General features: G+C 31.4%; 3 protein-coding genes across 5 annotated transcripts; 2 read left to right on the top strand and 1 right to left on the bottom strand.

Annotated features, from left to right (window-relative positions):
- Positions 1-3,895: 3,895 nt before the first annotated feature.
- Positions 3,896-100,706, bottom strand: LOC126837037 (uncharacterized). Its single transcript, XM_050570758.1, has 14 exons — positions 100,517-100,706; positions 70,005-70,121; positions 63,871-64,041; positions 44,787-44,934; positions 36,312-36,439; positions 19,209-19,443; positions 18,036-18,173; positions 15,993-16,198; positions 15,477-15,809; positions 14,086-14,153; positions 13,301-13,505; positions 12,022-12,173; positions 9,697-9,834; positions 3,896-6,996 (listed from the first exon to the last, which is right to left on the bottom strand). The coding sequence occupies exons 1-14, from the start codon at positions 100,704-100,706 to the stop codon at positions 6,772-6,774; spliced, it is 2,454 nt and encodes an 817-aa protein (XP_050426715.1). The 3' UTR covers positions 3,896-6,771.
- On the top strand, positions 20,501-21,774 carry LOC126836472 (UPF0235 protein C15orf40 homolog). Its single transcript, XM_050569932.1, has 3 exons — positions 20,501-20,942; positions 21,041-21,168; positions 21,460-21,774. The coding sequence occupies exons 1-3, from the start codon at positions 20,657-20,659 to the stop codon at positions 21,574-21,576; spliced, it is 531 nt and encodes a 176-aa protein (XP_050425889.1). The 5' UTR covers positions 20,501-20,656; the 3' UTR covers positions 21,577-21,774.
- Positions 22,688-29,522, top strand: LOC126836470 (uncharacterized). Of its 3 annotated transcripts, XM_050569927.1 has the most exons (5): positions 22,688-22,821; positions 22,892-23,156; positions 28,567-28,718; positions 28,777-28,806; positions 29,103-29,522. In XM_050569927.1, the coding sequence occupies exons 2-5, from the start codon at positions 22,958-22,960 to the stop codon at positions 29,307-29,309; spliced, it is 588 nt and encodes a 195-aa protein (XP_050425884.1). In that variant the 5' UTR covers positions 22,688-22,821; positions 22,892-22,957; the 3' UTR covers positions 29,310-29,522. The 3 variants fall into 3 exon arrangements, with proteins under 3 accessions (XP_050425884.1, XP_050425883.1, XP_050425885.1); XM_050569926.1 differs by having other exon boundaries at positions 22,711-23,156; XM_050569928.1 differs by lacking the exon at positions 28,777-28,806 and having other exon boundaries at positions 22,735-23,156; positions 29,103-29,505.
- Positions 100,707-103,739: the final 3,033 nt, after the last annotated feature.

Raw genomic sequence — 103,739 nt, 5'->3', positions numbered from 1 at the left:
TTTCTCCATAAAATATTAGCATAAACAAACAATAACTCTTCCATGATATTTCTTACTAAATTCTCTTATAAATTGATATGTTAGTTAACACTTTGACAAATTTAACTTTTGAAAACGATTTTTTTTTATTGAGATCTTGAAACCACAATATAACGACCACCCAATTTTATAATAATAATTGTTTAAAAATCAGTTTGTAAACAAAAAATACACGTTACCGGAAATTTATATAAACAAAATCACCGAATAAAAACAAATAATTATTCAAAGTGACGAGAACCAATAGAGAACAAGTGATTAAAATTCAAATTGAACACTGAGAAAAAAATTGATTTCTACACTATCTTTTATGTCAATTCCCATTCTTTTTTTTTTAATAAAATTCATTTAACACATTGGCGAAAAATCGTTAAAATAATATTCACAGATGGGAATTAATTGGGACAAAATATATTGTAATTATAACCTCTTTTTTTATATTATATTATATTACATAAAATATAATATTATCTGATTTCACTTGAACCCTTTTGATTTTCACCACTTCAATATACAATTTAAATAACAAAAAATGTACCCCAAATTAAATTTTTTTTAAATAAAATTACCTTATATTAACAAAAAAGTCATATTTCTTAATTACTTCTACATATTTTTTCTTACAAAACTAGGTAATGGTCTCTTCTATGAAATAAACAAGATCACGAATTTTTAACAACATCATATCTAAACTAAATCATCTTATTAACATTATAATTTTTAACTATACATACATATTTTAATTTAACTAATAATAAATATTTTATTACATAGATTCAGCGGCGTGCTAGCTACTCGAGACACAATTGTGAAATTGTTTAACAACGCGACTCATTTTTGATACCACTCAAGTAAATACTTAACTTTTAGCATTCAGTAACCACAAAGTGAAATTATCACATAATATTATATTAATTTACTGCAATGGTAGTAATGTAACACGTTTTGGTAAACGCTAAATTAGAAATATACTAAATTCTGTTTTAAAAAAAAACACTGCTGTCCTGATCATACCTTTATCTATTCAACAGACAAACACAAACAAGTAAAACTATCTCTATTTACTAAGTCCGAAATGGTCTAAACTATAGTTGAAATATATTTAAATTTATGAAATTATATTGAATTTTTTTGCAAAATAATGCAATCATACCTACAATATTGCAACACGCCATTGGCCTCGTAAACGATACCTCTTCAAGTATTTTATATACATTTTAGGCCAAAGCAATAACAGTGTTGTATTTTTAATATTAAGCACTATTCTTACTTAATCACCGCTATTCTATTATTGTTATTAATATTGGAATCAACACCATTGTTACTTATTATTATATCAACAATAATATTATTATAATATCCTCTCACGTTCCTGTATACTATGATATGTTTGCGTTAACAACAATGTTAATATTATATTTTAGTAAACAAAATCTTTTCAATTAAATCTTTATATAATATTTCCATTATTTTTTTTCTTTGCAATCCAAATCTATAAAATATTTAGCATACAATTGCAACGGTTTTATGTAAACATAAAATATATATTAGGTTTTATATATTAGGTGTATCATTGAGATAAATGACAACTAAAATTATTGCATAAATACAATATAAAATGTATAGTTCATAAATTTATAACGTTTAGATCACATTGTGTAACTTTTGATATGTTATGAATTTTTTTTTTTAGCGAAAAATCTTATTAGGTTTTGGTGATAATTGTTTTTTTTAGTTAGCTAAACAATGAACTCGGCTTTAAGTAAAAATTAAACCACGGTCGACCAATTTAATTTTATAAGAATTATCAACATACAAATTAGTTATTCTCAATCATTAAATGTTAACGAATATCTGATGTAATTTTTATTAAGTTATAGATAATATTGTAATGCTCATCATATTTAACAATGATTTATTTCATCCCCCAACACTGAATGAAATAATGTTAATATTTGTAAGCGACGTTAATCAAACCCTTTCATCCGATATGCTATTGAATAATATAAAAAATATCTAATATTACGTTTAAGTACAAAGTAATGATTTGAATTTGTCTCGCTATGACTTTGGAACTATAAAAATGTTATTATTATTATCATTCCAAAAAAAAAGCTGAGTGTAACCATTGTTTATTTAATATAATATATTATTTTACTTTAATTTTCTAACTTGTGTCGCACTATAGTATCATCTTTTATATAACTGTTTTTTTGTTTGTCTTTAACGTCATAGTCGACAATATAATGTAATAAATTATACTTTTGCGGTCGTTTGAATTCTTAAACACTTCTGGGTACGGACTTAGCGTGCAAAGCCAAAACTGGACGGGTGTTAAAACTGTTAGGTCTAATAGAAAAACTTTTTTTTAAAACATAGTGTGTAGGACAATGCGATTTAATATAGTTTACTCGAATGTTTGTGCGTTAAATGCCTCGGGTCGATCCTCCCACGTGCAGGGAATATTATATAAGAATGTCCCGTAAAAAAATAATCCGAAAATATAAATAATTAAGTTATTAACATAGTTGTAACCCATTCCCTTCGACCTTTTTGCTACTAATTGTCAAACGTTAATTTATATTGTAAGCGTCAGCTCTGTGTTTATTTGCCATCAGTAACTTAACCGTAAAAGGGTAACTAAAGGTGCTTACTAATAATGGAGTACGGTAAACATTGAACCTTTTCAGAAGTAATAAGCACTGCTACGATAACACTATTGAAAATAGTTAGTTCTGGTCCAGTTTTGACAGTAGCTTAAACCGTTTACAAGCGTATCCTGGATAAGTATAATATTATTATCATAACATACAACTGTTTATGCCGTCAGGTACTTCATATTAATCTCTTTGATAGTTCCACAAAGCCCGATACTTTTGATTGTCTAATTACCTAAACCTAATACGACCCTCCTAACATTATACAAACGTATAAAAAAATAATAATTTGTTTTCTCCTACTAGTTACAATCCTTTCCATCACATCATTATGATATGCATATGATTAACTGTTTGATATGTATACTTTGACTTTGATAAAATTGTGTTCAAAGGCTATTTTTTGTTAAAGTTAATTTACAAACCGGATTGCAAATTCGGTATAATAATACATTATTATTATTATGTCTGATTGTACAACGTATTATGAATAATTTATTTGAATAAGGTTCTTTTGGAGGGGAAAGGGAGGAATTTTGAAATTGATTATTGTACTTGTAAATTACACTATTATTATAATATTTTGTTATGGTAGCCTCCTTAAGTACTATGTACATTAGCGTTATGATTGCATTATGCTAACACTAAAAAAAAATTATACCAGCGACGTCGTAATCAAAGACATTATTATAAAGGGAAAAAATATTTTAATATTACAAATTTCTTAACGGGATATCTTATGCCGCAACGTTCAAATCTTTAAGTCAAGCTGTTGTTTAGGGATAGTCTACAGAGTACGTATATGAAGATAGTATAACATTCAACTATTTAAAAAAAAAACAAATTGTAAAAAAGACACTTCTTAGCCGACTCGAAACGTTTGCCTATTTCTGTATGTACCCATTTATAGGTCATAACATTATTATCTAAACTTTATAAACTTAATTAAAAACCTTAAAACGACTAATGTATTATAATTATTTCCTATAGAACATGTTATCTTAAAGTACATATTATCGTGATATTTATCTGATAAAATAACGCTAACACTTTATTTTAAAACAGTTTCACCGTGTACAATATTATAATTGTAAATCTAAGCAATATCTGTTTAAGTTAAAAATACCTTTAACATATTATACAAACTGTTTCATTAAAAAAATGAACTCAGTGTTGTTTTTTTTTTTAAATACGTTATGTTTTAGTCTTGTACAAGTTTACCGTTGATATGATTTTGATATGTACAATGTACATGTTTATACATGGTTAATACTAATACCATCAGAGATTACCATGACTATTGTTTTTCTAATATTCTTATAAATAGGTAGTTGGGCAAAATCCAGTTTTTCAAACCATAAAATCCAAATATCTATAACAAGATAGTGAAAATCTTATGGCATGAATCCTAGGTTTGGGATATCACAATTTTAAGAAACTGGATTTATAACTCTATCTAAATACGTTTAACTTATGTCATTAATATATTTACCGGATGTGGCACCGAATGATCTTTATATTTTCTATTTAAAGCGTTAAGTAAATATTGTAACTGATTGAGTTTATAGTAGAACTTATAAAAGTGATCATTACTCAGTTTACTTCCAGGATAATTTCAATTGTGACTAGTAGATACTAGTTCAGTTCGGTGCCACTAGTTACCGGTCGGCTTTACAGAGAGTGTTTCGTTTAACTTCAAACAAGTAAATATAGCTGCTGCCACCAATTGATGGTCAAGTTCGTTGTACAACACACCCAAAGTTTTAAAATAATATAATTTAATTGTTATTTAAATTCAAAAACAATTATAACACGGTTCATGGATTAAATTTTATGACAAAAAATTATAAAAAAAAAAATCAAGTTAATATTTCTTCATAGCACAATTTTATAAGAATAGTATGTTAGTTGTCAAGTATTTTACCGGTTAATTATTGTTCCCCGTAGTGCTGTGTGTGGTTAACAACGTGGTATGTATAAAGTGCTGATGTCGAATGATGTTTAAATTTGACTTTCCTAAGCCCGCAATAGTCGACCATACACAATTTGTGGATTTATGTTTTCATAAGTATCTTAATATATGCTTTACGTCCGTTCATAAAACGTCGATTAAACCGTCGTCCAGTAATTTCGCTAAAAGGTCCCGGAAGTAAACCGGAAATCATAATGTTACTGCCCGTTTAAAGCGAATACATACTTAGACTCGAACCGCACCATCACACCCTCCCCCATCATCCCTTTTTATACTCACATGATGTTTACTCGTGCCAACCCTTACCACCGCAAATGTGACTGCGCCATCAGGGTCGTGTACCGTCGTTTGCTTTGCCCATTAGCATTTATTGCGTTAAGTGAGCTTTATCGCATAACGAAAATACATACCGACTACACCTAAACATGCACTCGTAAACCCATATGTTTATTGCTGCGGTACGCGTGTAATACTTAAAAGCCTTGCAGTAGTTTGTTTAATTAACGAAGAAAAAACGAGGCGACACAATACTAAGTCATTGGAACACCGGCCGTTTTGCCACCCGGTTTTTAATTAAAAGATTATTGATTTAAATTGCATTTTACAGGAACTTTGACGCTTTGATTAATTACACCCAGTTAATCGTCGGCTCTAATTAAACGTCAAATCAAGGTAACAAATGTTAAATTAAAAGGTTTCTAGATTTAGAGAACGGATATGCTAAAAAAAAATGTTTTAAACAGTACTGAAAGAGAAAACATATGTCTCTAGGGTATAAGGAAATATAATTGAGGATATTATGTTTTAAAGGAGTGAAAAATATGAGTGTTAGATGTGTATGTGTGTGTGTAACGGAATAGAATAATTCCCCGTGAGAATAAGTGTTCAGCAAGGATCCGCATTATGCTGTTTTTTTTGTTTGGAAATAGGAGAGTGGTTAACGTTTCAGAATCTAGCAATTGAACTTTGTATATTATTATACCAAATGGTTACGGTTGCAGTTGTACTAAAAAAACTACAACATAACAATAAAACGTATGAACAAGATGTATAATATTTACTATATATTATAGTAAGCGGGGCTTTCTTCATAATTTTTTTGAGTAAAAAAAATTACCGCCACGATAATAACAATGATAGGTTGCAAATAAATATATTATATTGTAACCCGATTGGATCGTCTCGATTCGTCCGTTTTTCCCAACATTTATTATAAAAAGTACATAATATAACACAATTAGTAAATGAGTACCGGCTGTGGTTGCGATAATTATACGGTTGGAATTATTTTACAAAAAAAAGTTCTATACGGCGACACGCGAATGGGGTTTTATTTTTTTTATATTCAACACACCCATTCCCCCAACTCTCCCTTTAAAACTACCCTCCCTAACCTACCCTTCAACACTACCCTGACGGTGTTGTGTAAGCAGCCACCCGCCCTGGTGTGTACCTACGTTTTTTTATTTGGTCAGTGAGTTTTTCCCCTTAAAACAAATTCCAGCCTATCTTTCTCTGCCTTTCCTTTTTTTTGCATTTTGTTTTTTTTGGTTACCAATTAGTAGTACACACACGATATTATTGTTTAACGTCAAAATCGAAACGGCTGATTACTACAATGTTTGTTTTTTTCGAAACACTCTCTGCCCGCTAATAATTATTACCTGTCACTAACGTTTATGTACAACCTTAATATATAGTTATTTAATTACCATTACACTGGTACACATTATATTTGTTCGTTTGAGCGATTTAATGGCCGTCGCGGAGCCGTTAAAAAAATTGTTTTTTTCCAAAACCGACTGGACCAGCCGTGAACGTTGGCAAGTAAGCATTCACAGAATGGAATAAAACTATTCTATTTGAATCGTAATGGCGATATGAAACTTTAGTTTTTCCAACTCAAACAACTCATACACCTCGTGCCCGTCTGGTCGACTCGGTTAGCATAATTTCCAAAACCCGTTCACACGGACCGTCACCGTTTCTTGAGTATATATATATTTTTACACATTATGTATGAAATAGAAAAAAAAACCAACAAATGTACACAAGTATAGAGATTTAAAGACGAGAGAGTGGGAATGATTTCTTTATGGTCGTTCACACGTCTAGGTACGCTAGTAGGACGGTTATAATTACCAGCGACAGAGAAATGATTAAGTTGCTTGGAGCATAGGTGATCGGACTCCAAGAAGAACTCAACGCCGGCAGAAGGACGTCGACTTCGGCAATTTTTAAAAGCGACAGCAACAAGTTAGTCTTCACCGGCATGGCTTGGGTTGTAACCATGTACGAGAAGTTCTTCAGAACATCGAAACAAGCCAACTGTACAAAAACAAAAAATACATTCGAATGTCAATTATATAATTATTTTTGTCCAATTTTTAAAAAAAATATATGTATTTTTATTATTAGCTTTTTTTGGACAATATTATAGCTCAACTGTTACAGTAGCTTATAACGTTTACTATGCTGGGATCAAATTAAAATAAAAGTAAACACATCTACAACAAAAAATTACCACTTATTAATATTCTTAATTGAATAGAAGAGTCAGCGTTTAAAATAAATCCATTGATGTATGTTATGATGGAAACGGAACGAGAGCTAAGGATATTGGATGGAATGGGGTTAATGGTTATTAATACCCACGGGGGGGGGGGGAAAGAATATTCCTGTATTTTTTAATTTGCTTCGGTATCATTCATTATAGAGTTATAATCATTTTTTTTTTTTTAGACGAAGGCTAAAAAAATATATTTCCGGGCGATTCGCATTCAGCAATCGAATCGGCTATGTGTATAAGAAGTGCGTAGGACTTGCCATTCATACCAATCGTTGGCTTGGTCCTTTCTGTACATAATATTACATGAAAAGGTAAAATCGAGATGCGATGTTGTCGGAGGGGCCGAGCAAGTAATATGTATTATTCAGTTCTTTTTTTTTTTTTTGATGGGCGAGGGGATGAGATGATTGCCTTTAACGTACCATGTTTGTTCGGATTATCAAATTGCACTTGGCCATATCTTATAGGGTGCTGCCAGGAATCCGTCTGTTTCCGTTCTGTATCCGGTTATCGATTGAATTATATTAACCTAAATATATTGACCATATTTGTTTCCTTGACCGAATGGCCAAACAATTGAATTCGCAAAAACAGCATAAAATATTTGTACAAGAAACAACGCCATACGCCAACGGACAGAGCGGAGGTCAGTGATATTATTGTGGACCCTTTTTTACCCTCCGAACCAATACATGTAGAGTTTATGTAAACTTGAACCGTTTGTATGATATTATGTTGTTTATAAATGTAAATATATATTTTTCGGATAAGGAAGAGTCGAAAAAAAAACAACATAAATACCAATACAGTCGTCGAATACATGCGTGTGTTTGCATTTAACGCGCTGTTAAATTTATTATTATTATTTTTTTTTTAACATGAATTACCATTGCTAATATTGGTTTATCAGGACAGACAGCTAAGTACCAGACGAGTTTAACTAGGCTTGCTGCACGCGATAAAGACTTTAAAAAGTATTATACCTTTGATTTGTTCGTTTTGAAAACGAAAAATACCCCGCCTCCTTCACTTAAAAAATTTAAATTACAAAAAAAAAAATATATATATATAATCGTTTCCACGGTTAATGGATTATTTAAACTTTTTGCGCTTAACGAGTTTAACCGCAAAGCATATACATAACATTATGTACTTACAGAGTGTATTTTGTTTTTACATTTTTTTTATAAACCACTAGAGAATGCAATTCACTGACTCTGCAATATTTAGCTGGTATATATTTAATGGCATTACCCAGTGTAAAAAACCTATGGGAAATTAAATTTCAATTATATTCTCATTTATAATAAAAGGACTATAACAAGCTGGATACAAAATAATTATTATAGCTCGCCGTTTATCGAGAACAATTTTCCATTTAAACCTTTTTCTGAAAAAAAACGATGTGAAGTTAGTTGCCGTAATTTTATAATTAAAAATAAAATTAAAAGTTCTTACCTACTTATATATTTTGTTTACTATTAGTATACATTTCTAGAAATTATACAGCAAAAACAGAATTTATCAATCTCTATTTTCCAGGTAGAAATTTTAATTAGTAAAACCTCATTGGATACACAGTCCATTACATACATGTATTATACATATTAAAAAAAAACATTTTGTCAATAATAAATAGTGCATGTATTCGAAACCCTTTTGATATTGAATTGGATGTGGGAATTGCTAATTCCAACTCAGCATTTCGTTTTTAATTAATATTTGTCATTAAAAAGGGTTTTATTTGTGTACAAACAATTAATAAATTATTATTTAAAATCACGATGGAGTTTTCATAGTGTTTCTATACCGATTACACCTATGCCTACCTTTAAACATTATTATATTTATTTATAACACTGTTAAATAAAAAAAATCGATGGAAAAATCAAAGAAACAACAATAGGTAAATACAAATTTTGTTTTAATGTTTAGATAATTTAGTGTGTGTTTAGAGAAAGTAAACAATAATTTTTAACCTAGGCAAATTACACTTAATAGAGAAAATCAAAAGTAGAAATTTATTCTGAAACTGGAAAAACTTAATACAAAGCAGACGTACTAGAATTGCATGTAAATGTAAAAAACCATACAGGGAATTATATCATCCTGTCGTTAGTGCTGAAGATGACAAGAGATGTTTAGTTCTAATGTCATTTTAGGATTTCGTTTTCTACTACCAAAGCGTAGTAACTAATAAGCAAACTAATAGTACTACTGATAGTATGTAAAAGTTTGGCTGATGATAATAACATAATATAATTATACAAAAACACAAAAGCTTTGTGACGACAAACTAAACATTGTGTATGAGCCGGGTGAATTCCCCCCCCCCCCCACCGAATAAAAGCAAATTCGTTGTATTTTCAATTATTTAAAACATGTTATGTGGAAACGTGTCAAATACGTCCACACGAATTCAAAGCAGCGGTGTAATAAACAAACTTAAGTGCACTTACACTGTCCTGAATAACGGAAGACCGGACGTCCTTTGTATTTTTCGCATATCCTCCGTTGGCTGCCAATTTCGGAGACGCCTTCCCAACGATAATCATGTTCTCGAACGACAAACTGTGAAAATACAATTTGCACGTCGTCTGAAAAATAAACACAATCGTTCATAGCATAAAAAGCTTTATTTTTATTTGTAAACACAACATAATGCACAGGGTCTACAATAGGGACATACATGTATCATGATGCAATACCGAATGTCTAATAATATTATTATAATAAGAGTTTAAGAGTAAAATATTAGAGCAACAGAAGAAAATGGCTAAGAAGTATAAATACATCTATTACCGAAACTTTTTAATTTCACTTAGGAAGTGAGAAATTGTTAGAATAAATACTAGAACGGTTAGGTTGTTTTTGGAGAAAAGGTGGTAAATGTAGTAAGGAAATATGATTGCACATACTTTGTATGCTTATATGCGACATCATTGATTTTTAATAGCATAATTATTGTAGTTTATTACCAGCAAAATCATTGTCTTTGATCTGGTTTACTTAATATCGTATCCGTATAATTTTGTTGTTAATTTGTGATCATAATAGTTAAGCAAATGACCAAATAAACTTGAACCGTTCAGACCGATAAATTATTGTGTGAGAACACAGTTAAAGACATGTTTGCATATCATTATAATATACTGTGGTGTTAATTGAAAACCGAGCCGGGTATAATTTATGTTAAGTCGAATTCGAAGCTAAACGCACAGAGAACATTGTTATGAAATTACCTACATCGATTGATTGCGAATAACTTTAGTGGAAACGAAAGCTAAAAATCTTACATCGTTGAGTGTTTTATTAGACGATAATTGTATTATTATAATTAAGATAGGCGTATAATATAAATTATCAAAAGGGATTCCGTCAATCGTCAAGTCAAAGTTTTCTTTTAGTTATTTGTTTCTATACTGAGCTAGTAAACTCCTTGCCAACAATTTCATTTACGGAAATCCTGTGTGCAAGAAATGAAATCGAGTCTGCAAGAAAGTCAGCAAAAAAGATATACACGTCATAACTAATTTCTATTAGATAGAATTGAGGACCATAATACATTAATACCATATCGAGAAAATCGTATGCATCCACAAAAAAAAAAGTCTTATTGTAAGAAGATTTTAAAGGAAAAATGTAATCAAAGTTTGATATAGCATAGGTGTCCCATTTTTAAAGTGTACAGGGACGATATTTTATTTATCCTCTTACAGCAATCTGTAAGCCCCGAGAAAAGAGTTCCCAAGAGTAAAATCACTACTTTCGAAGCCATAAATTGTAAATAAATGTTACCGGAAATGTTGACATACAGGAAACCCGGTGATAATAATTCCTAAAAAAATGTCTAACAATTGCTGGGAAAAAGACATGCGCTACTATTGCGAGCCCTTTCAAAACATGTTTTCCTATTTGCATCATAATTATAATTGCCATAATTTACATGGGTTTTAAAATTTTCGTTTTTTAATTTGATTTTCCTCCGTTTTACATATTGAGTAGGTATTTTTTTTTAACCAATTTTAACGGCTACTTATTTAGGTACATAGTTTTAAATAAATTTATAGCCCATTAACAGAATTCTGTTTCACAAAAAAAAATTACACCAAAACCTATGTCATGTATTATACTGTTGTACACAGCAGTAGCTGCTGACACTGGAGCGCTTGTCTTATCGTTCAATGATAATAGCCCCAAGAGGCAGGTTAGTAATTATTGGCGGGTTTGTTTTTCTAAGAAATCTTTTGAAATTAATTGTCCGAAGGGGAATAAAGTGGTCACGCACGCTATGCCCGAGTCACGGCAACGTTTTAAAGATGGTTCCCTATAAAGTCAATTTATAATAAATATATAGGTATATACAATGTTTGTACTATACGAGTGTGTGTGTGTCTGCAAGTTCACGTCTCCTTTAAACGAGTGAATCTGTCATTGCTCGTAAACGTTGTTTTATCGCCTACTCGCAGTCACGTGGGAAATACCACAACACACACAGTATTATAGAGAAGAAAACTCTTTAACTCTGGGGAAAACCAAAAAGATGTAAGTGTGGTGTAAGAAGTCACTCGCAGAGATGTGTACCAAATCGAACAAGTTTTCAGACTCCGGACAATACATAATATAACAGTATAATGTAAAGAAAAACCAGAGGGAAAACAAACTCATATACTTGCATCATTTAATTATTTTCGATGGTCACTGGTATTAATACTAGTAGTTTAAGCAGAAAGAGTCGATCACTTTGGGTTTGTAAAAATATATTATGTTTGACATGTACTCACGTTGGACTTGATGTGGTCTTGTATGAACTTTTGTATAGTGTAAACCAAGTCTCCGATTTCAAACTGTATGATGTCCAAACCCTTTAACAAAGCTTCGTCCTTTTCGCTGTAGCCCAAGAATAGGAACACGCCCGGCTTGAGACTGTAAGTATCTACGACACAAAAAATTATTAACGCGTGAGTGTGTATAAATATTAGCATGTATGAAAAAAAATCATATCTGTTATATATGTAGTGAAAATATACTTTTAACCTCCCCATTTTCACTAAACAAAGCTTCGCGTGTCACCGCTATTAAGTTATGCCACTACCTTATTTTTAAATAAATATGATCGCTGACCTTGAAAGAAAAAATACATTCCAATTTTGTTCTTTGAATTGGTATTCGAGGTGTGAATTTTTAAATTTGGCATGTCTTGTGACAATAATAATTGTCAAAATTGAAAATTTTTTTCATTATGCATTTTGTTCATTTTAATTCCAGTAATTTTATACGGTATAACTATATGATAAATAATTCCAACTCTTTCTTTGCCTTTTATTCTCTTATGAAAAAGCAATTTTAGTTCAAATCCTCGACAACTTTGTTCGAAGGCCTTCATTTGTCGATGAAATCGTTTAGCTTATGTTTACGTTAAAGAAGAAAAAACTCCGAAGCAAAAATGAGAAATTGAGAATTTTACGGTTTCTATATTTTTTTTTTTTAAATGAATGTGTTTTTCGAGGTCAACGAACCAATTTGCATAGTATAAAAAAAAGGGTAATGGAATCTGTTGCGCAAATTGTTTTTTTCTTTTTTTAAACTAATGTAATTATAAAGCCTAAACCAGATTACTAATCAAGCTGCTCGTATTTAAAGCTTTAATAAAATATTTTAATTAACAGCTTCAGTAGCGAACGACGTGGTCTTTTGAATAACGCACGAGTTTACGCGGTTTATAACAGTTTGTGTAACGACGGCACTCCGTGTAGGCAATTTAGCTACTCTAATGAATATGTGTGCCGTCGACATAGACAGTTATTTTTTAATCGCACGTCACTCGGAATAGGATTGGAAAAAATGAATGTGGGTCAAACTGTTAATATTTCCACAGTCAGATAAATAATACCCATAATATAATATATACACCTAACCGCGCGTGGGTTTAAATTTTAGATAGCTCAAATATTCCACATTACCGTTAAACCTCACCTGCGGTGGGGGTTTTATTGATAAAAAAAACACATGGAGCTATCGGTAAACACCAAATGCATTGTGAATATCTAGACTGGTACTCACTCGTTTTCGGTCGCATGCAGATGAAACGTCCCACGTAGCATATGCAACGGCCTCGGAAAGCTATGTAAGCCGGCGATTCGTGATGATAGAATGCGATTTCAGTGTGACACGGTTCCACCTCGACGCAAACGGTCTGGCACGTGAGGCTCTCTCCGATTTTGCAGTTGCACACTTCCGAACACGAGTTGTCTTCCAGACTGTGAAGCTGTTGGGAGCCACCAAAGAGTGAGGGACAAACACATAATATAATATTCTTAGCATATCAATACTAATTCTAAGTAGGTATACATTGACCCCAGTTGAGGGGATTGAAAGTGGGCGGTTTTTAAGGAAATCGATTCTTATTCGAACCTAAAAAACAGGCCGATTACTCAAATATGTTTACATGTTTGAAATTCGATCATCCTAAGTAGGCCTACACATTTTGTCAGATTTTTGTGCAAAGAACCGACCGCTTTCAATCCCCTTAACATAAATAGTCGCAAATTCAACTAGTCCAAGTTGTCCGTGTTTTTTTTAGATCCAAACGAATGTTTTGGTTTAAGGGTTATTTTTTTAAAACCCTCATTTTTTACTTCAGTACTAATATGCTCACGTTTACTTTATACTTTTACGTTAGTAATGAAAACACCATTAAAAACCTAAAACTGCTTTGAAACATTTGACATATGTAGTTTTTGTATATGTATGTTTAAAACTAGTTTATTAATTGGGTTAAGCACCTCGGGCTTGTACGTAGAAATTAGATACTACATTATACAAAGATAATACAAATAACAACTTACCCGTATAACATCCCCTTCAGCCAAAAATTGTTTGTTGTAGTGCGGTGACCTTTGTAGACTGCAACCGTCTAAAAATTAATAAAATCAAATGGTTCACCGTTTTAAAAATGTTCACGTTCGCCCGTATTCAAAATAAAATTCTTCTCAGACAAATTACCGTAGTAAATTTTTCTATTTATTAACTTTTATCTAGTTTGCTTTTTTATTACAATATATTTGATTTATAAGTCATGTACATTTTAATCGTTACCAGTAAAATCAATATTTTGCAAGAGATGTTAAAAAGTTATAATTATTTATTAAGTAAAATAATTATTCATAAAAAAAAAAAAACTTTTTCCCATTAAAACTGCTTTGCGCGGATTAATTTTTCTCAGACTTCATATATAGTTAAGGAAAGAAATTCATACTTATTATTTATGACAAAATTGTCTGTGTTTCGTCATCCGTATTTTTGTGATATACCTAATACAACTAACGCTATATCATTTTTAAAAAAGTAAAAAAAAGTCCTTTCTTAATTAATTAATTATTCATTAACTGGTTGAAATGTTAAAAAAAAGGTGATGTTAGAACACAGACAATGTTGTTGTCTACATTATGTAAATATTTGGCTTCTTAGTTCTGATTATAGCCTTTGTAAAATTAATCCGCGCAAGACGGGGTTTTTGTAGAAAATAACAAAATTAGTTGAATCTTAGTTAATAACGTATGTAAACCCGGTGAAATCAAATAGTTAAAGTTAGCATATTGCTTAACATTAACTAAGCCTAAAAATTAACTATAGTTTAACAATACGAAAAAAAAATAAGCTGAGCTATTTTTTATATAAGCCAATCTGAAGAGAACGATCATTAAGGATGTTAACCAGTTAACGTCCATTGTCCACACTTACACTACTACTAAGCTGCTTTTAATAAATAAATAAATAAATAAGTTGTAATTTAAAATAAGTACCTATCATTGAACCGATTTACTGGGTTGTTAATGCTAAAGTATCGACAAACTCATAGAGAAAGAGTAAAAAATTCCAGAAACTCAGAGGATCGACCCGTCACACTTTATAATGTTATAAATACATTGATTGGAAGAAGTCTATATGGAGAAAATGTCATATTTTAACATGGATATAGTACTGGGCTGGATACAAGAAATTTCATGTCGCCATTTTCACGTAATAACAGATAAAATATTAGAGATAAGAGATTAGAGAGAAGAGAACAAGATAAAGATAAGTGATAATAGATAAACGATAAAAGAGAAGTGATAAGAGTTAACATATTTATGATTTCATGTTTTTCCGTAAAGCGGAAAAAATAACTAGAATCTTTTTTTTTCGTACGAGGCCTACTGTAAGTAGGTTGTTAGGTTTAAGTAAAAAATGAACTCACGAAGAGGTATTTGAGGAGCCGGAGTCGTTGTGGTTGTAGAAGTGATCGTGCTGACAGCTGTCGACGGACTGACAGTGGTGGCAGACTTGAATTTTTTGCCGGCTACAAGGACTTTGATGTTGCTTGTTGTAGTGGTTGGCACGTCAGCGATTTCAGCCGAGAAAGTGGTCGTGACCGCTGTAATTCCTACCGCAGTGGTAGAAGTCCTATGCCGGCGGTGGTCGCGTCTTGGTCCTTTAGGCACGATGCTCGAAGGCCGAGGTCTCGGAGACGTTCGGTCCATTCCGTTCAAATTCTTTATCTTGATCATGTGAAAGTCTCGTTGGGCTTCGACTACGGCATAGACAATTGAAACGTTAGCGTTGAATTTATAGATTAGACTTTTATAGAATTAGACTACAACATCAAAACGTTTAACTAACGTGGACACGTTAGCTGATTTCTTTGCGTTTTCTTTATTTCGAGATACGAGTTACAAAAGCATGGAGATATATAAATAGAGGTGTGTATTCGTACCCACGCAAGAGTTGAACCAAAACACTCTCTGCCATCCCATGCAGTCGTTGAACCTGACCGGAGACGTGTCCTTGCAAACGCAGTTAGTCCGCAAGATTGTTCCGAGGACACCGACAATGGACTTACGACACTCTGACGGTGGACCGGCACATCGGCTGGTCAAGGCGTCGACCGAACACGTTTGTTCATAAGCTTCCAACCTGGACCTATTTACAGTGTGATTAATGCACATTAAAAATAAATCAATATGCCTAGTAATAGAGATTATAAATTGAAATTCGTGGGTCCGGTGCAAGAACCGGCTATCTCCATATTTTGAAATTGTTCAGGACGTCCAAAAGAAAATCCATTGTCCCATCTACCACTATTGATGGGGGAAAATGCATTTTGTAATATCTTTTTAGGTCATACTCTGACTTTACCGATTCTTAATAGCCGGTTCTTGCACCGGACCCTTCAATTGATATAATTAGACTAAATGTATGTCATTTCTTAATAGGTAATTGTTTTTGGTTGTTTCGTGTATTTGTTAATTCAAATATATTTTGTTTCGGAATAAAATATGTTTTATTCAGGTTGATACACGGTTGATTAATTTATACAAAATATTCAATTAAACAATTTATGCTTGTAACCGTTTCAATGTAATTGAATGTAATTTGTAGTGAAAGAATCTCACGCGTCCGACCCTTCTCCACACATCACCCTGAGCTCGAATACATTTTTAATTCTGTTAGTTTTGAATTTTACCCAACTCCACTCAATTCAACGTGACGGGGATTAAAACTATAATGCTTTTACCGGTATAATAATTATTGTAATACTATCACAATAATAATAATTGTTGTCACACTAAAAAAGGACTAATTCAAATTTTGCGGTTTTATATAATGAAAAAAAGTATTCCATACCTTTAAGGGTGGAAAATAATATTATGTACTCTCCCTTTGATTCGAAAATAATGAAACCAGATTTTACTCGTCTGTAGTCCCTAAACATAACCATATAATATGTAGAATATAACATCAATATAATTTTTTATGACCAACCTACAACCGGATTTCTGTGAGACTATTCGATTGTGAACGATATTACATTATCGCCTTAACGCAACAGGACTATGTAACGGGTTGCACAGTAATTAACGTCAGACGCCTAACCCAACCTACCAAAGACCGTGTTAATGATTTTTATTTTTCAAGCTCAGAAAGACACGCGGGGTGGCTAAAAGGTCGACTGACGCTTGTGTATAAGCTGTTCGAAGACGGTGGGGTGGTCGTGGCCGGTTTAAAAGCTTTTAAGTGGCATATTAATGAGCCGAGTTTCCCGTAAGCGACCGTTTTCGTTTTTATATTTTTCCGTTTTATTAGCTTTAAGCACGTACGTGTTATTTAGCAAAAAACAACCGAACAATAATTATATTTTTATACCATAAAAACAATCCCTTTCGGTTACGCTCTATAATACCCGTGTAATAGGCCCCCGCAAAAAGCGGTTTATAAATTGTATTATAATACTCGGTGCCAAAGATTTAACATTGGAAACTACCGTTAATTTTATTCAGCCTAAGCACTCGTGTTTTTATTTAAATTTAATGGAGCCGAGAAGACGGATTTGTTAAATTGTTATGCATTAAAGTAATATAAATGAGTAATATTTTCAAGGGGCAGTCGAGGAACTTATATAATATAAATATTGAGAAGCGAATGTATACAATTAAACGAGTTCAATCCTATACATTTCTATACATTTTCTAGTTATTAATTATTAATTTAATACATTCATTCATACTCGGAATACACTATACACTATGAAATTCATTCAAAATTAAATTATGAGACTTTTTAAGTTATTCAATTGAAAAATACGTAGCAGAGAAAGATAATGAAACATTATTTAACTTTTCATTTTTACAACGTAGTCATTTTGGATTATGTTGAAAAATAACTTTTTTTTATTTTTATTAATAGCCTTTATGTAAAAAAATATTCAGCTCAAGGAAAATAGAAAAAACATAATTATTATGCTCTATGGTAGCCTTACCTGCATTCTGGCTTGGTCCTACACGTCTCAGCCAGAGCATGACAAGGTACTTTCCCTGGGCCGTCAGCGCGTTGAGCGCACTCCGGATGTAACATTTCTTGAGCCACCAAACACTTGTCCTTGTTGACGCCAGATTTTCTGAAAAATAACGCAATTCGTTACAGGCGATGTTTTCCAAAGAGTTGGAAGTGGGAGATTTATTGATAATGGCCAATTTAATACTTTTAATTCAAGCTTGCACAGCTTTGAAAATAGCTAGAACCCTTTAAAATTGCTCCAATGCTTCTATTAAGTACCGGGTGATTATTTTCATATCTAACACTGGGTTTCTCTAAGAATATTTGCAATTTACTAATTTTTCTTCTTTTTAAAAACATTTTTGTTAATGTTATTTTACAATACTAGACCATATTCAAATTTGTATCTTTTTTAAGATTTTCCTGAGCTTTACCAAATTTTGAAACCTAATTAGTAACGTATTTAATGTATTTTTAAAGAAGGAATGATTTACTAAACATTTTAACTGATCGATAACCAGTTTTAAATAATTATTTTTTAAGCTATTAAACTTTAAAATTTAGAATAGGAGGTGTTACAACTATATTTTTAGGGTTGATTTGTATATTTTCAATGCCGTTCAAAGAAATAGTAATAGTTGAGGTCTATATAGTTGAATAAAAACAACTGAAATGCATGATAACTGGATGCATAATTAATTTAATAACGGTAAATACAAAATTAAACAAAATCGGTTCAACTTTTTAATTCCGCCTAATGTAATGTAAAATAATGACAAAATAACGTAGAGCCATTTGTTTTCATGTCGTGGCATGCGTGTGAGATTGACTTATTTGTATTGTTTTATATAGTAATAATAAATAGGTAGTATTGTGGGTATTAACTTCGAAGTAATGTATAAATAATATAATGTAAAGAGTTTTGTAATGACCTTTACTGGTCGGATTATTTGTTCGGCTACACTCATTTGTTAGAAATTCCATTAAAATATTACAACACGTTTAAAGAAATTCTAGGGCAATAAATTGCATCAAACCCCATTAGGCCAATTAAACAAAATGATTCCTGGATTTAAAATATAAAATAACAATTGTCTATTACAAATAAATGTACATATTTATTAGGTAGGAAAATACTGAAAAAGTGGCGCCTTACTTGCACAAACAGAATGCTATTTCTATGGCAAATGGCGCCATGGAATCGTTCCTGTAGAAGCTCTGCAACGATTCCATGCAATTGGTTTTCTTGCACTGTTTCTGATTGCAGTTTCGAAAAATCGATGCAACCATTTCTTGGCAGTACGGCTGTTTGTTGCAAGTCTCCAACGCTTCGTGGCAAGTGCTCTGGAAGTTCAGTATCGAATTGTCCGTCGTGATTGCCGACTCTGGATCTAGAAATGTATACAACATTGGTCAGATATGAGTATATATCGTGTGAAGACTTAATAGAGTTATAAAAGTGTGGGCGGATCGTGATAGAAGAAAAGGAAGAAATGTTCTCAGATAGGAGAAAATAGTATAAAGAAATAAACAACTGGATGTTGACCGAATACTTGAAGAAGCTACTTACTTCAACTTTCGGGTCGACCTCTACCTCTTAATGTCTAAAAGATGTTAAAAATATAAATATATTTAGGTGTATAAAGCAAATATGTAGAGAAATGTAGAGGATCAGCATGCAAAAAAAAGTTGTGATTTAATACAAATATTTTTCGTTATTGACCAATCGAGATAAGAAAACTAAAAAGCAGTAAATGTGAAACGATAATAAACGAAGATATAGCCAAAAAATGGTGATGGCGACTTATGTTTATGATTTTTCTTAATTTATTTGATTTATAGGAATACCCATTAAAAGTAAATTCAAATGTATGTAAAATAATTAATTTAAAAAAACAATCATTCTAAATTCTGGTGTAATAGTTTATTTTCTATAATTATTTATCTTCCATTAATTGAAAATATAATTACCTCGAACTCAATTGCAATACAAATATAATTACTCAAATTAATATGGACTACTATTTAACAATTAAGATATGAGTTTCAAATATTTTTGGCTATTGTTTCAATTTACGAATTAAAAACACAGATTTACCTTATCATAATAATAATATTATACAAATATAATTCTGAGTAAAAACTACATTTGGAAATGTCCTTAAGTACAGAAGTGAGCGTTAATTTGTGTAAAGCACCGAAATCAAAGGTCTTTAAATCGATGAAAATAACATTGGATCTAAGATCCATTACACCAATAGGTTGTTTAAATCAAGTCAGTAATAAAAACATTTATGTACTAAATAATAGTGGGTATTTAAATGTTGAAATGTACATAAACCAGACATGATAGGTAAGGCGAGCACGTTTGTTGCCCAACATTGTGCTAACTGCTAGTTCGTGTTATTATGACTGATAAGCGTTGACCTATTATCACACATTAACTAGTTTTCAAGTTACTATGATATCGATAATCGAGTCGACCGAAAATAATAACATTACTGTCAATTCGAACCATCGATTGACTTCATTCCATCATACTATCATAACAGTTTATAAGTTTTGCAGACTCAAGCAAAGCAAGTTCGTCACACGGCCCAAATTATGCGGTACGCTATAATTGTGATGTGTTTGAATTTAAGTGGATTCAATTTGCCAATTGTGGATTGCTATGGCTCAGATAACTCCTTAACCTTGACCAAATATCAGAATTCTTACACGATCATCGACAGGCAGAAAAGATTCAGCAAAAAAAAAATTAAACCTAAAAATTTGCCACCTAAAATTGAACCGGAGCCTATAAAGCCTGGGCCAATAACAGAAGATAAGTCCGGTAATATTGCCATAAGAGTTAATGCCAAACCTGGTGCAAAGAAAACAGAGATTACAGGTCAGTATTAATAGTAATTTAAGTATTATTTTTTAGGAATCAACACTATGCTTTTTACTAATACATAATATAATATAATGGTTTTAATTAATTGCTAGACGTGAGCGCCGATGCAATTGACATTAAATTAAAAGCACCAGCCCAAGAAGGAAAAGCAAATTCTGAACTAATAAACTTTCTTTCGGATGTATTGAATATAAAAAAAAATGATATAGAATTGAAACGAGTAAGTTAAACTGGCCAACAATTAGCTGTTGGCTCATTGTTTTGAAATTTTAAAATATATTTGTTAGTCTCTTCTATATTTTGTAGTAATTTGTGCACTATATTTATTTGTCATCTAATATATACCTTAATTTTATGTTCTTACTTATAATATTATCCAATAATCAATTTATTACTAAAAATATGAATAGAAAATATTAACAACATAATTCAGTAAAATTGCTGATATCAATACTATAATGGGTAAATGTAATAATAATAAAAAATTGTTTACAAACAATTTCTTTTTTAGGGTCACCAATCTCGAGATAAAACTGTCGTTGTGGGTGGATCTGGCAACAGCCCAGAAAGTTTACATAAAAAGGTTTTTGATTGGATTAAAAATCCAAAGAAGAAGGGACGCTTTTAATGAATAAATTGGTCAGTATTTATTAGAAAAATGTATCTGTAAATTCTAAGTATCATATTTTTATCTAACACACTTGGAAATTTGTACTTATAAAAAAAATATTAGTAGAACCATTATTTTTATGAATCTAACAATTGTTTATAATTATGTTATTAATTTGAATACAAAAGTAAAAACTTTGACTTATTTCTATGGAAATATTGATTGATTTTCTTTTTACTACGTTGCGTTAATCAAATACGAATACTGGAAAAAGTCCAGTAATAATCACTAAAATAAGAAAAAATTACTAAAGAACCCGGAATCCTATAAAATTCAAAATTTCTGGACACAAAAATGTTTTTTTTGTTGTTGTTATTAACTATTTCGACCAATCCATCGTTAAACGATGTCTTTTGGAAAACAAAAAACATTTTATCATCAATACCTATTGTTTTTTTTTTTAACAATTTTGAACAATACTACAATAATTGATTTCATTATCAAGTATAATTTTTGACAACTTCATTAAATTGGATAATCGTTTACATAGGCTTCAAAGATGTTAGGTTTCAAAAGATGTTTTATATATTTTATGATTTTTTTATATTTTATTTATTGAACTGGAAAATACACTTTATGTACGTCAGAACATTGTAACTTTTTGACATTCAACCCTAACAATTAGACTTTCCAATTTTCAGTACAATCGTTTTTTTCTATTGCGTCATAGGCATTTAAAAACAAAACAGTATTGGATTTATCTGAGTTGATAACTCAAGTAAGTATTTAATTGTTACAATTATTAATTTACATTGTTTTAGATGGTAAATAATTTAGGTCATGCGCCTATATTCAAGACAATAATCACTTTGAGTACTTAAATAACAATAATTATTCAAATAAGAACAGTCAAAGATTCAGCATTAAAGGATAAACATAATGCAAATATAATAATATTTCTATACTCGTAATCAAACAATAAAATATATGTTATCAACCTTTTTTAATAAACAATAAATTATAATTTTCTCTGCGTATAATTTCAAATTAAACAAAGATTTATGACAAATTTAGTCCAATTTAAATTAAACACCGTGTAATCAGAAGTTTTTTTTTTAACGATATGAAATGTTATAATCTTTACACTATATTTTAACCGGATTAATTGATAGCGTCTAATTATCGGATTGAAATGTCGACATTCACTTGGTCCCTTCGCTATACGTTTAATGTCTAGCACTACACAAGTTCGTGTTATGATAGGTATGAGTTATTATTTATTACCGAACTAATTATTTAACACAAAATAACAACAATTCTATCGATTAAGAAGGACCGTCAATTCATTTTCACTCCACACTCAACCCGGATTTGTGGCAAGTCAAACGCCAACCAAACGATGCTAGTTTTTCACACAGCCCAAGCGCTTTTAGTTCTTTATACGGTGTCCACAAGCAGTGCGGCAAAAGTACTTGTGGCCAAGGATGAAGTTTACGATGTCAAGTCTATGTTGAATGGACCGATGTCGGTAGACGAGTCGGGTAACGTGATAATCAAAGTAATAGTCGTGCCCGATTACAAACACGATGGTGTTCTCGGTAAGTATACAAAATTTGTGTTATATAGATGATAATGATTAATTAAATTCGCCTACTCCGCATGTATTTAAGGGATTCGGAAATTTTCGAAGTCAGTTTAATGCCCCTCCCTCTTTCCTCTTATCCCCACATTCCAAATTTGAACTTTTGATTGTGTCAAACGTTAATTATTTTGCGAGTTATCTTGAAAACAAATTTGGGAGAAAAAGTAATTAAACGCTGTCCTTCCGTTACAGAAATTTCACAATTTATTACAGAATTTTTCCACATTACAATTATTGTTGGTGCAGGATAATATTACAGCCTACCATTGAAAATAAATCTATACTGTTGATACATTTTTAACTAATATTGAATTTTAAAATAAAATATCGATTTGTAGATCGTTAATGTATCTTTTATTACGTAGAATACTTAGAAGGTCAGTTAAACGGACCCCAGTTTTCGGTAAATCTTAATTTTGATACAAAATTAAGTATTACGACTAACTTAAAAATATACTATCATAGCTTTTAATGTTTATTTGCAGCTTTGTAGGGGAAATCTAAGCTTTAGCTTCGATTGTGGGCATCAAAAGAAGCCGCCACCAATTAAAATCCCAATGTTATCACAGGTATAATAACATATGTATTGATATAGGTCAGTAATCTACACCTATAAAACTTGAAACTATTTTCTCGGTATCAAAATTGCCACCGAAAGGTAATTAATTAGTTCATTGTTATCACAAAGCGATGACAACGTGGTGACATCAAATCAATGTTTACAGTATATTATCATTCCCCTGTCCTCCATACCCACCCTTAAGATTGTAGTCAAAAGGTTCTATCTATTGTGCAAACACTATTCCATTTACATTAAAAGGTTCTAATTACCGTAAGTGTTCTTCTTTTTAAAATTTCGCTAACAGAAAGTTCTATCCCCAGAACTTTTTTGTTCCTCATCAGTAACTATTCGGTTTTCTATGTTTCATAACTATAATTAAAGTTTTATTGACAATAATTAATTAGCAAACAATACCTAATACGATTTAATAGTTAGTTATTTATCGAAAACAAGTGTTTTTTAACGTAGGTATTTTATTTTGTCGATTGTGTACTTATTTAAATGTTTGAACGATTTTTTTGCATCACTGTAAAACCCTGATGTTCAAATAATTATAGCGAATAACTATACCTTATACATTGTGATACAATAATATTCTATCAAAAATAATTGTCCTAATGTACATTCATAATTATTACTTAATACTATATTTAATTTGGATGTCTAGAAAAATGATAGCGAAACTATTCTCTTAACTGCGGCAAATTTAAGAATAAAGAAAAATGTTATCAATTTATTAAAATATCCGAAAATATGAACACAATACTAAAAAATGTGTTGCTAGAAAACAAGATATATCTACGTAGGTAAAACAACATTTGTTTAAGTATTATTATTGATTTTATACAACATATTTTGTATTCGCTATAATATTTTTAACAATAAGATACTATCATGCAAGCAAATTCAAAGTTCAAAAACACAAAAAACTATTCAAGATATGACCTAAAAAAATGTTTTCCATAAAAAAAAGTATCGTAAAAACGTATCGTCGGATTTTGCTCAACACAGAAATTTTAATTAGAATTATTATAAAAAGTATTAGTTGAATACAAAAACTGAATTATATTATTAGGGTCATTTTATATATAAAGATAGAAACACTTTCAAATAAACACTTGATGTGTATCTGTAGATATATATGTATATAATCAGATGCATAGTCAGTAATATGCTTAAAATTATAATCTTATTGTAAAGGTTTATTATTATTTTTCTATTTTCCGCGAGTTGAATCCTTGCTATAAATTGTTTCAATTCGTCGTATAAGACTTCTTCCAAAGCACGAGAACAAAAAATAACCACAACAAATAGCTAATTTTGGCAGTTGACTTTTTTTAACGGCCTGAGTCTTCAGCCTCCCCCCCCCCTTTGATGCATTCCTGTTTGAAGACTTCGAAATGATCAATATACGAGTGGCGCATTCTTAAATAATTTTTTAGATAGTACAAAAATAATTTGATTATAGGAAGTCATATAAAAATTTAGTATAATAGGGTTTTGTATTTAACTTGTGTATGTTACATTTCAATTTTTGTACGATAAATTTTTTAAAACGAAAGTAATACAATTGAAAAATATTTTAGCCTTTTATTAAACATAATCTTCATTAGGACAACTACAAATTATATGAATATTTATGATAATAATATAATATATAATAACAAACACATTAGGATTTAAGCGCATAAACAAAAATAAGGTGATATTACAATAATTGTCTCAAACCATAAACCGTGTGGGCAATTTTTTTTTTTTTTTTTGCAAATTTAAAAAACTAAACGTACTAATGTTACTGTTTGATATTACGATAACTTTTAAAATATTTATTACAAACAAACAAACATTATTTAGAGGAGAGAAAATTTGTTAAAGTACTAAAACCATAACAAAAAACCTAACAAATAAAAGATTCAGTATCAAAATCCGTGATACATAATTCAAAATTTATGAATCGTCACAGTTTTTTTTTATTATAATATTTGTATGACGAATTTCGAGTCGAGATTATGAAGTGAGATGCTACATCTCAGTAAATAGTTAAAGAAAAAAATAGATTTTAATTCTGAATTCAAATAAGTTAATTAATAAAATTAAAGAAAAATAATGATTAATAACAAATCATATATTTGGATATTTAATCTAATTTAAAAAAAACATGACAAGTCTTTAGGAAATGACGTATTAACAAAATCATGAATAACCTCAAAATTTACACCTTTTAAAATGTGTCCTAAATATTCGACCAACCTTTTAGCACAGTCAATAGTATCTGAAATCTTGTTATCGATATTTGCCTTTTCTGTTATGGTTTTATTAGCTTCAGCTTCGTCTTTAGGGTTGTTTTCAGGGTCCTTGAGGTCCAAAGATTGAAAAACAATGTTTTCTATTGATTCGATATTGTCGTTGCCCATCATTTTTATAGACCCATAACTATCATACTTATCATATTTTTTCAACAAACGAATAACCATAGACTTAGGTACAGATAAAAATACCGAAGATGTTTTAGCCCAACTATTTAATTGTTTTATTGGTATCCTAAAATCGTCCTCACTATTTAATTCAAAGAAATCCGCAAAATGCTTGAGATGAAAGTTGAATAAGTCAATATTTTGTGCTCTCTGTTCGCTTTTAAGGGATTGCAAGCCGTTTAAAAATGCCCAACAGATCCGTAACATTATTGTTTTTAACATTTGAATAAAATATATGTGAACATATTGTAGCGAACTAATGATATTATGTAGCGGTGTTAATGTATTTTTAACCGTTTGCATCTTTGTAGACAGCAGCTCAACAATTTGGTCACTATTATTCAAGCCTCCAAAATTTGTAGTCAGGGTAGTCATTATTCCATTGTCCGTTATTATGTTGTTAAAGTATAACCGGTCGAAATCAAAGCCTTCAAATTCGGTTTCTGTAAAAGACTGACGTTTACAGAAATTTGTAAGGTGATTTAGCGCTGAACTATACTCTAACGCTGATAAATATGGAAAATATTCCATACTTCTTCTTTGGATTTGTTTCAAATGAGAGTGAAGTGGCATAGTGTGTAGTAAATAGTGTAAAACGTTACCATGAAGTTCTTCCATTTTATTAACTACATTTTCATTGTTGTCCATCGCCGCCAACTGTTTCATTTGATATGTATAAAAATGAAATATCCACGTAAATCTCGAAAATGATGACTTTTTAAAGAAATTTGTATTCATTTTTGCTTTTATCATTTTGTGTTCCCACTTTGGACAGACACTATCAATGATAGCATAACTGTTATCTTCGTTTGCATAATTTTTTGGAATTCTCAATTGTACATAAATCAACATATAAAACGTTAAAAAGTAGTCAATTTTCTCACATGTAAAGTCGATGAGTTCTATTAGCTTTTTATTGGAATAATCATTTTGTTTTGTATCATCGTTATAAATCCCCACTTCAAAATCGCTATATGCTTTTTCGTACTCTATTTTTACCTTAGAATACCAATTTAGTAGCTCATCTTTATTGTACTTACAATTAGCAAAGTTTAGCAGTATTATCGTCATCCAAATAATAATGTATTTCATTTTTAAACACTACTTAATAATATTTTAAAACTTATTATTTTGTACTTGCGCAACAGAATCAGCACGACTTTTCAGCTGCAGCTAGATTTAGTCATTGTTATAATTGTACAATAATTGAATAACACATATTTTCTACACATAAATGTACTAAACTGAAACCAAATAAACAATGTGTATAAGGCCACATCTGTGTTAAAACTAGAATCAAATGTTTACCTTATAATAGTGTTTTTAGTTGTTTTTTTTTATAAAACTTTGTACTAAAACAGAAAAACATATTGATTTTTGTGTAAAATATACGTCACGTTTTCGCGTAATAGATATAAAGATCACTCTGGCGACTGATTTGTCCAATGAAGCAAAGTATACTGTATTCAAAAAAAAATTGTCGGATAACGCGTTTCAGAGAACGTTTAGAATGTATTGTTTTATAACAAAAATATTAGTATTTATGAAATTACATTATTTAACAATTATTTTGTTATTAATATGATTTTAAAAATACAAGTCAAGCTTGTACACACTATTCCAGTACCAAATTAAAAAGTTTATGTAGTGAAGTAGAGCTACCCGAGGCCTATTCTATCTTATTATTTCTATTGTAATTATGTACCCAATAAAAAAATTACATTTTTAGTACTATTTAATAGTTATTATATTTAAGTATACCTTATAATTAGCACAGTCAGTTTTGATTATGTCTACCAATTTCAAAATTACCATTGAAACAAAAAATTAAACTTTAAATTGTCTGCAGTTCAGTCCCCGATCAGCGTTTTGACAATAGTACAAAAGATTGCGATACAGCTTTTTTCGGATAACACTTCAAAAAACAAAATATTTATTAATATTAATATACACTTTTTTTTTACCTATTAGCTTCTTAGTTTTATGTATGGATTCATATCATTCTACATCATATGTCAAACAAACGCTTTCAAAATTACTTGTCGCCAATTATGACACGTTGCAAGCTAATTGTATTGGTGTATCGGAAAGATTATGAAAAAGTTTAATTATCGGTACCTTCACTTAATACACAGAAAAACAAATTGTCTTCACTTAGGGGTGGTTGTTGTTAGACATGTAATAATTGATAACAACATCCACCACAGGTGTCCTACCATCTTTATATACATACATACGATAGTGTAAATGGTTTTTAATTGGTGGCGGTTTCCTTTGATGCCCACAAATGGCATTTTATAGACTACTAACGTTTATTTAATGATTTTTAGATGTGAACGGTAAATATATTAAACTGAGAGTAAGAGTTACTGATATATCTCGGAGCTTTGATTCCTCTGTATTTGCAAGATTGAACTCTCCACTGAAAAACTATCTATCATACATATTGGGAGTCAGCATAAACGATATAGCAGTAATACAAGTATGTATATTTTATAATGTTTCAGTTTTATTTTTATAGTTATCTATTTATATTTTAGAAAGATCTTGGAACCTCCAACTGCTTATTGGTAAGAACTTGTATTAAAGTTTGAACGATAATATTAAGCATAAACAAACTTAATGTCTTACAGATGTATTACAATATAGCGAATTGTTCTATTTGTGATTATAACATTGATTATAATTAACACTCTTTATTTAATATTATTATTATGTAATAAGAACTTATAATAAATAATAATTATAATACAAAGTATTATCAGTGTTTGTAATACATTTTAGCTGAACACAAATTGAAGTGTTCGCCAGTTTTTGTGAACTAAATCTGTAATAATATTATAGTACAACTTATATTATTTTTTAGGGTCGAATGTCTCAAGATAAAACTGTCATAATAAGCGGATACAATCAAGATGTTGAAAGTTATGTTAAGAACATTTTATATTCGCTTAGAAGTGAAAGAGAAAAAGAAACCAATATTTTCAAAAGATTATATAATTTTATATTAGACAAATTTCAGCCAAAACTTCACGAGAAGCCAACTATGATGTATATGAAACTTAAGCTTTAAATATTTTAACTATACTCGACAGGGAGTTAAGTGGTTAGAAATTATTATTATTAACAAAATGCTTGTAAGTGTTGTTGCAAGTGTTCAAAAATATTGTCAAATGTTTTATTATTTTTGCTGTATACATATGGTAGTTTTATGTACACAAAATTAGTTAAATTGAATATTTTCGTCGTATAAGTTTTAAATTTCTTACTGCTTATAATGGAATAAAAGTAAACAAATTTTAATCCGGCGGTAGTTTTTATAACTGAAGTCAATGGACAATGGATCAATTTAAGTACAGCTGCTCAATTTTCGTATTAATATTTCCCTTTTTCGCATTGAACGATCATTAATAATTACTGTAAGTACTAATTTAACGATATCGGTTACAAAAAAAAAAAAAAAATACACCGCCATACATTTATCCTGTAAAACCAAAATAGCTAATAAAACGTACCTCATAAGCCGGTACAACTGACAGATACACGCATAATCAAGCTACAATAGGAAAGTGTATATATATTTTTTTTTTTTTTTAATAATTAGATCCACGCTGGCGTTTGTTTACTGTTATAATAGAATCCTTAGTGTGAACCAGACGAGGGTAAAGTGTGGACATAGACCTTAGGGATATGCTATCGACTAAATCAGATTTTTAAAATATTCCTATTTCTTTTTAACCGCTTCAGTTTTTAGCGCATACCCGCGTCCACCCTTTACGTTTACATTTTAATATTTATGGTTTATCGCATCGGACGTCGGTAAGGCTCTGAACAAATATTTAAAAAAATATATTATATATATATATTTTTTTTTCGACGGTTTTTTTAGCACTGGCCGTTTTTAGTAGATCGAAACCGCTTAGCCAACTGATATATGTGTTGAACACGGGTTGACTAGGTTAGTCAGTGGCAGTGTAACTTGTCCAATAGAAGGGTAACTTATGTGAGCTGGCAAACGCTTATAACCAAACGAAGCCGGAGTGAATTGATAATATTCGTCCTGAAGAAAATGTAATATATTTTGAGGTATTTATTTCGAAGCGAATAAGTTCTATTTGTTTTTTGAATTATTTAGTCTGGTAACGAAAAATATTTATCAGAGTAGAATGCTAGTGAATGCAATTTTCTTTTCTCAGAAATTTTTATATTTTTTCGGAACGTGTACTTCAGGGAATTAGTAGAACATACTCCAAATAGGCTATACCGGAATCTGTAAATATAATATCACAATAATTCGCTTATATGGACGAGAAATCGTGGAGAAATAATAGTGCGACACGCTCTTTCCCGTTGTAGGTGTAACTACTCGCTGCATGCATATTTTTCTGTTTATCCATAATATTCTTAAGAAGACAATCACGTTGTTATTGTTTATGGGAAATGCTGTAAATTATGTCAGTTTATTGTGTGCGCCACTCCGCCACTCGGACTTTCGTGTAGTCGCATTTTATCAAAGGTTTTGTAATTATTATTATTGCGTTTAAACTTTCCAGCAACTTTTGATTTAAACCAAAAGTATATTAAAAGGTGTTTGTGTATAAGTTTTATCGAAAATATTATCGAAAACTTCCTCCGTCTGTTTGAACAGAATGATTTATTCCGGTGATCTTCAACTTTTAATGAACTCGGCGAGGCCGATTAAACGTTTATGTTGTGCCATTAACTTTCGCCCCGGTTTATTGAATTAAGGTCTCGCCAAGTTATATATGAAGCTTTCGAGCCTACTTTTCGCCGGATCAACCGACCGCAGTTTCGAAACGAACCGCGTGTACGCCAATAGAATAACATAACAACATAACAGCAGCGATCGAACCCACCTATAAAGCTGCCAGCCTAGTCGGTCTTAAAATGATAATTTACGCCACCGAATCGTTCAAAACACAATATATAAGCTATACGCCATTTGCTCCAACATCTGTCAAACCTTGTAGTTCGATTTTCCACCAACTGTTTATACCTATTTGGAAATTATCAACGTTTTCCTCAACACAAGTCCCAGTGTAAACCATAAATCTATTATTTACCGAGGACTGTGCATGTAGTAACATAATATTGATTAATCTATGGAAAGAAGGGGACAGTTTAGATATGCCTTTTCGAAATCACACGGCAATCACAAGTCGACATAACGCACATTGCTTAACCTAACAAAAGTGAAACCTGTTACCTAACGCCTAAGTTTTTGTTTATGTAGAACCCTCTGTTTTTAATTCAAAAATCAAGTCTTAAAATTTTAATTAAAAAAAAAAATAATAATAACTGAAACTAAAACACAAATTCAGATTAACCCATTTTTAGCAATACAAAATTACTTGTTAGAAAGTACCTATTCTAAGACAAATAAAAAGTATTTATAATTTAAAATAAAATTTCAAGTTTTTTACTTTATACCAAAACAATGGTTGAACATTTTTTCACCCAGTGCAGCAACCAGACACTTTTCAGGGTGGTCAATAATATTCATTATGTTTAATCTTATTGTGCAGTTTTTTGCGTTTGAATAAACCGAATCTCCCAATCATTGCTTGAAAAGTAATTATCTCAAAATAGCTTAAAAAATCTATTCTAGGATTCAAGAAATAAACTTGGTTTTTTGTCTTCAATTTTAAATAAAAAAAATAAAAAAATTGTACTACTATTGATTTTGGAACTACGGCTTTATTGTTTTTGATTTTTACTCATAGAGGGGGGAATTTATGTTGCTCTTAACTGAAATTAAAATACCATTTTCAATCAAATTGTGATGCTTTTAAAAAATCACATAATGTCAATATAGAAGTAAAATAGGTAATTCACTACCTGGTTTGGCCCGTCTAATAATATATTATGTACTATTCCGTCCTTTGCCATTTATGGTTGCTAATATAGTTTTAACACCCCCATTTTTTAAATATTGCTGTAATAACAACATGGCTATTTATTTGATGTTTAATTTTTATTCGGTTTGCAAACGTTCTTTTAATCGGCCGAACCACCTGGTACCTAGTCTGACCTGATGAGTTTGCTCTTTCCTAACTATAATTGCACACACAGCCGGTGGCACTTAATTGGATTGTTTTGACCGAGCAGTGGTTGGTTTGCAGCAAAACAACTCTGAGCCATTGTTATTACTACCTTATTACCAATGTTAAGTTGATATTTTCGGCTCACATAGTAGTAGACACACCAAGGATCGAGTGTACACAATCACCGTCAAGCAAACAGGATTGGAAACATTAGTTTTATTTGAAAATCACCATTGTTTAAACATACAAATATATTTGGTAGTCAAAATTGTACAGCTTGCTACTGTTGTTTTTTTTTTAAATAGGTATAATAAGTTAATTAAAACAAAACAAAAAATGTTTGAAGTTCAAACAACAAAGGTTTAAATGTCAAAACGATTAACGTCTAGAGATGTATAAAACTAAAACACTTAAAATATATTTAAAGGAAATAAGGGGTAACAATGATGGTTTTGTGTACACGACTGTTGCACGATTTGTCAACATTCATTATACTGTTCACCAATTAAGGGTTTCCGCCAGCGGATAAGCTTACAAAAAAACAAATATCAAAAAATGAAAATAAAACCTAATTATTATTCATACTACAGGACGGAAATCTGTTTTGTTAGTCCCCTGTTCCCAAAACGTTCGTTCCCAGACAATTGTTGCTCTCCTTAAGAACTTAAAATTACACCACGAATCGTGATGTCTTCTGCCGGCTCCTAATCCGCAGAGTACTTGCATAAATAAACAATTTGACAAAGTTTTTACTTCTTGGGTTTTTTTATCCGGCAAATAATCTTTACGTAGTTTGGTATAGTTCCAGTGGTCATTTAGCCGGTTACTAACCGAGTACAAGAGCTGAACTAAAGAAGTTTAAAAACTAAAAGCCTGAACCCGTTTTGGAAATAATTACCAAAACTTATTTACAGACCAACAGCTAATACGTTGCCATTAAAGTTTTAAAAGTCGATAGTGCTCTGAAAAATGTAAATATTTAGTAATTTTATCATATAAGAATAACAAAAATGTTTTAATAAAGAAAAATTACAAAATTGTAATTATTTTCCGAGGAAATGAGTGTCTCGCGTTAAATGGATTATACTGTATTTCAATAAAAACTTGATATACTATGCCATTATTAAAACATGACGAAAAAATCAATATTAGGATAAGCCTATAAATTTCCATTTTTTATTTGAGTACAAATTTAAATTAATGTCTAATATCTACTCTTAAATATTATAAATTTTTTTAGATCACAGAGACATAAATGTATACCATTATGAAACTATTAAAAAATATTATTAATTATTTTATAAGAATTTAAAAAAAATGCGGTAAAAATTGCTAAACAATGCTGATTAAGCTTTGCTGGTTAACATTTTTAACCAACCATGAATACAAACTATAACCATTATATATCTAAATATATTATGATTACAAGATTAACAATCCTATAAATAAACATTGTTTAATTGCAATTTTAATGGTCGTTTCATTTTGAATACCAACATTGGTGAGTAATGAACCTTAATAGCTCCGAGTCAAAATCGATAGAAAGATTTATATTATAACCTTTGTAAAAGTATAAGGTACTGTTTTCGGGTGATAAATCTTTCGACGGAGTATTGTGTGTCTTATCTAAAAGTATACACGGTTAGGAATCTACAAGCGACTATAGTGGGAGCCACACTAAATACTTCTTATCTCACCTACGTAGACCTGTACTTTACTGCACTTTACGGGCGCTATTACATTCATCAGAAGAATGGTTGTGTTTTTTTGTATTTTAATATATTTTTTCGAGTATAGTAACCGGCAAATATTATTCTTTTGACGATAACAATAAATTAACATATCGGCTATTGCTTTAACTATAAAAAAAAGGTCGCTCAACAGCTCACGAAAAAACGTCTGCATCAAGTAAAAACATGGTTATTTATAATATATTGACTAAATCATTTTAGCTGTGAATAAAAAAAAAATTTGTATTTCCTACTCTACAAGGATAAACATAATATAAATCATGAACATGATGAAACATTCACCCGCTCCTAATCTTAACTGATTAATTAATTAATATGATAATATTATACCCGATAGACAAAAATGTTGGTCTTAGTGGAAAAAGTTATGCAAATTTGCAAACTGACTTCCAGCCATAAAACTTAGTGATGTTAATAGAAACTAAAGTCGCGTATTGGTCATATCACTCTAATCAAATTTCTATATAATTTTAATCATCAATTCATTGAATAATAATACTGTTTAATATTTAAAGCCAGAATAATTAAATTTCATCCCTTCGAATTATACAGAATAAATAAATAGTACTTTAATTTCTATTGATCTATAGTTGGTAATTAATAAAAGCGATTTGGACAAAACACAAATAACTATTAAATATTTACATTTCCCTCGCAAAAAAAAAGTCAAGTAAGTACGCAGAAGTTTCGGAACTGTGGTCTGCTAGCGGCGTTGTTTGTTTTCAATTATAATGCAGATATTATTTTAACAAGTAATTCGATATTATGTTTAAGTTGAATACGGTTCAAGTACAAACATTTAGCGTGAAGTGGACAAACATGACGAATTTCCATAATAGGATAAAAAGCAACTACAAAGAAGACTCCAGTTACGAATGCCTAAAAAAATTAACCACTGGCAATTTTTAACGACAAGAATTTTGATTGCTTCAAAACAATATACCTATAAAATCGAATACTATTGAATTGGTATACTATTGTTTTTCTGCATAATCTTCCTCTTAATACTAGGGTAAGTACACAATAAAAATGTCTCAGTCCGTTATCATTTTTAAATACTCAACCCACAAATTTTTATAAGCTTATTTAAAAATACAAAAAAAAATTCTAAACTTTAAAAAATTGACATAGAAAATCAATTTATTTGTAAAAAAACTACCACGTTTTAGTATAGATAATATTCTCCTCTCTTTTTCTATGAACATTCGGGAAACCTAGTACTAACTCAGCCTTCACACTACAAATTACGGATGGGTAGCGTCCACTTAACGTTAATGTTTCACAATAAGAAAGTTTAACGTCTTAATGGTTTACTATGTAATAAGTAAGCAATACAATAGGCCATCACACTAATTCGCTGAAGCATAAAATGTTTATACACACTACTTTCAAACTTTAACTTATGTGATTCGTTATTTTTAGAAAAATAATGGAAATGATCATTCAAACTAAAGTTATATAAAAGTGACAATGATGTCACGCATTAATAAAAAGTTTTATTTGTTTGGAATGATTATAACACTTTTTTTACCTGTCAACCTTAAAATTTGTTCGACCACTTTCTCGGCGAACGAAAAGTTGTGAACAAGTAAAACTTTAGTCACTCGTAAGTCATAAATCTTGGATAAAATTTCCAATCAAAAATTAAACGGCACGGAACAACCCGGAAAAGAGTTAATTATTGAAGCCATAACCGTTAATTTTGTTATTTATTACTACGAAGGACATAGAAAAGCGGTGTCAAAGTTTTAATCTTGGTAGCAACTTAAATTTTCATCACGTGCGTTGTTGTGTGTTATTTACAAGCAATTTATTTAAGGTTTGAGACATAACGGCTGTTTGTGCCGATCGTTAAAACAGTAATACCCGTAAATGGAAGGTGTATCAGTAATAATTATTAACACCTCGGTACAGCATATTTTTTTTAAATTAACGCCATGCTAGACATGGTACCTTGCCCTGTAAGGAAATACAATAGGACGCGGTACAATAGGCCCATAATTTGTGTACGCAGATAACAATAAGGGAAGAAAAATTGATGCGACAGAATCACTGAGAATGTGTGAAATGCTACAAACTGTATTGAGGATAGAGACCGTTAAAATGTGGTGTTGTGGGAATATAGTGTAAGGACTGCATAAAAGCGGCGAAACTTGGAGTACAAACAACGGATATAACGCGGAAGAGGTCAGTGTTTGTTTTGTTTTAAAAGGCTTAAACCTTGGTGGGAAAAAAAAGCTGAACTGAAACAAATCTTACTTATGCACGGGTTATCGTTGACCAGCGAGAAAATCCGGTCACAACGTTTCTTCATCTGATTCTGCGGACAAATACATCCGAAGATCGGAGTTTTTCTCAGGTTAATCCAAGCTTTGTGACAGTCCTCTCTAAAAAACAAATAGTAATAGTATAGTATAGTGAAATATAAATAGTAATAATAAGAATAAACAAAAACCGTTAGACGCGGTTTTAACTATTTCGAAGGCTTTCCAATGCAAGAATGTACTACCATTTTATTATGGTATATTATTAGTATATATATATATATATATATATATATTTTTTTTTTTTTTAAATCAAGTGGCCGACAATATACATATATTGAGCATGTACACACAACCTGACGTAGTGGGACTTGAAGTTTTATGTTTTCAAATTTACATTTGACGATACACTCGCTTGCGGCACCCCTTCGGCCGCCCTAAAGTTGTTCTTTCATTGGGATTCCTATGAATTTTTCATCAGCTTCACTCCCCGACCTTATACCTGCCGTGACGTACACCAGAGTGGAGCAGAGTGCGATTATATTAACATTAAGTCAAAACCGTCGAACACGCATACACTGTGTCAGAGATAGGCGCTGCATACAATGTATATTGGAATTAATTCGATAAAAAGCACATGTTCCACGTGGCTTGTACCGGTGTAAATAATTCATAACCGATGCTTTTTTCCAGCCCTTTTTTCCCACCACACACCGCCAGAGCCTACAGGCCATAAGTAATAAATTATTCGCAACCGTACGATAACTTCTCTTTGAGACGCATAATGACTGTCGTTTATTTCTTCTCCTCGAAAACGGCTTAACGTTTCACTCGCACACCGTTTTTCTCATCTGAGTACGTCTTGGCGTGTGCGCTTACACTGTGTGTGTGTGTAGAGCAACCGACATTATGATTGCTTCATAAATCATGTATCATAATATTATGTATAATAACATTAATAGACACGCATTGGCGTCAGTGTTAAGTCCAATTTATTTGGCAAGTAATAAATAATCCACAGTCATTGAAAAGTGTTAGAATACAACATGATTTTATTCGTTGAGGCATTTCGCTGACAATTCAAACATTTTGGTCGCAAGAAATCTATGAAGCTAACTCTATCCGATCGATAGAGCAGATCGATCAGTGTGCCGGGATCAATCTTCCCTTGTAATAATTAGAATAGTTTATAGGCAATGTCGGTGGACGGGTAACGCCGACCCTAACGGGGATGCCTGAAGGGACATAAATACGGTGCTAACCTTGTATGACCACCGCATCCCTTGGCTGTCGTCTCACGGGATACCTACTAGCTAGTATAGAGAACATAATATTTTACAGGGTAGTAGCCGTTTGGTGGAAATAGTAAACTAAATAATTCTCAAAATCAATACACAGTACCACGACCAAAACAAACTATCCGAACTGGGCTTCTAGTTCACATCACAACGGGTACATTATTTATGTGGTTTCATATATGTATATAGCTCTCTACAGCACAGAGTACAATAAAATAATAGTGTGCCTCTGCAACCCGGTAGTATTGCCTATTTCAGAGAATTGCACACGCTTAGCGAGACAGTATTCCTGAAATGTTCTATCGTAGAACACAATAACAGCAAGCATAGGCGATATGAATAAGTAGAAAGTCGTAGCGGTGAAATAAATTTAAAAAAATTCTATGGCGGAGTATTAGTGCCAAAGAGTGCCATCTAAATATTAGATAATATCGTGGAATATCTAAAATCGCAGCGACGGCATAATATTGTTATTATGACAGCGCTGAGTGTATAAACTTTGAAACTTTCTAAAGCTAAATTTACTTTTGGGATTTCTATAATCAAGATCGGCCGCGGCTGCGATAAACAACTGAAATAGCAAAAGTGATGACAGTCGAACCGACCTGAATTAGCGCTGCTCGTTAATTAACCGACTGGAGTTTCTAATATGATATTTCAGTAATTGGAATTGACGTCCAAAATCGTCGGGCTTCGGAGTTCGGACAAAACAAAAATGTTTGGTAAACTATTTTTCTTGACAACGATACATTATCGTTTGGGCGACCCCCCCTCCCCCCGCCAGACAACTTTGAGGTTTTTGGTAATTATGATCGATCGGCCATTCGCTCACACGACATTATAACATAATATTTTATTTTTTTAAGTCCGGCAAATCCGAAAACACACAACCCAACGGTATCATAATTATGTGCAATGCAAACAGTAAATGTCTTTCATCAACATCTGTTGATGAAAGACATTTACGTTGACGTCTGTTATACGTCTCGTAATAAACAGAAAGTAAATAATTAAAATATCAATCTGTATTAATATGTATAATTAGTAAAATGGCTAATTTTTTTGGCTTGAGTGAAGGGGGCGTCCAGTGACACTACTTCAGGTAAGAATATCTCTAGGCCATTTACTCTTAAGGCGACGTGGTGGGTTTTCAGGAAGAGTGAGGGATGGTAAATTAGATATTAGTGGATTATGGTGATTGAAAGTGTTGTTGTGGAAGTTTTTATAGAGTTGGGCAGCTAGAGCAGGTATTGTTGGAATTTTTAGATCGTTGTGAAGAGTTTGGTTGCTGACATACCATGGGGCAAAAGTAATGAGGCGAAGAGATATTGATTAAAAATGACTGAAGGATTTGGATATTTGAGTTTTTTCCTGAGCCCCATAAATATTTGAAATGTTTCGGTTAAATGTTTCTGAGTGTTGAAAATAAAGGAAATATTAAAGGTGATCAAACTAACGTAAGACACTCATTTTTTCTGAAAATATGAATATTTTGAGAATTTTTTTTTTCTTATACTTTTAGATACATATTTTACTCCATTTTTGAATAATTTGAAAATTTTTATTACCAATCCTTATAAGCCAAAAAGGGGGATTTTTGGTTTTTTTAAATGACAACATGTGTTTTTAATTACATAAATTTGTAGACAACAAACTAAAAAATATGATAACGTTTGAATTTTAAATTTTCATTTATTTGTTCATTTGTTATTACTTTATAAAGATTTGATATTTTTTTACTGTAGGTATTTCTTCATATTTTTAATCGTTACTACAAAGGAAATGTAGTATTTATACAAAGTCATAGCATGAACAGACGAATGAAAATAAAAAATTCAAACGCTAACATATTTTTGAATGTTTTGACTGCAAATTTATTTAATTAAAAACATATGTTGTCATTTAAAAAAACCACAAATCCCCCTGGATTAGTGAAAACAATTTTCAAAATATTGAAAAATGTAGTGAAATATGTAACTAAAAGTTTAGGCAAAAAAAAATCTAAAAATATTCATATTTTCAGAGAAAATGAGTGTCTTACGTTAGTTGGATCACCCTGTATTCTTTAGGGGATCCGATTTAAAAAAAAAAAAAGTTTTAATGATTGGTATTTATGGTATGCAAATTTAGCTGAATCGCATAACACAAGTGTCCAAGAACCAGAAATGCTTAAACACCTTACAAAAATATATAGGCAACTTAATCTATGTTGTGACATAGTAGCTATTATTTTTACCTACACTTTGAATGGAAGGAATGCGCTATGCCGCCAAACCCACAGATAATGCTAAATAACACAGTACTAAGGGCCACAGACCAAGGACCGATAACCCATCTAGTATATGTATCTGTAGGCTCATCCTTTACGTTTACATGGCCAACCGGACTCAAGTTGTACTGGACGGATTAAACAATGCGTTTTTCACAGTTAATTAAATAACAAAGTATTTCTCACAAAATCGTCCAAAGTTTGTTGATATCGTTAAAATGTTTCTAAAATACAAAACAGTATTTTTAATACACAAAATAATTTGCTTAAGAAGTTTGAGTTTTAATCTGTAACTTTCCATAGCTTCATAAAAAAAGGACTCCTTATTCGTTCAACGTCAAAGGATTATAACTTTTTTTTTGCGTTTTCCTTATTCCACACAAAAGAGGTCGGTCACCATAATTATTTTCTTCAGTTCACTCTGTCTTCAAACCGTCGCCGTAACTACTTCATGAAAGTTTTCAAATAACCACTTAACAAGTTGCATGCATTTCAGTGCTTGGACGAGAGCAGTTGCACTGGTGAATGAGTACAAAACAAAAAAAATGTATGTACAATAATAATTGTATTGAAACTTTTCCTATGTCTTCAACATAGACGCTTATACACAAAATTAGATAATGATCAGTCATTGTTTTCAGTAGGTTAATTTCTTTTAAATTGCTATGTTCAACCAAACGAATAAATGTCAAACCGTTTTTAAATTAATATTTAAGCGCTTATATTTGACTTCCAAAATATCAAATATTTAAATACAAACCAAAAATTATTATGGTGTCAGAACTTTGTTGTAGTGGAATTATAGCATAGAGGACAGTGGTTTGTAGGAAAGTTTCCTAAAATAATTGATACCAATAAACTTTTAACTTTGCGTCGAAAACAAGAACTTAAAGGTTCAAAAATGTTGATAGCGAATAAACTGTATATTTCAATAAAGTCAACAACAAAACTTTATTCATATTAAAATGATTGTATTTGGAGTGCTTCATAGAAGTTTTTATCTTTTGCATTTGTTGTCATTGTTCAAACACATCATATTTACTTAACATTAAAAAAAACACAACCATAATCTTATCTTCTATTTAAAATTCCACTAGTATTGTAAAAAAAAATTTTTTAATTAGTTGTAGTTAGGTAAAATACATAAGACATCAAAATTTCGAATTGTAAATAGTTGTAAAATCTTAAAAAAAAAACAAATATTTCAACACAAATACAAACACGTTTTCAAAGTAATTGCATATTTTTATGTAAATATAAAAAACAAATATTAACAAAACATTCTATATAAGTTCGTTATTTGGTACCTTTTGGTAAATATATGTTATCATACAGAAATAAGATTTGTTTTAAAATATAGTATGATCATTGGCTCGAACAATTTTCTGAGTGATTTTAACGTCTTAAAAATTGTTTTTACAAAATACGATATCCCCCTACCTTTACACCTCCATATGAAATAAGAATTATAACTATACATATTATGTATAAACGAATTTACTACTATTGCAATTGCAGTAAAAGTGTTATTTTTTTAATTATATTTTATTTTTTTAAACAAACGTTTGTTTGTCCTCAAACTCTAAAAATTACAAAAGAGTTTCTTTGAAATCGCCGTCTTACGTTTTACGCAAACGCATAATGTTTGAAATACCTTATGTAATTGCGAATTAACTTTCAAATACAATAATTTTCGAAATGTTTAAATATTTTTACCCGCGCGACTACCTGTCATGTATACACTAATAGGTTGTAATAGAAATAATAATTGTTATTTATGAGCGCATCGTCTTTTATTGTTTTTCGAGAGAAAAACCTAATATTAATATATATATATATATTTTTTTTTTTATGTATATTCCGTAGAAATTGTTGGTAAATGGAAATCTGAATGTCTCCTTTGGGACAACCCTGTACAACCCCCTGTAAGGCAATGTTGATATATTATTCACGGTACTGTTGTGGGACGGGGATTTGTGTTTCGGTAATTCGCGTGCAGTGTTCTTTTGCATGTTGTGCCAGCCGTGACTGACTGGGAGACGGCATAGATACAATGTAGACAAACAGACAGCGCCGCGGCCCAAGGCCTAACCCGGCCGGCGTGGCATGGGCAATTTGTATTGTGGATAAGCGCAAAGGGTGAATCCACCGCGCACTGGGTGGAAAAATAAAAATAAAAAACGCAGCCGACACCGACGGCGTTTGACGTGAACTTCATTTGGGTTTTTTTCCCGCTCTTGTTTTTTGTGCCTATTTTTTGTATTTTGTTACCGATTACCGTTCGAGGTTGTTTTCTTTTTATTCGCGGATCTGCACACACCCGCCGACGGGTACTAATAGCTTTAGCCGCCGACCCCTGCTACCCCGCGCTCCCCCTACGTTGACTTCCTCTCCTCTTCCATCCCTTAACTCGGACGACGACTACTGCCGTTCGTTATTATATAACGTTTAGAGTTTTGTTTTACATTTTTTGTGTATTTTTTTCTTTCTCCCGTCTACAATCTGATAAAATACAAAATACAATAAACGTATACCTAACCTAGTAGGTAATAATATTATGTATTTTGTCACGCCGAACCGAAAACAAACGCCATGCATTCGTTTTTTTGTTTTCTTATTGCAAATATTATATAACAAACTACTTTTTTTTGGAAATCTGCAAATCTAGGACATATAGTACCTATTATAGTGTTTCAATCATATTTTGTAGCTACATCGACTGCGCTGTAGGTTATTTATAAAGTTGCTTTTTGTTTTCTATTAATCCGCTTTGAAGCCAAACCAAGCGTGCCACGTCTGTGATGAAATATAATAGAAACCCATTATTTATATTTTTTCCTGTTTTCGCAAAAAGTCGAGTGCTGTGGATAATAGAGGTACATTTTTTTATTGTTTCCTTAAATGCTTATATTATGCTTTGTACTCGGCGTACCTACATTTAATAATACAAAAACAATGCGAAATTGCGATGCCGAAATCGTTGTAAAAGCAATTAAAATTGATTAATTTTAAAACGTATTTTCGGTAAATTGTTTTTTTAGTCAGTTAACAGTAGTTAAACCGTATTCGCTGTGAGCGGTACCATTAACATTAGAGAAACAGAGCTAAGTCATAGCAGTTCAAGTAAGTAATAGTTCAAAAGAAACTAAAATACGGGTGTGTTTTTTTGACAGAAAAATGCTACTTGGGTAGAGTGAAAGTCAATTTTTGTATAAAACTTATATTGATAAAAGAGACAAAAGGAAAACAGATGTCCTAATTGAGAATTTGTCCTAATAGACATGCAAAGTGAATAGGTTTGATAGAGCGTGGAAATTGTTAAGCCAAGAAGTCAGAAAATACATTGAAATGTTTTTGGGCATATAGATATAAAAGTGAAAATTTAATTAACTAGCCCTCTCAGTAGTGTATTGTACTAGATCTAAGTAGTACTCGGTACAAAGAGCTTGTTGAGAAGGCAGTGGGAAGTTCTTGTAATCTTCCCGTCAGTTTACCGGCATTTACTAGATGAATAAAAGGCATCCTACACCTTCACGCTGATTGCACTATTGCTGGCTAAATTATTATAAGTAAACTGAACCAATATCTAATACATGGTAGAGAAACAGAATAGACTATTTACGGATTAAGTTCCTGCCACCGATATCCAACCCATATTATGTAAATGTCACAGCCTAGGCCAAGACGTTTCCAGTTGAATGTCTCTATCGAATATCGCTGATGACTAATGTCAAATTGGACGTACAAGCCGTAGTTTATTTTCCATAATTATTAATAGACTAATAGATCTATTAATAGTGTTTAATATTGTAGCTATGGCGGTGTATGGTTGGCGGGGTTTCTCTGGGTTTTCTTAACTTGGAATAATGAATTTGTCAGCGCTCTCGCTTGCAATTATTATAAGGTGCTAAGGTTTCATTGATTAACGCCGTCGGCCGGAATACGTGCCCGACTAATTACACGGTTCCTGCCTATACTCCGGTTGTGGTACCTATGTAAAATAATAATAATGCCGTTAGGTAATAATGATGTTCGTACGAGCCTAAGACAAAAGATAATGATCCCGAAGGGTTTACTTCAACGTAGGTCGGCTTTTATATTTTTCTTACAAAAAAAATTCCCTATATTTCCTAAACTAATGATTTGAATTATCTATTTTGATATTGGAGTTATTGAAATTATAGCGAAGAAACTACCTAAGTAGAATAATATGTTTAAATAAAAATAATCAGAGGCTACTATGTTTTCACTTTGTATTTTTATTGCTTTAGAAACTTGACCTATTGTTAGACAAATTTGAACAGCTTACTGCGTTAATTCTACTGGCCATCCATCAACATTTTTAATTTTTTTTTATTAGTATATTTTTTTTTATGAATTGTTATTAAAACTAATGTATTATGTTTTACATAAATATTTCATTTTATGTGACAAAAATATGAAGAATGATTATTAATATTCTTATTAGTCTTTTAAACATAAAGAATTTATATTTTGGAATATCTTACGATATTTATTATGTATTAAATTGTAGGTTCATTTAGTTTGACAAAATCAAACACATCAATTTAAACGTTTATTTCGAATACCTATTTACTTAATTTTGGCTTTCTTTAGTTTACACCCGAAGTGTAACCTAAGGGTTTGTGCATGTTTTACGCAATTTTAAAACTTATTGTAATTAATAAGATACAGTCATAATACATTTATAAGTATAGAAAGTTTGAGGTAGAACTTGTTTTTTTATCTAGATGATTTAAGACACGATCTTTAATTTTATATGCAAGTTATAATACCGTTCTTTTTTTTTTCCCATTACTGCTTATCTATATGATACAAGACTGAAAACAATAATCTGGAGTAAGGGTAGAAATGTTTTGAAAAGAGATCATCGTGTACTTACGGATTTGGTGCCTCGCAAGTGTTATCTTTGCCGACTTTGCAGTTTCTCTTAAAGTCCTCGTACGTTTTAAAACAATCTGCTGATGATTCGCACACCGTTAGCGCGTGACTACACGATGTCAACGTGTCAATGAAAAATGGATCGTCTTCTGTTAAAAAAAAACAATTATAATTAATTAATTTATTAAATGTTATTTTTAAGTACATCATTATATTTATTATTAAAAATATTCAGTGCTCGATCAGAACGAGTTTGGTGAAATTTGCCCGAAAATGGTTCTGCGATACATTTTTAAGCATTTAGGGTTTTTTTCTGAAAACTTGATGTTTTTTTACTTAATATTTCTTTTGCTTATGCGCTGAAGAAATATTTTGATTAAATTAGAGAATTTCAGAATGTAGATATTACATTATGAATAAAAATAAAACAAAGATAACAAAAAATGTAAACACATTTTTTAGTATGTAAAAATTCAATACAAATTTGTTTGACCCAGTCATTATTATCTTTGGAATACTAGCCTTGCGTCAGTTGCGCGTTCTACTATAAATTGTATTACACCGATAATAAATATCATTTTAAATATTTTTAGGTTTTCTTCAGCACAATGATAATTATGTTACCTTTAAACGACATTGTATAGTTGATATCTGTTATCGGACTTTATTTTTTAGTGTAATTCTGTATATTGAGCGATAAAGTTTTATGTTCTACTATTGTAGATTACGCGACGGTGCATAATTTTTATACATTGTACGTTTATGGGTATATTTTTAATTTTATATATTGATGTTATCCATTATATTATATAGATACGCATACATAATATCTGTAACTTGGAGCAAGAAGGGCCAACGTCAATTTTGTGCATAAACGAGTTAGTCCGCTAATTGCAAAAATTGAATCATTTTTTATATGCTGTGAAAAAATTACACTCTGAGGCCAAAAAATGAATTACTCATGAAGAGTTTGATAAAAAAATTAACATAGAGCCTAATGGAAAATAAAAACTTCAAAGCTCATTTTCCGAAAGTTGCAAAAAGTGACAATGGCCCTTTTTGCTCCAAGCCACAGATATATATGTATATACTATATATACATATAAATATATATTTTAATAATATTTTTTTATTTATTCTCCTTTTAATTGTTCCTTTTTATATGTATTAAATTAATTAATATTGTACAAATATGTTACAAAATTTACAATCAATATGAGAATTAAATAATGTGGTCAAATCATTAATTTATGTTGCAATAATACATTTTAATTAGCAAAATTGTAATTGTTCTACATATTATGTAGACGCGCGAATACTGATGTGATATTAAACCACATGACTGATGCAGGGTTATCGGAACAAATATGATTTAACAACAGCCAATGAATGTTTTTTTTTTATAAGATACATTTTTTTTAATGTAGGTATGTAAAATAATTGTTCGATTCGGAAAAACAAGTTATTGTAGTTTTTTTAGTTGGAGAGTAAAAATCTGAATTATGCCCGGATCTTTGTCCGGGACTTTTTTGTAAATAATATTTTTGAGATATTATAATGTTATCTAATAAATATCTTTTTCGTAATTTGTTGATCATCATTCACTAACCTACCTTAAGTGCAGAAAGCTTTAAGATTTTTAAATACGTCATATATTTTCCGTATGCTAGACATAGGAGTGTTGGCCAATGGGATCTAAACCCTATTTTCTAGGTAAACTTTTTCCATTTTCAAGTACCTTTTGGGTACGATTTCTGATCAATAGACATGTCATAATAGTATAAAAAAATAAATTATTCTAGTGTGGCAACACACGACAACTTTTTGTTTTTAAATACATTAATTTTCTTAGGTTTTTGATATTTGTATTGATATGTATGCTTCTTAAAATGTGATGTTTGATTAATAGCTATAGACTGAGTTGTGAGCTTTATTATATAAATATTTACTATTGATATTGGTTGGATTTGTTAAAACTGCTTATAAGAAAAAGTACTTCTATATTAGATAACTATATAGAAATTTGGAATGAAAGTTTAGCTATTATACAATTTTAAACATTAAATGAATGACGAGCCTTAATTATAGTACACAATACATATACAAAAAATAATTGTTTGCAAAAATTAAAAAAATCTCTGAAGTTCAATAGTTTTTGTTAAAAAACGATCCGGTTTTAGATCGGTTCAGACTCGAGTTCAAACGACTGAATCGATAAAATGTCAGCAATATGCGGGTGAAAACAATCTACTTGTAAGTTGTAGTCTATTATAATAAAGTTTATTTATGTATCCAATTATTGTCATAAATCGTTTAAGCGTTTATTCGTTGCATGCATTTTATATTATTAACAAAATGGCTTTGTAACGATTTTCAAAGGAAACGGGTCAGGCAAAAGAAAATACAACAACAATATAGTGAGCATACCGCTTACAATATAGTGAAATAATAATATAAGAATGAGACGTACATAGGTCATAACATACAAACATACATTTTGTTCATATTTTTTGCTTTACAAATCTTATTCAGAATTCAGATTCAGGAATCTTATTTTTAACTAATAAATCAATCAAACCTTGTCGCAGTTCACAAATTCCTTTTAAACTGTGAATTTCTAACAAACTATTTTTCTCCCTTCGCCAAACTAATGCAATCTCTACCATAACCACTGCCTATATTCAAAAAGAGCTCACAAGCTGGGATTGCCTGGGCGATTCCATTTTCACACTAAGAAATATCTGGATAATTTAAATATAATGTAGTATATACTATATCCAGCGACACGGAAGTGGTGCAGAGCTAAGTAAAAAAAATGGATGTGTAGTCTCTTTCCAAAAAAATAAGATTGGTTGAATACTTCCTTAGTTACAAAGAAAAAGGTACAACGTTTTCGAGGTCTTGTGATTTTTATGCTAAAAAATACTGTTTTGTTCTGGATATTTTATAATGTAATACATAGGTTGTACCCAGATTTTATATGTTGGCAACGGTGTGTGTTTTATTTAACCTGAATTATGGTATTTACTTAGTTCCCATAATATATCACATCTTTTAAGACTTATGTTAAAACACTTCCTATGTTTTTTTTTTTACTCAGTTACCGTTTACTCTGAGCTAGTGAAGTAGTTTTGTTGGGATACATTATACGTACTGAAATACATGGTCATTTTGAATAAAAAATGTACTATAATATGTTTCTGTCGTACACTTCTTTGGTAAATTCTACCACATAGATATGGTTGTATTATAGAGGAATAAGGAGCTATAGACTTTATGCGGTTTAAAGAATGTCTGGCAAAACTACAAAACTTTTTTCGTTTTAGACTAAGCTGCTTAACGCGTTATTGCTCTAGAAGTAATAATAACAATTGTACGGCATAGCGGAATAATTCAAAATTAGGCTAAATGCATTATGTTTACACTCAGCCTGGTTAAACTTGATTGGATCATTTAAATGATTCCATTGGTTTTTCAAATAGATTAAAAAGTTTTGCTATAACTTTGTTATAACCATTTTGTTTTTTAATTAATTTTTAAAAATATCAATTTAGCGGCTTAATGGCTTTATAGCCGAGAGTATAAATAGAACCACAATCGAAGGTTTTTGAGATTTAGTTTTATGATATTGAATATTATGCAAAGATTTGAATATTGTTTTTTTATAAGTTATATTTATCAGTTAGTAATAAAAGTAGAGCTGTTTATAACGGTAACTATAAAAAATGATAAAAGTTATAAATATGTGGTAGGTAAAGTGGAAAGGAGATTTTTTTCCTAATGATAATACATTTAAGGTTTAGTGTTTTTTGATTAAATAAGAGGCCAGTCAACCACATCAATTATTAATAACGACAAAAAAAAAAGCAAAATAGAAACTGTAATTGATAAAGCATACATTTTCCTAATCGAATTTACCTTATTTAACCTAATTTAGTTTTAAGGAGAATACACGGTAAGGAAAGACCAATTTTACTTTTATAGACCAGGGTAATACAGGGTTGATTTATAAGGACACTCATTTTCTCTTAAAATAATAGCAATTTTGTAGTTTTTTTTTTTTTGAAGATACTTTTGTTTGTGGTTTTTTTTTACAATATTTAAAAATTACTAAATAATTAACTTTTTTTAGTATTTTTTGAACTCTATCAATTTTTGAAACTTAATGGAGGAGGGATGTAGTTATTGTATTATGGATGTAGAGTTATTATTTTATCTGTGTGCATTCCTCAACTGCACTCTATCTCTCGTCCTACATTTTAAAATTAAATAACCTTCAAAATATTTATTGAAAACTTGTTTTTTACCTGTCAAAATGTTCAGAAAATTATTCTTGTTTTAAAAAGCTTTAAAGTTAAATAATATATACATTACCATTTATGTTTAAAAAGTTGATAGAGCAATAGCTAATGTTGTGAAATAAAAAACTATAGTGTCTCCACTAAGACAAACTACAAAATATTTTAAAAGTAATTAATGTCTTATCCTGAATCGCCCAGTATATGTTTTTTCATAGTTGTCACGTGATTAGCAAAACCGCGGACTGATTTTAATATATTATCTTTTATAATGGCATTATTAAATAAGCGTATAACTTACAAATTGTAAGTATAAATAATTAATGGTGACCCGTACCTTGCGGGAGGGGGTTGGGGTATCAACAGCGTAGTTAGATAGTTGATATCATTGTTTTTTTGTTTTTAATTTATTTGCATACAATTATATTATTATTAGTTATTATTGTTATACGACCTGAGCTGTATCACATAATAACAGACGGTGTTATTAGGCCAAAAGTGTAATCTGCGTTGGGGTTTGCCGGTAGCGGCAACGCGGCGGTTCGCATGACACGAACGCTTTATTACCTCAGCACGTTGATATTAAACAAAGGGCAAAAATTATTATGAACATAAAATTACAGACTATATTCTTAACTCGAACACTTTGCTGCAGTTATTCTATAAAAATTAACAAAAACTAATGACTGTGCCTTACATAAGATAAATCTATATGACATTTCTTTTCTACACACATGACGTGACACTGCAGAAAACATAATATATTATGTAAGCTATTTTTCCATATTTCATTGATTTTGGTTTTTCCTAAAAAAGAAAATGTACTCAAATTTACTGTTGAAGTTTATTCCTCGAAATTATGTAAATATATAGACAGGATAGACTTATCACGCAAAAAGAAAACAAAATATGAAGTTTTGTAAAGCTGGAAAAATATAAAAACTGTTCTTAAAAATAGAATTTAAATAATAAATATCATACTACGGCGAATATAATATTATGATTAAAGATTGTATTTAATGTCTTCCGTGTGACTTTAAGACATGTTATTCGCAATTTTTGTTCCCATACAATGACTTTGAAAAATTTATATAGAAGTGTTGAAATGGTATCTGCCAGATGTACGTGAAATTGATTAAACCAATGCCATTCAGAAGCGCCATAATCATTTGTTTTGTTTGATTCACATCGCCCACCGGTCGTATACAATAGCGGATTACCTATTGCGCTATTCTTTTTAGGATTTCGGTTATTCTATTAAAGATGAATAGTTTTCGTTGAAACACATTACTAAGCTAACCGATTCAGAAAACACAACCTTTGCGTGCGACTACATTGTATAATGCTTCAAACTAGCGTTTTTTTTGGGGGGGTTAGTTAAATAAAGAAAATAACAATAAAGCTAAAAAATGCAACGATAAAATAAAATAAACGTTACCTTTACAACGTAAATGAGTTTTTTATTTTAACAATGAAATTCAATTTTTTTTTTCATATCGTGAACTTATATTATTTTACGACTCACTAAACATTACAATAGTGAGCGTAAAAAAAGTTTTTGAAAAATATTCAACTTAACACAAGCCTGACGTAGGTTTTTTTCTTAGTATCTACTTTCTTACACAAATTCAAATGATTGCTTTTTCTTTTTTAGAGGTCTGTGGTTTTTATATTTTTAATAATTACTGCAATATGCTCTATGGCGTAGTAGATTGCTGGCTATTTCCGCGTTGGATAATAAAATGAGAAAAAACCCTTTGCGATTTTTGTGGTAGAGCTTTAAATTAATTTGTATTTTAATTGGCTGTTTTTGCTGTTCGCTAGATGTAATATCACAGCAATTTGCGAATAAACAAATTAAATTATACCTAAAGATAACGCGATTATAGTCCAAGCGTTTTAAATGAATTTTCAATTTTTCAGGAAGGACAAATTGCCTGTTTGAATTCTTATTAGTGGATCTTATTAATATAAGGAAACCGAATGACTAAGTGGAAGCCGATGCGACCGTCTTAAACAAAGTTTAGTTAGCATAATTGGCGAGACCGAAGTAATGTATTTTTAATTTTATTCGCAAACGTAAAAAAAAGTTGTAAAATAATAATCGACTGAGCGCTTTGAAGTCAGAAAACAGATGGTCAAAACAAAAATGGTAGCATTTATCAGCCAAAGCCCTTTAACGGGCAATTATTGGTTTCTAGAATCTGAGTAAAATCTAGATTACTGACATTTTTTTAGTTTTTTCAGCTATATTTTTTTAAACTTTATTTGTCAATAAAAAAACATCTAAGTCTAAATAATGACCACTACTTCTAGTTTAAGAAACAACTGGTGGTATACCACAATAATGTATAAAATATGCATGCCAATGTATTATTAAAATGTGATTTTATGCAGCGTTCCAATAAAGTGTCTTTAATATTTTTGATCCAAGATAATCAGAAAAATAAAACAGTTTACAAGGTTGGATTTGAAGAGTTTGTTTCAGTGAGCGCCGACAAGCAAACAAAATAGTTGTTTTTTTTAATGCACATTTACTATTACTGGTCATGTTATTCTTAAAACCGTTAAGTAAGATACCTTTTATTTTTCTATAATTTTCTATTGAATATATTAAAGAAAATAAATAGGACTTCGCACTTTATACATCCATCCGAGAGATGTGCGCAGTACACATATTGTTTACAATAGAAACCCCATTATGTTGATATGGGTACAACTGTTGTCATATCCGAAAACTTTAAGTGTCACGTTACAATGACCTAATCGAATAGGAAATAGATTTTCAGAAAGACCATAATAATACAGTCGAATTTTCGTGATGACTTGTCGGCCTTTTCACATTATTGCTGCTTCGAATTTCAAATGCACGGTAAACTATCCAAGTGAAAGTGGTGAACTTTTTTTTTTGTGCAGAGTGAGTTTATATGTTCCTGTCGAGACGCATTGCCAGTTTTGTTCTCGCCTGTCAACTCCTATAAGGTATAAAGTTATTTTTTCCTAGCGTTAATACAGGTCGTATAAATGTGGAATGTATCAACAAAATAATTTCATCCCTTAAAAAAAAAAAAAACCAGACAAATCGAGTATGTGTGGGTACGTTTTTTTTCATAGTGGTCTATATCGATTTGCAATACCCGCGCGGCCCGAATTGGGTTAAGAACGGAATTGAATCTTCAAATACTTTTTATACTTTTTCAAGTGTATCCTTCAATTTTTAACATAATGCATACAACAAAACATTCAAGTTTGGACCTACGTTGAACAAATAACGAATATTTGTTCTTATAATAATTCGGAATAATAAGTAATAACATAGGTAAACAGAATTTAGATTAATAAATACTACTTTTAAGGACTTTTGAAATAAATAACGATAATAACATTGCGAAAAAATAAAGTTGTGATTTTGCTTACTTTATCTTACAAACAAAATGTATAGAAATATATTAACCCGATTGAAATGATTAATTAAATTGTATTTAACTTTCTATCAACTAGTGATGGGAAACCGAAAATCTAGATTTTCATAAAAAAAAAGGGTATTTAAGCTACTTAAAAATCGTATAAGTACTAAATATTATTACAATATAAAGCTGTGTACCAAGTAAAATATTTTTGATGAAAATGTAAAAATGAAACAAAATAAATTGCTTTCGGATTTGTTGAAATCCGAAAATCCGAAATCTGAATGCAATTTATAGACAAAGTTTAGTGTTTTTTTTTTAATTTCCATCAGAATAGTTTACTTAGATACGCAGCTTTATACTGTAATAATATTTAATATTTGAGAGATTTTTAAGTGGCTTAAATAGCGGCTTTGAAAAAAAATCTAGATTTTCAGATTCCCAACACATCTAGACGGTAAGCAAAATAGGTAAATAGACAATACAAATGTTTTGGTCGTTTGTCAATTGAATAGATCCCAAGTAAAGAATTAAAGGTCATTTTTTGGTTGTACAAAATATTTCACTTGTTCCGTTAGTATAGTATACTTGTAGTAACATTCGGTTAGTACCTGAACAACACAACAACAACAACATTCTGTTTCGAGTCATTTTTTTAAACTGTTTAAAAAATATAGTTAAATCTGCATAAAGTCCAAGTAGTTGTTAGACAATTTCTTATAATTATTGTTGCTCAGAATAAATAAAATAACAAATTTAACTGAATAATAATATATTTTCAAAGTAAGGTAATAAGAGAGATGAGTTAAATAATTAGTTGTTGATCCATTAGATATTATTATACGTTATAGACGTTTAATATGTTGTTTGATACTTGATATTGTAATAGTTTTTTTACAGATTTGTTTTGGCTACTATTCCACAACGTTATAAACTCCTTAATTGGTAACAATAATGTTTTGTATTGGGTTGAAAATGAAGGATCTTCGATTTGCTCGAAAAATACAAAACCGTTGTTTTTTTTTTTATAAGTTATGAGCAATAACAATAAAAACAAATCAGTATATCGTACAATAGTGGTAAAGGTGGGTAACAAACTTTGGTGCCTGCAAAAGTTTCAGGAAATAATTTCTGGCTGGGGTCACGCGAACGCTGATGATAATCCGTTTGTTTTTAATTCGACTTCGCTAAATATTCATTTCACGTGAAAACGTCAGGTGTCGCCCACTTTAACAGCTTTAACCATTTCGTATTTCGTTATCGACCTAACCACAACACAACCACAGCTGACCTAGATGTTTTACGATAATAATATAAATGATTCAAAACTAGAAAATTTATTCACATAGCTTAATGTCGGATTCGTTTTTAAAAGCTTTGGCGGTTTTGGAAATTATCCGAATTTAGAGCGGTCCGAGTTGAACAAGTATTGCACCATTTTAAGCGGCATCTTCTTAAAGAGTGATAAGGCTAAGTAGAAAAAGTAAAAACTTAAACCTGGCGATCTAACACGTGTTTCATCTACAATACCAGATACATAATATTATAATCATTAAAACTGATTATGGGTTCCAATCCTTATTTACCGAGTAAAATATATTAATCAAACAAAAGTTGTCAAGTATTAATCATATTTGACGTTATTGTAATACAAACAAATTGTATATACAAAAAAAAATGTTTTTAGCTTATAGTTGGGTTCATCGTATTGTCCAATTGAAATGTGTGGTAGATCTTTTGTGTTAAATAAAGCAACATTCTATTATACTATGTCTATACAGTTAAAAATTCATATTTCTGGTCTCAGTGAACCGTTGATCCTATGCAATTAAAAAAAAAAAATAACTTTTATATTGAACCTTTCCGTTATGCACACGTGGCGTTAGCAAACAAATAACTATTAGACTACCGACGTTATTTGGCCTAAAACTAAATACTATTTAATTTAAGGACAAATTTCAAATAGTCACTATCGGGACACCGGTCGAAAACTTATTATTATAAAATGTATTAATATATTATATTAATTAATTAGTTTATTTATTAGAGTATGTCATTATTTTTACTTCTAAACTATTCCAGCCGAGAGTTTAGAGTTTTCAAACTTTTTTATTTCTCAGTAAACAAAAAAACAGAGGTCGTCGCCAATCGTTGAAAACGGCTGTTACTTCACAGCAGTTTTTCAGCTGTTATATTACTATTGGAGCCTGTTCAAAGTTTTAAATCTTTGTTTTTAAAAAAACTAAAAACATTTTTTTTCACTTGTTGAGTTGTTACACTTTAAATAATTTATACAACACTATCTACTTTTTCAAAAATGTAATTCAAAGGAGAAATTTAAATATAAAACTTGCTACTGATTTTTCCAATTCCCAGTGCATGTATTTAAATATTTTTATAAACAAATATGTTGATCTAGAACAAGTAAATACACGATGCATTTAATGATAAATATCAAAATAATATATTATAAAATAATTAAATACATTTTTTAGGGATTTTTTTGATCTAATAGTAACGATTTAGGCGAATAGTCAGGGATAGAACGAAAACGAACACAAACGCGTTGTAGTGATAATTTTTCACTGGCCTTTGCCTATTCGCATGTGGGGTTAGGTTAGAGTGTTATGACCATACACGGTCGACGGATCGAGCACGGTGAGTTTTGGTTAGGTTCCCGGTGTAAACCGTAAAGAATAACATTCACTCGAGACCGAAGAAGATGCAAACGATTTTATTCTCTCGTTCGGTGCCTAGGTATAAAAATGTACCTGTAATAATACAACAACAATGTACTATTCTCGAAACACCAAAAGGCGATTAGTGTCTAAAGGCAAAGCGAAATTGCATGAACAAGAATATATTATATAGGTACTATATGCTCTACACAAACCGTATGCATATAATTTGTGTAAACAAATGGGCCACGGACAGACGAAGGCGGCGCTGCAGAGGAGAAACGAGGGAAGATGTATACAAGCAAAAAGGTTTCACGGAGTTTCCGGTGTACATAATAATTTCTAACACCGAAATTGGTGAAACGGCAAACAACACACACACACACACATTATGCATGTATGTATATATATATATTTTGCAATATTACTACGATAACGCGGCAAAAGGTTACAATGTATAGCTGGAACGAGAAAAATATGTTTTCTGCTATCAAATTTCGACTTCTCACATCCTTTTCGACTTAACGACTTCCGGGCGAACGAATCCGACGCTAATATCCGACTGTAAAAAAAAAAAATAATAACGATGTCAAATAGGTAAACGTTTCCTAGCGTCAAATTGCAATTACTATAATGTGTCGCACGTGCGACGGAAGTCGGTCGTGCCTTAAATAACGTCATATGCTCCTCTTTTGTTTGCACTGTTTCCCGTTTAGATATCCATCGCTATTTTTCTCTGTCTGAATCGCCTCGGATTAAAGCGCAGAACTAGAAATTACAAACGGGAAAGCCCCATAATCCGACAAGGGCTGCTAAAAAATGGTTTCATGCCGCTTTCTTATCGTGTCGTGCGGCTAACGAAAATAAACACAAATTAAACGTTTTTTTTTCTGTTATGAGACATCTAAAGTAAATAGTAACTCTTAGAAACTTTTGAAAATTATACACTACACCTGATGTAATGTAAATAACCCTACTTTACTACTGTTATTAGTATACAATAAAATTTTGCTGTCTACAACGATTATAGAGTGGAAAACGACTTTATGAAAAAGGGACCTAGTCTTAGAAAAGTTACCTACGATTTTACATAAGACCTCGAAGTCATACGAGTCCTTTTATATTTATTTTTCACAAAAAAAAAAAAATATAACCCTGAAAGTCCACTGATACTTTCCAATACGAAGACTTTTTTATTCCTAAAACGGAATAGGCCATTTTTCACGCAATTCACCTCTATTAAAAAGTGTAATTTGAATATTAAAACTAATAAAATATAACATGTTACATTCCGAATTTTTTTTTTTCCAAGACAAATTATGTGTAAAAATAAAAATAAAACTTTACTTCTAATACTTTAACTCTACTTCTAATTCTACAAATAAATCATATAAAACATTTTATAAGATAAAATCAAATTTAGTCCAACCTAACTCTAACTTATTACTGCATTAATGGTCATGACCACCATTTTTAATAGCAGCCCCTCAAGTAGTTAAGATAGTATTCGAAATTTAAAAATGTATTAGTACACCATTAGGATTCTTATTTCTATAAAAGTGTTGTTTATTAGTTTTAATAATTTCTTAAACGCTTAGTGGAAACAAGTGTGCGAGGCATGTAAAGTAATTAAAGGGTCCAGAGCAAGAACCAGGTATCTCCCTATTTTGAAATTGTTCAGGACAGCCAAAAGAAAATCCATTTACCACCATTGGCGGGAAAAATTCGTTTTGTAATATCTTTGTAGGCAATTGTGATTTTATTGTTTGATGCTCGAAAAGGTAAACCATTTTTCCATGAACATCTTCCCAAAAAAAACAATTTTTTATAAAAAGTTGAGATACCTGGTTGTTGCTCTGGACCCTTCAATTTGCTTTGAAGCACGGCGTTCTGAGTATGCAATATAGGTTTACTTGTTTCATGGTGGAATTAACCACACGCCATAGCATTTTATAAAACATAGTTTTAGTGTCGTATTTAGGGGTGACTGAGGGGGCTGCAGCCTCCCCGAAATTTCAGGAAACATAAACCATTAATCACAGTAATAAATCAAAAGTTATATCTACCTGAAATAAGTTTAAGCATTTAAGAAAACTGTTTTTGGAACGTTTCTTAATAAGTTTATTAAAAAAGTGAGTTTGATGAGGTCACAGGAAACTAGGAAATATTATATTTGATTGTCAGAAATGAAATCACTCCCCCCCCAAAAAAAAGCTTCGATTTTAATAGGGTACAAATGAAGGGACCAGTGCAAGGATCGTCTATCTCCACTTTTTATAAAAAAATTGTTTTTTTATGGGAAGATGTTCATGGAAAAATCATTTACCTTTTCGTGCATCAAACAATAAAATCAGACAATTTACCTACAAAATTACCTACAAAGATATTACAAAACGCATTTTCCCCTCGCCAATAGTGTTAAATGGGACAATGGATTTTCTTTTGGCTGCCCTGAACAATTTCAAAATATGGAGAAAGCCGTTTCTTGCACTGGACCCTTTAAATATTAAATATTTAAGTTGAAAAATATGTAGATTTTTTAGCGTTTTTCTCGATTTCGAAAGAGATGGGAAAGCTTTTTATATTTTTGACCGAATTATGAACCTTTCCAAGGACAATTTTTGATCGATGGACTCGATACATGAAGAAAACGGTTCAGCGGTTTAAGAGATATTCGCATCGAAGCTAATATATATAAATACCCGCAAAAAAAATGATTTCGAACATAAACCATACTGAAAAGTGTTCTGAATTCTGATATGCTTCTGTACGCGTTATTTGTGAGGATGAAACAATATCGTAGTTCACTTTGTTCGAAGGAATTGTAATTAAGACTTAAGTTTGGGGTTTCGGGCTCAAACGATAATGACATTGTACAAGTTTAAGTGAATAAGTGTGTTTCCGGGAAGAAGAAGAAAATATACACACAAACTATAGAACAGTAACAAATGGTTGGAGATTACATTAAGTTTTAATTAAAACAAACAGGGAATTTTATTTTGTTTTTTGTTTTATTTTAATAGGACCACCTAGTCGATTCTAAGGAGATGAATAATTTTGCAACAATTTGAAAGCGATTTGGGAATATCGATATTTTAGTACTTGCTTGATGCATCAATAGAAATACATTTTCAATTTTCGTTTTTAGTATTAATATACAAACGTTTAAGAAAGTACAAAAGATGCACTTTTTAATTTTTTAAATAAATTAAATACACACATATTGTTTTTTTTTTTTTTAATGAAATTTGAGTATTTATAAGAACATATCTACTGTTCGAAGTAGAAACTTATGTATATTTTTTGCACAAACATGCAGCCTGCAGGTGTTATAAAAGTTCTAAAAAAAATCATGCTGTGTTAATATTATAGAAGTTTACAAATGTTAAATGCTGTAGTATTTGAAAAATTGGCTATAAATTTGACTTAACAATTTGTATGTACAATTATCATAACATCGCGAGACATCCTATTTTCTTTTGAAATAATATTTTATACTATATTTCAAAATGAATGTCACATAAACTTATAACACTTGTAAACGAGGGTCGACAACCCACGACTGTTTACACAAAATTTGTATGTAAATAGAAATAACTTTTAACGGTAGAAATAATAAGATATATGATAAGTGTTTTTAGGTTTAAACTTAATGGGCCATTCTCACTTTTTGTAACTTTTAACAAACGAGCTTTAAATTTATGGTTTTCTTTAAGGCTCTGGTTTGAATTTCTTACAAAACTTTTTCAATTTTTGTCGAAGGAGTACCAGTATTTAGCATGATTTAAAAATGTGTTTTAATTAACATTACCTTATTTTTGTTAAAACTTGTCATGAACTCATTTAGACCCAGTGTCAGAATGCATATTGGTAGTCATTATTTCATTAAATAAAAGATGAAAATTAAATTACTAATCTTTATATGTTTACAATACTTCCACCAGACATTTTTGTTTTTTTTAATAGAGTTTTTTAAGTATCAGATCAATAATAACAAAGGTTAGTCAAGTTAGCGGTTCATAAGATTTTCAATTATGTTGCGTTGAATAAAATAATATTTAAATACAAGTTAATATTTAATTCAATTTTTCGAAAATTACGATGATTACTATTAATTCTTAAAACAATTTTAAAACAAAGTTTAATCTCATTATTATTGCGGCAAACTTATAATTGATTTTAGACTCATTTTATATTTTATTCATAAAATTAATAAGATAATTATTTAGAAACTAAAAATATAGACTTTTTATTAAATTAGTCAAGCGTAAAATTGTTAATTTAATATAGTGTTTCTTTAAGGATAAGAAATTCATTTTTTCCTTTTAATTTGTTGAGATTTTCATATTTTTTTATTATTAAATTAAACGAGTTACTGTCCTTAATGAAACAACTACGGCATGAACGCGTGTATGCTAACTGACTTATGCGAAGGGGGTTTTTTTAAGTCTGTGCACCCATTGCGGTCTTTGTACGGTGTACAGGGTGTTCTAGTGTCGTACTAACCATTAATAATTTACATTTACAATGCAGTTTTGAATGGCGAGGATTTGATTCATGTCAAACACGTTTCTGATTGTTCCAAGTCGTCTTTTTTTTCATCTTCTTTATGTAACGATTCGTTTACACGCATTTAAAATTACTGAATACATCCGAAAAAGCATAAAAAGGGAAACTAAAGCGTGGGTGGTACAATATGCCCAGTGATGGCCGGATGTGATTTATTGTTGATATTGATTTTTGTATTACACGACAGTGTACCGCGGTAGGTACACAGGCAAGTTCAGAAGGCCGCTATACCGTCGGTCGGTGTTAATTGGCTTTGATTTTACAACATAATACCATAAGGTCCACGCATTCTGGGCAACAGCGGACCCGTTTGTTATCGAATTAAACGCATAATAAAACTTAATATATTTGGCAACGGGTAGAATGTAGCTATAACACCGTCCGTTGCCCACAAAATCAGGTCGTCATAACCTCTCGGTCAACTTATCGTTCGTTGACGTGCCAAACGCACAACCACACACAAGCATAATGCCAATGGTTTATACTTAAGACCCGAAAAAACAAACAAGCGTTATACGAAGGTAGTCTTTGTTGTTTACTCAACAGTTGTAATACTGTACTCCAAATTGGCCTACCGTTAAATAAAGTTAATTTAGTTGCATGTATTGTGTTTGTTTTCACGGCTCGATGACCGTCCGACTTTGCCTAATAAACATAATACACTATTAACTTGTAAATTATGCCTCTGCAATCAATATTTGTATTGTAGCGATAGTCTATTCTACATTGTACTTGGGTTGCTCCGTTTCTCCAATATTCATTACCCTTATACCGGTTAGACTTAGCTTGGGTTATCTTTCTCAGTAACAGAACGACACCATAAAAAATATAAACTGCATCAATTGTGTTCTTAAATTGTACAAATCAAGAAAATGTCCATTACACTATTAATCTTGTGGCAACCTATGTCAATTACAATAGACAATAAAAAAAAAATGTTTATAAAAACTAAAACCGTGCAGCTAACGTCAAAAAATATAACAAAGTATAACCTACTGTTATGATTCATGGAAATCAAAGACGCTATAATTATGAAGTCGATTTGAATTCCCTTCCCTTCTTCTTGCCGGAACATTGCTTTAACTGTCTGCCAATTACAGAATCCATATACAATACTTACCTTTTCACAAAACGATATTTTTTGCTAGAGTTCCGGCGTACCAGTCATAACTCATCCTGTCCCCCGTAACCACAACCGTTGCGGTCGTTGACATCTATTCGAAAATCCCTTACACGCCTCGAGATATCATCAATTTCTTGACCCTTCCCTTGTCCAACTATTTTACTTTTCCTTTCCCTTACCCTTTTACTCCCTCCCTAACGGCCGCCTTCTCCATTTGCGATATTAACTCTTTTCATCATAACTTCCCTGATAAGGTAAAGTTGTGATTTTTTATACATGTTTTTTTTTTTTATCTGACTTGTGTAACATAAAATAGTATAGTGTTGTTAATACTTTGACTGCCTTTAAGTGCAATTATTGTGGAAGAAGAAATCGCATGGCGCAGTCGTCTATCAAATTATTATAGCTTTGTTGTCTGAAATATATTTAGGAATAGGCTTTATGGTCCACATAACTATATTTCCTAAGTGTAAAAAAAAAAATTTACCTTACAATCTTATAGGGTATCACGAATGGTGGCTCCTCTACACAAGCTAATAATGTTCTTTTCTCTTAATAAATGTAATACTTATTGTAAAAAATAAATAAACAGATTGTTGTAATAAGTGTTAAATACAAAATTAAAAAAATCTTAAATTCCTCAATTATATTATAAAAACGTAGAAAAAAATATTCTTATATCTGTTCATATCTTCTGTGATTTTTTTTTTTAATTAATTGGGTTATTTATTAAGGATTTATAATTTTTTTTTATACCAACCATAATCTAAACACATCCCATAAGTAGTTGAATACAATTTATATTGTAATTGTTTTTTAAGTCATCACATAATACTATAATACACAAATTACTATCAATAATAGTGATACAATTAACGTCTATCGCTTTACTTTTTTCTGTTAGTTACACGACGGTTCATTCGGCTAATGGCTGTTGTTGAGATCTAAAACCGTAGTCGACAATTTACTGGTGTCGTTGGTTTTTATTACAGTGAGACAGAGCAACTAATGGCTAACCGAAAAAAGTCACTCAAAACTCAAAAGTCAAAACCATACCGCCGAAGAGTGCTAAGGAAATAACAGTACCTGATACATATTATACACAATACACATGTTTGGTGTTTAGTACTTTTTTGAAAAGAAAATGTCTTTTTATCAAACAAAGCATCGTCGTTTCACTCAAGGGGACACAATAAATATACTGGACCGAAAAGAAACAACCATGCATACTTTGAATTCATAATAACGACACAAAATGTAAACAAAAAAACAATTATAACGAAACTTTAATAGACAAATAAAAGCCACTACAGCTTTATTGTACAATTCTACCAGGGTGAAAAGACAATTTGTTCTTAAATGGTATTTGGTTGAGTGAGAAATACGAAAATATGAAAATAAAATTATTTTGATTTATATTCTTCACACGTTAAGTTAAACCATAGAAGTGCAACGTCGACAATAGTGGACACACTATGTATAACGGGCATTGTTAATAGTTGTATGAATACTGTAAAATCTTCTCTCTAAAAGGGAATAGGGAAAGGGTTGGGACTGGATGGAGTACATAAAATAAGTCCTCGACGAGAATACAGATAAAATTCAAACGCTTATGCTTTTGCTTGATAGACATATTTATATTTTAATATCTCATAAATATGAAAATCGTACGAGGCTATGTAAAACGTAAGAACTATAAATGTATATATTAAAAAAGCAGTACGAAAAAAGACAGTTTTCAATAAAAAATAGATAAAGATTTGCCTTTTAAATGTTCACACTAAATAATGCATGAAACTAATGTTTCCAGACCTTTACGCTTCTAAACTCTTCTCCGCTTCCTGGGCCCTAGATACTGAACTGGGCTAAGCAATACACAAAAACAGTGGGTACTCAATCTTCGGGAAAAATTAACTACTTAAATATAAATACATATGATGGTAAATAATAGTCTTTTGTTTGTTTATTTCACCTTGTTAATTATACACATTAATAAACTAAAGTTAAAACCATTTTTTTACTATTTATTTTTTATGCCACAACGTAATTGGGGCCTGTAATAGTTATTAGATTATGTAGATGTATTACAATACTTTTTTATTAACTATACAAGGTTAAGTAGGTTAGGTTTGTAATAATTTATTATATCGGTTTTGACTACAATGTTTCAAACAAATTATTTATTAATTCAATTATCAAAAATAGATTTAACGTACGAGGTACAAAATATATTATTCTTGAGGGTAAATTTAGAGGTTATCTTTTAAAAGTCAAATATTTACCAGCATATTTGATTAACCTTTTAAGGCCAAATGGTTCAACGAAAATAATGACTTGTCGATAACCAACTCTGAATACATATTTCTCGAGTTATAAAAGCGTGTAAAGGTAAAGGTCTATAAGTAAACTGAGCCTTAAAGTATTTATTCAAAACTGGTAATCGACTAGACAATATTTTTATTTTATTCTCATCATTAAATAAAAAAAACTAAAATTTGAAATAACATTATTCTAAAATCATTTAACAAAAACGGTTATTTTAAAAAATATTACTGTTTTCACCGTATGTGTATAAAATTAATTTTGGTTTTTAGATGTCAAGTCATAATAACGATGAACCTAAAAACAAACAAAAATAGTAGGTTTTCTAAATAGAGGTCTTGAGAAATGAACACAGTGTTGGTAGTTGTAGGGAAATTATAATTTTTCGTTTATTTCGGCTGAACTGTCCATTCGAAAAACCCGGAAAATGGCGACGATTTTGTGGTTGGCGAAGGACATTTAATAAATGAACAGTGTAGCCATGAATCACGGAAAATGTTTTTAAAAAAAACGAAATATCTGCGTTCTGGCATCACTGCCTCATATCAGCAGCCGTAATCAGCCGTCGGGAAAACTGTAGCGGGAAATCGATGACGGTAATTCCAGATAGAGACCCCACAGCCCTCTACAACATATCCACGTTAATACACTATTGTATTAACTAGCTAAATCTATGGTCGGTACTCACCTTTGCGCAGGGTAAAGTTGCACGGATGGTCGAACAAAAAGTTGCGAAACGAGTTGCATTCTCGATCGATTTTTGGCTCCCGACACAGACACGTAGGCTTGAAGAACGGGAACGCTTGGAGTGTTTTCAAGGCGGCTCGGCACTTGATTACGGTGGTCGTCGAACACGAAACTGCGGCAAAAAGAAAAATACATAGTTAAAAAAAAATTGAGTAGAACAGAGAAACAGAGACACGATGAGAGACGCGAAGGGGAAAAAAGAAAAATCGCCTGTAATGAAAGCCAACGCACGCACACGGGTAGTCGCACACGATGAAAACATTATTATTATTATAAATGTGTACATGTATGAGTATGAAAATGTAGTTTTTTTTTTATAGGCACATATATTATATTTATATCAAACCACTTTTCTTCGAGTGGGGTTGTCGTACCGCGCTCGAGGGCATAAATCCGAACATAAAGGAAACGCGGCGGAGATACGCGCAGATTGTAGATTAACCATCGCGTTGTCTTTTAGTTACAAAGCCAATCGATATTTTTGCAGAAAAACAAATGTTTGCTGGAGCAATCATTTTCGATTATTTTCGAAAATTACACATTCAAATTCCTAGTAAAGCATACTGAGACAGACTGCAAAACCAACCAAGATGAGGTTGACTACAAAGAAGAAGGTCAATTTTAGCATTTGTTTTGTCTTATTTAAGCTGTAAAAACGAAACTTTTAATACAATTATATTAAAACCCAACACAGGCCACGGCAAAAATACAGGATGATCAATTTAACGTAAGACACTCATTTTCTCTTAAAATAATTACAATTTGATAGTTCTCCTTTTTCGGGACACATTGGGTTATGTTATTTTACAATATTAGGAATTTTTCTATTTTTTATTTTTTCCAGAGTTTTATCAACTTTTAAAACTTAAATAGTAACGAATATATTTCATCAACTTTTTTAATTAAGAATAATTTTCTGAAAATGTTGACTGATTGATGACCACTTTCAGATAATTGCTTTTAAAATAATAAAAAAAAAAAAATAAAGCGACAATAAATGCAAGCAGGTACAAATAATACTATACTGCAATATAATACAACAAAATAATACTATACTATACTGCCCCTTTTCCCCTGTCCTAAATTTAACTTTTAATAATTTTAAAAGTTATTATCCTAAACTGGTTATAGACGAGACAAAATGTTCAGTAAATTATTCTTAATTTAAAAAGTTAAGTAAATACATACGTTATAATTTAAGTTTTAAAAGTTCATAAAGTTCTGGAAAATACCAAATAGTTAATAATTATTATAAAAATAATTAATATTAATGTTGTCTAATACTGCAAAATAACATAAAGAAAATGTCTCCAAAAAGTAAAACATTAAAAGTACAATTATTTTAAGATAAAAAGATTGACTGGTATAGCCAGTACATGGTTTGTATTATAATGGTTTAGACTGTACTAGTTACATACTATAATTTATAATCTGTATATTATACAGATTCGTAGTGACTAAATCACTTTTAAACTAATTAATCACCCCCCCTCCCTCACCTTGAACCAATATGCTAATTTATAATTGTACTTGATTTATACTGTACTGGCTTTTTTTTTTTTGACGTTATTCATTGCTATTTTAGGCCAAAACAACCCATATGCAAATAGCGAACAATATATTATTATAATGTTATGTATGAGTGGTGAGGTCTACAAACAGAAACACTTTCAGCAAACGCGCATGTTATACTACACAGCAAAAGCTTTGCGTTGTGTATATAAAAATAATTTACATAAGAGCAATTAAAAAAAAAATGTTTATATTTATATTGCAATTTATTTTCACAGCCAGAATTGTCATAAGTCATAACCGTCAAATAATACACAGCATGTTCTCCTAACTCAATTGTATAGTTATTGTCATTTGGCTACTAGTAACACTGTAGCAAATCTATTTTAACACATACATCTTTGTCGTTTTTTTTAAATTTATATAGATACCTAGTACTTTTCATGCTAAAAACTAATCTGCAAAAATGTCGCTGGAACTTAGTTTTAGAAGTCATAGAATTCTTTTAACACTTAAGGAGTGATTTACAGGAAAACAAATTATACCAGATTCGGATTTAACAAAGAAAGTTTTTATAAAACGAGTATTATTCCAAAAAAATTACAAACTTTTGTTTTACAGTAAAATGTAATGCCCATGTGAGTCAAAGTGTACAGGTCAAATGGATCTAAATGTTTAAACTATCGAACAACCGCCGCGCCGGTGTGTTATTTTTTCTGCTTTTAATATTTAATGTTTTAAGATGAGAAGTAACATATAACATATAACGGCCCCTGAAGTATCTAGCTTACTAAGTACACGTGTAGGCTGTAAACCTATTGTACAACTTCAGAACACCGCCGGAGCTTACGAAATATTATAATATAATAGTATTATGTTCTAAGGTAAGCATATTACTGTACTATGTTTGTAATATAGGAATAGTTTTATTTTATCGCCCCCGGCAATGATATAGATGTATTGAGACAGGGGCGCGGGCAAATTGAACAATATGTTTACATCAGGGCGTGTCAAGATTAGGCGGCCACGTCAACGTTATTGATGTTTTTGCACTAAAAATAATATATTTCGGTCAATTTAACGTTACAGCCAATAGAAAATCTTTGAGTACGACTGTCAGAACCAACGGTTTTATTAAATATATTCACAGCAGCAAAATACTAAACAGACAAAATTAAAAGAAAAACTAATGAGACATTTGAAGCCTAGGCTCGTTGTTTGGTTCGTGGAATAAGACATCGCCCGCTTTTCAAAACAAAATTAAATTCAAGGTCTTCATAAACAGTAGTCGAGATAACTAACAATAAGTATATTTTATCTACAAAGGCATAATTATTTATTAATCCAATTAAAATTTAATGGATGTAACTCAAAACTTTTGAAATTCTATGAAGATTTGTCTATGAAGCGTTTTATAATATGCTTTATAGAGATGGACTACACCTGAGAAAACTAATAATACTACTAAAGGCAAACGCTAATAACGTGTAAGCTAGTTGAACGATCCATTATTACACTTCACACGAAATCAAAACTACCATGACACCAATCGTCATTGATTAACCGTGTCTGAGTATATTGTAAACCAGAAATTAATACACCTACAGTATACCGCTCAATGCTGTATCCACGCAACTCCATCTCGAAACCTGGTTTTTTGAAAACCGTTGTTTACTGGAATTTTATCCTCCGAGACAATATCAGCATGCCTATCTACGTATAATAGTGACAGTTACATAATTAGTGCAGTCTGAAAGTTTAAAAATAATACATTATTGTTACTGCAACGCGCTAATGGTCTAGTGCGTACCCAAAGCGTAAGACCGCCAAAAAAATACAACTACCATAAATATGCCTTCCCTGGTGCATATAATATATATTATACTCGGCTATACCACTTAGAGGGAGAGAGAGCCATTACACCCACATAATATGGATATAATTTGCCCGGGGTGTATATTTCGCTTTATTTTCGATATAATCTCAAGCCATAATATTATATTTAGTGTGTGTTAACACACATGCCAACATAATATTCGGGTTGTATTTTTTATAAGGGCGACGTGCGTCCCGGTATAAAGTACCTGTACATACTCGCATTAGTGTGGCGAGCAAAAAACAAAAATGATTGATATCACAACAAAGGGTGGTAAGAGGAAAGGGTAGAGAGATTAAACGGCGAGAGTGTTAAACCGTGGAAAACGCCAGCGGTTAAATGACATTTATATATATATATATATAATACTATACATATTATAGCCGATGGCTTAGGGTCTTATTTTATTTTTTGAGAGAGAGAGAGAGAGACATAAAACAAAGGATTTTTTTGGCCTGTTCTCGCAACAATAGAGAAAACCAATGAAAAACTTTCGAACTGTGGTTTAAGATAATTAAGTTTTTTTCGGTAAACCGGTAACACGATAATTTTTCTCTTTCTCATCGACAAACAAAAAAAAAAATAATAATAAAAATGATTAACCGTTTCAAACCCTTTAAATACTTAATCATAATAATAAAATGTCTCGGGTAAACCTATCCGTGTAGCGTAGTTAATTTTTCATTTTTAATATCAAAGAATATATTTTTTCATAATTGTTATAGGTATTGTCATTTGTAGCATTTAATTTCCAAAAGGCAAGAGAATTAAACAAATACAATTGTCTACTCTTTAAGTAAAAACACTCGGATCATACACACGTCTTTTATAGCTTCGTCCCTTGTCATAATTAACATAATTGTTTATTGGACCGATCGTCAAAGACGTACATGGTTATTTGTAATAATCAAATAAAATACTAATTGTAAGCATAATCCCCAAAAGTATAAATATTTCATCATTGTTTAAGATGGACAGTATTATTGTACACTCTTTGGGATGAAGTCAGTATTTAAGTACAGATTACAGTTTTAGTTAGTTTAATGTAATCTGTGATTGAAGTAATAGTTCTATTTACTATCACAACCTTCCCGGTATTGACTTTGCAGTCAGTTATATAAAAAATAGTTTCTTTCTCTAATTTTTCATCAAGACAACACTGAACAAGAAGTAATACAAAGTAGCTCGACCGCTAAATGGATTTATTTTATTGTTGCCTCGCTAAACGTAGGTGAATTTGTATTAAATTGTGGTTTTGAAAAAAATAAATGTCTGTCTAATTTTCGCAAAATGATCAACGCCTGACTATTGATCCACATGGCCAAGGAATAGGGCTAGGGCTTCCGATTTTTATTTTTATCAACAACATTATACTAAGCAGTTTGGTTCGAGATAAATGCGGGATAGTGGTTACAGTATTAGAGTGTACCTTATAATATGTACAACACATGTACATTATGTATATTGGGAATGTACAAGGTTACAATTCAAACGAAGACAACACGCACATACATACATATTATGTAGTACATTTCTACATAATATAAGAAGTTCCTTTGGCAATTACAAAATATGTGTATATAACAATAATAGAGCTGGTAGCATATGATTATATTGACACGAGTAATCATCAATATTCAGCGTTTTCTCCCCTTGTTGACGTCCACCGGTCGTAAGTCATCGCTTGCTGGAGAGCCGTCTTTTGAATAATTACGGTGTTTTTCCACGCAAAATTGGTAGACCCTTTTTGACATCACGCAAAAAAGCATAAAACTACCGAGGCTTTTTTTTCTGAATGATATATTTGATAGCTGGTGACGCCGCCATAGAAGTTGCAACGTATATTGTACACCTACATAATATTCATATTTAATTCATAATTCGGTTTTTATTTTTATTATGATTAATTGCCGAAAAAGGTTTTCCGCTCCACGTCCGCGCCCGAATAATAATAATAGAACGTTTGTCTTGTTCGCTTGTTCCCGGCACCGTTTGGCTCCGACCACTTAAGCGCCGGGCTCTTGCATTGAACCTTTTTTCTTTTAAGCAATTTACTGCTCTCCGCCTTTTCCCTTTGCCGGTCGACGAATGTCGTCCGCGGCCCATCGTAATTTATTCCCGCACACTTACCGCACATTAAAGTTAGGTATAATAATATGGTCCTACAGGATCGGCTTTGTGCTTCCCGGTTGGGTAGGTACGTCCGCCAATAACATCAAACGCCATAATTACTCACCACTTGCAATTAACTTTCAACAGGTCCATCACAAACACACAAACTTATGAGGGGACGTTGAAGCCTGTAAAAATATTTCAGAGATCCTTACAACCTTGTTGCCATTACGGCTTGGCACAACTAAGGATTTTCCGGGTTAGTCCATGGCAACACGTTATCTGGTATTGAGTTGCCCACAATCTTTAATACCAATTACCGTTGCCCATTGGCCGATATTAAATACTCGTCAAATGTGGTTATGTAAACCGCATTGTTGGCGTACAAATAAAATCCTATATTTACAGAGCCTAGAATTTGTAGAGAACAAAACGTCCTTATCAAAATTGTCATGTACACAATTAGGTCATAATGTTACTTAAACTCGAGTATCTTGTATATATATAAACATAATAATAAAATATACACGAAATAATGCAATTTACTTTAGTAAGTTTTGTAAACGCGCACTCACCTATTTCGTTGCCGCATAAGCTTGGTATGAGATTGATGATTTTGTAACAGGACGGATCCTCGTTGCACAATGATCTGGCCAAAAGACAGTTTAGCGTTTCCTTGGAAGCTTTTTCCTCTGTAACAAAAAAAAAATAGTAAGCCGTGTCAGTATAATTGATCACCGATAGTTAATTAGTGGTATAAAAACGGAAAAAACAAATCACTCATATACCTTTGTACATATAAAGCGGTAATCAAGCACAAGATCGCGATTAGAACGCCAAACTTGCATCCAATCAAAATATCCAACACAAATATAAAATATATTATACAGTTTGTAACCGATATATTATGTATAAGTTATAATAAATAGATAAATAAACACTTATGTTCGTGTCATATATTTGATAGCTTGAATTCCTGTTTGGTGTTAAGTAAGTTTTATTATTGGAATTTGGAATTACAACAATAGCTCACGTATAAATCAAGTTACAGCTCATAACATGTACCTATTTATGTGGATGTGAACCCTTGACCATGGTCAGCTGCTGCTGGGTTCAGTATGTTACTGGCGAAGATTAAATATAAATATACACACAGGTCGGTCGGTGGATCAAGTTATTTATTTCTGTTTGGTCTGATAAGATACATTGCTCTAAATATATAATAATATTATTATTCAGCAAATAAAACTCAATACAAAATCCTTTTGGGTTAGATCAAAATCTGATAGCGGTCTAGTCGTAACGCTACTAGGTACACTCCTGGCCTACGATATTTATACAGTTTTACGGGCAATAAAAAATAATGTGTTACGACGCCATTTTTCTTAAAGGTTAGAATACTACATACAAAGCAAAGGCTTTCATGCGCTCGCCTTGTCCCTTTCGACCCAAGCCATCGTATACTCCTCTTCCCCGGCAACTCCGACATTGCGGTATTTGCCGACAACCGCGTTTCAAAGTCACAGGACTTTCAGTTGTCGTTAAGATTAATGTGTCCATAAAAACACCGAGAAATCTCACAAAACGCCACCCAAGGGCATACATACACAAATACAAACTCATAATTTACAAAAAAACCGACGATGAGCATAATACTAACAATTTTATAAAATATTAAATCCTTCTTTTAGTCTTGGTGTTTCACATTGTACTTGCTTTTATCAATGATGTAGAACATTTTTTTTATTAAATTATAGGAACAAAAATATTATGAGTCTCTTGTCGTATTTCGTCTTTTTTCCGAAGGAAGTGTTTAGGTTATTCTATAATAATATCGAACCATCTTTATATTGAAACATTCCTTTATGATACGCGCCTTGGCCCCTTGTTCGTTTATTAGACAATTAAGTTTCCATTACTGTGAAGTTATTTTCGTAAAATCCCTTATTCCCTTTCTTAGCCTATATTTTTTATCGAGCTGAAATGATAACGTAAAATATTTCATTAACTTTTTAAAATATCAAGCATATTAATCCTCTAAAAATGTTGAATAGACGATGACCGTATTGGAATATAACTATTGATAAAACTAGATATAGATAATTAGATATTTTCTCTCACAATAATCAAATTGTAGGAGCAGTAGAGCGATAGAATCCCATTTGTATGGGATATGTGATGGAAAATAAACATTACAATTAATTACTTTTAAAGGAGGAAAATGTTGTTTTTCAGGTGATCGATTTGCGTTCAACTCGGCCTATATTATCTCTGTTGTAAGTCCGGATATAATTTCTGTGCGTGCGTGTGTATTTCTTGTGTGAGCGATACACAGCGGACTAAATGTATGGAAATCCAATGAATAATGACAATGCGGTTTTAGAGTACAAGCTGTACAAAAGCGTTAAAGCCCGGACGTTTGGTTGCAGAGTATAGAATTTACACGGGTCAAAATATCTATACACACAATAATAACAATATAATGGTGTGAAATATAATTATGTAATTGAGTGACTGCCGTTGTTCGCCTCGCCCACAACTCTGACCGGATTTACCGCTGGTGTATATCTGTACAAGCGCCGTTAGAGTAATACATTACCTCGTGTAAAACTTGGTTGTGGAGAAGTGTGTGGGGAAGGGGGAAGTCTTCTATTATACGGTATATGTGTACAGCATAGGTGTATGGTACGCGAGTATTGAGTGTAAAGTGCACGCTGTATATGAGTATAGTATGACATATATATATATATATATATATATATAAATTGGACCCAGGTTGTTGGATCGACGCCAAACCTCCCCTTCGTCGCCGGAGCTGAGTCGATGCCAGTGTGTATATATCTAACTGCGACTGAGCTTCAAGTATAATAAGTATAAGGATACACCTGCCGGGAATGGAGGTCAACCCGGAGGATAAGTTACAGAATGATCCGGGCGAGCTATTTGTCAACACCCTATCTACATAGTTAAACCAAACGCGGTAGTATGTTTTAACGACAATAATTAGAATAAAAACCTTAGTTGTGGCTAATAGGTCAGTATGAACCGGGAGAGTAATGTTTAACTATACAAATACAATATGTAGCGCCTGTGAGCTAGGTAATATAATATAATGGTTTATGCAGAATGTGTCTATCAATATTCGAATAAAACCTTTGTTCCCGTCTAGTCACAACGGTTATTTTCATAGAGGACAACAAAAAGTATAGCAGTGTAAATTATTTTTTCCATTCAACTTGAAAAAAAATTTTTTATATAAATTAAATGTCAATTTATTAATAATAATATTGTAAAATCAACACGAGAACTAATAAAAATATAATTTCATTGAATATTCTCTATTAGAATAGAGTAAGTGCATAACTATATCACAGATTATTTTTCAACGAACAATTTATATAAAATCCGGATTTTTAGTATTTCAAAAGTCCAAATTCTCAAACATTTTAAAAAAGGTTATTTTTGTTTCAAAATGTTTTTTGTTTATCCTATTTCGAAAAAAAATACTTTTAAATAACCAAAAATACAATACATATTTACAAATTCTGATAAGGATAAAATCTCCTAAGATTATTTAAAAATTACTAGCAATAATAATTAACCTTCATGCGCTCGCGCCTCCTAAAGTTACACTGCCGCTCGCGAGGACGGCAATTTGGCCGTCCTTATTTTTTTATCATTTTCGTGAGTTATTCTTTATTTTAGGTGGATGTTTCGAAATATTTAGAGTCAATTACCTCTAACACAACATTGGAACATAAAAAATGTTGACCAAAAATGTTTATTTAAAAAATAATAGAAATATCCTTCATCCGCTCGCATGGACGGCAAATTGGCTGTCCTTTTAAATTTTCGAGAACAATTTTCTTCAGAGCACCGAGGGAGTGGTAAAAGGTTCTTGTAATTTCTATTGACACTTGCCTTTCCTATATGCCTCCTTTTTCATAATATAAATCCAGATCGTAAGAATAAAAAATACAGGCAAAAATTCTCGTTTTTGCTCGTGTGGACGGTAAGTTGGCCGTCATACTGACACTACTGAGTTTGTGACTATACTGAACTGCTGGGGTGGACTGATTTGACCAAATTCGATCATATTCTATCGGAGAGATGTATAACTAGAGAACACATACCCTTCTCACTGCTTCCTTGGCACTTTGGACAATAATATTTGCGAAAATTTATAAGGACGGCCAATTTGCCGTCACTTCGCCATTTACCCCTACATATTACATATATATATATATATATATATATATATATATATATATATATATATATATATATATATATATATATATATATATATACAATATACAAATCCAAATAGCGATTATCTGATATCTACCTATGATGTCGGTTTAATATACGTCTGTGCTTTCAATAAACATTAATACTTAATAGATTTCGAAACTAAAGTCAACGGCGTTACAGGTATGTTTGAACCCAAGAAAGGGAAAACCTCAATGATGAATTATTATTATAGTCAGCCCGAAACAGGCGGGTTTTAAACCGGCAAAACACATAAATGCTTATTAGCAACCAGGTCAGTACGAATAATAATAATTATCAGCCTTTTGCGCAGATGTGGTAAGGCCAAGATTATAATTAGAAGAGGCGCAAATACTTGCTTTATAATTAACACAATATACAGAATAGTAATTGGATAGCCTACATGCTGTAATTGAACTGTAAATAATTAACAATCATGTAGTAGTATTCCGAAAACCGTGGACAAAAGTACAGCTGTTGAAGCCTGTAGTTGTGTAATATCATGAGTATAAATTGTACAATTTATATTCAGTAGTAATATGTAAGACCTATAACCGTGCCGTTATTTAAACCGGAATTAAATGTCTATATTAAACGAATATCAAAAAAAAAATTGTCATCTAACGGTCCCTCAATACCGTCTAAACTTTTCCAATGGATGTAATAAACTTAGACTTTCAGTAAAAAGCACAATATCACACAGTCTATAGTAAAAATGGCATTTTTCATGAACGGTGAAAACTATATTATTATGTAAACGAGGAACACCAGAGCGTGATGAAACTTATAACATAATATGAGATATGATGTGAAGTGTTTCTCAGATACCTCTTGGAAAAAAAACACTCAAATATATTTTAATTAAAAAATGTATATTTTGACATCGTTTTGTTTAAAAATCACCCAAAAAAAATATATACTTACAAATATTGCATTGAAAAGACAGTGTCTAAGAGTTGTTTTTATTGTACTTGGATAAAAAATTTAATATCTTTTTTATCTCAATACCTTTAGCTAATTATTGTTTTTCCTCCCCAAGTTACTGAGTTGCAGGTTTCCCTAAATTGCGTCAACTTATAAACATAACTTTCGACCGGCAACTGGCAAGTCAATCTAAAATGGGTAACTCACATGAAAACGACACCCTGTAGTAAGGTTAGATTACAAAATTGTTTTGAAAATATAAAGTAAACAAATAAACTAAAAAAAAACACTAAGATTATTTCCTATCCACCTAAACTCTGAATTTACTAATTCCAATTTTTATGTACATACGAAATAATATTTATTAGGCCAGCTATAGTTAGTTTTAGTTATGCATTAGTCACTAAAAACGTTGCACATGAATAAACGCATGTTTTTTGGCTTACAGTAATAAAATTAACTCCTTAACACTTGTCCTTAATTACCCATCTCTAAACGTTTCTGTTACCACTTATTTCTTATCAGCTATTTCTTCTGTATATTTTTGTATTGGTAACATATTTGTGATAAGAGAGCGTAACGGTTTCGCGTAAGGCCAATTTGTTTTTTACCCTTACATACCTAATAACATAATGATAATGTATATGAATTTACCTACTATTTTAACACGTTCACTGTCCTAATGTTAAGTTAAATCAAAAGTTATCAGTCCTATGATCCATATATGGGTCACGTTAAACCTATTTTAGTAGTCCATGATCCACATGTGGTTCATTTCAAACATTTATTTCTCAGGAAATTTATTTGTATGGACTATATTCTATTAAATTCATAATAACACAGTTGGACAGGTGAGATGATAGGGACATAATTAGTTAATTAATTAGGGACTTATCTATAAATAAATCATGAACCACATAGGGGTCATCGGACAGTGAACGTGAAGTACTGTGTGATCATATACATGCAAATAAAACGTAAGCCGTGAAGTCCTCTAATGCTCAGTTATTGATCACTTGATAATTGTTTTACCGCAATGCTTTATAATATTTTATTCATAGTTTACTCGCATGCAATTTTTTTTTTATTCGTGTGACTCGGTTATTATTATAATAAACGGGTTTTTACAACAGCTCGGTGTAGAAAAAGTGATGGAATTTTATATGTTATAAACTCACACTGACGTTGACATTGGTCAGTGGCATTCGTTAAGTCGATACGACCGTCAGAGTTTATACAACGAAACTTGGTCGGGTACAGATTTATTTCGAAATCGTTATATTTTCAAATCATAAATGCTTACACATATACACCATAATTATAACACCTATATTGTGGTTGTTTCAGTTGTCCTTATCGAAAATTCGAAACCACCATTGACCGTTTATTACCACAATTTATGTGCCGACAAGCGTTTTTATTTTTCTCGTTTAAAATGATTTGTCATACTCACTTTTGCGCGTGTATTCACTCAGAGTAAATTTCAATGTGACGTTTTTTTTCGAGACCGTAGTTCCGTAGCAACCCCGCAGCTAAAATATTATCATGTTATATTTCTTCTGCATCGCCGGCAATAAAAAGACAACGAGAGCAATAACTCGGGTTTCTCCCTCGCCGTGTCCCGATAAAACGCTTAGCAAGACGTACAACTACGGCTTTATTTTTTTATACATAAAAAACATACAAAATACAAGAAAGCCTTATATTTTCATCCGTAACGACCTCGGGAATATTTGTGTTTATTATTTATTTAGCATCTATTCGTCACGTGTCGCTCAAAGTGTTGACGGTGCAAAATAAGCGCAACGGCGCGAAAAGCGAATCCTTTAGCCAACAATACGACAATAGTCATGCGTTATCACGTCCATACAATAAGACGTTTGTGTGTCTAGAAATAGAAAAAAAATGAAAAACACATCATTAACAATACCGATGGAAAAAAAAAATACCCACGGCAACGTTAACGTCGAGAAGTTATCACAAATAATAGGGTCGAGGTAGACACTATATAATATGGTGTGGTGATAGTTATAAAAATACAAAAACGTTTTTAAGGTAACACCTCTTCATTCACCGTTCTTTAGTTTCAAAAGATATCGGTAGTCAATACATTTACTTTTAATATATTTGTTCGACGTTTTTGTTTTAGAACCTTTTATCCGCTGTATCTACTTTTCCGTTTATGCCGATAATACACCATACCGCCAACAGATAAGGTCATTTATTTAAAATGTATTATTACGAGTCAATTTTTTTCAATATCTTACAGGCCATAGCTAAGCTCACTACTGATTTCTTTTCTACGCATTTCAAATAAATATTTATTAATAATTGCATATTAGCTTCGTTGTGTAGCTGAAAATGTGTTGGTTTTACAATTTTTTTTATTATTTGTTGTGTCTTCAAAATAACTGAACTGATATATAAAATGAAAACTTGTATACTAAATCGTTGAAAAAATCTTTCTTACGCGTTCAAATGCGGTCAAATGTAAAATATAATAACAGATAAACAAACAAATATTTTAAGAATATAGATCTTGCCCCTTCTATAATACGGCTATACGCGGAATAAGCGGATAGCGTTCCCAAATAATAAACATGGATAAAAATAACATTATATTATTTATATTATTTTTATAGTATATTCCTACTCAGCGTGTATTGCAAAAATATAACTCTCTTGAATCGTCATAACAACGATTTATTTTGTACTATGGCTAAATTTAGATATCGTTTTCTAAATAACTGGCGATAGCATTGCACGTCTATCTAATTGCGTGTACATAATATTTTGTCATAACACTTTATAAAAATCATTGAATCATATTAATATTGTACATTTATAATATAGAATAATATAATTATATATTTATCGTTTTTATTTAATGTCAATGTATTTCACGGTGTTAAGATGTTAATTCAAAACTGCGGGGTCCAATAAAATCAAAACAAGCGCGGGGCCCTGGACATATGTCCCGTTTGTCTTCCCCTAGCACCGGCACTGATATGTATACGTTTTTGATTAAAACTACAAACACAATAATTTAAAACATTAAATATTTACCTATTAATTTAAATATAACTAACTCATATGTGTAGGAAACCATTTGACATATTGTTTTCAGCAAATCATAATTGCCATAAAAATATAGCATTGGCAAACCAAATCTTTGTTTCACAAATCTCCATCACTCCATGTCCTATTTATTTATGTACTATCGTTGTATTGTAATAAATATATAACTGATATGTATACATGCAAATAAACATGAAAAACTTTGATAATTCAGCGTGAAACACAATTCCCAAGATCAAACTAAGCACTTGAATTAATTTTTTAGTATTAAACGATCGATGAAAAATACAACAGTTTAATAATAATTATAATAGAAGTAGGTGAGCATATTATTACGCATTGCATAGCTTTAGGCAATAAAACCACCTCTGGTTCATTGAATAACAATTGAATTATAAAAAAATGTAGAATATTGTCATGTTAAAAAAAAACATCGCTGGCGGTGTTCGGGGGGCAAGACTTAAATTTAATAAAAATAATAAAAAATGTAAAAAAAAAAAACGAGAAAACACTGTGTAAATAATATAACTAGGCATTAAGGACTTGATTAATTTTTCTCGGTACGGGAGATGTAATAACCGTTACTATACACTGTACAACCGTATACAGACGGCCATTCTCGAGATAGTGTTTAATTTTAATGCAAGGCAATTTATCATTTTCGTACAAAAACGATTCAACACCGCGAGACCCGCCGAGAAACGCCGCAGACAAATGGAGAAGATTTTTATACATTCTATTTAGTTTTTTAAGTTTCTTATACGTAATATTTTTGCACTATGGCGACCTAAGTGTGAAAAATATCATACTACTGGATGATAGCTACGCTTGGACTTCTTGTAAATTATGAAATTAGCCTACAACCCGGTAAAATATGTTTTACATCTACACAAAATAAAAAATATAAAAAAATGTCAAGACTTTAAGAGTTATGACTTTTTTATTCAGAACTGGTTATCGACCCATCAAAATTGTCGGCTAATTAAATATAAACGTTTTCATTTAAGCGTCAAGTTCAATCTAAACCGTTGTTCATAATAGTGTTATTATTTTAATGATAAAAATTGTGTACAGAATATTATGTCAGATTGCATAAATAACAAAAAAAAAATCGTTTTAAATGAATAAAATAACTTTTGTTATTGTTGTGTGATAGTTTATTTAAATAAATAAATAATAATAATATGATTGTTCTCGTGAAAAGCAACCAAATAGGGTAATTGCTATTTTGTAATAATTGGAAACTACACGAAATGTGGGCAGACAAGAAGTATACTTTATAGGTTAAAAGTAGGAATACAGTGGTTTAAGGTCCTAATTTTAACTTAATAATAATTGGTAATATAAACTCAAACAGATTTTCTATTATAAGTGCCTATTTTTGTTTTTTCAACCCAAATATTTGAACATCACAAGGCAAAAACGATATCACTCACATAGTGGTCGAAAATGAGTTAAAGTTGGAAACACCTCTCCAAGACCTTGTAGTTTTAGTAGAAACTGACTCCCATGTGAAAACAATGCTTTCCCTCTTCACAATCAGGCTGTAAAATTTGGGACCACAATACAAAACCACTTGTGACTGAAACTTTGAACGTAGTTTTTCTCAGTTTGAGAAAAATGAGGGTTTCATCGTTAAACTTAACGCCGGTTAACCACCTACACGATGATGATGATCTCTAATTCCATATGCCATTTTAGTTGAAGTTTTAATTATAGTAAGTATCGAAAAATCATAACATCTATTAGCTGTTCAAACAAGTTTCCAGACGGTTTTATAATACCACGAGTTAGTAAGTAAGTTAGTTAGCGTGGCTTTGAAAACATATACTTAAGTTTCACGGATCACACACATAAGCGATAATACAGATTTTGTAATTTACTAAAGTCTGAGTTAGTTTCATACACAGTTATATTATACAGTTTATACGAGTTTGATTAGTTTCTTCTTTTCTCTTGAATAGATCTTTTATTCTTTTCATTTTAACTATAAGTCGTATTTTACAACACTGACAATATAAATAACTATAACCAAATACAAAATGCTTTGCGTCGCTTTTTCAACATTGTATTATTGTACTCGAGCCTCAAAGAACTGTTAATTTTTTTATCAAATCACGGTGATACTTTTGTACTGTGTTTCGCATGTTCAATAAACACTTCAACATCATCCTCGAGATTTTACCGAAGAAAACTCGAGTACTTAACATAAGGGAACTAACTATCCACTCCGTTTTAATACCAAATCCACAATTTATATAAGCCCGCTTAAGTTGTATACATATATATATATAATATTTTTTTGTACTATAAATCATAACAATTGCGCGTGTTACAATATCCGGTCAGAGATTTATGAAGAAAATCGCATTGAACGTCTCCCTCTTTTCACTAAATCCAGTTTACTAGTATATACTTTAAACACCTACCAAAACCACCTTTTTTCTTGTTGTTTTATTTATTGCCTATTTTACTACGTCAACGGTTCGTGCGCTCAATAAATAAAAGAAAAAAACTCACAAAAGTTCAACTAACCACATTTATAATATTAGCATAATAATACTGTATTTTTTATTTTTTTACAAAAGCTATATTAAATACAAAAACGTCCTCCGGAAATAGAAATTTATAAATATTTAAATTTCTTTCAATACCAAAACCAGAGTTTATTTTCTATACAAAAAATTTTAATTTTATATATTATGAACATCTGTTTTACATTTTTTTTTTTGTAACAACATTTTATAAATATTTTTCGAATGCTAAATCATTGGTCAAAAAGTACTAACCAAATATTTATTTAATATTTGAAACCATTTTCTAAACGAATTTTGTAAACATTGAAAATGTTATAATGCTTTTCAATAAATAATAAATATCATAACATCTTTTTTCTGTATTAGAGAAAAGGGCGACTTGTCTCAAAATAAAATTCATTCAGATACAATCTCATGATAGCAGCGCTGACTCTTCAAGACCTTTTAAGGTAAATAAAGCCCGGGTTAACAAAATTGAGATCCGGGGCCAGATATTTTCTCGAGGGCCCTTCAATAAATTGAAAAACTTTTTAATAGAAATCAACTTTAATTATAAAATATTAAAAAAATATAGGTATCACTTATTTAGGTGTAACTTTGGTAAAAAACAATAAAATATGTTTTACACAGTTTCATACGTACATTATTACTACAACGTCAATGTATACTTACAACATCCATACTTAATACTTAGGTCACAATTAAAGCCATAATTTCATACACTGCATTAGATGCAAAATATATTGCAATTTTCATACATAATATAATAGATTATATTAGATTTATACAGGACTTAAAGGATATTTATTAACTTTATACATACTCTATTTAGTTGGATAAATTCATTTTTGTGTGTATATTTTGTGTTATATTTGCCCGTTGTCTTTTCAATTGAGTTGTTTTGAATGAGTATTTGTCAACCTTCAGAGTAGCAGTTGTTGCACTACGCATTTTATATAATATATTATGTTTTATGACTATCGTTGTCAGATGGCTTGGCAAACTATTGTCTAACGTTTCATTATTAAACAAACTGACTAAAGAATTCACTCCAACAACTATATTAAAATATTTCAATCACATCGCCACGTTTGGCTTAGATTAGGACTAGGAAGTTTAAAAAAATGATTTAAAGACGTTTGATTTTTTTGTATTATACGATTTTTGCTAGCCTTTAATTACAATTTAAAAACCTAAAGCCTTTTAAATTTATTCTTGTTGTAAATATTACATCTCAAAAACTTTTATCAAAGTGATTTAGCTGCATTTAACGAATGGTGCATTTCAAATGGCCTTTCATTGAATATCGACAAATGCCAAATTGTAATTTACTCTAAAAATCACAATCCCTCTCGTTTTAATTATCATATATGTGACATCAACTGTGAGGAGGAGTGGCCGAGTGTGTTAGCGCTCACTGCCGCCGGTTCGACACTAGGTCACAGGCGCTCCGTTTGCTGGGCGAGCAATCGTCCGGTAAAAAGGAACCGCCATCCCCCTCTCCGGCGACGGATTGACGACCCGTCCCGGAAGCGAATTCGTCAAGAAACCATCTCATGATGGCAGCGTTGGGCCTTCATGGTCCGTTAAGCTACATGATGATGATGATGACATCAACTTACATCGTTCCCCCTTGATTAAATATTTAGGGATTTTATTTGGTTCTAAACTATTATTCGATGCCCATGTATCAACGATAAAAAATAAAGCCTTAGCTGTATTTGGTATGATAAGAAGAAACTGTTTTCAAGATCCACTTGCTCTCAAAGGTCTATATACCTCACTGTTCATTCCTTATTAGAATACGCTCCATTAATTTGGGACCACAACAATTCAGGACTTAAAGATCAACTTGAAAATATACAAAATAAAGTCCTCAGATTTATATGTCATAAATGTAACATTCCAAGAACTGATTACACTGGTTACGAAAACATTTTAAAATTGTTCAACTTAGAAACTTTAAAAATGCGTAGAAATGTATAATACAACACCTTTCTCTCCAAATTGCTGAATAACGAGATTGATGATTAATTTTTATTAAGTCAATTAAATTATAAAGTTAATAACCACTACACTTGCAACAATCATTTATTTTATATTCCTCATTCTTCTAAAAAGTATACGTCCAACGACCCAATTAATATTTTAATGTCTTCTGGAAATAATCAATTACTTTAATAAACATTGTATTTATGTATTATTATTATTATTATATATATTAGTCTATTTATTTTTTATTATGTTATATCTTATTATTTTAAATTATATTATATTATTGTTATTTATACAAATATATTGTGAATTGGACATTTGTCCGTATTAATAAATAAATAAATAAAGCTAATAAATCATACATGAACCTTTTTTTTTATTCAGACTGTAATTACAATTATTCCCAAATTAAAAACTTAAAAATAAAACGAACATTTTTTTACCGCATATTGTATAGGACATTTTTTAGCGAACAACCGCATGCATATTTCGCTTGTTTAGAGCATAAACTACCGGGTTCTAGTAATGATACAGGATTGTAATTTTCTCTTCGAATATTTCAAATAACATTTATCCGCGTGCCCGGTAAACGGGGGGAAAAAAATATATTACCTACCCTAACACGACAAGGTACCACGTGCGATGAATACTGATAATAATAAAAAATACCGAAAAGAAAAGAGAAAAAAAATCGAAATTATTCTCATTTCACACGCGACGGATGGGCGGCAAAGATAGGGACGACGGGTGGAGAGGGTCGGAAATCTATTCTACCTTAACTTGTTCTCTTTTTTTCCATCCCTCACGCTTGCCACCGAGTCATAAAAGTTTTGTACGCCACCGCCTCCACAGTAAAATTCACGACCCTGTTGGATTCGGTGGTCTTGTAGACGCAGATGTACCTATTTCCCTGTTCCATACAAGCGTGGAGAAGTAATACCAAGTTATTGTGCATAGACAAGTACAGTGGCCAGCCGTCGTCCGAATCCCGGTTGTTTCGCATTAACATTCAATCATGTGTGTCCTTGTGTCATTTCGATTCTTCAACAACACTCTGTACAGTTATTTTTCAACACAAACTGAGTAATTTTATAATGCTCAACTATAAATAAGACTAAACTCAAACTTTATCGTCAAATCACTGGTCATTAAATGTAGGAACTATCGTTCATGGAATATTTTTCAATTCGGTAAACTAAGCACAAACATTTTATCAAGCATAGAAAATTCCAGATTTCCCGTCTGCGTCGTCAATACAATTCGATAATTTTGATAAACTAGCCTAATTAGTCGTCCATTAAACGTCCAATCAAAGTAATAGTCCCGAAGTCATTAAGTTATTTACTCAATTTAGTGATAATAATCCGAAAATTACCAACGGGATGGATAACGATAATAATTATTGCAGAGCCGACACTCATGCACTATAAATAACTTCTAGAACAACAATATGCGCTTTTCAAGATAAAAACTACTCATCAAAATCGCATAAACAAAGTAATTATAATAATTGTCATATTATGTAAATAACCTTTATTAAAAACCCATTAATTAACTTACTAAAAAAAAATTAAAATGAAGTGTTAGTGTACATAATGTTGTGATGCAACTTATAAATCATTTTCAAGCCTACCCACGCAGTGATAAAGAATTATTTATTTAGTTTTGGATATTTTTCACTGGGATATTTTCACGCTTGATATTTTCTGAGCTTAAATAAAAAAGAATCTCCGAGTTCTTTACACCAATTCTGATAGAGACTAGAGTAAGTAGACAGGTGATGACAGTGAAGTATGGAGTTAGTGATTTATCTCACTTGTTTAGAATGAAGTTCAAAGTTGATGACGATAATTGAATAAGAAGATTAAACATTTTTTTTTAATTTTACTGTATAAAATGTTTTTTAGAACATAAGTTATTTTATATTAAAAACATTTAAATGTTACTCATGGCAAATTATCATTTTGAACTCACTATTTCATCTCCTTTAATGTTACTTATTTTTCCTTTATTCTTTGCTCAGCTCGGATTATTGATTTCAGAAGTGTATCTTTCCTTTTTGATATATTTTAGTCTTTACTTAGGCAAAGAACCTAACCTAACATTAAATTACGATTTTAGTTTTATAACTTTTTTTTTTAATGTCCCAGACTTTTATATGCCTTACTCGTTTTGAGAAATAATCTTTTGAAAAAAAAACCGTTTTAGATAATTTGTTGAGAACGTCGTGTATGTCAATTGACAATAATAGTTAATTAAGTGTATTACATATATTAGTTCTGTTTTCATTTTGACGGCAATATTGTTTTCTAATAACACTTGGTTGGTGTTGGGTACTTTTGCCAGTATAGTACAAATAATACAAGGGAGCCGAACCCCCAGGGTGGTACTATGTCGAAAAATGAGTTATCGTGCACCCTTTGGCGGCGTCACCATTGGCATTTTTTTTTTTTTCGTTTAAAATACCCGATTCGCACGTTTCCCGTTAACTAAACTTGGCAGTGAATAATACCGTTCTGGATAATAATATATTATACTGTATTGTGCAAGCGACAGATGATCTCTGTGCAATATTATTTTTTCCCTTAGGTTCGCCAATTTTTATCTATTCCCAGAGAAAAAATTTACGTTTTATTTCCCAACGCGTTCTCGGTCTATCGACACGGCGTTTACACAAATGAAACGTGACAAGTCTATTGTAAATAATTTAAATCAGACTCGTCGCGTTCAGCTTACACCGAATCTCTTCATATACCTTTTTTTTATACGTATGAAAAATGCATTGAACCGACATAATAAAATAAAATGCAGCTCAGCGGTTCGCGTTACAAGCCTGGCTAAACACCGTGTGTTCTTTTATTGGCCAATTCGTTAGGTTGATCACGCACACACCTATGGTTTGATTGTTTAAACTAAATTTTTCTAAATTTTTAATAATATTCACTTTATTCATTTCACATCAAAGTTACTTGTAAAACTAGCGTTGAAAATGTTTAAAATATAAGACTTGCTGCCTTAGGAATATGGTTTAGTGATTTAAAAAATATTATTGGTTTGGAAAAAAAAAAATGATAATTATTGTAAAGACAATAACTTTTCAGCTTCACACGTACTTGAAAATCTAACATCTGTCTCAAATAAATTTTGTACAATCAATAATAATGAAATAAATGAGACTAAAAGGAAAATGTCTTCTAGAAGGTAGTTTCAAGCATGTAGTTGTATAATTAAAGGTTTGCAAGAACGAGTATAAAAAAAACGGTTGTTAGACAAAAACAAATAAAAGTGTATAAGTACACGATGGAAATTTATTTGAGCTTATAAATTTACATTAATAATGTTGAGCACGTTAAACGAATATAAAAACTAAAGATACCGTGAAAAGTAAAGACAAAACAAGTTTGAACTTAAAAAAAAAAAAAATTGTTTTACCTTTACTGTTTTTTTTTTTCTATACAAAACTAACCTACTCGTGTGACAAACATTATAAATTAATTACACCACACCAAATGGTATCATTTTTAATTATTAACTTTAATCAATTGGAATAATATAATAAAAATACCAATAACATTACAATTATATTTTTACATCCCAGACATGTCAAATATAAGATGCGATGTTATTGCTTAGTATTTGATAGTGTTATACTTAATGATAAATACCACTGTGCAATTTAATGGCTTACGATAGGATAGGATACAATATTCAATTTGGACTCTTATTTCACGTGTCATACAACAATCATACATTTTGTTTTACAACTCAGGAAATATACTTAACAGCTGTCATGATGCTCTTAAAAAAACACTCGAACCTTTTCAATTGCACATAGGTATATGTTTAATGCTAAAATCAATAGGTGAAAAAAATACGGTTTAATGTGAGTCCGTGACCTATTAAATTTTAATTAGACTACATTTATACGGACGATTTATTATTTAATGTTTATTAAATTCATAATAGCTACCTTATGGCTTCTCGGAAAGTAATAAATTTCAGAATGAGAATTTAAAATTATACGTCATGTAAGTTTAATTGTTATTGTTCTGAAACTATTGTATTTTATTTTACTATATTCCCCATAAGGCGTTACTATATTTATAATCACATTAACAAAAAACAACATTAATTTTAGGGTGTTTTTTTTATAAAAAAAAATAATTACCCATTCTTGATTGTAATAAAAATAAAGAGATTAACTCTTTCGGGAATAATTATGTATATGTTACTTATGTTACTTAACAACACTGAACAGTAGGATATGAAGTAGGACTCTGGACTTACACAGCCCGTCCACAAGACTACTTAGGATTACTATTCCTAACATTAAATACCACACTATTGATTAGACAAACAACAGTAGGTACTTTCCGCCAATCAAGCTAGGTATGCAGGCATCCCTTAACTATGATACAATTTCAATTAATTTCATAACGGTTTCCGGATAGTTAATATTCTAGAAATTTCCATCGTGTAGTATCTCATTGCTTTTATCGCTGTCAGTTACAAATCTTACTCTGACCCGTTACTTGGCAATATAATAACCGTACAACTTAGTACATGAAAGACCACGAGAGTGGTTAGACTTCAAAACATTTGCTTTAAATATCACCGTTGGGTGATATAAACTGATGAAAATAAAAAATATATATGTATATACACTAAGTACGTAAGTTACTGAAGTGTCCTCCTCTCATGGATTTAAACAACGGCTTAATAAACACAAAAATTCTAAACTTCCACCTAAGTCCAAATAAACACCCATCCTCTCTCTTATTACTTTTGCCCAAACAGTAAGTGAAATGTAGGCATAAATAAACGGTTTAAATGAAATTACTTTTTTTGAAATTGTAAAAAAATCATACATTTTTAAGTCAATTTTGGTAATACATTTTGGCTTATGCCTTGTTTTTGTGTATAACTTTGTGCCCTGAGATTGCAAGCAAAAAACCTTATAAAATGTATTGAGCTTCTGTATGATGTTTTTTTATTATTATGAAATATAATATTTGGCTGTTATGACCAAATATTTGTCATAGCAAGGAAAATATTTATCAAATTGATAATTTTTAATATAAATTTTAGTGTTATCATTCATTTTGCTTTTTTTTTTTTTATTAAAATGATAAATACACATTCATGTTTATTAAATCGAATTTTATTGTTTGAAGATTATTATTAAAATTTTTAAAATTATTATTTAATATAATAAGGCGCTAATTTTTGTTTTTATTTGATAAGGTTAGAAATCATTTTTTGGTTTCAATAATTAAAAACAAGAACTCTTCTATAATAAAGATAAAGCGATTCATATGATCAATACAAACTTAATGAAATCAAACGCGGTTTTTAGTAAATAGATAGTAGTTTTTGATTGAATGAGTTGGCGCATTACCATTTACATGATATGAATTTTAGATATATTCTAAAATTATTTTATGTTATTTTATACTATATAATAATAACGTTATAATTCAATTATGGAAGTATTCTAATAATTATCAATATTTTAAAATATTTGTAACAACATACAATATTGTTTACACATATTTTGTAAATAATATTTGTAGAACATTTCTGGCCAAAAAGTTTAAATATTTGTATTATTGTAAATAGCCCAGTTAAAAAATGTATAAGGTTTAGCAATATGTTGCTTTAGAGATTTTACCCTTTTTAAAAATGAACCAATAATACCGTACAGGCAATAGTTGTCAGAAATTTATGAGCTGGCTCGACAGCTCATTGTTATGGAAATTTCAAAATTACTTTTCTGACTTTCTTTAGTAATGGTAGAAAATCAAATTTGAAAAACAAATAATCGTAAAGTTATACATATATGAATTATTTTTATACAAACGCATATATTATACTTGTACCATATTTCCTCGAATATCAACAAAATATATAATACAGTTATATTTATAAATTGCTGTGTGTTATAATATACTATATTTCGTTGGAAAATTATAATACTTTTTCAAATTAGACAAAAGATTTGGAGACAGTAGAATGGGCAATTGCTAATATTTTTTAGCGGGGATACCATATTTACTGTGGCTGGTAACTATAATCTACCTAACGTTACATTTGGCAGTGATGAACTTGGCCTTCTATGCATATAAAGGCCGTTTAATAAAACGTTTTCTTTTAATAATCATTAGTTCTAGTTAAGTTAACTAATTAACTTCTTTTAAAACGTGTCTGTATTCCTGTCCCTAGGGGTGTCATTGTTATAATAAATAAATTATATTGTTTTTCATATTTTGGTTTATATTCGAATGGTAAGTTACACAAAACATTTACAAACAATTTAGAAAATATGAATATTTATAAAATGCTGTCTGATGTAAGAATTAAAAAAAAACTCACTTAATTGTTATTGAATTAATCGATCGTCACTCCACATTAGATCACAAAAACAATAGTTTTCGAAAGTTAAAAATAATAAAATAAACTTATATTTGAAAAATAAACATTAATCATATAATGTTACACAAATGCTTTGTTACAAAACATAATATAGAATTATTTACATTTTTTGGCCAAAAAAATCTAACAATATGTTATTCAAAATTAAGTAATACGTAAAATATTGAACATAATAATAATATTTAAACAATATTTGTAAGACACTAAATTTCTGGCCAAAAAATTGTTTATTCAAATGGCCATTTCCAGGGTCAAGGGTCATGATCGAATGGGTGTAGCGTTGGATATGGGTCCAGGGAAAATATTATGGAGGACACTTAAAGGAGGACTTTAAAAGTATACATCCAAAAACAGTTACCAACCAGTTAATATACTCAGCAAATTATTCGTAATTAAAAAAAATTAATTAAATGTATATGTTTCCATTTGAGTTTCTAAAGTTGGCAGAGCTCTGGGAATTACTATAAAAGATAAACTTTTGAATGTTTTCTAATATTAAAAAAAAAAACATAATCTTATGTGTCATAAGTGTCCATAAAGAAAAACAAGAATATTGCAATTATAATATTCGAGAGAAAATGAGAGTTTATTTCTAATAAATTTCCCTACGTCGAACTACAGCTTATCGATACCAAAAATGTATACTGGGAAAACGAATTATACAAACATATTTTAAATTAAAAATATAAAATATCTTAAAATTTACATGAAAAAAATATTTGGTGTATACATTACAATTTAGAAAAAAATTAATTCAAATGGCCATCTCCAGGGCCAAGGCAGATGATCGATTGGGTGTAGCGTTGGATATGGGTCCAGGGGAAATATTGTGGTGGGCTGCGTTCTTCTGCTCCTGAGTTTCCTACATTCGCCGAAACACTTGCCTTGTCTCAAGGAGACCGTGCAACAATGGTACCGTGCCGAGTGCCCGTCGAAATTGGCCGGGCCGCCGTCTGAACAGTAGTAATCGTTGGTGGTTTTCCCCGGCAAATTCGGAGTTTCCCTGATGACCGTCTTGGCATTGCAGTCCAAACCGTTCTTTATTCTATGGTCCAAACCGTAGATTTCACATTTAGCGACCGCCAAAAACGTCGAACACAACAACGGCAGCAAGTAGTATCGCATTGCTTACACGCACAAAATAGCTAACTTATTATTTAATACTCGAAAACACAAACGACTGAATCGACGACACAGACTGTCTCGCAGACTTGACCGATAAACAATAACAACATGACGTATCGATCGAGGCGGAGCTGCTTTAAAATCGAAACGGAGTGAGCTCATTATCGACATTATCATTGGACTACTTATTATTATTGTTTGCATAATGACCGGCGATTAGCGGATAGAAAATTCTAGCAGCCTCTATTGTACATCACACCGTTGCAGAGAATTGATTAAATTTAAAAAAACCAGGCGATTGCGACTTTTACAGTATCGATCAAAACTGAGTCATTCCATGCCAAATCACCTGATGTGTGTGCGAGTGGATTTTTGAAATACATCAAACTTACATATCCTATGCGGATAGTTCCATAAAACCAGAAAACTGAAGAAAACATTTTTTTAAACATTTTTTTTTTTTTTTGGCTTAGGCGATGCTATATTCCGAAAATTTGTTCACGATCACGTTCACTAATTATGATATGACGAAGGAAACAAAAAAATAACACAATGAGTTACCAAATATGACCCAGTTCGCAAATAAAATGCAGTTCAAGTGAATTTTCGGATATTACACATTCAATTTTCCGGAAAATGTAATGTTTTCAGAAATGTATTTATTATAAATTCTTTAAATTATCATTTTTTCAGAGAACTCAAAAGTTTTTCTTAATTTTTATCCCTACCAAAGACAAAATGTTTTATTCAATTAGAGTCCTAGAAAATTAAATATACATATCCTCATTTAACCTAACATCATAGTTTACCTTTTAAGTTGAGACTTGGTCAGATTTACTCCTTCGTGTATTACATTTTTTGAACTTTTTTCATCTTTAAAGGGTACCGATAGGGATAGTGTGTCGTGTTTGATACCGAATCAATGTTTTTTTTTTATCTGATAACTTACAGTTCCAATTTTTAACAAACAAATTTTTCTAGGGGTCACTCTGGTAAACAATTTACCATAAGACGGATCCGACCAAGATGCAGCGAAGAAGACTGTTTTCAAACGCACGAGCCCCCTAGACAATTTAACTGCGCGTTACTTGTTACATTAAGTAGGTTGCAAAAGACGGGAATAAGTTGGCCGAATGGGACGCACGACAAAGCACGCCGTGTTCGTTGTTGTTTATTTGTAAGTAAAGGCATTAAAAAAAAAAATCCGAACGCGGTGTCTGTAAGATTGCCTTTCGCCGTACTGGCAGACTGCATTGAGCAATCATAGTAGGTAAATTAGTTAGTTTATCGAACGACCCCGTTAGCAATAGTACCTACCTATAGTGTCGGGTCTGTCTGTGTATAGAATAATAGACATTGTGGCGCAATGCAGAGCTGGGGAAGAAAACGCTCATGCTCGACTTTATATTGTGTGCTGCTAAAGTCAATAAACTATATACGGTTGTATGATGCGTTGACGTTCTCAATAGTTCAATGGGAGGGGGGGGGGTATCTTATCGATATCATTTTTTCCCCATATATTGGGTGTCACACACGTTAATGCGTACTTTACGAAAGTTCAAAAGATACATAATATTATTATGCGCGTTTGGCGCGAAAAATTGTTCGATGAATTTGAAAAACAACAAGTACCTCACACGGAGTTCAAAGGCCGAAAACTTGGCCGCTCAAAGGGATATGCCCCTTATCCTATATACTAGACAGCTGAATGCCGACGGTTAATCGAATTAAATGCATAGCGCATTAACCGTTATTGCAGTACATAAATCGTTTTGTACACCGGTGGCCAGAGTAATACCTGTAACAAACGCGATTAGTTGGGCGCTTTCCGTTAATCGAATCCGACCGGAAGCTCGCACGTTTGGTAAATCGAATGACATATAAAACTAGATACGTCATTTTTATTATCTTTTACCGATCTAACGAGTATAATAATTAGATAGATCTTATATTAGAGCGCTATAGATGTTTATTTGGTAAACAGGACAAGTGTGAACAACCAAATTAACGCTCGGGAAATACACCCTCCCCCTCTTTATCCTGCCTTGGAAAATATGTCCCCAGGAATATTAGTCCCGGTAGGGTTGTAATAATGATTCCTAGGTTCATAACACAGCGTAATAGTTTTATCCTCACTTTATCTAGTTAAATTAAAGTTTAATTTAACATGAAAAGTTAGATATACGTTTGTATAAGTTATTTCAATTATTTTTGAAAAAAAGGAATACAAAATAATAATTCTCGCTATAAATATGTTTATATTGTACTAGAACTTTTAGTTTAAATACATTAAAATGTCTAGAGCCGAACTTTTATTATTAAAAACTTATCTATTAATAAAAACTTTTATTTTAGAAAGTTATTTATAAAATTTCCAATCCTAAAATTCCCGGACTCGACCTAAATTGAAAAATACTGACTGAACATCAAAAAAATATAAATCTTATATCTGTTTAATGAAATTTATACAAAATGAATAATTGTAATGACGTGATAGGAAAACTCAATAAACATAAAATTTATAAATATAAAAAAAAACGTTATTCTAAAATAAAAAATTACCTAGGGTTGGTTTTGACGATGCGCGTCTTAACTTCTTCCAAGTAACGAAACGTGTTGTACCTACATACCTAAATATTTGAAAATTTCCACTTTTCACAATTTATTGAGCTTTTCCAGTTGTACCGCGCATTGTTTATCAATATGGGACTGGTCTAAAATTAATTTTGATATCATTATCTTGTAAACAGTTAAGTAGACAAAGTCAAGAGCCTTGACTGCCTCTCTTAGGGGGAATATTTCCTGACGAAATGGCTGATAATTTTACAAGCTGAAATGCCTTTTTCTCTAATATATTTTTTCCTGGAGTTCCCAACGCAATTAATTCTACAAATTATATTACTTAAACTAAATTTGATTTCTAGTACACGCAGTGCGTTACGAAACTAATTACTTTTAACACGTACGGACATTCGATTTCGGCGTGTATATATATTAACTTTATAATATGATACACATAATATTATAATTACAAATTTCCCATATTATGGAACATGAGATAACTGGCCGTTCAAATGAGATTAGCGTGCCAATGATTTTGCAGATTAACCATCGTCGAAACCACGCACACTTTAAGTGAACTCGGGATGGTTATTATAATTAAAAACAATTTAAATAAACTCATTAACATAGCACAGAACAAGCCGCGATTAAGCCGGAATTTTCGACAAACTTATTCAATGTCAGACTTAAAGTCATATCCGTTATAACTTATAATATGAGAGTTTAAAGCAACGACGGGGTGTACGTCACAAGAACGTAAGTCGTTTCACGAAAACGGTTTTGTTGTGCTTGCATAAGATATTATTATTTCATGACAGTTTATAGAAATACAAACACTTAAGCTGTACAATATTTAACGTTTGTACTTCGAATTATCGAATTATGTACCTGCATGTTTGATATTCTATGTAACCGTTAACGAATCCCAATATTATAATCATTGTATATTACATTCGAGATAATCAGTGCTCTGTGATCACATTAAACTGTGTGCGTCATAAATCAATGAGTTAAGAACTTTCTAGAACAGAATACATTTTCCTAAAACGTTCTAATATCTTTTTATTTTCTAATAAACTTGTATTTATTTTAAATCGAAAACTAAAATGTTTTAATTTAGGTCATTACCGTTGAACGCCTTCCTTACATTATAATTATTTATGGTGATATTTCGGATTAAATATCCGTCAATAATAAGTTTAGCCCACCAAAGGTTGTATATCATAAGTATTTGGGTACGAAACACAAACACATTTTGAGTTTACACAAAAACCGTCTCCTTCCAGTCATAAAAAAAGTTAAATAAATATTAATTTTAGATACAATTTATAGGCAAATAACTAATATAAAAGTGTTAACTTAAAAAGTCAAAACTCTATGAAATGACAAAACTTCACTTGTAGTGAGGCTAGCAATTGTGTACGAACATGAGTGTTAGACATTACGGAAAATTCAAGGTTAGAGGAGACCTAACAATAAGCTATATATTCTTAAAAGCATACATGCATGTGTAAAATATTTAGTTTTGAGAGATAGGGAGGAAGGTAATTATTTACACTGGGGCAACACAACGGACCTATATTAGAGGGGTGTGTTGAATTGTCGTTCGGCGTTATTGTTTGTTTGTTTGTTTTCTTTTATTGGGGTTCTTACTTTTCTGCGGCCAATAGAATATTACTTTTATGGTTATTACGGCAGCTCTGGGTCTTATGAACCGAAACGACGGTTTCGATAGTAACAATAATATCACGGTTGTCAAACCATCTTCGGTCTCATACGAATTCGCTAGCGACAAAAGCCAATATGTATAACTGGGCTGCTGCTGCTGCTTCATCGACACTTATATCCTGGGACTATGGTGGCGACCCGTTGAATACTATAAAACCCCGCTCTCTCTCTCTCTCTCTCTTTCACTATGCCTCTCTCGAGTATAATTTATATGGACAGAATCGATTTGAAAATCAATGTCTCACGTGGCAATGTGGCCGTTAAGGTCGCATCGGTTTCCGTATAGCCTAAGAATGTTGTTGAAGTGATATTTCGAAAACGAATGCTTTGATTCTCATTTGCATGTGGATAACTTTTAAAGAGCGTTGCTCGGTAATAACATTAACAACGAAATCGTATTCAATTTGTATGCATATCTTACAATGTAGCGAATTGAAAGAAATTGATGTCCATATTTAAATTGCATGCCTAGGAAGATTTGCTTTTCACATTCAATGAGGAATAAGAGACTTAGTTTTGTCTAACTTTATACTTAGAGGTGTCTCCAATGTGATTATATATATAATCAAATAAAATAAAATACATATATATTTATATATTTATTTTGTACCTGTCTCGGAACACTAACATTCTACAGGATGATTCTATTATCATGAACCACTCAATATCTCATAGGGTTTAATGAGAAATAATTTTTTTTTTATATTGTTTTTATACAATGTGATCTTATTTTTTCACAACTTTTTCTTGTTTTTACCCCGCTCCCAGTTGTATTTTTGACAGCAATATTTGAATTTTAAATAGTAACGCATACATTTCATTAACTTTTTAAATTTTAAATAATGTACCTACTAAAATTTTTAATTGGTCGATAACCATTTTCGGATTACTATTTTTGAAATTATTGAAGTTTCAAGTTTAGGATAGGAGAAAAGGTGGTGTTATTTTTATCTGCCCTCATTTCCCAACCGCACTTCCCATTCCATCCTAACATTTAAACTCTTATAACTCTAAAAATTGATTTCAAAAACTAGTTATCAACCAGTCAAAATTTTAAGTATATTATTCTAAATTTAAAAATTTAATGAAATATATTCGTTACTATTTAAGTTTCAAAAGTTGCTATCAAAAAAACTAAGTTGGGAGAAGGATAAAAACAAAAAAAAATTGTGGAAAATTGAGATCACATTGTATAAAAACAACATGAAAAAAAATTTTGATTTCTTTCTAAACCCTAAGAGATATTGTATTGAGTGGCCCATGATAAAAGAATACCCTGTTTACTCGGACATAGTCACTAGTTCTGTTGCTGATTGTAGTGTCTCTAAGAATTAGGAGTTACTGGCTTAAGACATTTGACTAATTTAGAGTAAGTCTCAAGTCCGCTGGTCAAGGTAAACCTAATACCTATCTATTGTGTATTAAATAGCCGATGTTATATTTATTATTTCTACAGTACTAAAATGAAGCTGAAGCTATTTTACTATAGCTAATTATATTATTATAATTTTAAATCAAAAGATACGTCGAATTCGTTTAGTTATTATTTGTTACATTTATTATTATTTTGAAAGTAATTCGTTTTTTATTAAAAGCGATATCGTTGATTCTTATTTCAATTCATCCGAGTGTTAACTTGTCATTATTTGAATATTACAATTATTATCTCTTAATTTAAAATTTTTCCGAAAGCATCAAATTTTTGCAACGAAAAGGTTACTATTATATAAAATATCACAATACTGTAATAACATTACAGTGTTATAAAAAGATAATAACATTATCATTTTGAGTTGAGCGCTTCTCTATGGAATAGGTTTGATCGGGTTTAATTCCTGTAACTTGTAAAGTTCCCTCGTAAAAATTTATGAATTTAAGATACATATAACCACCGACATTGCACGCTAAATTAGCTTGTGATATTGCTTTTCCAGCAATTATTTAGTAGTACAAACTCAGTTATCCATATAATATAATGATAATACAAAAGGTCTGGATCTAATAACCTGTAGACACGCTGTCGTTTACCTGAAACCGTGGAAGATATCTACAGAAGCCAGAGACGTTCTTACATGTTTTATAAGTGTAACTTCCTAATTACAGCTGCTGTACCCAATATGTTATATTATATTGCTATACTGCTACGTAACGAATCTTTAATAATAATTTATTTGCTATTTTAACGTCGAATTACACGGAGAGAAGACACTGGGACAGAGCTTCAGCCGACACGAGCCAAGTGTATAAATAATTCCTTCGAAGTCAGCCAAAGTGTCCATTATTGTTTAATAATGGCATAATGACGTCAACCGTCGTGCCAGCCGTCAGTTACCTTGCATAATTTCAACTTATGGTAAACTCGTTTAACTGTTATTATCAATTTTTTTTTCTATTTTATTTGATAAGTCGCAGTCAACTAAAAGTTGATGACAACCAATCATACTATGGTGTCAACAAGATGGGTTATCACCAGAACAGTGGTGCCGTGTTAGACGCATTAAATAATAATATAATGTAGCTTATTACTTTAATCCAACACGGATCAGAAGAGATCCTGCTCATCCCTTGATCGTGTTTTTAATTTAAAGTCTATACCTAACTACTGCTATCTCGACGGTAATTTCTCAAAATTTCCTTTAAAATTTAAGATGAAAGTCACGTCACCATTCCATAAATCCAAAAGGAGAAAGTTATAATATGTTTAATGGTTTTTTTTGTTTAAATAATTTTGAACTTGAAGAAACAAATTTGCATTCCTAAATCTATGTACCTTCTGTCCTATTGTTTTCTTCTTATTTCTGTAATGTATTCATACCTTATGTAGCCATTTCTCACATTCACTTTACTAAAAATAAAAGCCATTTCAACAACAATAAATTTCAGCTCTAACTATATTTTTTTTTAAAATTGGTCCATTGTCAAATTTTGGAAAACATTTTTTTTCGGTTTTATATTATTCACACGAGAGTAGGACACTCGTTTTTCTTTTAAACTGTTGACCTACAACAACTCTTCCACTCTTTTTCTGGTCAGCCAGTTATCTGAACAGGGTGTGTACCAGTTTTGACCATCGTGTATTTATTCTATTCATTAGTCACTTTTCGAATCCTTGAGATCCTCGACATGACATTACAGAGCCTACTTTCAGCTTGCTCTTCTTTTTCAATTCCAGGTCTCAGTAAATGGGTTTTAGATTAAATTCTTTACCTACGTGTCGTAAACGAGCTTGGAAATCCCCTCCCGTCCAAACCCGCGGCAGATTCGAAAATTAGCAGCAATCAACAACAACAACAACAACAGCAGCTGTTGCCGTTCTTAACGTACAAAATGCACAACCGACGCTACCAAAGTATTATATTAATATAATTTATCATTTTGTACAGGTACAACGCACACACGCACAGAAAATATATTATTATTATACTCTGTAACGTATTGATTCTTTGGCTAAAGCTACACGACGACCACGGCTCCGGGGTTGCGTGTTTCCGACCGGCGTTTATTGTTATTATTTTTATTATTATTATTTTTTTTTTTACCATTTTTACCGACTTATAATAATGCGCTTCTGACTCTCCTATCGCCTGTGTACCGCCGTGCGCTGTACCTACCACTAATTTCTAAATTACCGGCATATTCAAAACCCCGAACCGTGTCGTCGGTCACATCCACGTCGTGTCTCCATTAATCTGACCCGTTACATAACGCTACTAAAAACTACCAAAATCGATAGAAAAACAACTTGACTTCAAAAAATAAAGTCCCTTTGCGTTTGTTATGCAATACCTAGGTACCGCGTACACGGTCGTGTGGATTAAACGTGTCAAACCAGTAAGTAACTCGATCCTTAGCCTGCAGCCAATGCTCAACGTGGCAATTAACCGGACGGCAAACGCACCCTTCTTAAGCCGCCCCAGAGGTCGGCCGTACCCGTAATGTACTATTGCGTTTGCCGGACACACACAAATTGCCGTAGTATCAATTTGGCTACTGCCTATGTAATTATTGTGCCCGCCCGGTTGACCTGGTCTACCGGTAAAATATCCAAATGTTAGCCGGTTCTCTGACTCTTGTCACGTTATCACTAAAGGAATGCACTACGCACGTTCCCGCTGTTATGCTCGGCAAAAGTTTGTTTACCGAAAAAAATAACATGAAAAAACGGCTTTACACTTCAATGATTGGTTGGTTGTGAGATTTTCGTACAAGAAAATTTTGGTTTTTAACCACCCAATCCACAGAAGACGTATTTTGAAAAACAGTTCCTTTCTAATTCTCCGGGCAAGCATAGTTTGGGTTAACTTAAAACTGTGGAGTGAAATTATTTTTATATGCACGCATTATCCGCACTTTGACTCCTGTGTTAAATTTTAACCGCTAAAAAAATTACTAGAAAAATATCCAGGCAAAAAAATACCCGAAAACCAAAATATCTATAGTCAAAATGTATTGGTAAAACATCTTATACTCATTTGGTGTACATTATAATAGTTTTTTTTTTTTTAGGTTTTCAGTGATTATTGTTTTTTTTAATGTTATTAAATATAGACTATTTAATATGAACAGACGTTCATTTGATTTAATTTCGACACACTTTTCAAACTTTAATTGCCGACTTGAAAAATCCGACAAAACTGGAATTTATAAGCTATATATAACAACCACAGAATCTCTTAATGGTTTTGTAATTATTCAAAGTTTTTATAAATTTATAATAATGCATCTTAGTGGACGTTGTGTTTGAAAATTGAGCTCAAAATCGTATGAATATGATAGTGAATTGAAATTAATAGTTAGTCGATTGACTTAGGTCGGCATCTCATTGAACGGTATCTAGGAGATTCGGTAAACTTTGACAGGGACCAGATGACAATCGAACATTTTCCCATGCACGGCAACCGGTAATTCTCGACACAGGGTGTCGGCGAAATCGATTTAAATGTCAACACGATTACCCAGAACAAGTGCGTGACGTTTATCCGTCGGACACATCACACCCATTATAATCGCTTGACCTGATGACCGCAGCGCTCAGATTCAAATAAACGAGACGTTCGCCATGAGTCTGGTCATTTTCAGCATTTACGCGGCCTTTGTGTTCTTCCTGGGTTTCCCGAAAGCCACTGTCACCTTACAGGAGCCACTGGCTGTGGGTGGTTTACAGCAACGAGGTTTGGCTCCACAAATTTCAATGTTACAAAAAATACAAATTAAGAGGTTGTAATGTACAACAAGACAAAAAGGGTTACATCATACATCTGATCACAAATTCCCGAAACGTACGACTATTCAATAAAAGCAAAGAGTTCGCTATAAACATTATAATCTTCTATAGTTCGTCCGTGTGGCAATGCCTATATCTAACTATGAAGCTCAAAATTGTTCCGTATTGTTTGCCAAAAGATAACCCACGGAATACAATGCCGTTACACTGTACTTGTAACGTAAGTACACATTAATTACAACATGCAATCAAGACTCTATACTGCTGAAAAGAAACTCTACGGTTCTTCCCTTTACTCCAGCCGTGGTGGTCAATAAGTACAGTTTTTCAAAGAAATAAGAAACTATAATCCATATTAATAATATTATTATTGATGACACAAATAAAAATCCCTATGAGTACAAGATTTAAGAGGACGTTTAACTCCCATTTATTAAGAAGGATGTATTCATGTTATATAATATTTAAATTACCGAATCAACATCATACAAGATGCAATAACTGAAATACCAAATTAAATTTATTCATGTACCTTTTTTCTGTTCTATTATTGTAAATGTATTGTTATATATTGAATAAAATATAATAAAATTATAATATATTTACTTGTGACTGTCTCAAAATACAGTTCTTAAAAGTAGGTGAAAATAAGTTGGTTGTGATTATTAAATTCGGAATTATTCGAATTAAATACAATGGTTATTATCGACATCGAAAAACGATATGAATACCTACAAATTTAAATCTAGAAAATGTTTTTGAAAAAATGTAAAAATCTTTTGAATAAATAAAAAGTCTTACTAAAAAGAGGAATACATTATTTTAAATTTTGCACGAAAACAAAAAAGTACTTTATCAAATCGACCTGGTTACGTCGTAATCACTTTTACTAGGTTTAACTAGTTGACGGCCTTTGATTACTGTCGCTTTACTCGCGCTTACATTGTTACATGTTATCCGGCTTTAGCGTGCCACGTTTAAAAAGTAGCATTTAAAAACCCGTAAAATATAGAATGAATATTGTACTTGTAATTTATATAACGCAGTTTTCGGCTATTTTGGTTATCGGATATTTTTAGTAATGGATATTTTTACCAGATATCAATATACTTAGAGTGTACCCAGTATATATATATTTTTTGACGGGGTACATGTGCACGATTCATGTATGATTGAAAGTTAGATAATAGGTATAAGTATTTTAACGTACCTCTGGGAACAGCCACCGTGGTGGTCCGTGCGGCGGCCGCGGCTTTGATGGCCACGGCTCCAGACGATGGCGGCGGCGGCGAAGGCGGCAAGTCGATGGGGTCGCAACACTCGCGTTCCGGGTATTCGCTGGCCGTGGCGAACACCACGGCGGCCAACACTGTGGCCACCGCCGTGGCCCCGTTGAACATGACGGCGAACGTAAGGCGGGTTGACCGGTGGCCACGCGGTGTGTCCACTTACACTTGGCGGCCGCTCGTGGCGTTCACATGACGGCTTTGCCGGTGCCGGTAATCCAAACTTGACTTAATTACAAATGGTCCTATTCGACGGTTTGAAACGGGACAAATAAAAAAAAAAAATTATTTAACTAATCTCAGTGCTTGTGTACCGATTTAATGTGATATGATATTTTAGCGATTATTATTGTATTAACACGTACGCGAAACGTGTACCGCGCGATTTCGTTGGCAACGACCGTGGAACGGCGGCGGCGGTGGCGACGGCGCGGCCAGTAGGTGACTAAACGTGCCGCCCGGCTTTGGGCGTCCAACGCCGAAAAAATTACTACTTTCGCGGCGCGCCCCTCGTGGCTATCACCCGTGCCCCCCAACCCCACGGCATCTATGGGGATAGTAATCGAACCCCTATCCCCCCCCTCTTGTCCCTTCCATTATTATCTGTAGCACTTGACACACACACGGTCATATAATAGTATTAAAAGTACTTCTCAAAAGTCGAATGGATTACATATGCGTTAAATGTGTATAGTTAAGAAAACCGTTAAATTGTTTAAAAGTATACTTACATATTTATGTTGACCGTAATAGTATAGTAGTATAGTATTTTTTTTTATTTTAGAACAAAATACAATGACCTAATACAATACAAATGGCCTAACGCTTCTAATAGAAAGTGCGGTCGAGTAATGCGCGCAGATAAAAATACCTTTACTTCTCCACCCTTCTTTCCGTCTTACATTTTAAATTTCAATAACTTTGAAGATAATTATTCAAAACTGGTTATAAATGGTCAAAATGTTCATTTTATTCATTGCATTTATCGTCGTGGTTTGCTTGTCACGAAGACGTGTATTGTGGTTTTCGGTTTCGATTTCAATATAAGTACCACAAATAACAATAAAATTATTTTGCTCTTACTTGAGGAGCAGGACGAAGAAGATGAATTATTAATTACTCGTTACAAAGAGACAGAAAGTGGATGATATTTCTAACTAGAAATATCAAAAAATACTTTGACATTTTAATAAATAGGCATTTGTTAAGAAACGAAATTTCGCGAGTTCTTCCGTATTAATGAAAATCAATTTGATCATTTATTAGCACTTGCTGAGGTGGAATTAACGAAAAAACCAAGCAACCGTGTGCAGGAACCCATAATATCATTTTGTCATCATTCCTTATGCGTTATATGACTAGCTACTTTGTTTTTTCAAATGCAAACACCTATTTTTGAGTCGATAACTTGGTAGTATAAAATTAATTTTTTAAAATTGTTTGAATTGTTAATTTTTAACAATCGATTTTTTTCTTATAACTTTGTAAAATTTTAAATTTAAAGTCAATAGTCATTTGGTTTCTAACAATAAGTAGCACAGCGATTTCCAATTAAATAATATTGATAACATTTTGGCGGAAAAGTTAAAATCTTTACAAAGTCTATTGATTAGTCTTTCGTTTCCAATGTGTTAATTAGTGATTAGTTAACTCTTACTTGATTTTACTATTATTATTTTTATGCGTATAATATAATATATTATTATAATTTGTAAAAAATGTGATGTTATATTACGGGTTGTTATATTTTGTCCAGTATTTCGAATAGCACCTCTTCGGGTGCGCCAGGAGTTTCTTATACACTTTTATACCACATACGCACACACACACAAGGCCATGATACTCGAAGTGTTTGTGGGTATAAGTATTTATATATATACATACATATATGTTACAATATACTTATACATTACCAAGTGTTGTATGGGCAAAGCGAGCGGAAGGAGTGGTGGTCTGAGAATAAAATACACCGGCCGTTTCTTCGATCGTTATCCCGCGAGAATCGGTGCCATAGCCGCCGCACAGCACCGCAGATAATTCCCATGCACTAACACATACTTACACACACACACTTACTATTCACTTGGGCATAACCTATACAGCTCCTGATCGTCTGTCCGGAAGATATTCATTATCTTGTGGATAATGAATAACGTTCAACTTCCAAACGTAAACGTGACACAACGAGTAAGCGTTTAATTTAAGACAGAATCTACATTATATCGGTGACTTATTTGAAGGCCAAGTGACACTTCGATAAAAAATGTGGTAATAATACAGAATATAATATATATATATTTAATTTTTCCGTGCCTATGACGAATAATGTTCTTGTAGGTTACGCCACCTGGTCACCATTTTGCGGGTAATACAAATAATTGTGCATTGCCGACGTGTCCCTTTATATCTCACGGCCGCGCAAGTTTCATACAATTTTTCATTCTTAAAGGATGGAAACATTTGAAAACGCCGTGTCACGACTTGTACCACTTTGCCGCGTCTGTGTAAACTGTAAACGTATATAAATAATTATATGAACTCTAATGGAGGACCCGAGGCCGTCGTCGACCCCAGAGAGAAAAGTTTATTGCTAATTGCCGACGTTGTCGTCGTCAACATGTGACATCGCCAACGATAATCTGAACCTCGCTTTGCTACTACCTCCGGTACAATATAAACTATTGTTCTCTCTCTGCTAAAACGTTTTTGCACGTTCACAAGTACGTTTTCGTACTTAGGCAACACACCGTTCAGCCGCAAACGACCACTGCCTTCGGGTAGCTAGCAAAATATTGAAACGTACAAACATTTATGGCTAATAGTATTTTTTGTGACTGCGCTGTACAAACTTTGAGTACCTAGTCCTTTAGGAACATTCCTGAGGGAGCAAGGACAAGATCTGAATCCTCTTTGTTTACAAACATAAACAAATCATAAAGATTAAACGGTTAAAGTCGACTTTTGTACATGGAAAAATTGTAGTCTAAGAGCCATTTGGCGTGTTTTGATACTGCAATAACAGATTACTGATTTGACATTGCAAAATGTGGAAGACGGAAGACTTATGTTTCATTTTTTTATACAGGTTTGAATAGAATATTCTTCACGTTACTCGATATCAACGAATCGACATTTATGATTTAACCA

This window comes from Adelges cooleyi, unplaced genomic scaffold, assembly GCF_023614345.1.
Source record: "Adelges cooleyi isolate 19-005CV unplaced genomic scaffold, UGA_ACOO_1.1 ACOO_flye_CR_arks_rails_tigmint_CR_PRNA_247, whole genome shotgun sequence".
In the NCBI taxonomy this organism is placed as follows: domain Eukaryota; kingdom Metazoa; phylum Arthropoda; class Insecta; order Hemiptera; family Adelgidae; genus Adelges; species Adelges cooleyi.
This window is presented reverse-complemented; position numbering and strand designations above follow the sequence as displayed.

Excerpts from the sequence above, each read along its gene's own strand:
- LOC126836472 (XM_050569932.1), top strand. The coding sequence starts at position 20,657 with ATGCGGTACGCTATAATTGTGATGTGTTTGAATTTAAGTGGATTCAAT. Across the intron at positions 20,943-21,040 it reads AAAGAAAACAGAGATTACAG|ACGTGAGCGCCGATGCAATT; the intron begins GTCAGTATTAAT and ends ATTAATTGCTAG. Across the intron at positions 21,169-21,459 it reads ATGATATAGAATTGAAACGA|GGTCACCAATCTCGAGATAA; the intron begins GTAAGTTAAACT and ends TTTCTTTTTTAG.
- LOC126837037 (XM_050570758.1), bottom strand. The coding sequence starts at position 100,706 with ATGTTCAACGGGGCCACGGCGGTGGCCACAGTGTTGGCCGCCGTGGTG. Across the intron at positions 64,042-70,004 it reads CTTATGCGGCAACGAAATAG|TTTCGTGTTCGACGACCACC; the intron begins GTGAGTGCGCGT and ends TTTTTGCCGCAG. Across the intron at positions 9,835-12,021 it reads AAGACCACATCAAGTCCAAC|ACGACGTGCAAATTGTATTT; the intron begins GTGAGTACATGT and ends TTTATTTTTCAG.
- LOC126836470 (XM_050569927.1), top strand. The coding sequence starts at position 22,958 with ATGCTAGTTTTTCACACAGCCCAAGCGCTTTTAGTTCTTTATACGGTG. Across the intron at positions 23,157-28,566 it reads CAAACACGATGGTGTTCTCG|ATGTGAACGGTAAATATATT; the intron begins GTAAGTATACAA and ends AATGATTTTTAG. Across the intron at positions 28,807-29,102 it reads GAACCTCCAACTGCTTATTG|GGTCGAATGTCTCAAGATAA; the intron begins GTAAGAACTTGT and ends ATTATTTTTTAG.